This window comes from Temnothorax americanus, unplaced genomic scaffold (genome assembly GCF_048541705.1).
Source record: "Temnothorax americanus isolate GAGA-0224 unplaced genomic scaffold, ASM4854170v1 Scaffold105, whole genome shotgun sequence".
Classification (NCBI taxonomy): Eukaryota; Metazoa; Arthropoda; class Insecta; order Hymenoptera; family Formicidae; genus Temnothorax; species Temnothorax americanus.
The window spans coordinates 154,325-270,552 of record NW_027509237.1 but is presented as its reverse complement, the minus strand read 5'-3'; the positions used below and the strand labels follow the sequence as shown (position 1 = coordinate 270,552).

Below are 116,228 nucleotides of genomic sequence, written 5' to 3'. Positions count from 1 at the left end.
CATTCTTCTGACTTGAATTTGACGCAGGTCTCGTTTGTAGCATCTAGCCACATCGCATTAATCTAAATAGTGCAAAGAATTTTTTGTTTTAACGTTTTCCAACATGATGGAATGACATTTGACTCGAAACCTTCAACTTTTGTCAGAAAGTGCTCTTGTGTTGTGATAAACAAGTTGCGCGTATGTACATTGGTAGAGATGCGGAATAAAACAAGGTAAGTTCATATAACATTTATTTGTTTGTTTGGGCTGCGGCGTTACACGGTCAAACTCGTGTTGAGACGTCGTCACGTTAAAGATCTTACTTTTTGCTGCTTTGAACGACCCTATAAATATTTATGACGACCAGAAAATAGAGACGATCCAAGAGTACACTTGTCTGATGTACAATATAAAAAATTGCACAAGTGTCGACACAGCGAGGTTTCAGATATTCCAAAAAATATACTCGAAAAATATGAACAAAGAGCACTTTCTGACAAAAGTTAAAGGTTTCGAGTCAAATATCATTCTACATGTTGGAAAACATTAAAACAAAAAATTCTTCGTACTATTTATATTAATGCGATGTGGCTAGATGCTACAAGCGAGACTTGCGTTAAATTTAAGTCAGAAGAATGTGGATGGATTGTCGTTAACGATACGCCACTATGGTTCCACGGAGATCCAACTCCATTAAGAGTTGAAGATATATACTAGTTATAGAGCACAATGATAGTGACGACGAGGACTATACTGTCGATAGTTCCGACAGCGATAGTGATTAAAAAAAATTCTCGTAATTTATATTTATGGAAATATTAATCGACTCTACTGGCCCTGGCTGAGGTAATATTTTTTGCCCTAAATTTAATTATTTAAATGATATATAAGTATCAAAGATTACATGCCGATAATCGAACCAAATCGTGGTCGTATTGTCTTGGCGATTATAATGGCCAGTAGAGTCGATTAATATTTCCATTGTTGTTTATCATTTAACTGGCGAAGTAAAAGTAATTTATTCCATTTATATTTATGTTTTATATCCTACTTTTAAGATTTTAAATATAAAAAAATAAGAATAAGAATAAAGAAATAAAAATACTTGAATGTTATATGAACTTACCTTGTTTCATTTCATACCTCTACCAATGTACGCGCAGCTTGTTTATCACAAACTATTTTTTCCACAAATTATTCGATGGGAATTTTTGCGCTAGAATGGACGGTATTCATAGTCGGTTCTTAAGATCGTTCTCGTCAAAGATTGTCTTATTTTCTATTTAAATACATGGCAAGAGATTACCCGTATGTTCTGTGAGAGAAGTATTGACCCGTTACAAATTGGCAGCCAAAAGTCGCGCGACTTACGGGTGGCACAAAAATTTTTGGTCAAGGCCAGCGATGGCAGCATTGTTTTTTTATGTTCAGGAATGTTCGAGCTACATTTCCAAAAAAAAAATCGGATGTTCTGTGAGGGAGGTACGGTACGAAAATATGTCACGTTTAAGGGTTGCTGCCATGGTTCCTGTCAAGGTGAGGGGTGGCAGCATATTTTTTTATCAAAGTGCTTGACATCCTGAATCGATTGGCACAAGTTTCAGCCAGATGTTCTTTAAGGGGGTTTCATCTTAAAAAATCATACCGGAAGTGACCCTTTTTTTAACACTTCGGTCAAGTTTCAGGGCATATAAAACCCGGCACAGGGTTAACCACTAAAAAAGCTATCTATTCGAATAAAATTTAGCCGGATGTTCGATGAGGGAGGGTTTTGTGCAGCCGGCTCTTGGACTATATGTATTTTGTCTTTTTTATCTAAAATGATAACTATAGCTCTTGAGATAACTTCACGTATATTGACTCGACTCGAATGTTCTCTGTCCAAGCACCACGAAATCAGAATGTCGTCGCGTAAGACTCACGGGAATCAAAAACTCGGAAAAGGATGTTAAAATAGGAAAGACTTTAATAAAACTGATAATGAATACTGAGAAGAGGGTGCCATTACATGGAGCGCGGAAACACGCGGAAATGCGGAAGCGCGGAACAGAATCTCTATCTTTCTATCCATCCATAATAAAAAAAAGTCATGTTTACCGAGAAGTGAGCTTTGCGAGTCGAATATCTCGCACGTAGTGTTGCCGCTTTTCCGCGTGCGTGATTGGCCGGTCGAAGCCGAGTGTGATCGCGGGAGATCGCGGCGAGCTTCGTGCGTGTGTGTCGTGAGTGTCGTGAAATCGTGATGTGACAGCTCGCGTCGTGTCGTTAGGAGGTTAATAATAATATTATAGAGAGCGAAGGGTTGATGATGATGATTAACGGCGAACTGGTAAAAGCAGATCAATTTCGGAGAGAAGAAATAATAAATTGCACATGTGGTTTTATGGAAGAGGACGGTTTAATGATCTCATCTGTCTCTGCTGGCAACATGGACATTGTAATTTTATTGAAAAGGAAAAGGATGTTTCTGAGAAATATACATTTGTTACATATGTCAAAATCCATGTCGACTACGACCGTCTAAGAAATATTATCACGATAAGGACTGGATCATGGAAGGAAAATTGTCAAGGTAATTTATTTATTAATATATTTACGTTTATATTTAGATTGTGCGTGTGGTTATAATTATTTATGTATAGTAATCTGTTTATATGTTATTTATTGATTTTTTAATTTGCAGCTTGTCTAACCTAACTCGAAATCATCAGTATAAGATAAATCAAAGGATTGCAATGTTGAAGCGTTCTTATGACTTGGTTGCTGCACTTTTACAAATTCAATAACTTCTTCATTGTCTGTGCGTAAAAATCAACGTGGCACATTAAGTTATAAAGTTATATACGTCTGCCTTCTTGGAAAAGTTTTTTTGTCTGCATTATAACGACTAATTATGGAAGAGGACGGTTTAATGATCTCTGTCTCTGCTGGCAACATGGACATTGTAATTTTATTGAAAAGGGAAAGGATGTTTCTGAGAAATATACATTTGTTACATATGTCAAAATCCATGTCGACTACGGCCGTCTAAGAAATATTATTACGATCAGGACTGGATTATTGGAAGGAAAATTGTCAAGGTAATTTATTTATTAATATATTTACATTTATATTTAGATTGTGCGTGTGGTTATAATTATTTATATATAGTAATCTGTTTATATGTTATTTATTGATTTTTTAATTTGCAGCTTGTCTAACCTAACTCGAAATCATCAGTATAAGATAAATCAAAGGATTGCAATGTTGAAGCGTTCTTATGACTTGGTTGCTGCACTTTTACAAATTCAATATATTAAAACCAGTTTAAATATATTTTCAAATATTTTCAAAACTATTGGTAGTGGTTCTATTACAGACGGTAAATATAAACTGGAAATTCAAATTAGCGATTATAAGCCTGAGGATAACATCGATTTTGAAAAAGGACAAAAGGTCGAAATAAAAGGATTCGTCAAAATGTCAAGTAAGTTATGTATAAAATTTTATAACTTGATTTTTTATATTATCTATTATTGTATTATACTGTAATTAATATTATGAGTTTGTTTTCAGATTTTCTATCTGGATGTGCAAAAAACGTCTGATATCAAATTAATTGGAAATGAAACATTATCGTTTGCTCAGCTGTTGCAAGGCACAAAACCGATTATGAAGAGATCTATGTTTGACGACATGTTAGGTCCATTGAACAAGTTTGTTCGTCAATCATCCGTATACAAGTTGCTCGCATCTAATTTCTAATATTAAAAGTCAATATGTACATTCAACTTATGTAAGTTTTATAGTATTTAATAATTATTACCGTAATAGTACATAATATTAATGTAATTCTGATAAATTGTTTATTAATTAGTAAATATTTTTTCAGCAGGTTCCTGAATTATATTATTTATAAAGGCCAAAGAGAACATCAGTCTCGTCCTCCTTGTATGCAGCAGAGCAATAAGCCTAAAGAAACTTTGGTTAACGATACAGTGGTTGAGCAACTACGTTGCGTTGTCGTCAATCGCCAATCGCTACTAACGTTGCTACGTTACATCTGATGAAAGCTATTAATTCCCAACACGTAACATAATACATACCGACACAAGGACTACGCGATTATGGAACGCGATATGATTAGTTTACGCTCATTGTTAAGACTGTTTGCTACCGACATAAGAATACAGTAGGCTGTTTAAGAAATCGTTATTCTCTTTAAACATATTTAAAGGCACAATATTAATATTTATACATGATTTAGTTTAATGATGGTAATTACATTGTCTATGATACATGTTTGATATATGGATACATTTATTGGGATATCGAGGAGTAGTATTTGATAAGAAGGATTCCCTGATTGTGAAATTGTGCCTTATTTTTATACCAAGTTTCTAACTTATGTGGCAATGCTTTGGATGTATCGTATGGTATATACCTTAGTCACTTGTTTACGTTTAATGTTCCAATATTAGACTGGATAATGCGCGGCTCATATGTTAATTAGCGCTCTGGATAGGTTTTTTATCTAGATATGTCGCTCAGTACTTACATAATATATATAATTTGGTATTTGCAGTGTGATGTTCTGATATCGTTTCGATATCAAGTTTATTTAATTTAGCTTAATAGAGTTTGAATCTGATGGGCAAATTATTTAACATATTTTTTACGATTGTTATAAGGAGGATTTCTATATACTTGAAGAAGAATACAATCTTTACGATTACAGCCGGGCTAAACCTCCGTATTGAGAAAAAATATGTATTGTTTGATATTTTATCACTTTATTACTTGATTCGATAATCTGGTCGATTACTTTGATTCCCTCCGAGAAACCGAAGATGTTCGCCAAGGACGTAGAAATTAATATTGGTGTGGTGTTGAAAAAACTTTCTGAGATAATTGCAACTTGTGGTAAATAACGCACGGACAGACGCTAGCAAATAGAGCTCTTGCACGAGCTACAATTGATAGTCAATGCGCTCATACTCTTGGCCCGGCTGTAATCGTGAAGATTGTATTCTTCTTCTACTATATAGAAATCCTCCTTATAATTATTTTCAGTGGTTAACCACTGAAAATAATTATAAGGAGGATTTCTATATTTTTCTTATTTAATTAGTGAACGTGCTTTTTTCTTTTCCACGAATATAATATAACTTTAAATTTTTATATATGTAAGAATTTATATACAAATGAATATTAATACAAATTGAGAATAATTTGTGATTTGAATTTAGATGTAGGATTAAGACTATTATTAATTACACTTAACGCGTAGTTTAGTTATAAATATCTCAAGTCTACAGGTTGATTCTAGAATAAAAGGAAATGGAAAATAAGAATCCTTATAAACCCATGTTATCTATAAGGGCCTTGGCACATAGAAAAACTTAAGCAGTAAAACTTAAGCAGTAAGAAATCAACAGTATGGATTCGCTACCGCTTAGGGCCGTGCCTTAAGTTTTTGACTGTGATTGGCTGATTTGCTTACTGGTTGAGTTTTACTGCTTAAATTTTTCTATGTGCCAAGGCCATGAATGTTTTATTTAATTTTATTAGTTCTATATCGTATTAAAAATTTCCAATTTTTCTGTAGATCATTCTGTGCATATTACAGTGTCAAAAGTCAAAATCTTTAGCATCTACTTTTTCAACGAACGAGTTATTTTTCATATTAATGTAATTTAAACTTGATTTTTATGCCTTCAATACTTATCGCAATTATGTTTTCAATATTGTCATTAATTTGGATTCAATAAAATGCGATTAAATTGAAACAGAAACAAATTTATAATTATTCCTTAATATATGAAAAGATTAATTAGTTAATTAATTAATTATGAAAAGATCTAACATCGGTCTCGTCCTCCTCGTATGCAGTAGAGCAATAAGCTTAAAGAAACTTTGGTTAACGGTAAAGTGGCTGAGAAACTACGTTGCGTTGTCATCAATCGCCAATCGCTACTAACGTTAATTGCTACGTTACATCTGATGAGAGCTATTAATTCCCAGCACGTAACATAATACATACCGATACAAGGACTACACGATTATGGAACGCGATATGATTAGTCCACGCTCGTTAAGACTGTTTGCTATCGACATAAGAATACAGTAGTTATTTAAGAAATCGTTATTCTTTGTAAACATATTTAAAAGCACAATATTAATATTCATGCATGATTTAGTTTAATGATGGTAATTACATTGTCATGTTTGATATACGGATACATTTATTGGGATATAGAGGAGTAGGATTTGATAAAAAGGATTCCCTGATTGTGAAATTGTGCCTCATTTTTATACCAAGTTCCTAACTTATATGGCAGTGCTTTGGATGTATCGTATGGTATACACCTTGGTCACTCGTTAACGTTTAATGTTCCAATATTAGGCTAGATAACACGCAGCTCATATGTTAGTTATCGCCCTGGATAGGTTTTGTCGCTCAGTACTTACATAATATATATAATTTGTTATTCGCAGTATGATGTTCTAATATCGTTTCGATATCAAGTTTATTTAATTTAGCTTAATAAAGTTTTAATTTGATGGGCAAATTATTCAACATATTTTTTGCGATTGTTTCGTATTGAGGAAAAATATGTATTGTTTAATATTTTATCATTTTATTACTTGACCAGTATATCTCGATCCGGATCTCGGATAATCTGGTCGATTACTTTGATACGCACTATCGGAGATGATTATAAAAACCGAAAAACGAATACGATATAACTAACAATAAGATGAAATTCGATGCGGTACAAGGAAAATTTTTTATTGTTATTTAATTGTAACAATGATAGGCGACAGCTCCAAAAAATTCTGGTTCAAAAATGTTTATAATATGTTTTTTTTATTTACTTAAGAAAATTGAGTTTTTGATTTATAATTATTAGTAGAGTTATTTAACGACACTAGATTTTTACGTTTCAAAGCTATGTTGATTAATAACATCATGATGATGGCGAAAATGACTTGTTCGAAACTAATCAGACGTGTCTTATGAACTGCAAACATATAGCGGCTAATGTAATGTATCGATAACTAACAAAACAACTGTCATCTTATCTGAATATTCTTATGGCAATCGAAAAACTGAGATATTCCCCAACTTGCTTATTTCAGATACATTTGTATTGATTGTAATTCGTGCATAATTTAAGAATAAAATTCTGTACATAAACTAGCAATTGATACGATAAACTTTTCCTAAATGATACGATATATTTTACTTTTTTGTAAAATTGTAGGAATAGTATTTCTTTTCTCCTTTTCTCTCTTCCTCTGTCTCCCTCGCTTACTTAATAATTACGCGAGCGAGGGTATACTCAAGTAGTTAGATTGAATTATTTTAATTAAACTTGTTCAATTTTACATTCTATTTGATTAAATCTGATTAATTTAATAAATAAAGTTTGCATGTTAATAAAAGAGTGTTATTAATTAAAGAAAACATTTATACAACACGTGTGTAATAATCTTTCTTTGTTTAGTAAAAATATTGAATGCGATTATTTTTGCACGTATATATACACACACACATACATACATACATACACATATACGCGCGCGTGCGTGCGTGTGTGCGTGCGTGCGTGTGTGTGTGTGTAGGGGGGGGGGGGGAAATAATCAACCCTGTCCATAATTCCATTGAGCCCGCAGCTTCACGTAACCTCTGTATGAGGGTGCGGTCATATATGGAAGATTCACACTGCGTCCGATGTTCGACGTACGACGATCCGACATCCAATAGGAAATTTTTGTCTCTAATAATAAATTCTGTTATTGGATGTCGGATCGTCGTACGTCGAACATCGGACGCAATGTGAATCCTCCATTAAACTGATATTTTCTGAGTAACGCGTATCGCGTAACCAATCAGAAGCATGAATATGCGTAACCAAAAATGCGAAACGCTTTTAATTGGTTACGCGGTTACGTGGAAAATACATGCCATATTACTCCAGCTTGATACTACGTTTATGCGAGCGTTACTTCTGTAGTAACTTACGATAATTTACTCGTTTACACGGAGTAAATTATCGTAAGTTACTACAAAATCCCGTTTACGCGAAGAAAAATCCCGTTTATGTGAAGAAATTATCGTAAGTTACTACAAAAGTAACGCTCGCGTAAATGTAGTATCATACTACGGTACGTTTACGTGAGCGTTACTTCTGTAGTAACTTATGGTAATTCACCCGTTTACACGGAGTAAATTATCGTAAGTTACTATAAAATTCCGTTTACGCGAAGAAATTATCGTAAATTACTACAGAAGTAACGCTTGCGTAAACGTAGTATGTGACACGGATTGACACAAAATGCTGCGGACACAACATTCTTGATTGTGATTGGTGGCGCGATCAGCGAATCAGCAAGCACGAGCCCCAGTGGCGCTTTTCTTATTATTTAGAACTCTACATATGATTCGCACTCTACTTATTCTTATATCTCTATGAGTTTAAAACTACGGCGGCTTTCATATAATGTGACAGCTCTCATCACACGAGGTTAGTATATCTAATGTTTATTACTTATTTAAGTAATTATATAGAATATGGGCCTGAACGCGAATATAGATAAAATTATTTATACAATACGTTATGTATATTTTATATTTTTATATTTTTTAAAAATGTAATTGCGTAGTTTTTTACTATACATATATATATATATATATATATATATATATATATATATATATATATATATAGGGGAGAGTTGGATATTACCGCGCGGTTGACAATTCCGCGCCACTGTTTCACTCAATAACTATTTGTATTACGCGTCTACAATTATCTTAATATCATAGACTAACACGGAATACCCCCCGCAAATGCGCTGTCAGTTCGTTCCGGCCGTCCATGTGAAGACATTGCGCTCTGCAAGATTTGCTGCTTATTCACTGTAATTTTGCTGGTAGTTTCGATAAGAGGTGAGTAATATAATATTTACATTACAGAATTAAATTTGACGCATTTGATAGGCTAAAACACTATAAAATTAGGTTCCAAAATGATTTTAGGAATACGCGTTTCTTTTCTATATATTTTAAGATTGTAAAGTGAAATAATTGAGTTTGATAATTTCGCGCCCAAAGTTGAAATTTTGAGACTGATTGAATTTTGGAGACTGATAAGATTTTAAAGTTGTTTTTGTTCATAGACAATAGATATAACGATAACTGTGTGTTAAGAATTACCAAGACTTTTTAGTTTACAATGTAAGGTGCTTACAGAAAAGATCGTTGCTTAAGTTTTGATTTGAAATAATCGTTATTTGTTAACACATTCACTTATTTTTATATGTAGGTATCTACTAGACGATATTAATGCATAAATATAAAAAAAAAAACATTTTGTTATTGTGTTCTACTTGATGTCACTGGCTGAAACCAGAGTAATTTTTATAGGCACGATATTATCAGACCAGTTCGGTAATACCACGTTTTTTCATTTTTTGGAAAATTGTTAATATTTTAGTTTGTGTTTAACTTTGAAGATTATTACTATTATATATGGATAGCCAAATAAATTACCTATTTAAAACTGCACATTTTGTTTTTTTGAAACATTTCTAAGCTTAGATATACGCTTCAATTCTTAGGGGCTCGGTAATATCCAACTCTCCCCTATATAAATACAAAGCAAATAAAACGATAACGAAATTATTACTGGAAATTACAAAATAGGTCCATAAATCAAGGATAACAACAAATATAACAATAATATAAATATTCTTTGCTTATATATTATGAATTAATCTTGAAAATTTTAATTTTTATAGAACAAGCTCAAATCAAAGTAACTAAAATGACTAACAAGATTATATAGTGAAGCAAAAACTTGGCGTGCTTTATTAAAACGTGATAGTTCAATATTTTATATTGTATATGTATATTGGAAGTTATTTGTATGTATTAATAAAAAAATTTATTTAGCATATTTGTAAAAACATATTTACAGAAATGAAATTAGTATGTAATCTAAGTATATTAAATATTTATTTAGCCATTATTTTGGGTGTGTGTTTGCAGTGTAGCTGTGCACCACTGTGCACCGTCACCGCGCGCCTAACAGGGATAGGATAGCGTATCTTTTCACGGGCGTAAGTGCGAGGAGGTGGCGAGAGCGGAACGGCCTAGAGGGAACGAGAAAGCGGAAAGATTCCGAGAAAGGAAAAAGTAATTATCTTTTCTTCGCCAGTAAATGTTAAAAATAACATGTTTAGTATAACGCTCTCCCCTCAGATTATCTTAAAATTTGGTAAAATAATTTATTTTTGTGTGTAAAATACATTCTGAGAAGGAAAATCGTCGCTCATGTCTCGTTTTTTTTTATTTAATTTCAAAATTTTATGATGTCGGTAAGTAGCAAAATGATAATTTACGTTTTTAAAATACTGCGCAACTTTATTTGTTACTATATTTACAAATTAAGTTGTTCGGTAAATAGCAAAATGATAATTTACGTTTTTAAAATACTGCGCAACTTTATTTGTTACTATATTCACAAATTAAGTTGTTCGCATACTCATTAAATTTTATAGTTGTGAAATATTGTACATGCTCAATATGGCAATATTGCTGCAATATATCCTGTTGTTAAGATATAATTTACACTATAAAATAACGCTAGATATTTAAAAAAAAACATTGAGTAAATCAAATTGTGTTATCGTAATGTAGTAACTTTGATATATATTAATCAACGTAATTATAATAGTCAAATTTTTCTTATATAACACTAAATAATTATCATTTAAAAATTTACTCCCACTTTTCTTTATAATACATATACATTAATATTAAAGCACATATATATGTACGTTTATGAAGATAATTATTTAAAACATCTATTTATCAAATGTATGGTATGTATAAATAAAATTGAAATGGTTTTCATATTTTTATAATTTATATTATTTAATCTACGAACAAAATAAATATAAACATTTTTATCTAATAACCTTAAAATAAGTATTTGAATAATTATTTTTATGAAGTATGTATACATATATGTGATATGTATATATCTTAATATTTTTACATTAAAATAATTTACAAAACATAAATTGTTAAAAATAAAAATATACTTTGGTATAAAAACATTTTATTTATTTTATGATTATGTTATATTTTTATAATTATTCAAAATTTAAAATATAAAAAATATTCTAAGATATACAAAAATTATTTTGTTTATAACTTGCCTATACGGCATGGACTTCATTTTTGAATATGTTTTAATTTTGGAAAAGGATTTTTAAATTCATAAAGCTAATAAAAAAATTAGTATGAACAAATAAATATCGGTATTATAGACGGTTTTAGGATCCCCTTAAGCGAAGCCAGCTTAAAATCGGTCAAAATGTATATTTTGTGTTGAGCTCTATTTTAAAACATTATGAACACATTATCCGTGAAAATTCGAAATAAAATTTTTGACTCAAAACAAAACTTACTTTAAAATAAAGCTCCCTCTATGAGAGAACAAAAATATTAAAATTAGTGAAATAATCATAACGTCTTTGAAATAATCATAATCTCTTTGTGAGTCATAAATTTTTATATTCTTAATTTTATTTTTTTTAATATAAAAAAAGGTAGAAATATAATGAAAAATTATTAATATATTTTTTTTTTTATTTTTCAGCTACAGGAAGCTTTTGAGCTTCTTCGTCAAGATATTTTCGAAGGTGTAACTTCTCTACTCAGACAATATATAAGTATACTCAAGATTTAAGGAAAGGTATATCTTTTAATTTTTAAGCAAATGTGTATTAAAGATTGCTTATTTATTATATCATTTTAATTAAAAAATTGAAATTCAATTTAACTAAAATTAAAATTAAAATTTAACTAAAATTAAAATTGAATTTTTGAATTATAATTGACTTTGATTTGAATTAAAAAGCTAGCTTAGATTTAAATTAAAATTAGTTTCGATAAATTAAAATTATTAGTTCAATATTACGTACATAATTAAATAATAATTTAATTTATACTAAAAAACAAGTCATAATTTTTAATTAAATTAAACTAATTTATATTTTTTTATAATTAGATTTGATTAGAACGTTAAACTTTAATTAAAATTAATTTGAGTTAGATTAAAATTAATTTTAACTTGAATTGAAATTGAATTGACTTAAATTGAAATTGGTTTTAACTTGGATTAATATTTGTTTAGACTTAAATTAAAATTGATTTTGGTTTGGACTGAAATTGGCTTTAATTGGATTGAAATTGGTTTTTACTTGGATTGAAACTGGCTTTAACTTGGATTGAAATTGGCTTTGATTGGATTGAAATTGACTTTGATTTGGATTGAAATTGGCTTTGACTTGGATTGAAATTGACTTTGACTTGAATTAAAATTGGCTTTGATTTGGATTAAAATTAGCTTTAATTAGATTGAAATTGGTTTTGACTTGGATTGAAATTGGCTTTAACTTGAATTAAAATTAGCTTTGACTTGAATTAAAATTAATTTTAACTTAAATCAAAATTTACTTTATCTTAAATTTACTTTAACTTGAATTAATATTTACATTGGTTTGAATTGAAATTAGTTTTGACTTAAATTAAAATTGACTTTAACTTGAATTAAAATCAGCTTTATAACTTAAATTAAAAGTAACTTTAAGTTAAATTAAAGTTGATTTTAAAAATATATTTTTATAAATTAATGTTTATATATTTAAAAGCAATATTTTTGTAATTTTTAATTAAATAAAATTTATCTTTTTACAAAGCGTATTAAAAAAGTTACCAGTATTATTTTTTCTTAACTTAATTAAACTAATAATAATTATGCCTCGAAAAAAAGTAATTCGAACAGTTGAAGAAGAAGAAGAATTTCAACGTAATAAACGAGAAAGAAAAGCACAATCTCAGGCTAACAGGCGGGAAGCAAAGCGAATAAGAATTAATGAAAACTGTCAATCTTTTTCAAATATTAGTGAGATTTGTTCAAATATAACACAACCTTCTACAAGTTTTTCGGAAAATATAGTAGTAGATTATCATACTTCAACTATTTCATCTATGAAAGTAGTACATCCAACAACTGAAACAGTTACTACTGCATTGCAAGCAATTAGTACATCAACAATTACAAATGTCCCTATAATAAGAAATAGTAATGATGTTACTGCGATAAATGATAGTATGAAATTGTTTAATGTTAATGATAATATTGAAATAACTCAGAATACTCGTAACTTAACTACTGAAGTTCTAAATAATAATATTATTTCCCCTATACCTAGCACATCAAATGAATTAATAAATTTAGATGATAATAACAGATTCGAAAATTTAGTTATTTTAAATAAAGTACCATTGCAAAATGTAACAAATAATAAAACAGTGAAACAAAAAACAATACATTCTAACGAAAAACAGATAAGGTGAAATGAAAGAAATCGAGCTTTAAACAAGGGATACACGAATATTGATACATCTCACCTTACTCAATTAAAAAATGTCGTAGAACACTACATAGGAGAAATGAATTTATGTTGTGAACATTGTGGTGCAAAACATTTTAATTCTGAAAAAGTAGCTAATAAAGGCAATTCGTTTAACGATTGTTGTAGTCATGGTTCTGTTAAGTTAGATCCTTTACCACAACCTCCATGTGAACTTTACAAACTGTTTACAGGAAATCATCCAAAATCAAACCATTTTTACAATCGTATTCGTGGTTATAATAATACATTTTCATTCGCATCGTTTAATGCAAATATATCAAATTTTAGTGCGCAAAGACGTGGACCTTATTGTTTTAAAATTCAAGGACAAGTTTATTATCAAATTAATACTGCGTTATATCCTGCACCAAGTGAAATGCCAAGCTATGGTCAACTATTTATTGTAGATAACAATAAAGCAACAGAGTGTCGGTTACATCAAAATTCGAATCTTGATGAAGAAATTTTGCTTTTAATAGATAACATAATGCGTACGAATAATATATTTGCACAATCTTATCGAATGATGCACGAAGAAATTCAAGTACAACAGCAAACGTCTGATATACGACGACGACGACGATGTCCTCTCGGTCTCGCCGGCCGTGGAGGAGCGCGCCGTCGCTTTCTTCACTATAATCTCTATCAATATTCGCGATACTGCTCTCCGAAACCCCGATGGTAGCTCGACTGAGTATTTTAGAGATGTTATGTTGGGCGCCAGGTGCGATTCCTCGCACCACGATTCACGAGATCGCAGTATTTCTCAGGCGTGGGCTTCTTTGATCAACCGCGGATGGAATAGGAGAGGGAGCGTAGCGCAATCATCACACTCAAATACATAAAACATTAAATTATATTTCGGTTAAGGCAGATAACAAGTGGACGATAGCGAGTTCCACGGCGAACAAGCAGAATTCGAGTACACGCCACGCGTCACCCCACGAGCGCGATACTCATTCCGTCGCTGAGCTGCACGGCAATCCCGATTGAATTCGCACAAAAGTATTCCCCGACATAAGTTGCAGCGAATTCCACCCGGACGGTCAAACGCGAGATGCTAGCAAATAACCAACGCAATCTCCTTAAACAATTACGCAATTTTCCTACGGTCTACCGCGACAACGCTGGGGATCTTCTCTCCCCTCGAAACGCACGAATGGCCCCACCCGTTAACTCGACACAACCGTGGGCCATTAATCCCGATGAAACGCACGTATAACTACTTACAAATGGCATGAACTTAACCGGCAACGATAACTACGAGGCTCTCTCACGCGCGAGAGCCACTTCTCAAAACTACGGCACGGTTAAGCCAACGGCGTTCATGAAATTCCACGCGACGAAATCACCCGCAACGAAATTACGCGAACGAAATTACTCACAACGAAATCATACGCAACGAAGTACACGAAACGATATCACAACGAAATTACATGTACGCTGACTGTCGGCGGCCGTACGTTTTCATCCCCGAGGCGGGCACTCGCGATCACCTCGTCGCACGGGCCCTCCCGCGGTATGGCACTCGATATTCTTTAATTACAGCCGATTTCATACTTTACCGCGGCACAACGCGACTCCCGGGAGGGCCTAGGTATTCTCGCGATCTTACTTCGAGGAAGGCTGAGCAGTGGCCTTACAAATTCCGTCTCGTTCCGGCGGCTCGTCACTCGCTCTTAGGGCTGGATGTTGCCGGGATGGCGGCTCGCTCGACAGTGGCGTTTCCTTGATCCGGCGGGACCACGCAGGGCCCGCGCGCGCCCGCGCGCGCCGGTTTCCCTAGCCTGATCGGTGCTGCGCCCTGGCCTGCCAGCGATCCCTCTAGGCGATCGTCGCGCCCTTCGCGAGCGCCCCTCGTCACTGCGCCCATCCGCCGGCGGTAGTTTTGAAGTCCGCCTATTTGAGACCGGCTGTCCAGGCCGCGTCTCATCGTCCGGTTCCTCGACGGCCAGGCTGGACGGGCCATGGCTCGTCGACCGGGAGCGGTACTCAGCGGTGGTGGCCCCGTTCCTTAACGGGGACCTTCGTCGGGGCGTCCCCCGTATCCGGGCTGCAGTGCTCTCGTGCCATCCGTGACGCCTTGACAGGTCATCTGATCTGCCGGCTGTGGGCCCCAGCGTGACCCGCCCGCCGATCGTACGCCCTCGGAAGCTCCTGGTTGTCCAGCCGTAAGTCCCTCGACGCGGCATAAGCCGTTACACTCGTCGTGACCCTGGCCATCTGCACCGCACTCCCTCGACCTGTAACGCTCGCAAAAGGTCTTAATCCTAACCTAAAGGCTCGCTCTCCGCCCGCCTCGGGCGGAAGCACCATCCCTGACGCCTCCCTCGGCCGAGCTCCCATCTGGGGTAAGGGACGCGACTTTTGTCACGTCACAACTCCCCGCTCCCAGACGAGTGCCGAGGGGGACGTCCGCCCCGGTCCGCCGGAGACCACCGCTCAAGCCTTCTGATATACCCCATTCATTTCCCTCATGAGACCTCACTCCGTCGGTGACGGCTTTGCCCCGTCCGACCCCGATCAGTCAATGCGTCTTCCCTTCCGACGTTACTCAATAGTACACGAAAATCACCCGAAACGAAAATCTCCGAATTACTTCCCAATCTTTCCCCAAATTTAACCGACCAATTCACCGCACCATTGTTTCCCGACTTTGTTCCCCTCCAAATTTCCTCAACTACGTCCCACCCCGTTCATCTTGCCCTGTTCCAACCTCCACGCGAATTTCCTTCTCAGGGAACAGGAAGGAGGCGGAAGGGTTCGACATGCACACGCTCAATTACCACACGTAGGTTTGGTAGACACTTTTTATTTGGGTCCCAAAGGTATAATACTGGGGGGGGGGTCTCAACCAATCGCGGTATCTCGTCCCTGGCGCTAGGAGTCCCCTCTGGGTCCTCGGGCTCTCCGGTCTACTATCTCCTTGAGCGGCTTCGGCTCCGATCGCGGCACAGGTCGCGGGACCGCACTCGTGTCTCTCGGTAAGCCCTACGGGTCGGGGTTAGGGGGGTAGTACGGTTTCACATCCTTGACATGCACTTTCCCTACGGTTGACCCGTCCAGCTGTGTCAACTCGTACACCACCGGAGAGATCACCCGTTTCACTCGTAGGGGTCCCTGGAATTTCGGCGCCAGTTTTCCCGCGATATTCTGTGCGGCTGACGACAGCACGTGCTGCCGCCTTAATACTAAGTCCCCGACTCGGAATCTTCGCGGTCGCCTACGCAGATTATAATGCGCGGCCTGCCTCTGGTTCGCCTGGTCCATATTCTCCGCCACCCATTCTCGAACGGCCCTTAATTCGATCATCCGCTGGGACCACTCCGCCGGGTCCCGCGGCTCCACCTGAGTCACGTCCTCCCCCTGGTCACGCAACAAGTTCGGCGGCACCAGCTCACGTCCCAAATTCACGAACGCCGGTGACGCTTCCAACGACGAATGCGCCGCCGTATTATAAGCAAAACGAAACTGTGGAAGGTATTTATCCCACTCCCGATGATCCCTCTCAATAAACGACACGATCATTGTTTTCAGGGTCCTATTGACCCTCTCCACGGGATTGGCCTGCGGGTGGTACGGCGGCACCGTGGCGTGCGTGATGCCATGCTCCTCAGCGAAACCCTTCATCACGCGATTCACGAACTCAGTTCCATTATCCGTGAGGAGGATCTTCGGCGTACCCCACCGCGACACGATAAGATCCTTCAACGCCTCTTTAATTTTCGGGCCGGTAGCCGCTCGCAAAGGCTTCAACTCGATCCATCTTGTGAATAAATCTTGGATCACCAGAAGGTACTGGTAGCCGGCCTTGCTGCGAGGCAAGGGCCCCACTATGTCCGCGGCGATCGAAGTCCACGGCCCCTCTATAACGCGGCGGCCCATCCACCCCGCGGGACTAGCTTGCTCGACCTTCGTCCTCTGACATGTGTCGCACGTCCGAATGTACCGAGTGACCTCGCGAAACATATTTGGCCAATAGTACGACACGGCGAGACGCTGATATGTCTTTTCGACTCCCAAATGACCGGCCTGCGGCGCGTCGTGGGATTCGCGAAGGGCCTCGGCGCGTAATTCTCTCGGCAATACCAGCTTCCACCGGTCCAAATCCTCAACTATGTCCGAAATCACCGGTCGCGGTCGCAAAAAGTATAGCTGCCGATCAACTATTTTCCAGTGAGCAAACCGCTTCGGGTCAGTCGCTACCTCTCTATACCGCCTGCGATACCACTCGTCACTGGTACCCTCACACTCCTCGATCTCGATTGCGGCGTTTACTCTTCCACCTTCCGCGCTTTCATACATTCGCGACAAGGCATCGGGCACGTGGTGTAGGGCTCCCTTGCGGTACTCCACTGTGTAATCATACTCTAATAATTCTAACGCCCATCGGGCCAAACGACCCGTGGGATTTTTCAAGTTGTGGAGCCACCGCAAGCTACTATGATCCGTAACTACGGTGAACTTGTAACCCTCTAAATACGGCCTAAACTTCTGAATGGCCCACACCACGGCCAGGCACTCTTGTTCAGTCACCGAGTACCGCTTTTCCGGGTCCGACAACACGCGACTGGCATAGGCTATTACGCGTTCTTCCCCCTCTAGGTTCTGAGTCAAGACCGCCCCCAACCCAACCGAGCTCGCGTCGGTTTGTAACACGAAAGGTTCTTTAAAATCTGGGCATGCCAGGACGGGGGCCGCCATTAAGCTACTCCTAATGCTATTAAATGCATGAACTTGTTCATCCCCCCACTCCCAGCGTCCTGCCTTTCTTCAAAAGGCGGGTCAAGGGCTCACTTAGCGTCGCGAACTCCGGTATAAACTTCCGATACCACGATGACATCCCGAGAAATCTACGCAATTGTCTCAGTGTTCGAGGCGCCGGGTACTCTAGCACGGGGCGCGTCTTTTCTGGGTCCACCGATACGCCTCCCGCCTCCACCACGAAGCCTAAATACTTAACCTGAGATCTACAGAACTCGCATTTATCCATATTAATCGTTAATCCCGCAGCTTTAATTTTATCTAACACTCGTTTTAGCCATTCGAGGTGTTCCTCGAAAGTTTCCGTCGCGACAATTATATCGTCTAGGTACGCGAAAACTAAAAGCTCCATTTCCGGGCCTATTAAACTATCTAATAGTCGCTGGAACGTCGCGGGGGCACCCGTTAATCCGTATGGCATTCGGACGAAATGATATAAGCCTTTTCCCGGGACGCTAAACGCGGTAATCTCTCGGCTATCTTTATTCAACGGAATCTGAAAGTAAGCCTGGCTAAGGTCGATTGTAGAAATATATTTTGCCGAACGTAACTTATTGAGTATCCCGTCCATTGGTGGTATCGGGTACGCGTCCTTTTTAGATATCTTATTAACTCCGCGGAAATCCAGGCAAAACCGGTACTTGCCATTCGATTTCTTCACCATCACGATTGGGTTCGACCATTGACTTGCTGACGGCTCAATTATTCCGGCTGCTAACATTTTATCTACCTCTGCGCGGATTGCTTCTTGCACCTTTGGCGAGACTAAATAGCAGCGTTGCTTTAGCGGCGGATGATCTCCTACTTCTATTTTATGTTTGGTTAGGTTGGTCAGACCGGGGTCTCCCGATGGTGCTACTATTTTCCGTAAAAAATTTTTCAGATGATTTTCCTGATCTTTAGTTAGCTCCGCGAGCCCACAAACGCGGGGGTCCGTTTCTTTCAATTGAAACTGGTAGCGGACACGATGCCTATCCGCAAAATGCCACTCCCCTTTTCCGAAGTCTAGCGCGATACCGAATTTTGTCAAGAAGTCCATCCCCACGATACACGGCACGGCCAAATCCGGCAATATGCCTACCGAGATCTTCCGACTCCGATCCTTTAGATGGATAGAAAGCGAGGCTTCTTTCTGAATCGGGGCTATTTGTCCGTTTGCCATTCGGATGGTTGCGCCCCCCTCTCGCGTGGTTGGGACGCCTAAACTTTTTACTATTTGCATCCCCTCGCGACCGAGGAGCGTCATGTTCGAGCCCGAGTCCACCAACGCTAACAGGGGCCGGCCGCCTATCCGGATTGTAATATACTTCAGCGGGGGGAATTCGTCGGGATCGAGCGTCACGTACGAGAGTTTTTCTTCCGGGGTATTCGCGGTCCGGGCCTCGTTCTCGATAATTGGGGGCGTAGGGACCCGTCCTACTGACCCCCTTTCGCGTTTCCCGAACACCTAGGGCATGTCCGCGTCGTAAACCCCGGGTTCCCGCACCGGTAGCAATGTTGCCGTCGAGCCGCCCTGCAGGTCCTCGCCCGATGGCCCGTCTGATCGCAGTTCCAACATTTTAAGTTGGAATCATCGGGAACCGATCTCGGTATGGTGGCGTCGGTGGACGCTGCGGCGCTCCAGGCCTCCCCTCTACTTGGGTCTCCCTGAGCCACGGCCTCCCCCGCGGCAACGGTATTCGGGGATCGCGGTTTCCCCTTCGGCGCGTGGTACGCTAAGTCCGGAAAAAGTGACTGTTCCGGTAACAAGGGGGGTCTATACATTTTGTCCGCGAGGAGGGTTCGTTCCGTCCGCGTAGCCAAATCCTCCAACGTGTGAAAATCGCTAAACTCCCACCGTCGAATCGCGAACTGTAGCCGCGGCAATAAGTTCCGGTGGGCTAATGTGAGCTGCTCCGGGAGGGACCACGGAGGGCTCATTCGCGTGAACAAAGACCGTAAGCAGGTCAAATATTCGACCGCCGGCTCGTGTTCTCCCTGCGTTCGTCGCTGTATCTCTTCCCGAAGGGTCGTTAAATAGTCCGGGTCGCCAAATCGACTTCGCCACGCGTGTTCGAAATCCCGCCAATCCCGCCAATTTTCGCTTTCCAATCTTACCCAATATAGCGCGGTACCCGAAAGGAATAGGGGCAAGCACTTAAACAGTTCGGCGTCATCTACGTGAATAATGGAGCGGGCCTCCTTAATCCGTAACAAAAATGCTTCCGCGTCGCTACCGCGTTGTCCGGAGAAGTGGAGGTTCCACTTTCTCATTATATTATAAGCCTCGGCCGCGGATCCGCGCGTATTTCCTCTATCATGGCGCGGCGGGTACTCTATTCGCGGCGGGGGTGCCCGCTGATAAGTTTCCCCCCATGTTTTGTGGGGGTCAGGCGGAAAATTGTACGCCCCCAGACTCACGAAGGGGTCCTCCCTTCCCGTCGCCTTGTCCCTCGGGGTCGCCCCCTGGTCCCCCTGAGGACTAGCGGATTGTATTTCGATGGCCGGCGGGGGTGGGGGTGGAGTCGGTTGGTCGTTCATTTTTTTCCGAATCGACTTTTCCTCAAATCTAGCTAAACGCGCGCGTAAAGTTGGCAAAATTCCGGCCGTGTCCAACCCCCGATCTTCTAAATGTCGCACCGCTTGTTCTTTCGTTAGGCGGTTGATCCACCGAAGAGGCGATTCCAGCAAGTCGTCCTCCCGCATAGGAGTCCTATTCGCCTCCCCTTATGACGTCCACCGAACGCGAAACCGAAGACACCAGCAAGGCCCTTTTCCTTTTCCCAATACGCGGAATTACCAAGCACGTTATTATTCTCCAAGCTTATTATTTGGACGAAGAGGTATGCCAGTCGCAATATTATCGAACGGTATTTACTTTCGCGAAACTTAACCGAAATCAAACCAACACAGTCCCCGAAATCGTAAACAGGCAGGAATTCGACTGAAAAACTCAAGTTCCCGAATACCGGCCGTGCGCGAACCAAAACAAAGTCGAGCGAAGCGGCCTTCACTCGGCACTACACACGGCATTCATGGCACCAAAATTCCAGGGCCACGAAATAATAATTCGAAAATCCGATCGAACATATAACTAACACAAGTGAATCACATAAATCATAGGGGAACACATAAATATAATGATTGCACAAAACAAATTCACTTGCGCACGCTCTCTCTCCCGATTTTCGTTAATTGGTAATTTTCGGGCGAGAGGCCCCACGTTGGGCGCCAAAATTTACGACGACGACGACGATGTCCTCTCGGTCTCGCCGGCCGTGGAGGAGCGCGCCGTCGCTTTCTTCACTATAATCTCTATCAATATTCGCGATACTGCTCTCCGAAACCCCGATGGTAGCTCGACTGAGTATTTTAGAGATGTTATGTTGGGCGCCAGGTGCGATTCCTCGCACCACGATTCACGAGATCGCAGTATTTCTCAGGCGTGGGCTTCTTTGATCAACCGCGGATGGAATAGGAGAGGGAGCGTAGCGCAATCATCACACTCAAATACATAAAACATTAAATTATATTTCGGTTAAGGCAGATAACAAGTGGACGATAGCGAGTTCCACGGCGAACAAGCAGAATTCGAGTACACGCCACGCGTCACCCCACGAGCGCGATACTCATTCCGTCGCTGAGCTGCACGGCAATCCCGATTGAATTCGCACAAAAGTATTCCCCGACATAAGTTGCAGCGAATTCCACCCGGACGGTCAAACGCGAGATGCTAGCAAATAACCAACGCAATCTCCTTAAACAATTACGCAATTTCCCTACGGTCTACCGCGACAACGCTGGGGATCTTCTCTCCCCTCGAAACGCACGAATGGCCCCACCCGTTAACTCGACACAACCGTGGGCCATTAATCCCGATGAAACGCACGTATAACTACTTACAAATGGCATGAACTTAACCGGCAACGATAACTACGAGGCTCTCTCACGCGCGAGAGCCACTTCTCAAAACTACGGCACGGTTAAGCCAACGGCGTTCATGAAATTCCACGCGACGAAATCACCCGCAACGAAATTACGCGAACGAAATTACTCACAACGAAATCATACGCAACGAAGTACACGAAACGATATCACAACGAAATTACATGTACGCTGACTGTCGGCGGCCGTACGTTTTCATCCCCGAGGCGGGCACTCGCGATCACCTCGTCGCACGGGCCCTCCCGCGGTATGGCACTCGATATTCTTTAATTACAGCCGATTTCATACTTTACCGCGGCACAACGCGACTCCCGGGAGGGCCTAGGTATTCTCGCGATCTTACTTCGAGGAAGGCTGAGCAGTGGCCTTACAAATTCCGTCTCGTTCCGGCGGCTCGTCACTCGCTCTTAGGGCTGGATGTTGCCGGGATGGCGGCTCGCTCGACAGTGGCGTTTCCTTGATCCGGCGGGACCACGCAGGGCCCGCGCGCGCCCGCGCGCGCCGGTTTCCCTAGCCTGATCGGTGCTGCGCCCTGGCCTGCCAGCGATCCCTCTAGGCGATCGTCGCGCCCTTCGCGAGCGCCCCTCGTCACTGCGCCCATCCGCCGGCGGTAGTTTTGAAGTCCGCCTATTTGAGACCGGCTGTCCAGGCCGCGTCTCATCGTCCGGTTCCTCGACGGCCAGGCTGGACGGGCCATGGCTCGTCGACCGGGAGCGGTACTCAGCGGTGGTGGCCCCGTTCCTTAACGGGGACCTTCGTCGGGGCGTCCCCCGTATCCGGGCTGCAGTGCTCTCGTGCCATCCGTGACGCCTTGACAGGTCATCTGATCTGCCGGCTGTGGGCCCCAGCGTGACCCGCCCGCCGATCGTACGCCCTCGGAAGCTCCTGGTTGTCCAGCCGTAAGTCCCTCGACGCGGCATAAGCCGTTACACTCGTCGTGACCCTGGCCATCTGCTCCGCACTCCCTCGACCTGTAACGCTCGCAAAAGGTCTTAATCCTAACCTAAAGGCTCGCTCTCCGCCCGCCTTGGGCGGAGGCACCATCCCTGACGCCTCCCTCGGCCGAGCTCCCATCTGGGGTAAGGGACGCGACTTTTGTCACGTCACAGATAATATACGTGAATTACAATTGGGATTTCTAACAAAAAGGGGAATTGATCGTGGCCGATACAATGTGCAAAAGGTAAATGAAGTTGCAGCTGTTTTTTCTACTACAGCAAATGGTGAAATTCCGGAAACTTATGTCACAATTTATAACATAAATAATAAAATTTTACAACAAGTTAGTACAATGGATCCAAATGTAGAACCATGGATTTATCCATTGTTTTATCCATATGGTAATCAAGGTTGGCATGGTAATTTACAACGCAAAGATAGTAATAAACGAATAAGTAGAGCTGCATACGTAAAATATCGAATAACTATACGTGATAATTTTAATATATTTGTTATGGGAAGACGATTATTTCAGCAATGGCCTGTAGATAGTTATGTAAAAATTGAAAAAGATCGAATTAACTATTGTAAACAAAATCAAAAACAATTGCGAGTTGAAACTTATCAAAGATTGATTGATTATTTAGCACACGCTGCTAATAATAATGATGCTCACATTGGAAAGATGGTTATACTTCCATCAACATTTGTGGGTTCACCGCGTAATATGTTACAACATTATCAAGATGCAATGGCTATTGTACGGAAATATGGAAAACCAGATATCTTTCTTACTATGACTTGTAATCCAAATTGGCGCGAAATTAAGGAAAATTTACATCCAAATCAACAACCTGCAGATAGGCCAGATATATGTGCTCGCGTATTTAATACCTCAAAAAAACTTAAGTAACAAGTGGTAGAGGTAATCTTTGTATCTCGAAAAATACACTGAAAAAAAAAATTGTTAATTCCAAGAAATATTTAGTTCGATACGTTCAACTAAACATTTTAGTTAGTTAAGTAAATATTAATTGTTTCAACAATTTATTTCGTTTTTTTAATCAAGAATTAATTAATTCAACTAATGTTTAGTTAACTAACTAAAATGTTTAGCTAAACGTATCGGACTAAATATTTCTTGGGATTGACACATTTTTTTTCTCAGTGTATGTTCTTTGTAATTGGCGCTGTAATTTAAAAAGAGATATCATTTCTTTTTTGTAATTGTAATAAAATAATAGATCACTTGAAGCGCGACTCATTTTTCATAAGGTAACGTAATTTTGTGATGTGTATCACTTGAGTAATAATTTTTTGGAAATAAAAATACTACTGTTTAGATTTTTTCGAGATTTTTTAAGATACAAAGATTACGTCTACCACTTGTTACTTAGATTTTTTGAGGATAATACTACCACGTCTACCACTGTTTTTTTTTTTCAAGGTAACAACATATTTGGAAATAAAAATACTACTGTTTAGTTTTTTCGAGATTTTTCGAGATACAAAGATTACGTCTACCACTTGTTACTTCGGTTTTTTCGAGGTAAAGATACTACTGCTTAGGTTTTTTCGAGATTTTTCGAAATACATACAAAGATTACGTCTACCACTTGTTACTTCGGTTTTTTCGAGGTAAAGATACTACTGCTTAACGATAAGAAAAATATATATAACTTGCGCCCTATTTACCGCGCCGGCTCTTACTGCCTCTTTTCCTTTAATCGATTTAACTACTGCTTAAGTTTTTTCAAGATTTTTCGAAATACAAAGATTACGTCTACCACTTGTTACTTAGATTTTTTTGAGGTATAATAGTACCACTGTTTTTTTTTTTTTTTGAGGTAACAACATATACACTACTATGCGTGTACTTGGCGCCTTTCTTTACTTTTTTTTTAAAAAAGGTAATTTTGTACAGATATCACGCCTTTTTGTAATATTACGCATTGTATAAACAGTATGTACAGGGTGTTATTTCGAGGTATAATACTACCACTTTGTTTTTTTCGAGGTAACAACATAATACATATATACTACTATGCGTGTACTTGGCGCATTTTTTTACCTTTTTTTAAAAAAGGTAATTTTGTACGGATATCACGCCTTTTTGTAGTATTACGCATTGTATAAACAGTATGTACAGGGTGTTATTTCGAGATATAATACTACCACTTTGTTTTTTTCGAGGTATCAACATAATACATATGTACTACTATGCGTGTACTTGGCGCCTTTTTTTACCTTTTTTTTTGAAAAAGGTAAATTTGTACGGATATCACGCCTTTTTGTAGTGTTACGCATCTTAATCTTAACAGAAAAAAATTACATCTTATAAAGAAATGTGTCTGAAGTTGTAAATATATATATATACATATTGCCGGACATTGCTTTTATGTAAAATATGCATGTATATTACGTTGCTTGTATAAATTATTTCTTACCAACTTTTTCCAAAAATAATATATAAAGACCTTTAGCACCTGTAGGCCATCGTTTATTTTCTATAATTTTTCCATCATCAAATTCAATCCAAAATGTCTTTTCTCTACACATACTTGTATAATGACCATCTTCAATAGATGTACCCTGATGAAATATAGTATTCATTACTTTATACTGCTGTTTCGCTATCGATATCTTAGTTGTTGATATGCTAGTTAAATTAAATGTCTGTGGTATTTTCACTAATTTATTATCCTGTGACGAGAACAAAATTAAATGAATGATAACTATTTCTTTCGTCAACGTTAATTCATTTCTAAATACTAGATTTCCTGCACAAAATTGGCATGTTTTTCCATATAACGGACCCCAATTTAAAAATGTATCCTTTAATAAATTATTAAGACCGTGACTCTTTTACGCGACGCGACGGGTTGCGAGTACCCGAGATATTGAGATCTCGATAACGATGAGTGAACGGATCAAGTTCTAAGTAGGCTTGATCGATAGCTTGAGGTCCAATTAGGGGGGGGGGGGGGTTTCTCTCATAATATTCCGCTGCGTGCCCTACGAGCGGAGATATTGCGACGCAAAGTCCAAATGTGAAAATTTATTTTTAAGATACGAATACGTATATACTTCTAACGCCGACGTCTTATATGATGACGTCATAATCAGAAACGTCACTTTCACTTTTTCGACACTGGTGGCAAGCGGTTCTGATTATACAATATAATTATATACGATAAGGTTATACATATACATAAAATACCTGAACGCAATTTTATTTTTTATAATAAAACAATACATTAAATACATTATTATTTACATTAGAATTAAATACATATAATATGAATTAAATTTTTCATATATAACAAGAAGATATTTATTAATTTCGATTAAGATGGTATGTTTGTTTGTTATTGCGATAAATGTTACCACATGCCTCAGTGGTCGAATTGAGGCGACGCCTGCACGGATAGCGGGAGGTTCCAGGTTCAAACTCTGGCTGGGGTAATACTTTTCGTAATCGCAATCAAATTATTGGCGGAATAAATCATAAATATGTCATTACTTTCTGTTAAATATACATAATATTAATATTACCTTGTCTATCATCTTCGGCATCGAAACGAGCAGCGGCACGATCGGCGACGACGGGATCAGCGGCGACAGGTCCGGCGGCGACAGGATGGTTGGCGACGACGGAACCAGCGGCGACAGGTCCAGCGGCGACAAAACTGGCGGCGACAGGTCCGGCGGCGACGACGGAACCGGCGGCGACGGGACCGGCAGCGATATCGGTGGCTGATTTTTCTTCCAATGATAATTCTAGCTCGAAATCGGCGAAATCGTTATCATCTATATCCATCTAAAATAAAATAAAAATAGCAACATTGTAATTATGTGAAATTATGTGAAATATATATTGAAAAGACAGTACTTACCATTTGTACTTTCGCGATTTCTCTCAGTATAAAACGGTGGTTTCGTTGGCTCCTGCCTCTAACCGAGGACAATACGGCCAGTATTTGCCATCATATATATATCAAGATATATATAATATCAACAACCTGTTCACCGTTCTCTGGATAGAATTGTAACACTGCTCTTGCGCTTCTTGACAGACATGCATACAACGTTAATAAGAAACGATATAAACGTTTTGTAGGATTGTGCAAAGTTTTGCTTGCATAGCACAACCACAAGCGCAGAAATACTGACAGCCCCATCAAACGTACCAGCTTTAAATGGCAATCCTTGACCTAAAAAATAAAATAATGTATTAATATGATATTATGGCTACGGTCAACGTGACACTACAAATGCTTCGAAGCATTCCTCTTCTCTTTTTTTTCAATGAAGAAAGAAGGAGAAAAAGAACGCTCCAGAGCATTTGTATCACGTTGACCGTAGCCTATATATCAAGATATATATAATATCAACAACCTGTTCTCACCGTTCTCTGGATAGAATTGTAACACTGCTCTTGCGCTTCTTGACAGACATGCATACAACGTTGATAAGAAACGATATAAACGTCTTGTAGGATTGTGCAAAGTTTTGCTTGCATAGCACAACCACAAGCGCAGAAATACTGACAGCCCCATCAAACGTACCAGCTTTAAATGGCAATCCTTGACCTAAAAAAAAAAAATAATGTATTAATATGATATTATGGCTATACGGTCAACGTGACACTACAAATGCTTCGAAGCATTCCTCTTCTCTTTTCTTTCAATGAAGAAAGAAGGAGAAGAAGAACGCTCCAGAGCATTTGTATCACGTTGACCGTAGCCTATATATCAAGATATATATAATATCAACAACCTGTTCTCACCGTTCTCTGGATAGAATTGTAACACTGCTCTTGCGCTTCTTGACAGACATGCATACAACGTTGATAAGAAACGATATAAACGTCTTGTAGGATTGTGCAAAGTTTTGCTTGCATAGCACAACCACAAGCGCAGAAATACTGATAGCCCCATCAAACGTACCAGCTTTAAATGGCAATCCTTGACCTAAAAAATAAAATAATGTATTAATATGATATTATGGCTATGGTCAACGTGACACTACAAATGCTTCGAAGCATTCCTCTTCTCTTTTCTTTCAATGAAGAAAAAAGGAGAAGAAGAACGCTCCAGAGCATTTGTATCATGTTGACCGTAGCCTATATATCAAGATATATATAATATCAACAACCTGTTCTCACCGTTCTCTGGATAGAATTGTAACACTGCTCTTGCGCTTCTTGACAGACATGCATACAACGTTGATAAGAAACGATATAAACGTCTTGTAGGATTGTGCAAAGTTTTGCTTGCATAGCACAACCACAAGCGCAGAAATACTGACAGCCCCATCAAACGTACCAGCTTTAAATGGCAATCCTTGACCTAAATATTAATATGATATTATGGCTACGGTCAACGTGACACTACAAATGCTTCGAAGCATTCCTCTTCTCTTTTCTTTCAATGAAGAAAGAAGGAGAGGAAGAACGCTCCAAAGCATTTGTATCACGTTGACCGTAGCCTATATATCAAGATATATATAATATCAACAACCTGTTCTCACCGTTCTCTGGATAGAATTGTAACACTGCTCTTGCGCTTCTTGACAGACATGCATACAACGTTGATAAGAAACGATATAAACGTCTTGTAGGATTGTGCAAAGTTTTGCTTGCATAGCACAACCACAAGCGCAGAAATACTGATAGCCCCATCAAACGTACCAGCTTTAAATGGCAATCCTTGACCTAAAAAATAAAATAATGTATTAATATGATATTATGGCTATATGGTCAACGTGACACTACAAATGCTTCGAAGCATTCTTCTTCTCTTTTATTTCAATGAAGAAAGAAGGAGAAGAAGAACGCTCCAGAGCATTTGTATCACGTTGACCGTAGCCTATATATCAAGATATATATAATATCAACAACTTGTTCTCACCGTTCTCTGGATAGAATTGTAACACTGCTCTTGCGCTTCTTGACAGACATGCATACAACGTTGATAAGAAACGATATAAACGTCTTGTAGGATTGTGCAAAGTATTGCTTGCATAGCACAACCACAAGCGCAAAAATACTGACAGCCCCATCAAACGTACCAGCTTTAAATGGCAATCCTTGACCTAAAAAATAAAATAATGTATTAATATGATATTATGGCTACGGTCAACGTGACACTACAAATGCTTCGAAGCATTCCTCTTCTCTTTTCTTTCAATGAAGAAAGAAGGAGAGGAAGAACGCTCCAAAGCATTTGTATCACGTTGACCGTAGCCTATATATCATTCATCGCACAAAATTTTTTAATTGCAAATCGGAAACGTACCTCGAGTTGAGCTCTTCTGCGATCAACGAAGTCGGGATCGAACGTGTCAGTCGTCACTTTCTGCTTTCTGCCAAGCGTAGAGAACCTTCTTTTCCGGCAGCGATAGTAGATGGGTGCGTTCAGCCGATACTCCGCTAGCCTAGCAATCGTGAGCAGTCGCTCGTTTCCTCTCCTTTTAATCCATTGGGTCAAAGGAGAGGAAACGAGCGAAAACGAGCGACTACTCACGATTGCTAGGCTAGCGAAGTATCGGCTGAACGCACCCAATGTAGGGATACGAAATCTTTAGATAAGCACGAAGCAATTCAATTCAGTATATCGCCGGCACGATTACGGTGTTACTGCCGTTTCGCATACGCGCGTATGCGCGCGTTGTCGCACCTTACCTCGCGACGCGTAATAAAGAGTCACACGATCGGTCTCGCTCCGCGCGTACTACCGTGTCTCTCGATCGATCGAGATAGGTTAACTGATCAGATGATGAACTGACTGACAGGATAGCGCTCTAAACGAACGCACTGTCTGCACTGCACTGCACTGCGACACTAACGCCGCTAGCCGCCAGTGTCAAAAAAGTGAAAGTGACGTTCTCTGTTTGTTACATGTATGTTATAAAGAAAAGCGGTTGACGGAGACGACGTATCTTAAAAATAAATTTTCGCATTTGGATTTTGCGTCGCAATATCTCCGCTCGTAGGGCACGTAGCGGAATATTAATGAGAGAAACCCCCCCCTAATTGGACCCCAAGCTATCGATCAAGCCTACTTAGAACTTGATCCGTTCACTCGTTATCGAGATCTCAACATCTCGGGTACTCGCAACCCGTCGCGTCGCGTAAAAGAGTCACGGTCGGTCTCGCTCCGCGTGTACTTGGCGCGAGACACTACCGTGTCTCTTGACCTTGAATTTGATGGCCACGTGTTCCAAGTTGCCGATGACGAGGTCCACATAGTGCGCTTCGTAGTTTTCGGTGTCTACATGTATTAATACCTCGAATTCGATATCTACGTGTCCTACATTGGGTGCGTTCAGCCGATACTTTGCTAGCCTAGCAATCGTGAGCAGTCGCTCGTTTTCGCTCGTTTCCTCTTTTTTGACTTACTGGATTAAAAAGAAAAGAAACGAGCAAAAACGAGCAACTGCTCACGATTGCTAGGCTAGCGGAGTATCGGCTGAACGCACCCATTCAGATTTAAAGTTATTAATACACCTAGACACCAAAAACTATGAAGCGCATTATGTGGACCTCGTCATCAGCAACCTGGGACACCTAGACATCAATTTCAAGGTATTAATACACGTAGACACCGAAAACTACGGAGCGCAATATGTGGACCTTGTCATCGGCAACCTGGGACACCTAAACATTGAATTCAACATATTATTACACCTGGACACCGAAAACTACGAAGCGCACTATGTGGACCTCGTCATCGGCAACCTGGGACACGTAGACATCAAATTCAACGTACGATTACACCTGGACACCGGAAACTATGAAGCGCACTATCTGGATCCCGTCATCGGCAACCTGGGATACGTGGACATCGAATTCAAAATATTAATACACGTAGACACCGAAAACTACGGAGCGCACTATGTGGATCTTGTCATCGGCAACCTGGGACACCTAGACATCGAATTCAACGTACAATTACACCTGGACACCGAAAACTATGAAGCGCACTATCTGGATCTCGTCATCGGCAACCTGGGACACGTGAACATCAAATTCGAGGTATTATTACACCTAGACACCGAAAAATACGGAGCGCGATATCTGGACCTCGTCATCGGCAACCTGGGACACGTGGACACCGAAAACTACGGAGCGCACTATGTGGACCTTGTCATTGGCAACCTGGGATACCTAGACATCGAATTCAACGTACGATTACACCTGGACACCGGAAACTATGAAGCGCACTATCTGGATCCCGTCATCGGCAACCTGGGATACGTGGACATCGAATTCAAAATATTAATACACGTAGACACCAAAAACTACGGAGCGCATTATCTGGATCCCGTCATCGGCAACCTGAGACACGTGGACATCGAATTCAAAATATTAATACACGTAGACACCAAAAACTACGGAGCGCACTATGTGGACCTCGTCATCGGCAACCTGGGACACGTAGACATCGAATTCAACGTATTATTACACCTGGACACCGAAATCTATGAAGCGCATTATCTGGATCCCGTCATCGGCAACCTGGGACTCGTGGACATCGAATTCAAGATATTAATACACGTAGACACCAAAAACTACGGAGCGCACTATGTGGACCTCGTCATCGGCAACCTGGGACACGTAGACATCGAATTCAACGTATTATTACACCTGGACACCGAAATCTATGAAGCGCATTATCTGGATCCCGTCATCGGCAACCTGAGACACGTGGACATCGAATTCAAGATATTAATACACGTAGACACCAAAAACTATGGAGCGCACTGTGTGGACCTCGTCATCGGCAACCTGGGACACGTAGACATCGCATTCAACGTATTATTACACCTGGACACCGAAAACTACGAAGCGCACTGTGTGGACCTCGTCATCGGCAACCTGGGACACGTGGACATCGAATTCAAGGTATTAATACACGTAGACACCGAAAACTACGGAGCGCACTATGTGGACCTCGTCATCGGCAACCTGGGACACCTAGACATCGAATTCAACGTACGATTACACCTGGACACCGAAAACTACGAAGCGCACTGTGTGGACCTCGTCATCGGCAACCTGAGACACGTGGACATCGAATTCAAGATATTAATACACGTAGACACCAAAAACTACGGAGCGCACTGTGTGGACCTCGTCATCGGCAACCTGGGACACGTAGACATCGCATTCAACGTATTATTACACCTGGACACCGAAAACTACGAAGCGCACTGTGTGGACCTCGTCATCGGCAACCTGGGACACGTGGACATCGAATTCAAGGTATTAATACACGTAGACACCGAAAACTACGGAGCGCACTATGTGGACCTCGTCATCGGCAACCTGGGACACGTAGACATCGCATTCAACATATTATTACACCTGGACACCGAAAACTACGAAGCGCACTGTGTGGACCTCGTCATCGGCAACCTGGGACACGTGGACATCGAATTCAACGTATTATTACACCTGGACACCGAAATCTATGAAGCGCATTATCTGGATCCCGTCATCGGCAACCTGGGACACGTGGACATCGAATTCAAGATATTAATACACGTAGACACCAAAAACTACGGAGCGCACTATGTGGACCTCGTCATCGGCAACCTGGGACACGTAGACATCGAAATCAACGTATTATTACACCTGGACACCGAAACCTATAAAGCGCACTATCTGGACCTTGTCATCGGCAACCTGGGATACATAGACATCAAATTCAAGCTTGATTCATAAGAATCGACTTAAAAATTCCCTAGCGGCACTTTCTGCCAAGCATAGAGAACCTACTTTTCCGTTGACTCAATATTTATTTTATATATATACCTAATTTTTTTTTTTTTTTTTTTTTTTTTTTTTTTTTTTTTAAATATAAAAAATATGACCATGGGCGGAGCCCATATGGCCTGTTTACTTGGGTTGAATCCCAGATTAAGTGTTGGGTATTTATCTTAAGGTCGTATCATACGCACACCTCAATAAAGGTGCTCCAATCCTAATCTATATTTATTTAAAGCTACAGGTCTATTCAGAATAGCTATTTCGAGAGGGAGTGTCGTTATGACACCCACGCGGCCGCGCGCAATGCCCTGTCAGTATTAGGAGGAAGATCCTCCTTGAGTCCTAATCTAAAACTTATAAATTATATAATTCGACACGCCATTCGAATCTTTCTGTGAGAAAATTAAGAAACGCACAACAGATAAATACATAAATATGAAATTTCCTATCGTGTTGCACTTTAAAATTAAAATTAAAATTAAAATTTAAAACTTAACCTAACAATTCTCGTAAAATTGCGCCCAGAAAACAGCGGTAATCAGATGAGCGCTACCCAATTTAAACAGACAGAATAGAATAAAAAAAATTAAATTGTCTTAAAGTTTAGACAGAGCACACCTCGATTGCATCTACTCGTACAAATCCTTAAACCATCTTTAGGTATAGTTATCTGTTAAATTCTGATAAGAGAGTCCTTAATCAAATAAAGATCGGCAATGAACATATAAACTTTTCTAAAATGATTGCCACTCTCGGTGAGGGGAGCTGGAGTAAAAACTCCAACGAGTAGGGGCCATAACCGAATAGTCCAGATAAAGCCTTTATCAGGGTTTCTCGCTGCTCATCATATTTAAAGCAAGTCCAGAAAACGTGTTCTGGAGTCTCCAACTCTCCACAGTATGGACAGTCCGGGGAATCCACCATGAGGAATCTAAACAAACTATCATGAAGGGACGAGTGTCCACATCTCAAGCGATTAATAGAAGTAAATGCCCTTCTCTTAATGATAAATTCATCAAACCATGCCTTTTTAAAGTCAATATTACTCTGATCATAGAAGAATGAGAAAAACCTAGACCCTCTAAAGATCCTTTCCTCAAAACACCATTCTATTGATTCTTTGTTAATTTCATTTTTCCATAAACGCTTTAATTCTTTATGAGGAATTTCCTTAAAATCTCCTTTTGGGCCATTACAAGCTGCCTTGGCAGCCCTATCTGCAATTTCATTTCCTCTAATGCCCACATGCGATGGGATCCAAACAAGATTAATATTCCAGTTCCTTTTTACAAATTTAACCAAAAGGTTTCTTATTTCTAAGATCAAAAAAGAGGTCTGGGAAGGCTTAAAGCAGGAAGAGATAGCCAGTAAGTTAGAAAGTGAGTCCGAGAAAATAACAGCCTCAGACCATTCATGTTCCTCACAGATCTGAAGGGCTTTTAGGATAGCCATTGATTCCACCGTAAAAGAGGAGAGGAAACCAAAGGAGGATGCACTGAACAATACCTCGCCGGACTGCGAAACGACCGAAAAACCAGAGGAGGAATTTACCTCCCTCGTATTAGTAGATCCATCCGTGAAAATAGCTTGACTAGAGAGCAAGACCTGATCAAAAATTTCATTAAATTTAGCCATGGGAACCGAATCCTTCTTAATCACATCACCAGAGACTTTGTCCACCTCTATATGGGCGAACAGAGCCTCAAAGTTTTCAGGATAGCAAATCGGATGTTCCCTCTGAGGGATGTATTCCATATATTCTTGAAAATAGGAGAGAGCCTCCAAGAAGGGGTCACTCATGCGTTTACCGTGCTCAATAAGTCTACTGTTGCTTAAATGCATTAGTCTTTCCTTCAGAGGATGCGACGCGCTGGACCAAACCCTAAAAAGAAACCCCAATGCCAGATATTTAAATCTAAAATAAAGGGAAGGTTCACGAAGTTCTGCAAGCATAACATTAAGGGGAGTTGAACACCTGTAACCCATAACCAATCTAATTGCTCTCATCTGAATTTTGTCCACCTTCGTAGACAGGTCCCTGGAGACAGAACCCATAAGGAAACCTGCATACTCAAGTCTAGAACGAATTAACGCTCTATAAACCTTCCTAAGAACGTATGGGTCAGATCCCCACCATTTCCTACCTAAACATTTGAGAGTTCTAATTGAGTTTGCACATCTTCTTTCTAGCTTCAACATATGAAACTTCCAATTTAGATTTTTATGAAAGGAGACTCCTAGAAAAAGTACCACATCAGATGGGTGAATTAAAATACCAGAAACGTTCAAAGGGGTGCTCGTTTTCATTCTAGTCCTATTAAAGGTACAAAACTGTGTCTTTAATGGAGATAGTACCAACCCAATTTCCTTTAGTTTCTCCTCAATATGTTTAATGGCCTGTTCCAAATTCTTTATTCCAATAGCCAGCGACGGGGAGGTTGAGTAAAGACAAATATCATCTGCATACTGAAGCATATGCACATCACCGTAATTTATATTATCTATTTCAGTAACATATATTGTATACAGTATCGGGCTCATTACACTACCCTGCGGAAGACCTCGAAAAGCGAATCTTCTTTCATCCAATTCCTGAAAGCCACATGAAACCCTTCTAAAAGAGATCAAATTATAAATAAATGTTTTGCTTTGTGGGGGAAGGCCCAGAGTAGCCAACTTATCAATGAGAACATCTGGAAGGACTGAGTCATAAGCTGACTTCACATCTAAAAACGCAGCTGGAATAGCCCTTTTTTCTTCAAATCCTATCAAAATGTCCGAGTATAAAATTGTTAAATTGTCAAGACAGCTTCTCTGTCTTCTAAACCCATATTGTGAATCCGGGATGAGTTTATTCATTTCTAGCCACCAAAGAAGTCTATTCGTCACTAATCTTTCCATGACTTTACATAGGCATGATGAGAGTGATATGGGTCGGAATTTATTATTAGATCCCTGCTTTGGAATAAAGAAAACTAAATAGTCTCTCCATTCTTCCGGAAAAATGCCCTCCCTATAAAGAAGATTGTAAATTTTCAAGAGAAAAGCTTTGCCCAGCGGGGAGAATTTTTTAACAATTCTATAATCGATTCCATCCAGTCCAGGGCTAGCACCTAAGTTTACCGATTCCAAAGCCCAATCAAGTTCCTCAGGCAGAAAAGGTAAGTCCAGGAAAGGGTCCGTTCCCGGAGAACTCAAAGATTCTTCTGGTCGAGGAGTGGGAGCCCATGGGGGGAATAGTTCCTCAATTTGATTACGGACATTGTCGATCTTCTCGGTGGGAACCGCTCTACTTGTCTCAGTTCTATTCCATCTCGAATCAAACTTCTTCATGGTGTCCCAAACTATTTTGGGGTTAGTATCTCTTCTGAGAGATTCTGCGAACTCTTTAAAAGCCTCAAGTTTAATCCTCCTTAACCCCTTCCTTGTTACCTCACATTGATGTCTATAGGCCTCATAGTCTACAGCTCTACCCGTTTCCATAAAAATCTTTAGTTTTAACTTTCTTTCCGCTATCCACGTATCGCATTCCTCGTTCCACCAAATACACGGAGGACGAGGAGGAGAGGGAGGGGGGTTCCGAGGATTTCCCGGGGTAGCCTCCCCCACTGCCTTTTCCACAATTGCCAAGAATGAAGAATATAAGACCGAGGGATTAAGCTGATCCGACAACATCAGGATTCTAAGATCTTTATCCATAATAAGGCTAAACTGATTCCAATCCGTGTGCTTATTGTATAATTTGGTTCGCTTACGTGGGAAAGAAGAGGGGTCTCTATTCATTGACGACGTAATCAAAACGGGATAATGATCCGATCCCCAGGCATCATCCAAAGTCTGACATCTCAGTCTAGGAGCAATGGAAGCATGACAGAACGCCAAATCAATGATTGAAGGGCCGCACGAAGCGTTTCCCAAGAAAGACGAAGCCCCGTCACTTACTAGGACGAGTTCAGTATCCTCAATTGCAGACGACAGTGGCCTACCCGATTGACAGAAGAACGAAGATCCCCAAACCGGACTGTGAGAGTTGAAATCACCCACGAAAATATATTTACTAAGTCCATTATTGTTATCAAATTGAGTAAAAAATCTTACCCACTCATTTTCAGAAATTTGACCACTCTGGGGGGGTCTATAGCAAGATACAATAATAAGATTAAAGTCGGAAAAAAACACCTCAATTGCACATGCTTCCACTTTACCTGCGCAATCCTCCAGCACGGAAATCCCTCTGTATTTAAGGGCATGACTAACCAAAATAGCTACCCCTCCACCTCTACCTATAATCCTATCCCTTCTTATCGTATCGAAGCCTCTCAACATGAAATTAAGTTGTGGTTTAAGCCATGTTTCCGAAATTGCTGCGCAATCGAATAATGTACTCTGCCTTTCCAATTCTTGGAAACGCTGTAACAAGGAATGTGCATTCCAATGTATCAACCTAAATTTATCCATTCCAAAATATGGAATGAGAAAAAACCAGGAAGAAAAAATTATAAAAAAGTAAAAAAAGTAAGAGAAGAAGATTAAAAATATAAAAATGAAGAAGTTATTAAAGTTAAAAAAAAGGAAAAAAAAGTGCAAAGCTCTAACGCAGAGCAAACTATACTAAACTGGTTAAGCTACTAGGCTATTAAAGATTAATAATAACAGAGATCGTTAACGCGTAAAGATGTACAAAGAAAAAAGGAAAAAAAACCTTTGACAAGATTCTATTCTTTAATGTTCTCCTCGTGGAGCTTCATGGTTCTCTCTAATCTAGTCACCAGTTGGTCCAGTTGTTTCATAGTAGACGCCTTTTCCATTATTTCCAAGAGTTTGGATGAGATCTCCGGAGCCACCTTCTCAAGGCTAGCAGCAAATGTTCTTCCTCTCGAACTGGATTGTAGACTTGTCGCAAAGTTAGACGCAGACGTGCCACCCCTCGACGGAAGAAGAGGGAAGTTTCTTGAAGAAAACGCTGGCGGACGCCGATCCTCATATACCGGGCAATTTTTATTCTCCCTTTTCTGAACTAAGGCCCTTGCCTCCATAAAGGGAAGATTATCAACGGCCATCACTTTTGCAATCTCGAGGTTCTTTATATATTTAAGGCATTTTCTATCACTAGTAGCGTGTTCTTCCTCACAGTTAATACATTTCTTCGGTTCGGAGCAAGGTTTCTCCTTAGAACTAACATGGTTCTCACTGCCACATTGTAGACATCTGGGATTCCTTTCGCAAAATTTAGATAAATGACCAAATAGGCCGCAATTGAAACAGAGTCGTACCGACCTTTGGAACGGTGATGTGTGAGCAATTGTTTTATAAATCTTTACATGGTCCGGTAATTCTTCACCCAATTTCTGGACACAGACCGCCTCCGAGTCCGACCAAATACCAGTGGTGCGATCCCTCCTCTTCAGCCTGAAGAGGTCCGAGATTAGGATATCCTGATTCTCTTCCTCGATTACAGTCTTCAGCTCAGTCAAGGATATGTCGAGAGGAATACTTCTTATAACGAACTGACGAGTTAATTTGTATTTCGGAATGTATGTTATAAATCCTTCATCTTTAACGAACTTGTTCCTCAGAGCCATATTAGCTGCGGCCTTTGACGGAAATGTAACCCTCCACGTGTTGAATGAAGAAGGCGCAACGCTATCATATTTTACGTTCGCCGACCTGAGTTTTTTAGCCATTGTAATCATTGAGAAACGTTTCCTGGGTTGATCCTTTGTCGAAGGGATGCGAAACAAAACTATAAAGGGAGCTTTTGTGTAAGCTCCATATAAAGTAGTCGACTCAGTTGACCCGGACTTGCTATCCTGATTCTTAATTGGTGGAATAACCTCTTTTTTCGTATTTGACTTGCTCGTAGTCGTCGGAGTTTGTTTACCTGATTTCTTCGCAGCGGAAGGCATAATACTCAAAGCGATTTGTCTCTTCTTACTGCTCTTATTATTCACCATGGATCCTGCAGCCTCCTCCTCTTCAGTAGAAGAAGGAAGGGGTCGCTTTCTTGACTCATCTTCAAACTCCATATTATCCGTCATTTCACCCTGATAATTCTTTGGTTGCGATAAAAAAGCTTGAAAATCTTCTCTAGCATCTTCAAAAGTAGGCGAAGCAGGGGACGGGGGGTTGCCCCCAGCCGACATGTCGGCCGAAAGAGGTTAACGCCCCTCTCGTCAAGAAATATTCCTCACACGCAATGGACCGAACAATAGCCCCACACAAAAAGACTTCCGGCAGACAGCGGCCGCGCCTGTGTTCACACAGGTCGCTCAAAAATGTCTCAGCTATCCGCAAATTATAATCACTCACAATTTTAAGCGGGAGATAACTCGCCACCGTGCGCACGCCACGATGGCGAAACCGGAAGTCCCCATATACCTAATTTTTACTTAAATAGAAATCTTCCTCCTGACCGATAAGTTTATCGACCTAATTTTGAAATACGCGCGCGATATCGAAACTGGCGATACCTGCGCCGCCAGCGTCGAAAAAGTGAAAGTGACGTTTCTCTGATAGATCGCAGCGTTAGGAGGAGACGTATCTTAAAAATAAATTTTCACATTTGGACTTTGCGTCGCAATATCTCCGCTCGTAAGGCACGTAGCGGAATATTATGAGAGAAACCCCCCCCTAATTGGACCCCAAGCTATCGATCAAGCCTACTTAGAACTTGATCCGTTCACTCGTTATCGAGATCTCAACATCTCGGGTACTCGCAACCCGTCGCGTCGCGTAAAAGAGTCACGGTCGGTCTCGCTCCGCGTGTACTTGGCGCGAGACACTACCGTGTCTCTTGAAAAAAGATTATTTAATCGATGTTATTGTTAGACAACAATTTTTTGGTGAAGTTCTTGCATATGTTTATGTGATAGAATTTCAAAAACGTGGATTACCACATATACATTTATTGATTACATTAAAACAGAACTGTAAAATTACGAATTCTGAAATAGTTGATAAATTTATTTCCGCAGAAATTCCTGATCCTAATGAAAATGAAAGGTTACATAATATTGTGATGAAACATATGATTCATGGACCATGTGGAGATTGGTGTCTGATAAATGATAAATGTTCGAAACACTTTCCAAAACCATTTCAACCTGAGACGACTATGGATGAAGATGGTTATCCTCAATATTGTCGAAGAAATAATGGATTGCTTTTCGAAAGACCTGGAAGATACGTTGTTGATAACCGATATGTTGTACCATACAATCCAACACTTTTACTTTTATTTAACAGCCACATTAATGTTGAAATAGTTTCCAGCATTCGATCTGTGAAATATTTATATAAATATATTTATAAAGGTCACGATGCTGCGTCTGTAATCATTGGAGAAAATATAGATAAAACGATAATACATGACGAAATTCAAGATTTTATTGAAGCTCGTTATGTCGGACCAGTGAAAGCATGTTGGCGTATTTTAAGCAAATCTTTACAAGAAAAAAGTCACGCTATATTTAGTTTACCTGTTCATTTACCAAATGAACATAGTATAATAATTGATGACAGTATTAATAACGATACAATAAGATCTGCAATAGAACGAGTAACAATGTTATTAGATTATTTTCAGTTAAATGCTCGAGATGAGGAAGCAAGACAATATTTATATAGTGATATTCCATCTCATTATGTATTTAAAAAAGTTACAATTAATGGCAGAACTATTAATCGTTGGGAGAAACGTCAAAGATATTTTAATTGCATTGGTCGTATGTATTCTGTCAGTCCGTCTCAGATAGAATTGTTTCATTTACGTATACTTTTATTACATGTTAGAGGAGCTACGAGCTTTCAAGAATTAAAAACAGTTGATAATGAAATACATCAAACTTTTACCGCTGCATGTTTAGCATTAGGACTCATAGAAGATGATGAAGAATGGTATCGTGCAATGAACGAAGCAAAAGTTTGGATGATGCCAAGACGACTTCGTAATTTATTCGTGCGAATTTTAATTCATTGTCAACCAATTGATCCAAAAAAATTATGGGATGAGTTTAAAAAAGATATGTCGGAAGATTATATAAGACGATTTGGGCTTATAATGGGAATAAAGAAAGCCTATAATTACATTATTAATTTACTTCAAATGGAAGGATCTAACATTATTAATTTTTCTGATATGGAACAAATAACAGAGGAACAAGAAATAAATGAAGAAACACAGATTGAGGATATGTCAATAGGTATGCAACAATATAAACAATTAAACGTAGAACAAAAACAAATTGTTGATACTATATTAGAAGTAACAACAAGTAACAATAGTAATAATAGATGTTTCTATATCGACGGTCCAGGTGGTTCTGGTAAAACTTTTATTTATACAACTTTGTATTATTTACTTAAAAGTAAAGGAAACATAGTAAGTACAATGGCATTTACCGGAATTGCAGCGACATTATTTCCAAATGGGAGAACAATACACAAAGTTTTTGGGTTACCCGTACCTCTTTTCGCTGATTCTACATCGAACATTAAAGTTCAATCTAAAGAAGCTGAGAATTTAAAACTTGTGGATGTTTTTATTGTAGATGAAGCTCCTATGGCACCACGATATGTATTAGAAATAATGGATCGAACATTACGCGATATAATGCAAAACGACTTATATTTTGGTGGTAAAATTGTTCTTCTCGGTGGAGATTTTAGACAATTATTACCTGTAAAAGAAAGAGCTACGCGTAGTGAAATTATAAATTTATCGATAAAATTTAGTGTTTTATGGAAACAATTTAAAATATTTTCATTGACACAAAATATGAGAACTTTACCACAAGAAAAAGAATTTACACAATTTTTACTAAATTTAGGTAACGGATCTTTAAATGATCACTCAGATAATGTTGATATTCCAGAAAAATGTATAGCAAACGCTAACTCAGATATGATAAAGGACATGTATGAAAACATTATAACACACAAACGATATAAAACTATGGCTAATCATGTAATATTATCTTCAAGAAATGTCGATGTTGATGAAATAAATCAAAAAGTAATAAATTTGTTAGATGAAAAAACAGAGAGAGTTTATACAAGCGTAGATACTTTTGAAACCACTGGAGATAATGAAGATATACATGAAACAATTCCAATAGAATATATCAACTCTTTAAACCCGACGTGTCTTCCACCTCATGAATTACGTTTAAGGAAATACACTGTTGTCATGCTTATTAGAAATCTTAATATCAGTGAAGGTTTATGCAATGGTACCAGATTATTAGTTTTAGATTTAGCTAATAACTTATTACGTTGCGAAATTTTAACAGGTAATAAAGTTGGAGAAATAGTTTATCTCAATCGTATCACTTTATATTGTGAAAATATATATCCGTTTACTTTTAAAAGAAGACAATTTCCGGTAAAATTAGCATTTGCTATGACCATAAATAAATCACAAGGACAAACTTTCGACAAAATTGCAATAGATCTTCGAAAAGATGTATTCAGTCATGGACAACTGTATGTTGCGTTATCAAGAATTCGTTCTTGGGAATCATTGAAAATTTATATAAAGAATGATAATCTATCTAATAAAGTAAAGAATTATGTTTATAAAGAAATATTTCAATAATGAGAAATAAAAAAATATTTTTGCTAAATCGTTAAATTTGATCAAAAATAAATTTCAAATTAATTTTGTTAAAGAGCATTGAAATGATTTATAAAATAATTTATGAAATGAATTCTAATTTAAATTGAAATTTACTTGGATTTTATTTTGACTTATATTGAAATTAATTTTGACTAAAATTGGTTTTGACTTTGATTAAAATTAGCTTTCATTCGAATTAAAATTAACTTTAACTTGAATTAAAGCTAATCTTAACCTGAACTGAAATCGGCTTTGACTTGAATTATTCTTTGTTTAATTTGGATTGAAATTAACTTTAACTTGGGTAGAAGTTAACTTTCATTAAGATTATTGGATGAAAATTTAATTTAAATGAATACAAAAGCTAAAGATAAGTTATACGAAAATAAATTTAAGAGAAAAAAATTTTATAAAAATTTAGTCAGAAAGAAAGAAAAAATTAGTTAATTTTCCAAATAAGATAAAAAAAAATTTTGAATAATATTATGCAAGAAAAATTTAAAAGGAAATTGTATATACAATTAATAATATAATAATAAACTATATGTTATGGAAAAATAGAAGTAAAAATTAATTTTAAAAAATTGAAAGAAAAAAGGGAAAAATTTAAACAACGAACAATAATTATAAAAAAGTGTTAAATTAAAAATCTTATTTTATATATTTGTAACAAAGTATTAAGAAAAAAAGAGAGGAAGAAAGAAAGGAAGAAAAGGAACAGAGAAGAGAAAAAGGGATAGAGAAGGGGGGTGGGAGGGAGGGAGGGAGAGAGAGAAAGAGAGAGAGAGAGAGAGAGAGAGAGAGAGAGAGAGAGAGAGAGAGAAAGGAGGAAAAAAAACAGAGAGAGAGAGAGAGAGAGAGAGAGAGAGAGAGCAAGGTGAAGTAGAGAAAAACAGGGAGAGAAGAAAGGAGGGAGGGGGGAGGGGGGAGGGGGAGAAAAGGAAGAAATGGGCGAAATCAAATAAAAAGGGAAGTAAAAAAAAAGAAAGTAAAGAGAGAGGAAGAGAGAAAGAGAACAAGAAGAAAAGAAAAGAAAGACATAAAAAAGAGGTAAAATCTTTCAATAACATTAAATTTTTACATATATAATAGTCATTTCTTATTAATTTCTTTTAAACAAATTATTTGGAGAGAAGAGAATTAGTTTTTTTTTACAAATTTAGCCTTGCCTATTAATTAATGAAAATTGATACTATGTTGTACCTTCTTGATTTATTTGTTGCAGGACATTACTGTTTACTGGTACATCTTCAAAAAAATGTAATAGAACTATAATTATTTATGCACATTTATTTGGGATGATTAAAAATTAAAGCAGAAAAGTAAATAAATACCAGCCAAATGGGTTCCGACAAGGTAAGTTTAAACTACTTTCTTATACATATTTACATATACATATATATATACTTATATGTATATGTAAATGTATATATGTAGACTACACACACACACATATGTATATATATATGTATATATGTATATGTATATATATATTATGTAGTCTACATACATACTTATGGTAAAAAAAAATTTATTTTATATAATTTTATAGATTTATACTTACGTAAGTACAAAGAATTTTTAAACGGACAAAAGTGCTTATTTATTATTATATCAAATTATGTTCAATTAAACATGATTATATATGTATAAAAATTATTTTTTTTTTTCAGAAATTTTGTCAATAAAAAAGCATGTGTAAATCTATAAAACCATATAGAATTTTGTTTTAAATTATATTTTATTGATGTATTTATATGAAAATGTATTCGATAATTCATCAGATAACAGCTCAGGATTTTCAAGCTCCAGTAGTGGCTGTAGTTCCAGATTAAACTCCTTTTCAAGTAGTTTATCCAATAGTTCTGTCAGCTCTTCAGCTCGTTCCAGAGATCAAGGGAGAAAAAAAAATTATAGCAAAAGTGCTGATGCTTCATCAAGACATGACAATAAAGAGAAGAAAAGGGATAAAGAAAGAGAGAGGGAAAGGACAGAGATCGTGATAAAGAAAGGAGGAAAGGAAACAATGCTATTTCCAAAAAAACTAAACAAAAAGGACGATTCAGGTATCGTATGTTATAAAATTGATTCTTAATTTTTTTGTTTATATTGTGTTTATATTCAATTATTAAGTTAATAGTTGTTCGATGACTGATTGTTCTATCGTTAAGCTATATAATATTTTGAATTGTATTTTATTGATGCACTTATATGAAAATGTATTTGATAATTTATCAGACAACAGCTCAGGATCTTCAAGCTCCAGCAGTGGCTGTAGTTCTAGATCAAGCTTCTCTTCCAGTAATTCATCCAGTAGTTCTGTCAGCTCTTCAGCCAGTTTCAGAGATATCGGGAGGAAGAAAAGTCGTAGCAAAAGTGCCGTGCCTCACGGAGATATGATAATAAGAAGAAGGAAAAGGACAAAGAAAGAGAGAGAAAAAAAGATAGGAACAAGGCTAAAAATTGTGATAAAGAAAGAAAGAAAGGAAACAATGCTATTTCCGAAAAAGCTAAACAAAAATCAACGATCCAGGTATTATATTTGTTATAAAATTGATTCTTTTTTAATTTTTTTGGTTTATATTTAATTATCGAGTTAATAATTGTTTTTTTAATTTTGCAGATCTCCTTCTCTACATAGAAAGCGCAGAGAGCGTTCACCGATTCCTAGACTAACAAAAATACACATCGGTCATCTAATACGGAACGTCACCAAAGACCATGTTGTACAAATATTTCCGGCATATGATCAAATCAAGATAGTTGACTTTGCTTTAGATAAGTTTCATCTTAATCAGCTATATCGAATTTGAAACTGCGGATGAAGCCGAAAGTACTATGAAACACATGGACGGAGGTAAAATGTGATTCATATCGATTTTGTACTTAATAGACTATTTTATGATCATGTTAACGTATCTTGTCTATTTACAGGACAAAAAAATATATATATAGATGGCCAAGAAATAACGGTTGCTCCAGTATTATTACCAAAACCCCGACTATTGCCAATGCGACGCATGTCACCGGATATGGGAAACGCAGGCCACCACGATGGGGTGGTTAGTGATAAGAACACCCCGCCACGTTATCGCAGATGTCGTAGATGTTTGCCGTTCATGAATCGTCGTAGAAGCTCGCAATCACCACAGCGCAGAATAAAAACTCGGTCGCGGAACCCATCAGGAAATCCTCGATATTGACGTACACCGTCATCGTTACACAAGATCCAGCTCGAGTAGTTCTCGATAATGTTTTTTTTTGTTTCCTCATAGAGGAAACTTTGTTTTCATGAAAAAAAAATTTTTGGAGTTGCCGCTGCTAATGTGTTCAAAATGTTCTAAAACGTCAAGAAATTGTATTTTTAAAAAGTGTCTGTGTGTGTGTGTGTGTGTGTGTGTATGTGTGTATGTACAGATTTGATGTCCGTGGATGCTCTAACTTTCGTAAAATGTAAAATGATGCATTTTTTTAAACGATAGAGCATCATGTAAGAAAGGATGAGATTGTATTTGGTGACAATCAGTAAAGGGTTTCTTTTTTTTTTAATTTTCAAATTTTTTTAGAAATGTCTATTTTCGCTGTAACTTCCGCAAATTTTGAGATATCGAGATGATTTTTTTTTTAATGATAGAGTCATGTAAAGGAAATTAGGGTTGAATTTAATGAAGATCAGTAAAGGGGTTATTTAAAAAATGTTTTTGAATTTTTGAGAAATGTTTATTTTCGCTGTAACTTCCGCAAATTTTGAGATATTGGTCTGTTTCAAATTCCATATATAACTCATTAAGATTTGGTTGATTAGATCTAATTTTGTAAAGTTTTTATGTTTGTACGCATTCCCTGATTATTTAAAAATTTGTATCTCATGAAGTAATAAACCAAATCTCTCTTAATGAATTATATATAAAATAGGGGGGTAGAAAAGACTAAATTAAATATAATTAGAAAATTACAGTGTATTGATACTATACAATAATCTTTCATTAGTAAAAGTTCAAAGAACGTTCTTTTCTATTTTCCGACAGATTATTTAAAAAAAAATGGTACAAATTAGAAATTTGCACGTTGCTTCCTCATCATTTCAAAGAGAGGAAATTAGAAATTAGCACATTGCTTAATCAACATTTAAAGACGCACACAAATAAGCATCCTCTATGAGGAAACCAAAATAATAAATAATAATTGCATCAAATAAAATACAAGCTTCCTCATAAGAGGAGCTTTGTGTGCGTCTTTAAATGTTGATTAAGCAATATGCTAATTTCTAATTTCTAATTTATACCATTTTTTTTATTATATTGTATATATAAAATATTGTACTAGATATGATCATTGTTATATAGTTGTTCCACTGTACTAAAAAAGTAATGTGTAACAACTATGTCTTAAGCTACAACTACATCTATCGTAATGTTCATCGTAAACGATCGTAACGCTTGTCGTAATCGCTATCGTAAGCTCATCGTATGAGTTGATTCAGCTTGAACTCTTTACGATTACGACGCTTGTTTGGCGTTACAACATAACTTAACTTGTCAGTTTTCTCGACATGTGAAAAAAAAATGTGTTTATAGATAATATAGATATATTATATATAGATATACAGTTTACGACGGCTTCATTGCTTATAACCTGCACGATCAAAGCGTTACGATAGATGAGTTGTAGCTTTAATAATGATAAGGTCCGCCAATGGCAATCATGAACTCATTTATATACATATATTATAAAAGCTTCACGTTTCGTCAAAGTACACTTTTGAAAAATATTAATTTCGCAACACGTATCGATGGTTTTTCGTAATTAATACCTCCATTTTTTTGCAAACTATTTATAATATTTACGTCATTCACAACGATATTTATAATATAAATGAAAAATGTAGAAAGAATTAATGTAATAACTTAAAAAAAATTGATATTAACTGTAATTTTTTCTAAGTTTTCCTAATTTAATGTGCTAAAAAATGGATCATGGAATTTATTTTTTAAGTAATAATATATATAATTAATGCTATAATTTAGAATTATTTCAATAATAATTATAATTATAATAAAATTATAAAGAAATTTATTTGCTGTGTACAATTCTTAGATTTTTTTTACAATCAATGTTTTTATAAAGTAAAGAGAAGAAGAAGAAAAGAAATAAAACTTAAAAAAATTAATTTTGATCGAGAAGTTGATGTGTCTTGAGTCGATGTATCGCGCTGTCGATATATATTATTACTATCACTTTTCCACGCGAGAGTGGTTGGTTCATTAAGATGTCGGCGAGTTCGATAAATAAAGAAATAAAGAAAAACAAAGAAATAAAAAAAAATAAGTAAATAAATAAATAAACAGATAAATATAAATATAAATAAAAACAAAATATTAGGGATGGTAAAATAATAATTAAAAATAAAAAAAAAGATGGTGGTGGAAAAGATTAAAAGAATAGGGAAAAAAGGAAGAGCGGGAGAAGGAAAAGCAAAAGGAGGTATAGTGGGATAAAGAATGCGAAAAGTATGTAATAGATTATCTTTCGATAAATAAGAAAAATTAGTAACAAAGAACGAGTATGTGATAGATTATCTTTCAGTAAATAAAGTAAAAAATAAAGAAAATTAGAGGTGATGGTGGAAATATTGAAAAAATGGAAGGAGGTATATAATTAGTGAAGAAAAAGGAAGTATGGGAGAAGTAAAGCAGAGGGGATAACGAATGTGAAGTGTAAGGAAAAAAAAAGAAAAATGAGAGCCGATAAAGCGAAGTGTGATAAGTCTTATGCGAGAAGTAAAAAGAAAGAAGAAAACAAAATATGGGAGAGACAGATATGTGAAGTGAGCGGAGAGAAAATAAGAAACGAGAGGTGGCGAATGGACATTGGTACAATGGATGAGAAAGGGAATACATTTTAACGGAGAGAAATGGTGATGTGGGATGAGTGTTTTAAGGTGAAATAAAACGAAAAAAGTTTGAAGCGCGCGCGTAGCGCGCGTGCGTGCTAGTCCACTTTTAAAAAAGGCGTGTTACTTGAGTGAATTTCGTTTGTATCGTAAAATTGAAGCCTCTTTTCCGCGATGCCGATTGGCTATCTCGATTGATTGCCGCGCCGCGAGCTTGCTTCATCCCGTATGAGGGACTGTCATCGCGGAGTGTGGCGAGTTTCGTGCGTGTAGTGCGTCGTGTGTGTCATGATGTGACAGCTCGCGTCGTGTCGCGAGGTTAATCGACCCGCGTCGTGTCGCGAGGTTAATATTATTATTAATATTAACCTCGATAAAGGTGAGATCTGAATATATTTTTATATATTGTCGTTATTAAGAAACTAGATATATGTTAGATGGCTCGCGTAGGAAAGCTGCGGCGTATGCTGGAGGTCTCGCACTTGATCCGAAGAAAGGTTTCTATGACAAGCTGGGACTGCTGATGGACTTCAATTTCTGGTATTATACAAGATGTATTAATCCGAGTATTATACAAGTGTACAATTTGTGTTTTACCACCGTGCCCGGTGCGGGGTATGCTGACGCCGAGGTAATTTTCTTATATGCAAACAACATGAAGTAAATATCTGAACTAAAACATAATTTATACAGTGCAGCAATTAAATATTCTCGAGTTAAATCTGGAGTCAGGTATGATCCCGACGGAGAGTCACAAATTAGTCAAAAGCAGACAGCAGATCAAGCAACTCATGATCGAAAGCGCCGAATCTATTGCCGGAACAGAAAATGGATTATCATATCAGGCAAATGGCGTTGAACCTCACAGCCAATTCCATGTATGGATGCTTGGGGGCGATGTATTGTCGATTTTACGCTGAAGGTCTCGCCGTTCTGATAACAGGTAAGACGCAAAATATTTTATATTTAAAACGCCGATAACAAGAAGCATAATATATTATATAACACCATAATGTTTTTTTTACATAGGGCTATAGCCTAGGAGGAGGACGAGGATAAAGCGAAGAGGAAAAAGCAACGTAAAAAACGCAAAGAAAAAGAACGAGGAAAAAAACGTGACGAAGATAATGGCAAAGGAAAGTGGGAAACCATTAAAAGTGACGTGGCTATTCCTTTCGAGAAACCGAAGATGTTCGCTAAGGACGCAGAAATTAATATTGGTGCGATGTTGAAGGAACTTTCTGTCGGTATGTATCATGTTACGTGCTGGGAGTTAATAGCTTTCATCAGATGTAATGTAGCAACGTTAGTAGCGATTTGCGATTGGCGACAATGCAACGTAGTTGCTCAGCCACTGTACCGTGAATTAGACCTTCTTTAGGCTTATTGCTCTGTTGCATACGAAGAGGACGAGACCAATGTTCTCTTTGGCTTGTAGGTCCTTGCGAACTGTTGTTAAACATGAATTCCTTACAGTAATAATGTATAGATATTTACATTATTTTGTCGTAATTATTTAACATACGTTTGGTTTCTCCCGCTGGAACCGAAGATGTATAACGTATGTCTATAATTAAGTGCATACATAATACAATTGAACAAAACATTAAATGTTTTGAATATTTTCTTATTAATGTGAATATCTACATTATTACTGTAACGAATTCATGTTTAACAACAGTTCGCAGGGACCTAAAGGCCAAAGAGAACATCAGTCTCGTCCTCCTCGTATGCAGCAGAGCAATATAAGCCTAAAAAAGCTCTGGTTAACGGTACAGTGGCTGAGCAACTACGTTGCGTTGTTCATTTTCATTGGTCATATGAAGTTCGCACACGTCGAGCTTGACATCCTAAAGGTCACACTGCATTCTGAAAACGATACCGTGCAGGTTTGTTAGCGTATACGTGGTGTCACAGGCTGGAAGGTATTTTCTATGTTTTGGAAGTAAAATTTGGAAAATACAACATGCCATAATAAGCTCTAATCAGGAAATGTAAGTGTAATTAGTGCTATAAACATTCCGTTTAATAGTAATATAAAATTGTTCTTATAAACATTAATTATAATTAATTCAAGTTGTCTATTATTTGAAAAAAACTTGATTTTTAAAATTTTTAGATTTAAAAAAAAATAAAATAATTTAGATTTTCTAAAATTAATTGTGCTTATGCTATCGGAGAGGAAACACTTATTATAAAATTGATTATAATACCAAGACAATTATATATATAACGATTTCAGGTACGACGGCATTTTATTTTTTAAGTTAATGCTGAATGGAAAAATCTATAAGCATATTGCGGACAAGATGATGCCTAATCAGGATACAGCCACGAAAAAGAAAGATATGCGCATGGCAGGGAAATTAGCGCTATTCACAAGCTTTGTAAGCATATTTAATAACAACGAGGATTCTTTGAATTGAGCTCTGTCTTAAAATAGCATCAATTGAAGTGAATCCGCTGCTGAGTGTAGAAATTATACGATTTTATGCGTCACAACGAATAGACCAAGAGGAATGCTTTTTCCAGTCGATGGTTTTGAATGTTGCTAACGTATCTATTTCATTGCAAATGCATCATTATGAAATTATGATCGGTAGTAAATGAGAGATATGTGAATTAAAAAGATGTGTACATTACCCAAACAGTATCTTTGTATGATTACAAACTATCTTCATCTAATTTTTTAGTGACAATATCCGAATAATTTGCGTTAGTGTTTCTTTGTAAAAAAAATATGACGATTATATTGCAGTACATCTGATGATTTTAACATAATTATAGAGGTAAAGTGTGTAAATTGTTATCGTTCCATCCAAATGTAGCTTTTATGGTATCATTTATTGTATCGATACCTTAAGCTGTTTATAAAAAAGTAAAAAGTATTTTAAGACGAGAGAAAGATATAGAGATAGAAAAAGAAGAAAGAAGGAGAGAAGAGAAGGAACAATATAGAGAAATGTATAATATATTATAAAAATATTTATTATATTGCAAATATATTTAAATGTATATATTAGTTAACTTCTTTATATACACTACCCCTCACATTAATTTTAATATACAGGGTGTATCATTTTAAGTGAATAACAGATTCGTTGATTTCTCTGTAAAAGATGAACATCATGATACATGTTTTGCACAGAATTAATACACTTGCTGTTATAAACATTTCATTTGCATGCATTGCATTTTTATATAAATAATATGTAAAAATGCAATGCAAGTGTTGAAAGTGTTTATAACAGCAAATGTATTCATTTCTGTAAAAAACACGTATCATGTCCATCCTTTACAGAGAAATTAGCAATAATAGGGGTATATTGAAATTAATGAGCGGTAGTGTATACGTTCAAAAATTCATGGGTTTTATATCTCGTGCTTAAGTTACGAAAGTTACAGAAAATAAAGAAGAGAAAAAGAAGAAGAAGGAGATAGGAGAGTTGAGAGGAAGACTGGAGAGTATAGAGAGGGAGACAGATGGAAGGAACGAAGGGAGGGCAGGGAGAAGTGAAAGAGGAAGGAAAGTGGAAAATACGAAAAAGAGATAAAGCAATGGAAGCGTAGGTAAGAGAGCTAAAAAGGTGGAGAGAGTTAGAAGAGAGAGACGGAAGAAGGAACAATGTAGTAGTGAAAGGGGTGGAGGTAGAAGAGTGAAGGCAAAAGAAAACGGTAGAGAAGCTATGGCTAGAGATGGAGGAGGAGGGAGGAATGAAAAAAGTAAAAGAGATAGGAAAAAAGACGGAGAAAGAGAAGATAATTTTAGTTAGGTTAAAATATAGAGTAAGGAAAAGAGAGGTAATGCAGAAGAAGAACGTGTTGAAAGGGAGTATGGAAAGAATAGAGAATGACATGACCTTGAAGGAAAGAAAAATGCAATGAAACCTAGAGAGGATAGCTGAGAAGGAGAAAAGGAATAGGAGAGATTGGGTAAAGTACGGAAAGATTTGGATAGAGGGGAAGTGGTGGAGTTGGGATGAGGAAAAAGAAGTCCTGATAGATGGAAGAGGAAATGAGAGAGAGAAGAGCAAGAAAAAAAGGGGGGAGAAAGAGGAACAGAAAAGAAGAAAAAAAGTAGAAGAGATGGAGACGGAAAAATGAAATAGAAAGGTAGTGAGGAGGGAGGAGAAACGATGGGAGGGGAGGGAGAGTTAGGGAAAAAAAGAGTGTGGTGAGGCTAAGGAAAAGGAGGAAAGGTGTCAGACAGAGTAAAGTGTGGAATGTAAAAAAAGTGAAAAAGAGAAAAAAGAGGGGGAGGGGGAAGAAATGAATATAGGAGAGAAAAAGAGGGGAAGGGACAGCAAGGAAGCTTAAAGATAGGCTTTTGAAATGTAGCGGGAGTGAAGGGAAAACAGGAAGGGTTTGGGAAAGGATAAAAAAATGGGATGTCGTGGGGTTTGTAGAAACGTGACTGAAACAGGAGGAATGGGAGAAGATGAAGAATAGCGTGCCAAAGGAGTTCAACTGGAGGATACAGGGTGCAAAGAAAGAAAGATTTGAAAGATGAGGAAGAGCAATAGGTGGGATAGAAGGAATAGAAGAAGATTGGATAAAGTACGATAAAATTTGGATAGAGGTGAAGTGGTGGAGTTGGGATGAGGAAAAAAGTCCTGGCAGAAAGAACAAGAAAAAGGAGGGGGAGAAAAAAAAATAGAGAAAGAGAGAAAGAGTGGAAAAGAGGGAAACGGAAAAATAAAATGTAAAGGTAGTGAGGAGGGAGGAAAAACGATGGGAAAGGAGGGTAGAGAAAAGAGGGAGGAGAGGGAGAGTAGGAAAAAAGGGAGTGTGGTGAAGGTTGTGGGAGGGGAAAAAGAAATCAAAGAGGGTAAAGTGGGGAAAGTAAAAATGAGTGAAAAAGAGGAAAAAAAGGGGAGAAAAAGAGAAGAAAGAAGGAAGGAAAGAAAAAACAGGAAGAAATCCTAAAGATAGGTTTTTGGAATGTAGCGGGAATGAAGGGAAAACAGGAAGGGTTTTGGGAACAGATAAAAGAGTGGGATGTCGTGAGGTTAGTGGAGACGTGGCTGGAACAGGAGAAATGGGAGAAGATGAAGAATAAGGTGCCAAAGGAGTTTAACTGGAGTATACAGGGTGTAAAGAAAGAAAGAGTTAGAAGAAAATGAAGAACAATAAGTGGAATAATGATGGGAGTCAGAAAAGAGTTAGAAGAGGAAGAAGAATGGGTGGAGGAGGAGGGTTTAATGATTAGAGAAGTAAGATGAAAGAAGGAAAATGGAGATTAGCAACAGTTTACGTAAGCGGCAACTTGGACAATGTAATGGGTAAGATAAAATCGGTAAAAGAGGAGGTCAGGAGAGAGGAGAAGTGGATAGTGGGGAGCGATTTCAATGCGAGAACAGGGGTGAAAGGAGCGCTAAAAAATGAAGAAGAGGGAGTTGAAAGAAAATCGAAAGATAAAATGATAAATAGGTAGGGGAAAGGGCTGATTAGATGGGTGGAAGAGGAAAAGTGGGAAATTATGAACGGAACAAAGGAGGGAGATGAGGAGAAGAAGGTGACTTTTACAGGAGGAAAGGGGGAAACAGTGATCAATTACGTAATAGGAGAAAAGCTTGTGAAAGAGTGACAAGATTGGAGGTGAGGTGTAAGCTAGATTCAGATCACCAATCAGTAGCAGTACCGGTAGACAAAAGTTCGATTGTGATTGGTCAATTTCTTACGGGCTTAGAGCTTAAATATTCTTTAAAGCAAGGTTGTAGACCAGCACTTAAGATCTATCCAGACAAACTTGCATAGTTCATAAACATAAGCATAAGAAAATTGATTTGTTTATATACATGTGCATAAGGAAATAGACCAATCCATTTTCATATGCATATGTTTATGTACTTATGCAAGTTTGTCTGGATAGATCCTTAAGCGGGGAGCACACACTTCTGTACAACGCATAATGCGTAAGCATAAGAAAATTGATTGATCCATACACATGTGCATAAGGAAATAGACCAATCAGATTTCTTATGCTTACGCATTATGCGCTGTGCAGAAGTGTGCGTGCTCCCCGCTTTAGGATCTCTAGGTTAACCGAAACTCCATAAGCGCGTGTTTTGACATATGCGTACTAGTCGTATATGAAATAAAAAATATTTTATAAACATACAAATGACATTGTGACATGTAATTAAAATAAAAGTAATAAACAATTATACAGTAACAAAATGAGAAAACTTGTATTATAAAAATAAATAAAAAAATGTATAAATGTATGGATAAATTATATAATAAGATAATAAGAAATTTATACTGGTACTGTAATAAATTGACGAGTGACGAATTACGTATATTACAAATATGTTACTATGTAATTTTATGATTTTTGTACGAACAACAACATTATAATGAACAGCACAAACCTTAAAAGTTATATTATGTACACACATATATAATGATTAATTATTATTGCTCATTAAATGTAGTTACTCGTACAAAAATAATAAAATTACAAAACATATTTGTAATATATATGTATGAATTTTTATTACTTTTATTTTAATTACGTGCTACAACGTCACATGTATGTTTTTTAAATATTTATTATTCCATATATGGCGAGTATGCATATGTCAAAATTATATATGTAATATTCTAAAGGCCATTGCATGTACAAAAATTTTAGTAGTAATCGCAAGGCCGTAAAAAAATTGACCAATCACAATCAATTATTCTTTGACCGCAAGAAAAATTATTGATTATGATTGGTTAGTTTTTTTACTGTCTTGCGATTACTATTAAAATTTTTGTACGTGCAATGGCCTTTGGAGCTCAGACATAATGAGAAAAATAAAGAATAAAATAAAGAAATAAGGAAGAAGGCATATGTTGGATCTCTTTAATGTATACGGGTACTGAAGTGAGATGCATTTTTTTATGCCTTTATCTTATTCTTATTGTGCGCGAATGGTCGAAGGAGTCGCGGGAAGGAAGGAATTAATTCGTAGAAAGTTTTCTTTTGTGAAATTTCTATAATCCAAGAATGTACAGTATTTACAAGGGTATAATACACACGAACGACGGCTATTCCCGCGCGTGAAAATAAGACCTCGAAAGTGCGAGTAACTTTAACACGCTCGTTCCGAGAAACTTTCGTACGATTTCGGGCTCGCGCGCGAAGGTCCGGAGTTTTATACCCACGACCTCCGAATTCTCTCGAATCTTCCGGACCCCCGGTAACGAGCCGAAAATTCAGCTGAGCCAATCCGCTGTCGGCGTCTCGAGAAATTAGTTTTACGTACGTCACGTTGAACTCGAGGCCGGCCACCGATCAGCTGTTTTGAAATAATTTCGGTTTTTCTGCCCTTCAGAGTAAAGTCGACCAAATTCGCAGAAGTATCGGTATATTTCCTAGTATACATTCGAAGGACAGAAAAACAGAGTTCCACGGTGGCCTATATTTACTCGCTCCTTTGTCTCGGGGACTCGGTGCGCGAGGCATACCCCGGGACAGAGCGAGCAAATAATCAGTTTTTGTTCGATCGCGAACATTCCGCCCGCCTCGTATGGTGCAACCTACGAATGATACTGTGGTAACGTCGCAACCGAACACGCGCCGAGAACGTGGACGCGCTTGGCCGAATAGCACGCGATGGAACGCAAGTACGTCTCGCAACACAGGCGAGGGGATATTATGTACGTTTAGACTTTACGCTTCTCGCTATCGGCGAGCTCACACTGAGCACAATATTAACGATAATTTTACAAGGCAATATTTTGTACAAAGCTACGCAAATTATTAAGGAAAAATTAAATTTGACCGTTAGTATGTACCGGGGATGTACTTAGCGGACGTCATCAGACGCGGCGCTCACGGGGAGGAGAACGAGCTTACTCACGGGCCGGGTAAAGCGCGAGGTAGCCGTTCGAACGGAGACCACGCGGACGTGGCCGTCTCCCCCGGGGTGCAGCTCCTCGATTCTCGCTAGAGGCCATTTCGTCGGTGGGGTCGTTTCGCTCCTCAGGAGGCACAATCGGCCGACCTGAATTTCCTCGCTAGCTTTGACCCATTTTGGCCGGTGCGCCAGCGTGTGGAGATATTCCTTTGACCACCGGTCCCAGAATTGATCCCGAATTCTTTGCAGCAGCTGCCACCGGGAGAGACGGCTCGTTGACTCCTCGGCTAGAGACGGCTCGGGTACTGCTTTGAGTGCTGAGCCGATGAGGAAGTGGCCCGGCGTCAGCGCGGTTAAGTCCTCCGGGTCATCTGATAGGGCTTGGAGCGGGCGTGAGTTCAAGCACGCTTCGACTTGCGCAAGGACGGTGGCCATCTCCTCGTACGTTAGTTTCGTTTCGCCTATGACCCGCCTCAAGTGCAACTTCATTGATTTCACGGCGGCCTCCCAAATTCCGCCGAAGTTAGGCGCCGCCGGAGGGTTGAAATGCCACTGTATGCTCTCTTCTGCGACGCGTGCTGCGATTCGTCGGCCTTCCTGGTCGCTAGCGGAGAACAAGGCTTTCAGCTGAGCGTCGGCTCCGACGAAGTTCGTCCCGCAATCGCTATAAAGCGCGCGACACAGGCCTCGGCGGGCGACGAATCGGCGTAGGGCGGCCAGGAACGCCTCCGCGGAGTAGTCCGACGCTACATCTAAATGAACGGCTCTGGAACTCAAACAAATAAAGACAGTAATAAACGCTTTGGCTGCGTGGTGTCCTCGGCCTTTGGACGTCCGCAGCCATACTGGACCGGCATAGTCGATGCCCGTGTTAAGAAACGGGCGAGATGGGGTCACCCTGGGCGGCGGCAGGTCCCCCATGAGCGGCTGCGGCGAGGCCGCCCGCCATCGCAGACAGATTAAGCAGCGGTGGATGCAGCCCTTTACAAGTGAGCGACCTCGGGGTATCCAAAACTCCTGCCGGATGGAACTCAGCGTCATTTGCACACCTCCGTGCAGCGTCCGTCGATGGTGAGCATCGATGACGAGCCGCGTGAAATGTGACTCACTCGGCAGGATCATCGGGTGCTTTGCGTCGGGAGCTAGGGGGGCGTGCCGGAGTCGCCCTCCCACTCGCAGGATCCCTTGCTCGTCTCGAAGCGGGTTTAGCTTAGCGAGGCTACTGCGTGCCGGCAGCTGCTCGCCCTTTGAAATCGCTCTCAGCTCCCCGCTAAATGCTGCTTCTTGCACCACTCGGATCCAGCCACGCCGGGCGTCATCGAGCTCGGAAAACCGGAGTACGAGCGGGGCTTCGAAATCGATTTGAGAGTCAGCGACGGTCCTCTGCCGGGGCAATCGCCGCAGCCAGCGACGGCACCAGGCCGTCCGTCGTAACAGTCGTGTCAGGGAGGAACATCCCGTCAACTCTGAGGGCTCGTCGATCTTCTCCGTGGGCGTGGCCGTTGCGTGCACAGCCGTTCGCCGATCCGGCAGGCTAGCAGGAAGCTCGGTTTCCGGAAGGGCGGTCCACGGGCCGGATTCGGTCCTTAGCCAGGATGGGCCGCGCCACCAGAGCGGGTGGTTTACCAGCTCTGTTGAGGATATGCCGCGCGAAGCGCAATCGGCGGGGTTCTCTCGCCCGGGAACGTGGTGCCAGATTGCGTCAGGCAGCGTCGTCTGGATTTCGCTTACCCTATTGGCTACATAGGTTTTCCAGGCCGATGGATGTCCGCGGATCCAGCCCAGCACAACCTTGGCGTCCGACCACAGATGCGAGGGGACATTCCTCGCTTCGAGGACTCGCTGAACGTGAGCCATTAGTCGCACAAGCAAGGTCGCGGCGCTCAGCTCCAAACGCGGCAAGGTCACCTGTTTCAGCGGTGCAACCTTCGTTTTTGCCTCGAGCAGCCTCACTTCCACTTCTCCGTCTCCTCTCTCGACTCGCAAATAGATGACGGCGGCATAGGCTCGCTCCGAGGCGTCAGCAAAGCCATGGAGCTCCAGCCGGCAGCCCTCGTCTCCGCTCGTCAGCCAGCGCGGAACGCGGATGGCTTCCAGGGAGGGCAGATCAGACTGGAATGCTCTCCAGTTTTGCACATCTTCTTCCGGGAGCGGCTCGTCCCACTCAATCCCCAGCAACCACGTGGACTGGAAAAGGATCTTCGCGCGCACCGTGGCCGGGGCGAGCCACCCCAGTGGGTCGAATAGTCTTGCTGTCAGCGAGAGGACCGTTCGTTTTGTGAACGTTTCTGTCCGGATCAGCTGGGTCGCATACGAGAATTGATCGTCGTGCGGATGCCACCGCAGGCCCAAGGTCAGATGGCTCTCACCCGGCTGCCATCCTCGAGGCTCCTTCAGTAAACGATCCTCCACCGGCACGTCCTCCAGGAGAGTCTCGTCATTGGCGGACCACTTTTTCAGCGGGAAGCCGCCCGCCATGCAGATCCGCTCCAACTGTCTCCGTTTCTCTAAAGCGGCAGCCAGCGTTTTCGCTCCGGAGATCACGTCGTCCATGTAGGTGTCCTCCTCCAGGACGCTTGCTCCCTCCGGAAATCGATGCTTCTCATCCTTGGCAAGCTGGTGCATCGTACGAATTGCTTGGTGTGGAGAGCAGGCCAGGCCGTACGTAACAGTGGTGAGCCAATACTCTAGTATAGGCTCTCGTGGATCGAACCGCCAGAGAATCCGCAGCAAGTCCACATCCTCCTGATGGACGTCAATCTGCCGGTACATCTTCTCGATGTCCGTGGCGAAGACGAATCGATGGCGGCGCCATCGTAGAAGAACGTCCGTCAGCGCAGGCAACAGGTTGGGTCCGACCATCAGGCGCTGATTCAATGAGTCCCCGGACGGGACTGTAGCTGAGCCATTGAAGACTACTCTCAGCTTGGTCGTAGAGCTCGTCTCCCGCAGAACGCCGTGATGCGGCAAGTAACACACGCGAGCGCTAATCAAGTCGTCGCCGCGGACTGGCACCATATGCCCCAGCTCGGCATACTGCTTCATGAAATCCACGTACGCGGTCTGGAGGTCGGCATCCCGCGCGAACCGACTCTCCATGCTTCGAAGCACTCGCTCAGCTACGCGACGCGTTTCGGAGAGGTCCGGCAACGGCGAGATGAGAGGAAGGCGCACCACATAGCGTCCATCGGGCCGTCGCGAATGCGTCCGGACGAAATGTTCCTCGCACTCAGCTTCCTCCTTCGTGAGAGCCACCGCGCTCGACGGAACTTCCTCCTGCTCCCAAAACCGGCGCACCACGCTCACCAGATCTTCCTCGATCCGGCATTGGTGAGTGTACGCGACGTGTCCGGAAACGGAATCAGCGATCACTCCCGAGAGGATCCACCCCAACGTCGTGTTCTGGGCGACCGGTTCGCGAGGTCCTCCCTTCCGGAGCCCCGCACGGAGTATCGACGCGTAAATGTCGGCGCCGAGGAGTACATCGATCGGATCTGAAGAGCAAAATTCTGGATCCGCTAATTCTAGTCCGCGAAGGTGCGGCCAAGTAGCCGCTCCGGCTTCGATGCCACCGGCATACACGGTGAGCCGCGGGAACACGAGAGCGGACATGGTAAACGCCCGTCCCTCGCTCCGCGAGGACAGCGTCATCGCAACTCGACCTCGGGCTACTCCCGTTTGCAACCCGCCGATTCCGAAGACGTTCACCGCGACAGGAACGCGAGGCAGTCTCAATTGTTGCGCGAGTCGCTCCGAAATCATCGACGATTCCGAGCCTTGGTCTATCAAGGCTCGCGCGGTGTGCCAGGCACCGTGGCGATCGGCTACGCGGACGCGAGCGGTGGCAAGAAGCACCGCCACAGACTTGACGGGCGAATCCGTTGCTACGTGCGACGTCTTCGCGACCCCGAGCTCGCGACACGCGTCGTGGAGAGACGAATGATGGCGCGCCCCACACGCGTAACAGTTTTTCTTCCCGGCGCAGTCATCTAATTTGTGCTTCCCGAGGCAATTCACGCACAACCCGTTATCGTCGACGTATTGCTTCCGCTCGACGGCCGTCTTTTTCTTGTAGTCGTCGCAGAACATGAGTATGTGCTCTTTCTGGCAGAGAGAGCAACGGCCACGCTTTGCTTCACCCTTGCCATCCTGCTTTCGAGCGAGGTGATTCCGCGTCGATTTCTGCGTTCCGTCGCTCGCCTTGTTCGCGGCACCATCGGCTTTTACGGGGAGCATCGACTCCAACGTATGTAACCGGCGATCGAGGAATTGTTCGAGCAATATATACGACGGAGGCTCGCTCGCGGCACTTATGGAATTTTCCCACTCGCGACGCGATTGCGGATCTAAGAGTTCGACAGCGAGATAGACGAATAGATCCTCGCTGCGGCTAATCGCCCGACCGATACTGTCTAATGAGCTGACCGTGGCTTTTATGCTATGGAAGATCTTACGCAACTCGACGGCCGACTCGCTCTTCATCTTCGGTAAGGCGATGAAATTAGCGAGATACGCGCGCACTAGTAATCGCTTATTTTCGTAATACGCACTCAGAGTTTTCCACGCGCGCTCATAATTTTCGCCCGTCGTTGGCACATTGCGAATAAGAAGGTCAGCCTCACCTTTCAAGCAGGACTTCAAATAATGGAGTTTCTCCACCTTCGTCGTATCTGAGTCCTTCCCGATAATGGACAGGAACAAGTCGCGGAATGAAGGCCAATCTTCGTACTTTCCAGAGAAATGCGGTAGCTGTATACGAGGCAGAGTAGTGCGGGGAGTCGACTCCGCTGTACCGGCCGCTCCGGCGGCCTCGGCGGTGCTCTTCTCCTTGGCCTTCAGGATGCGGATGGCGTCTAAGAACGCTCCTTTCTGCTGCAGGAAGGCTTCCTCGGCTACCCCCGGCAAGTCTTGCTTCTGGTAGTCGAGCTTATCGAGAGCCTCCTGCGATTGTTGGAGCAATTGGTCATTTTGCGCTTCGAATTTCGCCCAGTTCGCTTCTAGAGCTTGAAGGCGCGCTTCGGCCAGCCCCAACGTGATCTTCGTCGGCCCCGACTTCTTGAAGTTTTCGTACGCGCGCGAAATGCGGCCGTACAGCTCGTTTTGGGAGCGGACGATTCCCTCTACTTCGCGACTCATGTCTTCTACCCGGCGGTCACTCGAAGCGCGAGAAGCTCACCAGGATCCTCACTCACACAATTCACGAATACCGGTCAAGCAGATCCGGCTCGAAGGACCATAAAATGTGCGCGAATGGTCGAAGGAGTCGCGGGAAGGAAGGAAGGAATTCGTAGAAAGTTGTCTTTTGTGAAATTTCTATAATCCAAGAATGTACAGTATTTACAAGTGTATAATACACACGAACGACGGCTATTCCCGCGCGTGAAAATAAGACCTCGAAAGTGCGAGTAACTTTAACACGCTCGTTCCGAGAAACTTTCGTACGATTTCGGGCTCGCGCGCGAAGGTCCGGAGTTTTATACCCACGACCTCCGAATTCTCTCGAATCTTCCGGACCCCCGGTAACGAGCCGAAAATTCAGCTGAGCCAATCCGCTGTCGGCGTCTCGAGAAATTAGTTTTACGTACGTCACGTTGAACTCGAGGCCGGCCACCGATCAGCTGTTTTGAAATAATTTCGGTTTTTCTGCCTTTCAGAGTAAAGTCGACCAAATTCGCAGAAGTATCGGTATATTTCCTAGTATACATTCGAAGGACAGAAAAACAGAGTTCCACGGTGGCCTATATTTACTCGCTCCTTTGTCTCGGGGACTCGGTGCGCGAGGCATACCCCGGGACAAAGCGAGCAAATAATCAGTTTTTGTTCGATCGCGAACACTTATAATAAGTTTTTTTTATTGTGTCTGAGCTTTAAAGGTCATTGCACGTACAAAAATTTTAGTATTCCAAATTTATGTATTTTATTTTTTTATGTATTTTATTGGGTTTAAAATGTTCAGCAGTATGTGGACATTGCCATGGCCAGACTTGCTTTAACGCAGACCTAATATATATAATCAAAAAATGTGTATGTGTGTGTGTGTGTGTGTGTGCTATGTCAGCTACGAAGATGAATCTCCAGATTTCTTGGCGGAAGCCATAGAAATTGATTTGCTTTATTAAATAAAGTATGGACTTTATATTTTTATGTGTTAAATAATTATAATACTTCCAAACTTTTAAGTGATATATTATAAATAAAATAATAGAATAAATAACGCGCGCGTAGCGCGCGCCCTTGTGTTGTTCTAGTCTATATCTATCCATAATAAAAAAAGTCATGTTTACCGAGAAGTGAGCTTTGCGAGTCGAATATCTCGCACGTAGTGTTGCCGCTTTTCCGCGTGCGTGATTGGCCGGTCGAAGCCGAGTGTGATCGCGGGAGATCGCGGCGAGCTTCGTGCGTGTGTGTCGTGAGTGTCGTGAAATCGTGATGTGACAGCTCGCGTCGTGTCGTTAGGAGGTTAATAATAATATTATAGAGAGCAAAGGGTTGATGATGATGATTAACGGCGAACTAATAAAAGTAGATCAATTTCGGAGAGAAGAAATAATAAATTGCACATGTGGTTTTATGGAAGAGGACGGTTTAATGATCTCTGTCTCTGCTGGCAACATGGACATTGTAATTTTATTGAAAAGGAAAAGGATGTTTCTGAGAAATATACATTTGTTACATATGTCAAAATCCATGTCGACTACGGCCGTCTAAGAAATATTATCACGATAAGGACTGGATCATGGAAGGAAAATTGTCAAGGTAATTTATTTATTAATATATTTACGTTTATATTTAGATTGTGCGTGTGGTTATAATTATTTATATATAGTAATCTGTTTATAAGTTATTTATTGATTTTTTAATTTGCAGCTTGTCTAACCTAACTCGAAATCATCAGTATAAGATAAATCAAAGGATTGCAATGTTGAAGCGTTCTTATGACTTGGTTGCTGCACTTTTACAAATTCAATAACTTCTTCATTGTCTGTGCGTTAAAATCAACGTGGCACATTAAGTTATAAAGTTATATACGTCTGCCTTCTTGGAAAAGTTTTTTTGTCTGCATTATAACGACTAATTATGGAAGAGGACGGTTTAATGATCTCTGTTTCTGCTGGCAACATGGACATTGTAATTTTATTGAAAAGGGAAAGGATGTTGTAGGATACGCGACTTGAGAACATTGTGCAATACGCGACGAGAGAACACTGTAATACCGGCCTTTCCGAACACACCGATTTTGATTCCGCCTAGTAACAGAGGCGCTGTAGTATTTCATCTTCCGGTTGACATCCCGGCCGCAGGCAGTCTTCCGCTGTCTAGCGCTAAGAACACACGTGTATACGTCTCGCAGAATAAAGAATCGGTCGTAACTTAAATACGCGTGTCTCTCCTTGCTTCCCGTCATCCCAATAATCCCCAAAGATAAAAGCGCATATTCAACAGTGGTGTCAGAAGTGGGATTCGAGGAATCAAGCAAGTGAGGTGCATTAGCGGAAGCCAGTGTAATCGCAGCAAGAGAAGATGGCTCAGCCGCCGACAAATATCTCGCCAGAACTGCTGCAGGCGATATCCGCCATGATGGCTAACGCCATCCAAGCATCGGTCGCGAATCTGGGCACCGAACAGTTTGGGAACGGACCCACGACGACGATCCAACAACGACCGCCGCCGTTCGCGATATCAGAATACCGTTCGTCTGATAACACGACAGTAGCCGACTACTTTGAGAGATTTCAATGGGCGCTCGAGCTCAGCAAAATTCCGGGAAACCAGCACGCCAATTACGCACGCGTCCACATGGGCGCGGAACTGAATAACGCGCTGAAATATTTGGTCAGCCCGCGAGTGCCGGAAGACCTCTCGTACGAGGAAGTGAAGACAACGCTGATCTCACATTTCGACAGAGCCCGGAACAAATACGCGGAGAGCATCAGATTCCGCCATATCACCCAGCAAAGCGGGGAAACGATCGCTAGTTTCGCCTTACGCCTACGGCAAGGGGCAGCACATTGTGAGTACGGGGAATTTCGGGACAGGATGCTAACGTAGCAGCTACTCCATGGGCTGGAATCCCGCGAGATGTGCGACGAAATCGTGGCGAAGAAACCGGCGACATTCGCGGAGGTCTACGAGATCGCAAGCACGCTTGAGGCAACACGGAAGGCGACGAATGAAGTGAAGGAATCCGGCTCGTCGACTCAAGAAAATACGCACAAGTTAGGCTACGGTCCGCCCAAGTTTAAAAGAGATAAAAAGCTACCGCGTCAGCGTTCGTCATCGAGGGGACGTAAACAGCAATCGAGTTACCATGATTCATCGAATCGACCGGACTCGAAAGAACAAGGTGACGGTAGTATATGTAACGGCTGCGGGGGTAAACACGCGCGAAGCCAGTGTCGTTTTCGTGACGCCGTGTGCCACTCGTGTAGTAAAAAAGGGCATCTCGCGAAAATATGTAGATCGAAAGAACCGCGTACCGAGACGCGAACAGTAGCGGCGCTGCAGCCAGCCGAAAATATTGACACGATTCGAGTTATCGACAGAGTGAACGCGATGAACGCGCATAGCAAACACATGATTGACGTTATCATAGACGGTAACATGCTACAAATGGAAGTAGATTCGGGCGCACCGTGCGGCATCGTGAGTGTAAATACGCTGCGTAAAATCAAACCGCGGTTCGCATTAAAAAAGACGAACAGACAGTTTGTTAGTTATACCGGGCACCAGATTCTGTGTATCGGCCGCCTTCCCGTAAAGGTCACTATCGGACGAACCACTCGTGAACTTAATCTATTTGTGGTGAAGGGTCCTTTTGACGCGCTATTTGGTAGAGAATGGATCTCGCATTTCGTACACAAAATCGACTTTAAAAAACTCTTTTCCGCGCCGGAAACAGTGCATGCGATAAGTACCGCCGCGCCGAGTTTAACGCAAGGTCAGAAAGCCCAGTTAGATCAACTTTTAGCAAAATATAAAGATATTTTCAGCCCAACAGCAGGAACTCTTACTGGTCCACCCATATCGTTACACCTGAAGCCAGGCACAACACCAGTATTCGCAAAAGCTAGGGAGATACCAATCGCACTCCGGAATGCGTACGCTACAGAAATAGATAAGAAAATAGCATCGGGTTTTTATAAAAGAGTAGAATCGTCGGAATGGGCTTCTACGACGCACGTGGTCGTCAAGAAAAATGGTCAGTTACGCATCACAGGGAACTACAAGCCAACTGTTAATCCTCGTTTAATTATAGACGAGCACCCTATTCCAAGAACCGAGCATATATTCAGTCAACTAAAGGGGGCGAAATTCTTCTGTCATCTCGACATTACGGATGCGTATTCCCATCTCGTCCTTGATGAAGAATCTAGCCATGTACTAACGCTCAATACGCCAACGCATGGACTAATCCGCCCAGCCAGAGCAGTTCATGGAGCCGCCAGCATCCCCGCTATATGGCAACGTAAAATAGAAGCTGTCTTACAAGGTCTCGAAAACGTTAAGAATTTCTTCGATGATCTGGTTCTTTACGCAGCAGATTTCGAAAGTCTACAAAGAATTCTGGATCTAGTTCTACAAAGACTCAGAGAGCATGGCCTACATCTTAATAGGGATAAATGTGTATTCGCGACATCAGCGATCGAATTTCTAGGACACAAAGTAGACTCGCAGGGAATACACAAATCGGAGAAACACGTGCAAGCTATCAGAAGCGCACCAAAGCCAAGCACGCCAGATGAACTGCAATTGTTCCTCGGGAAAGCAACTTATTACAGCTCTTTTATCCCAGATCTATCAACAAGGGATCGTCCGCTCAGAAACATGCTACTCGTCAAGCCATTCAAATGGACTCCAACGGCTGAGAAAGCATTTGACGACATCAAGGACATCTTAGTCTCTCCACAAGTATTGATGCCATACGATCCAACGCGACCACTACTACTCGCAACAGACGCCAGCAAGACAGGATTAGGCGCTGTTTTATCTCACAAACTCGACAACGGTCAGGAACGACCAATCGCATACGCAAGCAGAACGATGAGCGCGACAGAGCAACGTTATCCGCAAATAGATAAGGAAGCATTGGCAATAGTCTGGGCTGTTCAAAAGTTCTTTTATTACCTGTATGCCCGACACTTCACGATTATAACGGATCATAAACCGTTGACGCAGATCCTGCATCCAGAAAAATCGTTGCCAACCCTTTGCATCAGTCGCATGGCCAACTACGCCGACTATCTATCACATTTTGATTTCGATGTCATATTTAAACCAACGAAGGCAAATATCAACGCTGATTATTGCTCGAGAATACCGGTGTCCCCAACGAAGACTGCTACGCATCAAGTTACACTAGAAGAGAGAGAAGAGATAGAGTACGATGGATTCGACCATTTTGTGCTACATCAGATAAAGCAACTTCCTGTGGACGCTGAGAAAATCGCACGTGAAACGCGTAAAGACCCACACTTGGGAAAGATTCTGCAGCAATTGGAAGCAGGTCAAGACTTAGCTCGTTCCGGTTACAAAGCACCTGAGGCTAATTATAGACTAGGAAGCAACTGCTTAGTGTTAGAGCATCGAGTTGTCATTCCACCAGTGCTCAGAGAGACGATACTGAAGGAACTACATACTGCGCACTTAGGGATCGTTAAAATGAAGGGTCTGGCAAGATCCTTTGTTTTTTGGCCCGGCATCGACTCCGACATCGAGGGAGAAGCCAAAACGTGTTCTGAGTGTGCAAGGAACGCGCATGAACCGCCGAGATACCGTAATCATCATTGGGAGTACCCCAAGAGTCCTTGGGAAAGAATTCATATTGACTACGCTGGACCCGTAGCGGGAAAAATGCTACTCATTATCGTCGACGCCTATAGCAAGTGGCTCGAAGTAAAAGTTACCAGCTCGACGACTGCCTCAGCAACGATTGCCTTCATGGAAGAATTGTTTGCTGCCTACGGAGCTTCAGTCACCATCGTATCAGACAATGGTCCGCAGTTTGCAGCCAGTGAATTCAAATCATTTCTTCAAGGAAGCGGTGTTAAATTTCATAAATTCATAGCACCGTATCACCCGGCTACGAATGGTCAAGCCGAGCGCTGTGTCCAGACAGTAAAGGATGCATTAAAGACTATGGCGACGACACCAGGATCGCTACAACACAATCTTAACAAATTCTTGTGCCAATATAGGAAAGCACCTCATGCTACAACAGGCCAATCTCCAGCACAACTTTTCCTAGGACGCACTATACGGACTAGACTGGATCTAGTCAGGGCAGATGGAGTAGACGTGAAGGCCACGCAGAAGCGGCAAGCTGTAGCCGGTTCAACGTTCCGTGAATTTCAGTCTACCCAAAAGGTATACTTCCTATCAGGCAATCCTCGCATGGATAAGTGGATACCAGGTACAATTGTCACGCGCCTGGGAGACCTCCACTATGAGATCGACTATCAAGGTAAACGATTCAGACGACATGTAGACCAGATGAGACCACGCTGGATTAAAGAAGATCATCAGCGATGGGTCAATTCACAAAATCAAGGGGCCTGTCGCACCAGCCCTCGCCGGATTCGTTTCTATGAGGATTCTGAAGCTAAATCAACAGCTTCCCCAACATCAACACGAAACTCCTTATCAGGAAGCAGTTCGGATCCGTCTGATATGAGACATTATGTATCATTGTCAAACGGCAGTTCGGATCCGCCTTGTGTCACACTCTCTTCCGGATCAGACACTCCTCCAGCCAGCCCTCCGCGGAAACGGAAAAGAACGCCGCCACTGCCAGTACCTCGAAGGACAACTCGCGTAACTCGCGCACCTCAAAAATTTGTACCGGAAAGGAATCGCCGTCGTGAAAGGAGGGAGGAAATGTAGGATACGCGACTTGAGAACATTGTGCAATACGCGACGAGAGAACACTGTAATACCGGCCTTTCCGAACACACCGATTTTGACTCCGCCTAGTAACAGAGGCGCTGTAGTATTTCATCTTCCGGTTGACATCCCGGCCGCAGGCAGTCTTCCGCTGTCTAGCGCTAAGAACACACGTGTATACGTCTCGCAGAATAAAGAATCGGTCGTAACTTAAATACGCGTGTCTCTCCTTGCTTCCCGTCATCCCAATAATCCCCAAAGATAAAAGCGCATATTCAACAGATGTTTCTGAGAAATATACATTTGTTACATATGTCAAAATCCATGTCGACTACGGCCGTCTAAGAAATATTATCACGATCAGGACTGGATCATGGAAGGAAAATTGTCAAGGTAATTTATTTATTAACATATTTACGTTTATATTTAGATTGTGCGCGTGGTTATAATTATTTATATATAGTAATCTGTTTATATGTTATTTATTGATTTTTTAATTTGCAGCTTGTCTAACCTAACTCGAAATCAGTATAAGATAAATCAAAGGATTGCAATGTTGAAGCGTTCTTATGACTTGGTTGCTGCACTTTTACAAATTCAATAACTTCTTCATTGTCTGTGCGTAGAAATCAACGTGGCACATTAAGTTATAAAGTTATATACGTCTGCCTTCTTGGAAAAGTTTTTTTGTCTGCATTATAACGACTAATTATGGAAGAGGACGGTTTAATGATCTCTGTCTCTGCTGGCAACATGGACATTGTAATTTTATTGAAAAGGAAAAGGATGTTTCTGAGAAATATACATTTGTTACATATGTCAAAATCCATGTCGACTACGGCCGTCTAAGAAATATTATCACGATCAGGACTGGATTAAGGAAGGAAAATTGTCAAGGTAATTTATTTATTAATATATTTAAGTTTATATTTAGATTGTGCGTGTGGTTATAATTATTTATATATAGTAATCTGTTTATATGTTATTTATTGATTTTTTAATTTGCAGCTTGTCTAACCAAACTCGAAATCAGTATAAGATAAATCAAAGGATTGCAATGTTGAAACGTTCTTATGACTTGGTTGCTGCACTTTTACAAATTTAACAATTTCTTCATAGTCTGTGCGTAAAAATCAACGTGGCACATTAAGTTATAAAGTTATATACGTCTGCCTTCTTGGAAAAGTTTTTTTGTCTGCATTATAACGACTAATTATGGAAGAGGACGGTTTAATGATCTCTGTCTCTGCTGGCAATATGGACATTGTAATTTTATTGAAAAAGGAAAAGGATGTTCCTGAATGTGGAACGCTTCCACATTGACATATGTAACTGCAAACGTATGTAGTATTTCTTGTGACATGCTATACGTTATCAAAGATAAAGCATTAAAAATTGATGACTACGATTGCTTCATGCAACATTTCTTATGGTTTACGGAGAACATCATGTTGTTCTCTATAGTTACAACCATAATCTCTTGTGTGTTTTATCTCTAAATGGTATGTATTCTAAAGATTGTCTGAAAATAAGGTATGTGGTATTCCAGAATCATTAGATTTGTATAAAAATAATATCTGTCTAAATTTGAATCTTTTTACAGGAAACTTTATGTTTTGGTTATCCAGTAGAACATGTAGTTTCTTCTCCCGATGCAAATACAGCTTACATAAAAGTAAGAGATCAAATATTTAAATACACAAGAAACGGAAAACTTGAACAGACAAATATAACGTTAAACGAACAGTGTGATCAGATAGAAGTTATACGAATTGATATCAAAAGATTTTATCCTTGCTCTGTCTTCTGGAAAATAGTTTCTTGGTCGACGGAAAAGAAATTGCTAAGAATATTACAAGTTTTTACGTACATTCTGATTTTTTGTTTCTTACGACACTGCAATGTACATTGATTTGTGTCTTATTGAACGAAGTTAATATAAAGCAGCTAAATGATTAAGTAGCTAAACGTGATTTAACTAACCAGCTCTGGGATTTAAATATGAACGAGATTTTATTTGCGGGTAAATACATACTTTTTATAATCTTTTTTTTTTTGTATATCGCATATTTTTCTGACTTCAAATATATCGTTACAGATACATCAGGTACCTACATCAGACGACTCGAAAAAGGTTCTCGTATAATAACGGCGATACCGTACGACTCAAAAATAATTTTATAGCTGCCTAGAGGAAATTTAGAATGTATACAGCCAAGGGCATTATCGGTGCATATAGTAAAATGTTACCTGAATAACTGTGATTATTTGACGGCACTTGCTATAATGACTAAACAACGTATAAACTTGAATTTATCATACGACCACGATCCACAATTATTTCTGGATAATGTGAAAAAGTTCCTAGAAGATCTTGTACAACATAAGAAGTTAAATTGGTTGAATCTGTTTTTGTCAGAATTACAAAATGTCGATGTCACCCGTACAATGTACGCGTTTTGTTATGTGGATCGCCCTGTCAAATCTGACATTAGAAGTAACAAAATACAATTAATAAGGTAGACGAGATCTGTAAATTATTAAGAGATGCCATGGAGAAATATCAAGTTGCGGATAACTTAATACAACCAATATTGATAAGCTTGGTGAAAAATTAACAAAGACAAGGATTGGGAAAATACACTTAGTAAAATAAAGCAAGTGAAAATGTTGGAGGATTCACAGAGATCAGAGTTACATGATCCTACCGTATCCACTTATGAAGCGTTAAAGTGTTCACTGCATTTTGTCACTATCGATACGTTATATGATGTTTCATTAGGCATGTATGATTTAGAACTCGCAATGTTTATAGCGTTTGAATCATTCAAGTTTGAGGAATGATTAAATTTGATACGTAGTCATAAATTATACCCCAGGCGGCAATAAAATTGTTTGAGAAGAATACTATAGAGTATAAAAAGGTGGCTGAAGTTTATGGAGAATTTTTGTCAAGTGAAGGAAAATATGTGGAAGCTGGTTTTATAGAAGTGGCGATCTTGACAAAGTTGTAGAAACATTTAGAATGTTAAATGATAATTGAGAGGATATAATCGCAATATCAAAAGAGATGAAACTACGGTAAAGATATACAATTTTTTTTCGTATATGCATGAAAGAATATTATCCTATCATCGTTAGGATTAATTACATATGCTTCTATATACATAAGAATTAATTTTTTCAGCCCAGCAAATTTATACAAACTTCATAAGACACTGGTTGAACGTTTGAAAGCAGAGCGGAAATATAAACATGCAGCTATAGTATTAAAAGAATATCTAAATGATGCTGAAGAAGCAGTTGCGCTATTATATGAGGGGAGATTTTGGAAATATGCAATACGATCGTGTTTATTTTTCTAAGGTATATATATATATATATATACCTTTTTTTAAAAGAAATTAATCTTTCTTAACTATATAGATAAAAAAGATAGTAGAAATAGAGTTTATGCTTTCTTTAAAGCAGAAAATAATTGGTACATTAAAAAATTTACATAAATACAAAGTATAATAATAGCATATAATTGAAGTAAAGCCCTTTGCACAATAGGCGATAGTGACAACGATAAAATTGCCGACAAAGCTATACCTTTGTTGGCAACTTTGTCGCTGTCACTATCATCATCGCTATCGCCTATTGTGCAAGGCGTCAGACTATTATAGGACAGGTTGCCGTTATATTGTATTATTACAGTAATTTCATGTACTTTTACGTCATTACGCATGATCATGTACGTCTATATCATGTCAGTATGATAGACACTCTAACACTACGCAACTATTAATTTTAGTACTTAATAATTTTTTATCTAATTGAGAACGACAATTTTAACTTATAGATTTATTCATGTTTTACGCACCAAAATACACAAAATTAAAATTTTAGCCAAATTGGTGAGGAAGCTTCTTTCCTTAAAAAAAAGTATAAAAAATAAAAAAAAATTTTTTAAATAGAACCAACTTCAAAAAGCTCTAAAAAATAAAAAATATAGAACTTTTATATATTTTTTTAAATTCTTTCTTATTTTTTACAGTTCTTTTGAAGTCAGTTCTATCTTTTTTTCAGTTTTTGAGCAATTTTTTAAATTTTAATTGTTTTTTGCATTTTTTAAAATAGATTTATATATCGGCGTAGCAATTGATAAATTGCTATGTGACATAACAGTCACGTGTAAAATTTAATTTTATGGTACAAAATTAAATATAATTTATTTTTAACCGACTTCAATATGGATGGGTTCATAACAACTTAATTTTGACAAATATTTAGGTATTAAAAAGATGAAGGAACACGAATGTAAAGAGATCACGTCAGCGGAAACTCCATCGTTCTTCAATACAGTGGACAAAGTGCTAAATCTAATGCATGTGACGTTAAAAGAAGCAAAATACATTATGACTATAGTGATGGATCTCAATGTTATATCGCTCGCGCTTCAAATCATTTGTTTAGCAGGTACATTCATTATATTTCTTATTTCACTTATAAAATATAATAATGCAATTATAATTAAATAATGAATGAATATAGGTAACATTTTATCAAGGACGCTATTAGGCAGAAGAGCGGAGAGAAACGAATATGCATGTAACAACAGATATTCGTTTAATTTGAAAGATTACATAACGCTGGATAAGAAAATTGAAAAGAAAGGGCGAGGCGATGGTGAGATCTCAATATATTTTTATATATTGTCGTTATTACGAAACTAGATATATGTTAGATGGCACGCGTAGGAAAAAAGCTGCGGCGTATGCTGGAGGCCTCGTACTTGATCCGAAGAAAGGTTTCTATGACAAGCTGGGACTGCTGATGGGCTTCAATTTTTGGTATTGTACAAGATGTATTAATCCGAGTATTATACAAGAGTACAATTTGTGTTTTACCATCGTGCCCAGTGCGGCGTATGCTGACGTCGAGGTAATTTTCTTATATACAAACAATATCATGAAGTAAATATCTGGACTAAAATATAATTTACACAGTGCAGCAATTAAATATTCTCGAGTTAAATCTGGAGTCAGGTATGATCCCGACGGAGATTCACAAATTAGTCAAAAGCAGACAGCAGATCAAGCAACTCATGAAAGCGCCGAATTTATTGCCGGAACAGAAAATGGATTACCATATCAGGCAAATGGCGTTGAACTTCACAGCCAATTCCATGCATGGATGCTTGGGGGCGATGCATTATCGATTTTACGCTAAAGGTCTCGCCGCTCTGATAACAGGTAAGACGCGAAATATTGCATATTTAAAACGCCGATAACATGAAGCATAATATATTATATAATACAATTTTTTTTACATAGGGCTTTAGCCTAGGAGGAGGACGTGGATAAAGCGAAGAGGAAGGAGCAATGTAAAGAACGCAAAGAAAAAGAACGAGAAAAGAAACGTGACGAAGATGATGGCAAAGGAAAGTGGGAAACCGTTAAAGGCGGCGTGGCTATTCCCTTCGAGAAACCGAAGATGTTCGTCAAGGACGTAGAAATTAATATTGGTGCGGTGTTGAAGAAACTTTCTGAGATAATTGCAGCTTTACTATACTAAGTTATAAAATAAATATGATTAATTGTTTTAAATTGATTATCAACCTTTATTAAAAATTAGTTATATCATGCAATTTAAAACAGTTTGTTTCTTCTTTCGGATATGATGACAACTAATCAGACGTGTCTTATGAATTTTGCAAAATCACATGGTGGTTGATGCAATATATCGACACTTAATAAAATAGCTATCATTTTATCTGAATATTCTTATGGCAGCCAAAAAATTGAGATATCCCCCAACTTGCTTGTTTCAGATACATTTATATTGATGTAATTTGTGCATAATTCAAGAATAAAACATTTCTGTACATAAATTGGCAATTGGTACGATAAATCTTTCCTTTAATATAAATAATGCGACATATTTTACTTTCTTGTAAAATTATAGGAATAGTATCTTTTCCCTCCTCCTCTCTTTCTCTCTACCTCTCTCGCTCACTTAATAATTACACGCCCGGGGGTATACTCAAGTAGTTAGATTGAATTATTTCAATTAAACTTGTTTAATTATAATTTTATATATTTTATTATAGCGTTTTCGGTTTGCGACTCAACCCGACTCGTGTCGCATCATGTATACAGGACTCTAGCATCATTGACGTGGAATACATACATATCTATGTATGTATTCCACGTCCATTGATGCGACCCGAGTCGGGTCGAGTAGTAAATCGAAAACGCCATTTAGTTGTTTACGGAAGGATTTTAACGCAAGGACTGGGAAGGAGGAGGGATTTGTAGAAGAAGGAGAGGAAGAGAGTGGAGAAGGGGGAAAGAAAAACGAAAGATGGCAAGGTTAACGGGGAGGAAAGAAAGTTATGTAGGTTTTTGAAGGAGCATGGGTGGGCAATTTTTAAGGGAGAGGGAGGATAGGGGAGTCGGTGATTGACTGCGTGTTGGGGGACAGAAGGACAAGGGAGAGGATAGAACGGGTAGTGGTGGAAGCGAAGGTCGACTCAGACCACCAGCCAGTGACGGCGTAGGTAAAATGGGTGGAGGACGGTTTGGGTAAAAGGAAGGGGGGAAGGGCAGAAATGAGAGAGAAAATTGATCAGAGGAGGGCAAAAAAAAATTTAAAGAGTTAGTGGGGGATAAGCAAATTCAGAAAGGGGAGTGGAAGAATGGTAGGGGCTAAAAAGGAGGATAGGGAAGGTATTAAAGAAAGTGAATGGAAAGGTCAAAAAGGGCGGAGAAAGAGGCTGTTGGGGTGAAGAATGTAAAAAAAAGAAAGAGAAAAAGCTCATGTTAAGGAAATAGAAAAAAAAGGAAGAAAAAGTGGCAGTTATAGGGAGGAAAAACAGCGATACAAGAAGTTGTATAAGGAGAAGAAAAGAAGAGAAGTGGAGAAATAAAAAGGGGAGGTAAAGGAGATTAGGACAGAGGGACATATATGGAAGATGGTAAACAGAAAGAGAAAGAGGAGAAGAAGGTTGAATGAGGGAATTAGTATGCAGGAATGGGATAGGTATTTCAGAGATTTGTTGGGAGGAGTTGGAGGAGAAGAGGAGAAAATAAGGAGAGAAAAGATGTGGGAAATGGTGGGAAAACTTAGGGAAGGAAAAGCGATGGAATGTTATGGAATTCCAAATGAAGTATGAAAGTTTGGAGGAGAGGTGGTGAAAAAATGGTTGTTGGAGGTATGTAATAGAGTGTGGAAAGAAAAGGGTTGGCCGGAAGGTTGGAGGGAGGGAATTATAGTGCCCATAAAAAAAAAGGGAAGTGGGAGAAAGTGGGAAACTACAGAGGGGTGATGTTAGCACAAACGGCATACAAGGTGTACGCTGCTGTTTTGGCGGAAAGGTTGAGGAAGGAGGTAGAAGAGAAGGGATTGCTTCCGCAGAGTCAGACAAAGTTTAGGAGAGGGGTAGGGACCACGGACAACATCTATGTATTAAATTACTTAATAAATAGGCAGGTAAATTAAAGAAGGGGAAGATGGTGGTGTTGTTCGTAGACTTGAAGGCAGCTTTTTTGACTCGGTGGACAGAAGGATTCTAGTGGAAGCGATGAGGAAAAGAGGAGTGAGGAAGGGCTTGGTGATAAGATGTAAGGAGCTGTTGAAGGATGCAGGGTAAGGGTGGGAGAGGAGCTGGGAGAAAGGTTTTGAACAGGAAGGAGAGTTAGAAAGACAGGGGTGCCCGTTAAGCCTGATTTTGTTTACGCTGTTGTTGACGGACAAAGAAAGGTACCAAATGAAAAAATTAGAGTGTAAGAAGTCTTATATGAAAAATAAGAAGAAAAAAAAATAAAATATGAGAGAGATAAGTACGTGAAGTAAGCGGAGAGAGAAGAGAAATGGGAGGTGGTGACGATTAGATATTAGTACAGTAGAGGAAAAAATGGAATAAATTAACGGAGAGAAATAGTGGAATGGGATAAATATTTTAGAATAAATATAACGGGAACTATATGGACATGGATGGCGCGCGCGTTAGTGCAGTGTAAGAAGTAGTTAAGTGTAAGGAAAAAAATGAGAGCCGAGGAAGCGAAGTGTGATAAGTCTTATGCAAGAAGTAAAAAGAAAGAAGAAAACAAAATATGGGAGAGACAGATATGTGAAGTGAGCGGAGAGAAAATAAGGAACGAGAGGTGGCGAATTGACATTGGTACAGTCGATGAGAAAGAGAATACATTTTAATGGAGAGAAATGGTGATGTGGGATGAGTGTTTTAAGATGAAATGGAACGGAAAAAGTTTGAAGCGCGCGCGTAGCGCGCGTGCGTGCTAGTATAATAAAAAAATCCATGTAGACGCGAGAAGTTGGCCCGTGGTCGAGTAGTATTGTCACAGTATATACAGTAGCGCAACTCCTCTGATTTCGTGTTGGCCAAAACGGATTGCGCATGCGCGAAATAAAGCACTACCTCTGTCTCTTTTCTTCTTACTCTCTTTCTTTTTCTAACGGATTTAGAGGCACATTTAAATGCTAAGACGTTAAAGTGCTATAGACAGCTATAGATTGACTTGATAAAAGTCGGAAAAAAAATTGTGTGAAGTGTGTGATTGTAAAGTGTGTGATTGTGAAGAGATTTGTGAAGTGATTGTGAAGTGATTTGTGTATTGGAAGTATAGGAAGGAAAGTTAACCTGTGTAAATTTTATACAGGTTTTCTTTTCTTTGAGAGCACTTTGATCTTAGCTTTGTTTCAGATTTTTTGCTACAAGAAGGAATTAGAAAATGGAAAAAACCATTAAAAACTTTAAAAAAGAAAGTCATTGGTGTGCAGTGACAGGATGTATGAGCACCATAAATGTAGAAAAACGACACTTCTTCCTCTTTCCAAAAAAACATGATAGGACAAATACTATTTTAATAATTGTTTACATTATTATTTCATTATTTGCGTAATTTAATTAATTATTCTGACATATATAGGTGGACTTATTTTACATTTATTCCTGACTTATTTTATATAATATATATTTATATATATATAACATACTATTATTATTAGTATAATATTTCATATATTAGTATTTATATTTCATTATTTTGCATCATTAACAATTTATCTATTATTTATGTAATATTTTTTAATATTTTTTAATTTCTTTCATTTTTTTGCGCGCATTGTTAACATTGTACATCGTTAACAATAATTCTGCATAATTTTTATTGAAATTAACCCAGCAAACACAGAATACACCTTTGATAGCAAATTGTCGCCAAGATGGCATCAAATTCCAAATTTAATGCCATCTTGGCGACAATTTGCAATCATAGGTGTATTCTGTGTTTGCTAGGAACAGACATAGTTGTATCTCGCGCCAACTGCGTTAAACTAACCTCAATATGGGCTAACGAGTAGGAAAGAAAGAGATGACGAAGAGAGAAGTGAGACAGAATACTGCTTTATTTCGCGCATGCGCACTTCATTTTGGCCAACACTAACATCAAAGGTGCCGACCGAGAGTTGCGCTACTGTATATACTGTGGTATTGTTGCCGCTTTTCCGCGTGCGTGATTGGCCGATGCATGCGTGCGGTTGATATATACGATGCGGCGATCGAGATCGCGCTGCGAGTTTCGCGTGGCGTCGCGTGCGTGTATGTACATACATATGTGTATGTGTCGTGTGATGTGACAGCTGGCATCGGTTGCGCGAGGTTAGTGGGATTATTTATATAAATATATATAACATTTATATTTTGATGAATGAAAAATTGATACATCGTTTTTCTTGTCGCGTGCGTGTATGTATGTACATACATATGTGTATGTTCGTGTGATGTGACAGCTGGCGTCGGTTGCGCAAGGTTAGTGGGATTATTTATATAAATATATATAACATTTATATTTTAAATGAAAAATTGATACATTGTTTTTCTCGATTCTGATCAGCTTTTTTAAGGCAGAGTAAATAAATAAATAAATATAAATTATATTTTACATATTTTAATGTCTTTTAACGTTATCTGTAATGTTTCAATATTTATTTCTCTTGCTCGCGTACAAATCTAATCTGGTATACGTTACAGTAACTATAGATTTTTGATACAGATTTATCTTTGTAATCGTATATTTTATATATATACAGGGTGTCAAAAATAAAAGTAACCACCCGAATAGAGGGGGTAGATTGGGTCAAACTGAAAAGAAAAGTCTCGTACCATTTTGCAAAATTCTCAATATTTAACGAGTTATTAAATAAAACGTCTGAGCGAATGCGCGCACAAGGAGCGATAGAGGCGGGCCTCGGCGGCTGGCTGGGCTCAGGGCTGGCACGGTGCCCGGCGCCCGGCGCGCGGCGAGCGGTGGGGGTCGAGAGACGAGCGGCGAGCGGGGCGCGGCGCGGCGCGGCGAACGTCGAGCGACAGATGTTATACACTGCGACGAAAAAGTATTAGAGCCAGCCCATACTAAACTTACGATAATTCCTTCGCGTAAACGGGATTTTGTAGTAACTTACAATAATTTACTCCGCGTAAACGAGTGAATTATCGTAAGTTACTACAGAAGTAACGCGCTCGCGTAAACGTAGTAACAGTAGGTAGCACACGTATTGGCTATTGCATAGGCATTGCCGTAACGTCTTACGCCTTAGATAATATTAATTAGTTTAGCTTGAATTGTGTGTAATAAAAACATTTAATTTTAGTAAATTTAATTATTTTGCATGTCAAAGTTTACGAGGTTTACCACAAGCCTTACTTTAACTTTTGTTTATGTTATAATAACTTTAATGGTGCGTGTCCACCTGCGAGTAAAACTCGAGAGTAGCTCTCGAGATTGATTCTCGCAAATGGACATATTCCTAAAGAGTACCTATAACGGAGAATGAATCGCAGCTCTCGGCGAGCAAACTTCAAGACCTACTCGCAAATCGACACGACGTTATTTTACTCTCGGAGATCAGCTCGCCAAGCTCGAACGCTGTTCGTATTTTGAGAGCTACATGATGACACAAAGGAACTTATTGAATAATGCGGAAATCATGAACCATTGTAGAATACTACTGTGACAGAAATAAAAGTTTTTTTTATTTTTATGTTTTGCGAATAAAGTGCGAAAAATTCATAATTTAAAGAATTAGATAAGAATATTTTTAATACATTCTCTGCTTATTACATGGTCAATAATTAGTAACACTTTAGTTTTACATACTTTGCACGTTTTAGTTACAGCGTTGAAATTAAATACATTTTTACATCGCAAATTAAGTACATTAAAAAAAAATTATTAAATATTTACATGTAAAAATCTAACATCAAGGTATTTCGCAAACTGAAAACTAAATAATAATATCGCACTATCAAGAGACACGGTAGTGTCTCGCGCCAAGTACACGCGGAGCGAGACCGACCGTGACTCTTTTACGCGACGCGACGGGTTGCGAGTACCCGAGATGTTGAGATCTCGATAACGAGTGAACGGATCAAGTTCTAAGTAGGCTTGATCGATAGCTTGGGGTCCAATTAGGGGGGAGTTTCTCTCATAATATTCCGCTACGTGCCTTACGAGCGGAGATATTGCGACGCAAAGTCCAAATGTGAAAATTTATTTTTAAGATACTCCTAACGCTCTCATTCAATATTATTATGATTATCAGAGAAACGTCCTTTTCACTTTTTCGACGCTGGCGGCGCAGGTATCGCCAGTTTCGATATTGCGCGCGTATTTCAAAATTAGGTCGATAAACTTATCGGTCAGGAGGAAGATTTCTATTTAAGTAAAAATTAGGTATATATATAATAAATATTGAGTCAACGGAAAAGTAGGTTCTCTATGCTTGGCAGAAAGTGCCGCTAGGGAATTTTTAAGTCGATTCTTATGAATCAAGCTTGAATTTGATGTCTATGTATCCCAGGTTGCCGATGACAAGGTCCAGATAGTGCGCTTTATAGTTTTCGGTGTCCAGGTGTAATAATACGTTGAATTCGATGTCTACGTGTCCCAGGTTGCCGATGACGAGGTCCACATAGTGCGCTCCGTAGTTTTTGGTGTCTACGTGTATTAATATCTTGAATTCGATGTCCACGTGTCCCAGGTTGCCGATGACGGGATCCAGATAATGCGCTTCATAGTTTTCGGTGTCCAGGTGTAATCGTACGTTGAATTCGATGTCTAGGTGTCCCAGGTTGCCGATGACGAGGTCCACATAGTGCGCTCCGTAGTTTTCGGTGTCTACGTGTATTAATATCTTGAATTCGATGTCCACGTGTCCCAGGTTGCCGATGACGGGATCCAGATAATGCGCTTCATAGTTTTCGGTGTCCAGGTGTAATCGTACGTTGAATTCGATGTCTAGGTGTCCCAGGTTGCCGATGACGAGGTCCACATAGTGCGCTCCGTAGTTTTCGGTGTCTACGTGTATTAATACCTTGAATTCGATGTCCACGTGTCCTAGGTTGCCGATGACGAGGTCCACACAGTGCGCTTCGTAGTTTTCGGTGTCCAGGTGTAATAATACGTTGAATTCGATGTCCACGTGTCCCAGGTTGCCGATGACGAGGTCCACATAGTGCGCTCCGTAGTTTTTGGTGTCTACGTGTATTAATATCTTGAATTCGATGTCCACGTGTCCCAGGTTGCCGATGACGGGATCCAGATAATGCGCTTCATAGTTTTCGGTGTCCAGGTGTAATCGTACGTTGAATTCGATGTCTAGGTGTCCCAGGTTGCCGATGACGAGGTCCACATAGTGCGCTCCGTAGTTTTCGGTGTCTACGTGTATTAATACCTTGAATTCGATGTCCACGTGTCCCAGGTTGCCGATGACGAGGTCCACACAGTGCGCTTCGTAGTTTTCGGTGTCCAGGTGTAATAATACGTTGAATTCGATGTCCACGTGTCCCAGGTTGCCGATGACGAGGTCCACACAGTGCGTTTCGTAGTTTTCGGTGTCCAGGTGTAATCGTACGTTGAATTCGATGTCTAGGTGTTCCAGGTTGCCGATGACGAGGTCCACACAGTGCGCTCCGTAGTTTTTGGTGTCTACGTGTATTAATATCTTGAATTCGATGTCCACGTGTCCCAGGTTGCCGATGACGGGATCCAGATAATGCGCTTCATAGATTTCGGTGTCCAGGTGTAATAATACGTTGAATTCGATGTCTACGTGTCCCAGGTTGCCGATGACGAGGTCCACATAGTGCGCTCCGTAGTTTTTGGTGTCTACGTGTATTAATATCTTGAATTCGATGTCCACAAGTCCCAGGTTGCCGATGACGGGATCCAGATAATGCGCTTCATAGTTTTCGGTGTCCAGGTGTAATCGTACGTTGAATTCGATGTCTAGGTATCCCAGGTTGCCGATGACAAGGTCCACATAGTGCGCTCCGTAGTTTTCGGTGTCCACGTGTCCCAGGTTGCCGATGACGAGGTCCAGATATCGCGCTCCGTAGTTTTCGGTGTCTAGGTGTAATAATACCTCGAATTTGATGTTCACGTGTCCCAGGTTGCCGATGACGAGATCCAGATAGTGCGCTTCATAGTTTTCGGTGTCCAGGTGTAATTGTACGTTGAATTCGATGTCTAGGTGTCCCAGGTTGCCGATGACAAGATCCACATAGTGCGCTCCGTAGTTTTCGGTGTCTACGTGTATTAATATTTTGAATTCGATGTCCACGTATCCCAGGTTGCCGATGACGGGATCCAGATAGTGCGCTTCATAGTTTCCGGTGTCCAGGTGTAATCGTACGTTGAATTTGATGTCTACGTGTCCCAGGTTGCCGATGACGAGGTCCACATAGTGCGCTTCGTAGTTTTCGGTGTCCAGGTGTAATAATATGTTGAATTCAATGTTTAGGTGTTTCAGGTTGCCGATGACAAGGTCCACATATTGCGCTCCGTAGTTTTCGGTGTCTACGTGTATTAATACCTTGAAATTGATGTCTAGGTGTCCCAGGTTGTTGATGACGAGGTCCACATAATGCGCTTCATAGTTTTTGGTGTCTAGGTGTATTAATAACTTTAAATCTGAATGGGTGCGTTCAGCCGATACTCTGCTAGCCTAGCAATCGTGAGCAGTTGCTCGTTTTTGCTCGTTTCTTCTCTTTAATCCAGTAAGTCAAAAAAGAGGAAAGTATCGGCTGAACGCACCCAATGTAAGACACGTAGATATCGAATTCGAGGTATTAATACATGTAGACACCGAAAACTACGAAGCGCACTATGTGGACCTCGTCATCGGCAACTTGGAACACGTGGCCATCAAATTCAAGGTATTAATACACCTGGACACCGATAACTATAAAGCGCGCTATGTGGACCTCGTCATCGGCAACCTGGGACACCTAAACATTGAATTCAAGCTTGATTCATAAAAATCGACTTAAAATTTCCTTAGCGGCAGAATTAAAATTATGTCATGACATAATAAAAATCGCTGAATTAAAATTATGTCTAGACATAATAAAAATTGGACAAAAATTATGTTTAGACATAATAAAAATTGGATGAATTAAAATTATGTCTGACGTAAAAATAATTATCAAAAATATCGATACCTGAAGATATCGGTACATATACAGTTGCGAACAACATTCAGTAAGACACGCAAATAAAAATAAATAAAGAATTTTACAGTTAACGATTTATTAACATTAATCATGCTTTATTGCGATTATGTTTTATGTTGAAATTGAAAAATATATACAAGGTGTACAACTAAAAGGGTAACAGATTATTATTTTTAAAAAACTGAGCAAAATATTAAATTGTTGTTTTCTTTAGAAATAATAGTCCGTAACACTTTTAGCTTCATACCTTGTATTATATACGGTTTATGAAATTATAAGACATATTGTTTATAAGATTAAGTTGCGTAACACTACAAAAAGGCGTGATATCCGTACAAAATTACCTTTTTAAAAAAAAGGTAAAATGAGCGCCAAGTACACGCATAATAGTGTATATGTATTATGTTGTTACCCTGTTATGTTGTTACCTCGAAAAAAACAAAGTGGTAGTATTATACCTCCAAATAGCTTTATCCTGTACATACTGTTTATACAATGCGTAATATACTACAAAAAGGCGTGATATCCGCACAAAATTACCTTTTTTAAAAAAAGGTAAAAAAAGGCGCCAAGTACACGTATAGTAGTGTATATGTTGTTACCTAAAAAAAAAAAGAAAGTGGTAGTATTATACCTCGAAAAAACCTAAGTAACAAGTGGTAGATCTTTATATCTCGAAAAATCTCGAAAAAATCTAAGCAGTAGTATCTTTATTTCCGAAAAATTATAACCCAAGTGATACACGTCACAAAATTATGTCACCTTATCAAAAAGAAGAGTCGCGCTTCAAGTGATCTATTACAATTACAAAAAAGAAATGATATCTCTTTAAGTTAGAGCGCCAATTACAGAGAGAACATGTATATTGCCTCAAAAAATAATTGTTGCACTACATTGAAAAATCTTTACATTGTGTCAATTAGAAAAGAATGTATAATAACAATTTTATAAGATTAAAAAATTTTATTTAAATTTAACAAGGGAATACAAGATATTTAAATACAAAGTTATTTACATGTGTATTTTTTAATGGCCACAAAGAATTACAGAAGTAACAGTACAAAATAAAAATATTTTATTAAAATACATAAATTTTTCTTGTAAAAAAACTTGGCGCTGCTAGACCTCGAAATTTTAAATAAATAAATAAACTTATTCTATACTTAATTATAAGCCGCATTATCCGCCGTCCGCGTAGTCACGCACACCCATATCACTCACTCCCACATCCACGCTGATAATCATTTAATATTACTCCCATTGTATTCTTCTCTGAATTATTTTTATTTATTGTTGTTTTTATTTATTTAAAAGGTCTAGCAGCGCCAAGTTTTTTTACAAGAAAAATTTATGTATTTTAATAAAATATTTTTATTTTGTACTGTTACTTCTGTAATTCTTTGTGGCCATTAAAAAATACACATGTAAATAACTTTGTATTTAAATATCTTGTATTCCCTTGTTAAATTTAAATAAAATTTTTTAATCTTATAAAATTGTTATTATACATTCTTTTCTAATTGACACAATGTAAAGATTTTTCAATGTAGTGCAACAATTATTTTTTGAGGCAATATACATGTTCTCTCTGTAATTGGCGCTCTAACTTAAAGAGATATCATTTCTTTTTTGTAATTGTAATAGATCACTTGAAGCGCGACTCTTCTTTCTGATAAGGTGACATAATTTTGTGACGTGTATCACTTGGGTTATAATTTTTCGGAAATAAAGATACTACTGCTTAGATTTTTTCGAGATTTTTCGAGATATAAAGATCTACCACTTGTTACTTAGGTTTTTTCGAGGTGTATTACACTTCACAACTTGTAAGTCTGCAGAAACTTTTTATTGTTTGGAGTCTTCAATCTCAAGCTCTCTAATTAAAGCAGATCCAGCACCGAATGTACACCTGCGATCAATCCATTGCTTGACCCAGAAGGTCTTTTTGTTGTTTCAACGGCACTATAGCTCAAGTTCAAGCCATAGCCTCCTGAAGTTCGGCCTGTATAAAATCCGAGGCCTCCCTTCTGCTTTCTTAGAGATACACTCTCGGCGGGTTGCCATTAACCCTTCCGAGAGGTGGCGATCAAATAAAAACCGCGGACAATTTTCGGTCGGATTTGAACTCGGATCTTCAGCTCGTTAGAGCAGCGCATATCTTTCTGCGCCATGATCGCCCTTTTCCTTTTTAAAATAATGCTAGTCACTATAGCAGCCGCAAGTTTTTTCGTTTACGCGACATTATGATGTCACCACTCTCAGACATCAACTAAAAAAATACGTAAGTGGATACGGTTTTGAGAGAACTCTCCGAAAAAATACTCTTCGGATTCTCGCGAGATGCTCGCGAGAATACAATGTCAGAAAAATTACTCTCAAATGGACAGTGTCAGAATAACTCGAGATATATTCTCGAGAGTTTTAAGGCGCGTGTCCACCTGCGAGTAAAACTCTCCAAAGTAGCTCTCGAGTTATTCTGACACTGTCCATTTGAGAGTAATTTTTCTAACATTGTACTCTTGCGAGCATCTCGTGAGAATCCAGAGAGTATTCTTTCGGACAGTTCTCTCAAAACTGTGTCCACTTACGTACTTTTTTAGTCAATCTCTGAGAGTGGTGACATTATAATGTCTCGTAAACGAAGAGACTTGCGGCTACTATAGTGGCTAGCATTATTTTAAAAAGAAAAAGGTTGTTAAATAACAACAAAAAGACCTTCTGGGTCAAGCAATGGATTGATCGCAGGTGTACATTCGGTGCTGATGGATCTGCTTTAATTAGAGAGCTTGAGATTGAAGACTCCTAACAATAAAAAGTTTCTGCAGACTTACAAGTTGTGAAGTGGAATACATAGTGCGATATTATTATTTAGTTTTCAGTTTGCGAAATACCTTGATGTTAGATTTTTACATGTAAATATTTAATAATTTTTTTTTAATGTACTTAATTTGCGATGTAAAAATGTATTTAATTTCAACGCTGTAACTAAAACGTGCAAAGTATGTAAAACTAAAGTGTTACTAATTATTGACCATGTAATAAGCAGAGAATGTATTAAAAATATTCTTATCTAATTCTTTAAATTATGAATTTTTCGCACTTTATTCGCAAAACATAAAAATTAAAAAAACTTTTATTTCTGTCACAGTAGTATTCTACAATGGTTCATGATTTCCGCATTATTCAATAAGTTCCTTTGTGTCATCATGTAGCTCTCAAAATACGAACAGCGTTCGAGCTTGGCGAGCTGATCTCCGAGAGTAAAATAACGTCGTGTCGATTTGCGAGTAGGTCTTGAAGTTCGCTCGCCGAGAGCTGCGATTCATTCTCCGTTATAGGTACTCTTTAGGAATATGTCCATTTGCGAGAATCAATCTCGAGAGCTACTCTCGAGAGTTTTACTCGCAGGTGGACACGCACCATTAAAGTTATTATAACTTAAACAAAAGTTAAAGTAAGGCTTGTGGTAAACCTCGTAAACTTTGACATGCAAAATAATTAAATTTACTAAAATTAAATGTTTTTATTACACATAATTCAAGCTAAACTAATTAATATTATCTAAGGCGTAAGACGTTACGGCAATGCCTATGCAATAGCCAATACGTGTGCTACCTACTGTTACTACGTTTACGCGAGCGCGTTACTTCTGTAGTAACTTACGATAATTCACTCGTTTACGCGGAGTAAATTATTGTAAGTTACTACAAAATCCCGTTTACGCGAAGGAATTATCGTAAGTTTAGTATGGGCTGGCTCTAATACTTTTTCGTCGCAGTGTATAACATCTGTCGCTCGACGTTCGCCGCGCCGCGCCGCGCCCCGCTCGCCATTCGTCTCTCGACCCCCACCGCTCGCCGCGCGCCGGGCGCCGGGCACCGTGCCAGCCTAGCCAGCCGCCGAGGCCCGCTTCTATCGCTCCTTGTGCGCGCATTCGCTCAGACGTTTTATTTAATAACTCGTTAAATATTGCGAATTTTGCAAAATGGTACGAGACTTTTCTTTTCAGTTTGACCCAATCTACCCCCTCTATTCGGGTGGTTACTTTTATTTTTGACACCCTGTATATTGACGGCAGGGAGCTGATGCCGAGGAGATCTTTAAGAAGGAAGGAGTATCCAAAATCGCACACGTACGTATATATGCTGTCTTGTAAAAGTTGTAAAAGTTAAGAGAACGAGAAAGTGATCTGGTATCTATATGCACGTTGTGACAGGCATTATGTTTATATTGTACTTTAATTTCGTTAATTTGGATGCTTTGAATGTACAATCTCGCGTCTTTAAAATGTAATAATTCTCATAGTCAGACACTGTTGAGGCATAATTGTCTGAGGCACAAGAGGTCCTCTTGTGTTAGATAATACGAGTTGCTACAGAGTGCCTCTAATTGTAAGAATCTCTTCTCCTTTACCCCCTCTTTCTTTTCCCAATCTCCAATTTACACTATTGTGTGGTTCGTATCGTGTGTCATTACCTATTATAAATGTCCTTTTCTCTCGTTTTCTCACGCAAGAACATTTTATATTCAACTATGTGGTATACAATTTTGCCGCTATATATTGGCTGCAGGGAGGTGATACCGAAAAGATCTTTAAGAAGGAAGGTGTATCCAAAATTGCACATGTATGTACGTATACATATGCTTTCTTGTAAATTTTAAAAATTGAAAGGAACGAAAAATTGTTCTGTAGCGCAATTTGTATTGTAGGCAAGTTATGTTAAAATATTTGTAAATTGAGTCCCTATTATCCATTAAGATATAATTTTTATCAACAATATTAGAGAAGTAACGAAAATTAATTTTATTAAGTATTCAAAGCAATTGAGAGTTTTTAGCATTAAATATTTTCATTTTCTCATAATATGCTTTAAAAATATTGCAGGGGACTTGTGAGTTATGCGAAGCAATTGATACTATTAAGGTTCATTGGTCATATGAAGTTTGCACACGTCAAGCTTGACATCCTAAAGATCACAATGCATTCTGAAAACGATACCGTGCAGGTTCGTTGGCGTATACGTGGTGTCATCACAGGCTGGAAAGTATTTTCGGTGTTTTGGAAGTAAAATTTGGAAAATACAACATGCCATAATAAGCGCTAATCAGGAAATGTAAGTGTAATCAGTGCTCTAAACATTCCTTTTAATAGTAATATAAAATTGTTCTTATAAACATTAATTATAATTAATTCAAGTTGTCTATTATTTGAAAAGAACTTGATTTTTAGTTTTGTTTTTTATTCTACTTTCAGAAAAAGATAAAATAATTTAGATTTCCTAAAATTAATTTTGTTTATGCTATTGGAAAGGAAACACTTATTATAAAATTGATTATAATACCAAGACAATTATATAACGATTTTAGATGGTACGACGGCTTTTTTATGTTAATGCTGAATGGAAAAGTCTATAAGCATATTGTGGACAAGATGATGCCTAATCAGGATACAGCCACGAAAAAAAAAAGATATGCGCATGGCAGGGAAATTAGCGTTATTCACAGGCTTTGTAAGCATATTTAGTAACAACGAGGATTCTTTGAATTGAGCTCTGTTTTAAAATCGCATCAATTGAAGTGAATCCACTGCTAAGTGCTGAAATTATACGATTTTATCCGTCACAACGATTAGACCAAGAAGAATGCTTTTTCCAGTCGATGGTTCCGAATGTTGCTGACGTATCTATTTCGTTGCAAATGCATCATTATGAAATGATGATCGGTAGTAAATGAGAGATATGTGAATTAAAAAGATGTGTACATTAACTAAACAGTATCTTTGTATGATTACAAACTATCTTCATCTAATTTTTTAGTGACAATGTCCGAATAATTTGCATTAGTATTTCTGTGTAAAAAAATATGACGATTATATTACAGTATATCTGACGATTTTAACATAATTATAGAGGTAGGGTGTCTAAATTGTTATCGTTCCATCCAAATGTAGCTTTTATACTATTCGGATAGTATCGATATTTTATGCTGCTTAGAAACAAGTAAAAAGTATTTTAAGACACTTGTATCGTTTCCAGAATATAAAAACATGTGTTTAGATTACAGGTATACGTTTTGGGTATTGGCGTATCTATTTTGTTGCAAATGTATCATTGTGAAATAATGATCGGTAGTAAATAAGAGATATGTGAATTAAAAATATGTATATTACCTATCATCTAATTTTTTAATTTTAGTAGCGACAATGTCCGAATAATTTTGCGTTAGTATTTCTGTGTAAAGAAATATGACGATTATACTATTATATTACAATATATCTGAAAAATGTTAGAAAATGAAAGAATTGTTTAAAGGAATCCTGTATATCATAGTATCTATTTGCTTTGCCTGTATGGGATGTTAATAACGCGTAAGATAATATAATCATTAAAGTAATATTTCTTAAATGTATTATATATATTTCATACTTAATTTTATTTCATAAATACTATCACATTTATTCCTATAAATCGTTTTCATTACGCTATTATGATTTTAACATGTGTAAATTATTACCGTTCCATCCAAATGTAGCTTTTATAGTATGATTTATTGTATCGATACCTTAAGTTGTTTATAAAGAAGTAAAAAGTATTTTAAGACGAAAGAAAAATATAGGGATAGAAAAAAAAGAAAGAAGGAAAAGAGAAAAAACAGTATAGAAAAAAGTATTATATATTATAAAAATATTTATTATATTGCAAATATATTTAAATTTATATATTAGTTAACTTTTTTATATACACTACCGCTCACATTAATTTCAATATACAATAGATTCGTTGATTTCTCTGTAAAGGATGAACATCATGATACGTGTTTTGCACAGAAATGAATGCACTTGCTGTTATAAACATTTCACTTACATGCATGGCATTTGTATATAAATAATATATAAAAATGCAATGCATGCAAGTGTTTATAACATCAAATGTATTCATTTCTGTACAAAACATATGTATCATGTTCATCCTTTACAGAGAAATTAACAAATGTAGGGGTATATTGAAAATAATGAGCGGTAGTGTATATAAAGAAGTTATCTAATATATAAATTTAAATATATTAAAAGATGGAAAGATGAGAGGAAGGAAGGGCAGGGAGAAGTGAAAGAGGAAGGAAAGTGGGAGATAGGAAAAAGAGATAAAGCAATAGAAGCGAAGGTAAGAGAGCTAGAAAGGTGGAGAGAGTTAGAAAAGAGAGACAGAAGGAGGAACAATGCAGTAGTGAAAAGGGTGAAAGTAGAGGAGGGAAGGCGAAAGAAAGCGGTAGAGAAGCTATGGCTAAAGATGGGGGAGGAGGGAGGAATAAAGGAGGTAAAAGAGAAAGACGGGGAAAGAGAAGATGGTCTTAGTTAGGTTAAAAGATAGAGTAATAAAAAGAGAGGTAATGCAGAAGAAGAATGTGTTGAAAGGGAGGATGGAAGAAATAAAGAATGACACGACCTTGAAGGAATGCATCAAAGAAAAATGCAATGGAGCCTGGAGAGGATAGCTGAGAAGGAGAGAAGAAATAGAAGGAGAGATTGGGTAAAGTACGGAAAGATTTGGATAGAAGGGAAGAGGTGGAGTTGAGATGAGGAAAAAAAGTCCTGAGAGATGGAAGGGAAGATGAGAGAGAGGAGCAAGAAAAAGGAGGGGGGAGAAAGAGGAACAGAGGAGAAGGGAAAGAGTAGAAGAGAGGGAGACGGAAAAATGAAATGTAAAGGTAGTGAGGAGGGAGGAGAAACGATGAGAGGGTTGGGCGGAGAGAAGAGGGAGGAGAGGGAGTACTCTCTCTACTGGGAGGAAGAGAGTGTAGTGAGGCTGAGGGGAAGGGGGAAAGGAGTCAGAGAAAGTAGAGTGTGGAAAGTAAAAAGGAGTAAAAGAGAGAGAAAATAGGGGGAGGGTGAAGAAAGAAATGCAGAAGGGAGGAGGAGGGGAGAAGGAACAGGAAGGAAGCCCAAAGATAGGCCTTTGAGATGTAGCGGGAGTGAAGGGAAAACAGAAAGGGTTTTAGGAAAGGATAAAAAAGTGGGATGTCGTGGGGTTGGTGGAAACATGGCTGAAATAGGAGGAACGGGAGAAGATGAAGAATAACGTGCCAAATGAGTTCAACTGGAGGATACAGGGTGTAAAGAAAGAAAGAGTTGGAAGAAGAGGAAAAGCGATAGATGGGATAATAATGGGAGTCAGAAAGGTGTTTGAAAAGAATGAAGAATTGAGATAAAAGAGGACGGTTTAATGATTAAAGAAGTAAGATGGAAGAAGAAAAAATAGAGATTGGCAATAGTTTACGTAAGCAGCAACTTATGATAATAAGTAAGATAAAATCGGTGAAGGAGGAGGAAAGGAGAAAAAAGAAATGGATAGTTGGGGGCAATTTCAATGCGAGAACGGGAGAAAAGAGCGCTGAAGGATGGAAAAGAGGGAGTTGAAAAAAAATTGAAAGATAAAATGATAAATAGGCAGGGGGAAGGGCTGATTAGATGGGTTGAAGAATAAGGGTGGGGAATTATAAATAGAGCATAGGCGGGAAATGAAAAAGAGGGGTAAATTTTTACAGGAGAAAGAGGGGAAACAGTGATCAATTACGCGAAGGGAGATAGGAATGTTTGGGAAAGAGTGACAAGATTGGAGGTGGGGTGTGAGGTAGATTCGGATCACCAATCAGTAGCAGTACGGGTGGACAAAGGCGGCGGTGGTAAGAGGAGAGTGACAATAGCGGAGGAAGAGAGGTGGGTGGAAGAGACGGACTGGTCGGAAGAGGCAAAGGAGGAGTTTAGAAGAAGAACGGAGGAGGTAGAAATAGGTAGGGAGGGCAATATAAGTAAAGAAATCGAAAAGTTGACAAAAATAATTAAGATGAAAGAAAGGTTGAAAAGAGTAAAAAGAGGGGCAGAAGGTACGGGAGGATAGTGGGATGGAAACTGTAGGAAAAAGAGGAAAGAGGTAGAAAAGTTATTGAGAGACTGGAAAAGGGGAAGACAATATAAAGAACATTATAAGAGAAAAAAGGAGTATAAGGAAATGTGTGAGAGGAAAAAGGAAAAAAAGAGAAATCTGCTGGAAGAAGTAAGAGAGGCGAGAACAGAGAAGCAGGTGTGGGAAGTAATAAAGAAGAAAAGGAGAAAAAGAGTGGAAATTAATAAGGCGATAACAATGGAGGAGTGGGATGAATACTTAAGGGAGATGTTAGAAGGAACGGAATATAAGCGAAGGTTATAGGAGAAGGAAAGGAGGAAGAGCAGGTGTCGGAGGGGGAAGTAGAGAAAGGAGAGGGGATAGGATGGGAAAAGGTAGAGAGAGTGCTGATAGGGTTGAAAAAAAGTAAAGCGGCGGGTGAGAATGAGATAGGAAATAAATGTATATCCATAAATGTATATCCATAAACTATTATTTCAATTATTATTTCCTTACTTGCCGACATTGTGATATTTTAAGTGTATTAATTATAATTATATAATAAGTGACAAATTTGTTTAAAATTTGAAAATTTCAAAGGGATTGGAGAGTGCCGTTATACTACATATTTAACTTTAGAATACTCTGTATTTATGTTTTCTATTACTATTAATTAATATTATTGTTAGAATTAAGAAGATCAAAACTTTTATTATTAATTGTACCTATATAATACACATAGTTACATACATTATGTAAGAGAAAGGGTGAAATGATTATTTACTATGCTTAAAGCAAATGAATTATACTAATAAAAACTTTATACTATCTACTACTAGAAACATAAAATATTAAATCTTTGTATTTAATAAAAAAAAACTTAGAAACATTTGCATTTTTGCCATGTATCTTAGAAGGGTGGATTATATGACATTCATGAGTAAAATGTAAGCCTTATAAAAAGTTACAAATAATGTTTATAAATAAGGCAATAAATTGTCATAATAAGTTATAAAATATGTGTAACAAGTTTATTAAAATGTAAAAATGATAAAGAAATTATAAAACTAAAAAAAAAATAGAAGAACGATAGGTGCATTAAAGATTATTATTGTTATACGATCCAAAAAGAGAAAGAAAAAGAACACATAGGAGATTTTGAGTTTTAATAAAGTATCCGTACTATGGCCTAAATCCTGCATGCTAACTTGCCGTACATCCTAAACACAGGAGGGATATATAGGATTATAAGGTAAACAAAAAATACAAGAGCTATGCACTTGTATTTTGCTGTATTCCATCATTTACTATCCTTCTACACTTATGTGTCATGAAATAACCATTAAACTTTTTACATTCTCTACAGTAATTATTTTATGTAGGTCGTAACACAAGATCGCGCTTCTTACTACGGTGAGAAATCAATTCAAATCACGACAGTTTCGTTGATATTAACAGTAAAGTAAAGAACTGAAATTACAACACAATACTAATATGGCATAAAGACACATAAAAGAATAATTGCAAGCAAGTAACTTCATTCTTTCTATTTTTTCTGACATCGGCGTAAAACCCCTCGTGGCGTAAAAATACCAGACTTACTCTATAATAAAAAATGTTTTGGATGCATCCATATATAACTTTTTAGTATGTTATTGTTTATAAGGTTTTAGTATATTTGTTTATAAGGAATAACATAATTATATTAAATATTTTCACTTTCTTTATAAAATTATAGTATAGCTAAGAATGTATAGAATAAACATACTAGCATTTTTTTATTTCTTGTAATGCAACATTTTTATCAGTTGGTGTAAAGAAAACACATTGTTACTTATTTTCAAGAAAGTCATGTGGTTGCATATTCCAAATTACATAATTTTTTTGCTAAGCAACAATTTTTTTACACCAATTGATTTATTTTATTATTCTGTACATAAAAGTGTTAAAGGTACAGTTACCAAAAAATGAATAGTTTGTGAGGTACTTTATATTTCGCCAAAATGTGCCAGAATAAAATATGAAATATCTTGTAAACTATTAATTTCTTTACAACTATCTTAATACTTTTATATGTAGAATAATTAGAAAAATCATATTATGAAAAAAAATAGCGATGACCTTTATGTGACCTTAAAAAATTGATTTATTTCAAAATTGGTTTTATCATTATTTGTCCTCTTTGATGCATCTTTTGTCTAAAACGTTTTTTCATATCTTCCATATTTATCGAGATATTTGCCTGGGGCGTTTAAAATGGCACACCTGGTATATAAATTGTGACGTTGCGGCTCGCCGCACCGTCGCGGCGCCCCGCCGCCGTCACAAGGCGCGGAATTTCGCGCCCAGGGACGGACCAGGGAGGCAACGACGAGATCTCCAGGGGTCGTATTTAATCGCGTTTCCGCATTCTGATTACTTCTTTTTTTTTGCAATGTAATACGCGCGGCACCTCACCCACACCACGGCAAACCTTCGAGGGAGTACTTGGCGAAGGAAATCAAGGACGATCGATAACCCGGGAGGGATGGCAAACGCGGAAGCAGCAGAGATTGCGGGCTGGCGAGAGCAACGCGGCAGGCGGGCGTCACGTGCGGCAGCGACGGACGAGGCCACCGATAGCGGGGCCCCAAGCGCTTGGGTAAACACCCGGCTTCAGCAAATGATCTCCACAAAACATTGACCTACGGGGTGACTGATCACCGCCCCAGGGTCAACCGGACCGGAGGCACACCGGCGAGAACCGAATTCCGTCCGCTGCTAAGGACAGAATTGAGGAGTCGCACGCCACCGAGGGACCGTTGCACGCCCCCGAAGGATCTCGTATCGACAGCACTGCGCCGGGACACCGCGGGCTTGCAAGCTCGCGCCCTATTGGCTCGCGCGCCCCTCAGGAAGGGGTACCGTATCGATTCCGCAATCGAGCGGGTCTAGCGTTTTCACTCTCTGGTCGTCCGTCGGCGAGATACGTTTCGTAAGATACGCGATAGCCACCCCGAGTCGGGTATTTCGATATTTGTCTGGAGGATCGAGGATCGTGGTGGAAGGCGACGGCGAGGAGCCCAGGAGGAGGCGTATCCCCGGTGAGGTTGCCCGTAAATCGCGATATGTAAAGCCACGACACCGCCCTCCGGTACGCGCTCTCGCTCGGGATAACGTATGTTACGATTGAGTGTAATTTCGCAATCGATAACGAGAGCGAAGGGCCTCGGGATGGTATCGTGGCCGCGGAACCGTGGTACAAGCATTGTGGCGAATCCCTGGAGATCGCGATAGGCGTTAATGAGTTCGATATCGCGAGTATATTGCGTTGTCCTCGCGACCTTGGTGTACGGCCGCATACGGGCCGGTAGTTCGTCAATTGCGTTACCGTTTCTTCGCGTCGGGAAATTCTGGTGTTCGAGCGTCGGTGTTAGCGTATCGATTTGTGTTCGGATCTCGTTATTACGGGTTGATAATTGTGCTCTCGCGTTGAGAAACTTTGCGTCCGGTATTACTTGCGTTGCGTCCTATACTCGCGTTAGGAAATTACCGGCGTTCCCACGCTTCGTGCGTTCAGATGTTGCTTGCGTAGTTCTTCCTGGCGTTCCGTGGTTATTAGACGCGTCAAAGGTAGTGTGGCCTTCTCCACACCTGGCGCCCAACATTATTAGCGATATCGCGACTTGCTTGGTTAAATGACTCGGCGCCTCCCCGTTGCGCCCGAGCCGACTATCTCGCGTTAAGTTAAGATATCATTGCGACAGAGTTTTCGTACGGTTCCGGACGTGGTTTTCACGCAATCCAAGCGTGACGTACCATTATTTTGCGACATTTTGCGTTGAACCTCACTCTCGTGAGTGATGTTAAGTGTAGTATTCTTGCGTGTTATAATTTCCGACTCGAATTATTAATTGTTTGAGAATAGAACCTTCAGCGTGTTTATTAGAGACCCAATTAATACTCCGTGGGTGTCTCGCGTCCGCATTAATATTATTTCTGTTAAATAAATCTCGACACCCCGCCACCGGCTATTCTTGATTTATTTATCGAATTTATCTTGTGTTTGATCGAAGCCGGATGGATAAACGTTGTTATTTTCTCGACAACCAGTACTCAATAAATGTTATATTCTTTGTTATTTGACTGAGTATGAAATTAACGTGTCACCCCGCCGAATATCGCGCCGCCCTTCATTAACCCCGCCCGTGATTAGGTCAAGCTAGCCGATTCCACGCACCTCCACACTCCGTTTTGCGTCTCGTTTAGGTTTTCGCGATTTCGTGGACGCGAAGGTACGCGTCTGGCGCCCAACATTCGGAACATTTCGTGGAGTATCGGAGGTGCGAGGAAGTCACTGGAGAGGCCAACCATCCCGCTCTCCTAAGTTCTTTTGATCAAGCTCACGTCCCGGAGCGGTCCGGGAGTGCAAAAAGTCGTGACAAAATATATAAATAGATATGTAAACTATTAATTTGTTAATTATAACTCTAACTAAAAGTTTTATGTAGAATAATGAGAAGAATTATATTATAAAAGAATCATACAATTTCCATTTAAAAAAATGGATATGACCTTTATGTGACCTTAAAGTTTCGATTTTTTTGAAAATTGATTTCATCAATAATTGATTTATTTGTGCCCCTTGATATTTTACATTTGTTTGAACCGTTTTTTCGTATCTTCCATATTTTTCGAGATATTTGTTTGGGGTATTTAAAATAACATACCCTGTATATATGTATATGTATATACATATACAGGGTCTGCAAACCAAAAGTGTCCACCATCTATATTTCAGAAATGGCTTAAAATTATGAAAAATATCGAAATGTACGTGTTTGTCCATTTCGAGGAGCAACTCAGGGGATTGGGAGTCGTCTCCCCAAGAGATTGCCCTAAGAAAACTCCAAATCCTTAAAAATTTCAAATGGAACTTCTTATATTGTATATTGTTAGAAAGAGCATAAAATAAAAAAAATTTTGGCTCAAACCAGAGGTTGATACATTAACTCATTCGGAAATTATTTTTCAAGCAAAAATAAAAAGAATAATAAATTTCTTTCGCCAGTATATAGAATAACGATTAAAGTAATTTAAATCGACCTGACTGGCAATATATATAACGTCTTTCCGATATGAACATTGAAAAATTGTGAGCCAACTTGGTTTGTCGGATTCACACAGCACTTTTTTCAGATTGATATCGAGACATTATTAATTTTGACCATGGTTGTGGTCAGTTGATGTAATTTCTAAATTAAATAGTTTTTAATTTTATTGTGAAAAATATTACCCCAGCCAGGGTTTGAACCTGGAACCTCCCGTATACCGTGCGGGTGTCGTGCCAATTCGACCACTGGGGCTGTGGTAATATTTATCGCAATAACAACTGTAAGATGGAGCACCGATTACTAAGTCGACGGTGTATAATAAACAGAATAATAAATTTCTTTGTTAATGTTTTGAAGTCGGCGCCAAATTAATAATTACTAAATCAATTTATCGTCGCCTTCAAAAAATTGAAAGGAATACTTGGTGTTTTTTTTTTGCAGAACTGGTGCGCACTCAATGCACATTAAAGCCGTCGTACACACAAATCAACGTAAAGTATGTTTAATATGAACGGGTTAAGTCACGAAATCTTGAATATTCTTTATTATACTATTTGGTAAAATATGTATTAGGTATTTTATCAGAGAGTCGAAATATTTGCATTTTACTTTAAATATTAGAGATTAAATCAGTATACAACGGCTTTAATGTGCACTGAGTGCGCACTGCCAATGAAAAATGCTATTAAAAATATTATTAATTTGGCGCCGACTTCAAAAAATTGAAAAAATTCTTAAAAGTATTATTTCATACATTTGAGAGCTTTTTTATTTGTTAATTTTTTTATTTTTTATTTGTTTTAGTTTTTTAAAAACCGTTTTATTAAAAAAAAAATTTTTTTGCGTTGACTCATCGCATGACAAGAAAAAGAAAATGTGTTTCTTTACATTTTTAAATTGATATAACTGATGCCATAAATCATGATCACATCAACGACGAAAATGGCTACAACGTGTTTTATGTAATATATAATTTTTTTTATTAATTTATGATTAAGGTATCATAAAATTAAAAAAAAAAAACAGAAGGAAGAAAAAAGAAAAAAAGGAAAGAAAAGAGCCAAAAGACAGAAAAAAGGAGAGAGAGGAAAAGGGAGACAGAGAGACAGAGAGAGAGAGGGAGAGAAAGAGAGAGATTGATAATCAATCAATCAGATTGATTGAGTTTATTTTATGCCATAGTCACAGACTTTAGGCAAGTAATGAATAATACAAAGATACACATGATATAAACAAGAGCGAAAAATAAAAGACAGAAGAGAGAGAGAGAGAGAGAGAGAGAGAGAGAGAGGGAGAGCAGAGGGGGAGAGAGTGAGAGAAGGGGAAGAAAGAGAGCGAGAGAGAGAGAGAGAGAATTAGTAAGAATAAGAAAAAATGGCTGCAAATGCAAAAAGAGACAAAATTAAGACGACAGGATATGAATTTAAGGGAATAGATGAGGATAAAATTGAATAATAGGACATGAACAAAAATCAGAGAGAATCAGAGAAGATAAAAAAGAATGAGAGAAATAAAGAGAAGACAATGAGCGAAAATGAAGCATTATGGAGTAAAAACAAGTAAAAATAAGAAAGAATGAGAGAAGATAAAGCAGTAAAATGCAGTAAAATTAGAAAAATAATGCAGAATGGATGTGAATATAGGAAACTATATAAAGATAGTAGAAGGAGACTACATAAAGATAGTGGTGAAAGAACGTAACTGAGAGTGAATCAAACAAAATAAAACAAAATGAAATAGAAGGAGAGAGCGAGTGAGTAAGAATGAAAAAATTGAAATATTACAAGGGAGTCTAAAAAATAAAATAATATGTGATTTATAATTAATAAGAAAGGGAAACGGGTATAGGAGTGGAAGCGGGTGGTTGGCGAGCGCGATAGAGAGCGAAAAAGTAAGGCGTAGAGTGAGATTAGGAGTAGCAGCAGAGAGGAGAGTAGTGGTGGAGGGAAGGGAGAAGTGGCAAAGGCGGTGGAAGTGGAGACGAGAAGTAAGGAAGAGTAAGAGAGGAGATATTAGTTAGTAACGGTGTGTGGCCAGAAAGAGGTTAGGGACACCTTAGAGAGAATTTGAAGTGGCAGGCGGTTGAGAGGTGGCGACATGGTAGGTGAAGAAAGGCTGAGAGGTGGTGACATCTCAGAGAGAAAAAAGGAAGGAGTAGGGTGGCGGTAGATTTGAAGCGAGATAGGGAGAAAAAGAGACGATAGAATAAATAAGGTAAAAGGAAGGCAGGGGATAAAAAGGGGAGTAGAGGAGATAAATAAGGAAAGTTAGGGGAAGGATAAAGCGAAGAAGGAGCTCAAAAAGATGACAAGTAGAAGAGGTAAGGTGGCTAGCACAAGGAGAGAGAGAGAAGTGCGAGTTTATGTAGTGAAGCGAGTATAAATGATTATTTAAAAAAAAGAGCGGAAGGGGGAAGAGGAGAGAGGAAGAGGCGTTTAGAAGGAGTAGGAAAATGGTGATATCGCCAGAGGGGAAAGAACAGATAATAAGGATAATAAGTAAAATGATGAAGGAAATACGGGAATTAAGGAAAGAACAGAAAGAGCAAGGGGTAGAAAGTAGAAAGCAAGAAAGAGAGAGAAATAATAAGAGATGAGATTAGGAAGATGAGGGCGCATGTGAAGGAGAGAGAGGTGAAATGGCAGAAGAAAAAGGAAGAATTGAAGGAGATAAAAGAGTTGAAAGGAAGGCTGGATAGTATAGAAAAGGAGAGAGATGGGAGGAAGGAAAGTGGGAGATGGGAAAAAGAGATAAAGCAATGGAAGCGAAGGTAAGAGAGCTAAAAATGTAGAGAGAGGTACAAGAGAGAGACAGAAGGAGGAACAATGTAGTAATGAAAAAGGTGGAGGTGGAGGAGTGAAGGCTAAAGAAAGCGGTAGAGAAGCTATGGCTAGAGATGAGAAAGGAGGAAGGAATAAAATAGGTAAAAGAGATAGGAAGAAAGACGGGGCAAAAGAAGAAAATAGTTTTAGTTAGTTTAAAAGATGGAGTAAGAAAAAGAGAGGTAAAACAGAGAAAGAATGTGTGGAAATGGAGGATGGAAAGAATAAAGGATGACATGATTTTGAAGGAAAGAAAAATGTAATGGAGCCTGGAGAGGATAGCTGAGAAGGAGAGAAAGAATAGGAGGAAAGCTTGGATAAAATACGAAAGATTTCGATAAAGAGGATGTGGTGGAGCTGGGATGAAGAAAAAGAAGTCATGACAGATGGAAGAGGAAATGAGAAAGAGGAACAAGAAGAAGGAGGGGGGAGAAAAAGGAACAGAAGAAGAGAGAAAGAGTGGAAAAGAGGGAGACGGAAAAATGAAAAGGGAGGATAGTGAGAGGAAGTAGAAAAACGATGGGAGGGTAGGGCGGAGAGAAGAGGGAGAGTAGGAAAAAAGGGAGTATGGTGAGGCTGAGGGGAGGGGGGAAAGGAGTCAGAGAGAGTAAAATGAGAAAAGTAAAAAGGAGTGAAAGAGAGGAAAAAGAGAGGTGAAAAAGAGAAGGGGGAATAAAGGAATTAAGGAAAGAGGAAGAAAGGAAGGAACAGGAAAGAAGCCTAAAGATAAGCTTTTGAAATGTAGCGGGAGTGAAGGAAAAACAGAAAGGGTTTTGGGAAAGGATAAAAAAGTGGGATGTCGTGGGGTTGGTGGAGACGTGGCTGAAACAGGAGGAATGAGAGAAGATAAAGAATAGGGTGCCAAAGAAGTTCAACGGGAGTATACAGGGTGCAAAGAAAGAAAGACTTGGAATAAGAAAAGGAAGAGCAATAGGTGAAATAATGATGGAAGTCAGAGAAGGGTTAGAAGAGGAAGAAGAATGGGTAGAGGAGGAAAGTTTAATGATAAAGGAAGTAAGATGGAAAAAGGAAAAATAGAGATTGGCAACAGTTTACGTAAGCGGCAACTTGGACAAGATGATGCGTAAGATAAAATCGGTAAAAGAGGAGGAAGGGAGAAAGGAGAGATGGATAGTAGGGGTGATATCAATGCAAGAACAGGAGAAAAAGGAGCGCTGAAGGATGGAGAAGAGGGAGCTGAAAGAAAATCGAAAGATAAAATGATAAATAGGTAGAAGAAAGGGCTGATTAAATGGATGGAAGAGGAAGGGTGGGAAATTATGAACGGAGCAAAGAAAGGAGATGAGGAGGGGGTGGTGACTTTTACAGGAAAAAGTGGGGAAACAGTGATCAATTACGCAATAGGAGATAGAAAAGCTTGGGAAAGAGTGACAAGATTGGAGGTGAGGTGTAAGGTAGATTCGGATCACCAATCAATAGCAGTACGGTTGGACAAAGGGGGTGGTGGTGAGAGGAGAGGGACAATAGCGGAGGAAGAGAGGTGGGTGGAAAAGACGGACTGGTCGGAAGAGGCAAGAGAGGAGTTTTGAAAAAGGACGGAGGAGGTAGAAATAGATAAGGGGGCAATAGATAAAGAGGTCGAAAAGTTGACAAAAAGAATTAAGATAAAAGTAAAGGTGAGAAGAGTAAAAAGAGGGGCAGAAGAAAAGGGTGGGATGGAGACTGTAGGAAGAAGAGGGAGGAGATAGAAAAATTATTAAGAGACTAGAAAAGGGGAAGACAATATAAAGAACATTATAAGAGAAGAAAGGAGTATAAGGAAAAATGTGAGGAAAAAGGAACAAAAAAGAGAAATTTGCTGAAAGAGGCAAGAGAGGCGAGAACAGAGAAGCAGGTGTAGGAAGTAATAAACAAGGAAAGGAGAAGAAGGGTAGAAATTAATAAGGAGATAACATTAGAGGAGTTTAGCTTCTTACTGAAGGAGAGAGTGTGTGCACTTGTGATAAAACTGTTTTCGCCTAACATCAAGTATCGTAATTCAGTACCAGCATCTTTGCAACAAGCTACACCTTTAGATAAACCTTACTTTCCTATTAGTATGAGGCTGTTGCGAGTTGTATCGATTTTGATACAGAAATATCATTCCTTATTGGTAAATATTTCTGAATCTACACATAATGATGTACGATATTTATTGTAAGCATAAGTTAAAGTCACATTCCGATGCTTTAGGTGACAGAATGTGAAATATTATTATCCTTAATCGTGAAGTTTCTGGATCCTGACAAACCTACCTGGCAAAGAACTTCGGAATTCTTGCCAATAAATGGAGGATACTTCATACAGCTATTTGTATGCTACCAGAAACGGCTAATATAATTACTACAGCTTCGGTTTGTTTACATAATTATGTACTAAAGGAAGAACAACGAAGTGGCTATAAATTTTACAGTAAAGAAATAATTCCAGAAAATAATATAAATCAGGTAAAAAATTATAATTGAGTAATTGGTGAATTATATAATTATTAAGTGGATATTTTATTTTTAAATATTTGTGAATAAACATTGTAGAATCCAACGTGGTTTCCATTATCAAATGTTGAAGAATGCAGTGGTAACGTCAGAGATGCTCAAGATCAACGAAACACATTATGCGAATACTTTGTTTCTCCAACTGGAGAATTGGCGTGGCAGTACGACTTTATCCGTAGAGGTGTACATGCAGATAATTAAACTTAAGTGTAAATAACTTATCTATGTTCAATTCGATCTGTAAAAAACAAGATTATTATTGTAATACGCATCGTAAAAATAAAATTATTTCTTACTAACATAAACTTTGCCATAAATAAATAATCATACATCCTTAAAATGTAATTATTTTATCACAGAATAGAACATTAAACTATACAGACATTACTTTGAGTAAACAATAAAGTAATAATTACGTTTCTGGCAATGGTGTTATTAGACAATCCATCATCATTTTCCTTCTGATATGCTTTTCATGTTCTGGCATACCGTTGAACTGTACTTTTATAAATTCCATAAATGCATCATCTGCTGTGGATGCTTTTGTCGATTCCATATAATTCACAATTCTGTTGCCCATATTAAAAAAATTGTGTTCTAACTCCTTAGTTTCATCCAGTTTTCTTTTTCTTGGCCTTGGAGAACATATTACACCTTTGCCATAAGTATGTTCAGCATCAACAATTTCCTTGGGCTTTGTGTTTTGACTTTCTTTATTACACGAAGAAAAAGCGTTAACATCGTCTGGAACATGTGATTTGCTTCCTGTTGGACCTTTGTTAACAAAAGTTGCATCTGGTTGACATTTGGTTACATTACTATAAGTTCTGAAACAAACAACAATTATATTTAAAAAATGTTATGTCATAAAGGGATTACACTAATTACATATTTACAGGAATAAAATTACTTTCGTCTTTTGATGACTTGGTCCAAGAATTTTAATTGAGCATATAATGGAAATTGACGAGAAGTTAAATTTGGAGCACCACTTCCACTTCTACACTGATTTTCTAGTCTTTTCTTTTCATGATTATATTGCTCTCTCAATGAAGTGCACCTTCTTTGGCAATAATCAGGCGTGTAAAAATCACCTATAGTAGAAGTTTAAAAATAATTAATAAAAGTATGTGTAATGACTAAAAATAATTTACTAAAATTTAATTTTAATAAAAAAATTACCACAATTTGTTTCAATCATTGTTTTAGAGATTTCGTTCCAAGCATTTTGTTTCATTAATGTATTTTTAAAATTAGCATTTCTTTTATCGTACAAAAATGATCGTTCTCTATACAATTCTATAAGAAATTCATCGCCACTTTTTTCTGCAATAACAACGTTTTCAGAATCATCAGAAGTACTTCCGATGTCTATCTTGAGTGTGATCAGTGTGATCATCCGAAGACCATCCGATATCATAAATAAAATTATTGCAATAATTATCGTGATCTGACATGATGATAGCAATCTAAAAAAAATTTATAAATTAACAAGGAAAAAGCAATAAAAAATGATTCTTTAACCACCCTTATAAAATTAAAGAAAAATTGCCGCTAATCTAAAAATTACCATTACCATGCATATACAACTTTATTTAAACAGTAATCTAAAAAAATTTATAAATTAGCATGCAAGGAGCAAGCAAAGAAAAAAAGCGTTCTTTAAGCATTAAGTCATCTTTTTTTGTTTTTTTTTTACGCATTAGCAAATTATATGTACACATCCAATTAAGTACTAATAATAAGAAATAGTTTTTATTTTTCATCTTGTTTTTCACTTCTAGAAGCACAAAAAGATATCACTTAATTTATTTATAGAAATTATCAGAATATGTACTCACCGTAGCCCAGGTATAGCCAGTCGTCCCGGGGATATCAATAATAGATATGTTATCGGAAGTTGTTATCACCGTAGTCCTGAAGTTTATCCAATACAAAACAAAAGAATATTTATTATTGATATCCCCAAGACGACTGACTACCTGGGCTACGGTGAGTACATAGCTACACTGACATAGTACATACTTCTACACTTCTACACTGATTTTCTAGCCTTCTCTTTTCACGATTATATTGCTCTCTCAATGAAGTGCACCATCTTTGGCAATAATCAGGCGTGTAAAAATCACCCATAGTAGAAGTTTAAAAATAACGAAGGTTCGTGAAGCAATTCGAGAATTAAAAACAGCCAGGCATTCGATATAATGCTGTATGCCATAAATCTGCCGGATTAAATCATTATTTTTAGTAACGTACAAATAAACTATGCATTCACACACAATGAGAGTAGAAAATAGAACGTATAAAAACCTAATTACTCACCTAATTGCATAAATCAGCAACACGAGACTCATGACGTTAACATGACCAAGTTTTTTCAGCACGCTGCCCGATACGAAGTTGAAGGGCAATTCTCCAAGGAAACATTGAACACCGGTCATCAGACCCTGCAGGGTTTTACCCCACGTGACATGAGAGCTGACTGTCAGGTCCTCGCTGTACCAGAACAGAAAGTTCCAAATGACTTCTGTACACATCCCGGCGCCTATGCACCACCAGGCAAATACCAACACTCTTCCTTCTTTGAAAACGCTTAATAGCTCTCGAAATAGCGACAGCTCGTCCACAGAGCATTCTGGATTTTTCTGTAACGATACTGCCCAATTACCTGCCAATTTTGAATTCTCTCGATAAACAAGAAGCATCAAACTTCCGTGTGCTATCTTAGTCTCAGTTATATAACACTTGAGAGCTTCTTTTGTACCTTTTTCAATGTTGCAGACACCACTATGTCAGCGACCATGGCACTAGCATAATATAAAATATACAAGTATAATCTTTGTCGTATTGCTCCTTGCTGGAAAGGTCTATCAGGTAGCCTGCGCTTATGCCAAAAATACCGAAACCGATGCTGCCCCACATCTTCTGTTTCCCGTAATCGTTCCTTCTTTCATGACCTGAAATATGTAAACGTATCGAAGTAGCTGTAGTTTAATAATAACGTCATCTGTGCAACAGTGCTCAATACGAACCACGGAGATCAAAGCAGATAGCATCGGCTATACTAACTACAACAGCCATTCCAATCCAACTAATAATGGCTGCCCATAAAAATATGTGGAACTGATACGTAGAATGGCTGATATCGCTTTGCGAATCCTTAGCCTCCTGCAGAAAATGATTAAACGCACTGTTATTCCTGCAAGTTGCCGTTGATCAAGCTAATCGGAATTCGATCAAAGTCACTCTGACGAACCGCGGCACGTGAGATGAGAGGAGCCGCAACGAAGGCGAAGAACTCTTAGCGTTTAGCGCTTCGCCAAGCGTAATTTTCCTTTTTTCTCTTCCTTTTCGCCTCTTCGTCTCCCTCTCTTTCTCTTTTGAGCATCCGCACGTTTCCGCAGCAATGCGGCGTGCTGCAATGGTAATGGTGTATCGTTCTTCCAGCGCGCGTATAGGCAATAACGATTCTGGTAAGGGTAGCAGCGCGACGTCGAGTATCGTCAGTACATCGGGCGTTGATCCGTAAATGCCGCTAACCTAAAAATTACCATTTACCATGTACAATTTTATTTAAACAATAATCTAAAAAAAATTCATAAATTAGCAAGGAGCAAGCGAAGAAAAAAAGCGTTCTTTAAAGCATTCTTATATAAAGAAAAATTGCTGTTAACCTAAAATTACCATTGTTCGTCATTTAACATATAAGCACAAAATAGATCATTACAGCATAATTAGGTTGTTACAGCCTAATTAGTAAAAATTTTACTTTTAACAACTAAATTTGACGATTACTTTTAAATTTATTTAGAAATTATCAAGATAGTACTCACCTTTGGTTTTGGCAGCTTGCTCGTACTCGCCATCACTCGCCATACGACATAACGCACTACGCCAAAGCTTGTGCGTTACTTACGTCCATGATGTAAAAAGAAAGGTGTTTCAGGGTGCCATTACATGGAGCGCGGAAACGCGGAAACGCGGAAGCGCGGAAGACAAAATTTACTAGATTTCCGTCGATCCGTTCCGTCTGTTTTGAATGCCTTAATATTACATGGAGCATATTTTGAGCGGAAAAGCGGAACGGAGAATTATAAAATATTAATTTTTAACGGTATTTATTGATTAAAATGCTTGTATTCAATAGATAAGCTGAAAAGATAAGCATATTAATAAAAATTGCAATGAATTAAGTGAACACAATTTTAAGAAATGAATACAAATGTCTATTTGTCACTATACTGTTCCGCTTTTCCGCGCAAATTGTGCTCCATGTAATATAAGGAGAAACAAACTCGCGGAACGAACGCGTCAAAATCCGTTGTCAACGCGGATACAGTATACTCCATCAAATTTCGGAGCTGTTTAATCACATTGAAAAAAAAAGCTTTTACACATACTCTTCGATTACTTTATTATTTAATAAAAGTGGCAGTATAATATTATAGATCCAAACATCATGTTGATGGTTATTATGAAGTATATCTTATATGCAAGCCAGGGTACATACATAGGCTGCGTTAAGTACTGGCAGTGAATATCGAAACGCAGCCATACATACATACACGATAATAGCGGATTCCGCTTTTCCGTTCAAACGTGCGGGACTCAACTCGCGGAAACGCGGAATCTAGTTACTATTCTGTTCCGCGCTTCCGCGTTTCCGCGTTTCCGCGCTCCATGTAATGGCACCCTCATTCCCGAGATGCGCAGTGGTCTAAAATAATGACTGCCTTCTGACCAATCAAAAAGCCTCCCCAAATGTAAAAAGCAACATGGCTACTTCCATGATATGTAAGAGGTTAGATTGTTAACCGCCGCATGAGCGGATTCTCGCTTAAATCCAACCGGCGAGTTTTGCTTATCTGACGTCTAGTTCCTGGTTGTTCCTGTCATACTTACGGAAGTAGTAGGAGAAAGAATAAAAAATACACAGGACTCAATGTCTCTGCTAGACAGAGAGAATTTAAGGTGGATCATTACCGTCGAATGTAAATGCATCGCATAACCTTGCTTCTTTAATTGACTAATTTAGATCTAACATTCGATAAGAAGGTATTTATCATTAGAATTAATAATAATATTTATAAGTATAAATGTTTTTGTTTTATTAGTGCATGTAATGAATTATATAAAAAATTTCTTTGAAAGACATTTCATCATCATAATATTGTAACTTTGATGAGAATATAAGCAACATATTAGCAATCTTCTTATCTGTTTGTGAAGAAGAACTTCTATGAGGAACGGTCAGTTTATGATTGGACCAATAAGGAAAAATCGAAGTCTCTAGACAAACCATCGTACACCAGTTTACAGCGCAGTTTCTTGGGCCGGTCCAACGAATCTACTACTACGTTTACGCGAGCGTTACTTCTGTAGTAACTTATGATAATTCCTTCGCGTAAACGGGATTTTGTAGTAACTTACGATAATTTACTCCGCGTAAACGAGTGATATATCGTAAGTTACTACAGAAGTAACGCTCGCGTAAACGTAGTATACCTACGGCTACTACGATAAGAGGTTTGTCCTGGCCATCTTTAAATGTGCCAATTTATTATTAGTAAGCTACATATTATATTTTGTTTACAGAAACAATGCCATCGTGTTCCATAAAAAATTGCAAAAATCGAACATGCGACGGAGATGCAAGAGGAATAACCTTTTTTAGATTTCCGAAAGAAACTCCAATTCGTCAGCAATGGCTTAATGCTTGTCAACAAACTGAGACAAGTTTGAAAGTTAATAAGACTGAGAAAACTAAACAGAGAGATAATAGAAAATAACATACGTAAGAAAAAAAAAAAAAATTTATATATACTGTCTAATAAAGAAAATGTTGATAAAAATAAAATAACGTTATAAAATATAAATGCATTTATTTATTTGTTATTATTATACTAGCATGCCCCGCTGGGCTTCGCCCCGGCCCCGGTATTTGGTGTATTTGGATATCTTTCTAGATTTTTTTTTTTTTTTTTTTTTAAGTTATTATGCTATTCAGGGCAGAGACGAATCCAACAAGCCATAGATTATTAAAATCTGTCCAGCCGTTCTTGAGTTATAAATGGTGTAACTAACCCGACTTTGTTTTATATATATAAATTATACTAACTTTTATACACTTATTTTTTATGAATAGCACGGCTTCTAAAACTTAAAGCGGTCTACATAGTCCGATCTTATTATATTTAATATTATCATAGGTTTATATATATATATATATATATATATATATATATATATATATATATATATATTAATAAAGCATTGCAACGGCCATTGTATCAATGACAGCATTTTATAACGTAACTAATGGTTCAATGAAGAAAATTTGTTTTCAAAAAAGAAATTCTTATTTTGTCGGCTGCGTTTCGGCATCCATACAACTGATTGTAGAACCGGCCTAATCAATCTAGGTTAATAATTTTATCATTTCAAATTATATTACGTATTTTTATTTTTATGTAGTCTTTTATTACTTTAAAAATTTTTAATTTTGTTTGTATTTTTTTTACATTTACAACTTTTCTTTACATTTTTACCAATACTGCATTAGAATTTTGCGCTACATTTGGGGAGTGAATTTGATTGGCTGCTCCGTATTTGGCCGCCATTATGCGCAATGAAACACCTTTCTTTTTACATCATGCTTACGTCCACGACTACGATTGTCGTAGATCGCTACGCCATGTCATGTGCTTTGGCCCTGAAGCATATAACAAGAGTTCATTAGCATTACGTTGTATCTATCTGTGTTACCTTGCTGGAAAGCACCCATTATGTTACATACACGTAGGTTTCAAATGTTAAATTTAATCTGCAATTAATTGTATTTTAACAAGTTCAAAACAGCAATCAAGCAGATACGGAGGACACTAGCAATGAACATCAGTCCTCAACAGATCACCGTGATGAGATGCTAATTAACGTAGTACAAACAAAGCCAGCATTATACAATTTCCACAAATTTCCACCTACCGAACGGACAAAGGCGAAAAAGAAAGCACTGTGGAAGGAGGTTGAAAATATGTTAGGAGGTTTGTATAAAAACTTAAAAGATATTACTAAAAGTTGCAAAGTGCAAGTTATAATCTATTTTAAGAATACGAGTTAATTTTGTTTATGATTACAGGGCTTATGACTGCGGATGATGCAATGAAAAGATGGAAGTATCTAAGAGATTGTTACGTGCGTTACAAACGGCAAGTAAACGAGTATGTTCCAAGTGGATCCAGTGCACAACCGAAAAAAACAGAAAATGTTCCGCTTTTATGAAATCATGCAATTTATCGACGATCCATTGGAAAGTGCACCGTATGTATTTTTATATATTCTTCATAAATTACTAAGAAATAAATAGTAAAAAAAAACTAAAATTTAGTCTATTACATACATAATATTTCAAATATGCACTATAATTATAATATTTATACAATGTATAACCCTGCCAAAAATTGTGAAATCCAAAAGAAACTCTTATAAATAAATCCTTTACCCATTTCTATATAAGTATGTATAAATATTAATACAATTTGCGCGTAATCTGACCTGAGCGTACAGGTTTTTGTTTGATAGGATTTTTTACTGGATAACAGATAATTGAGATCTAAAAATACGAAAATCTGTATTATGATTGATCTTAATTTTGCCATGTGATATACATTTTCATATTTTTTCCATACTAACTTAATACCTGTATATATGTATAATAACATTTATATGTAATAATTTTTTAGAACTGTCAGTAATTTATCCCATTGCGATAAAGCTGCTGGAAGCGCACAAGAAGATGACGATTGTTTGCTACTATCAACTTCAACAACAAAGAGTACATGTGAAAATAGACCGTTGTCTTCAACTTCACCAGGAAACAGCATATGTGAACCGTTGTCAGGAGCTTTACGTCGGCCGTCACAAACTTCGACACCCAAAACAACTTGTAAGAAAAAGCTTTATTGCATTTTCTTAAAGAAATGTAACATAATGGATGTAGTTACGTAGTTGATAATTCTTGACTCTAATTTTATCTTCTAAATAACTTTTGAAAAATATTGTGGAATACTATAATATTTCCTGCTAGCAAAACTTCTGACAAAATCCTGAAATTTAATAGTTTTCAGAGACATTAGGAAAGCAGGTTTATTGACTATAATTATGACTATATAGTCTCTGATTTCCTTTTACTACTTTATTAAACTCTATTATTGCAGCGAAAGCATATAGTGACTCCTTGATGCCATCAGAACTACGTGACGATCTTAAAAAAGTTCTAAATACTCCAGTTCCACAAAAAGATGCCATTGATCATTTTGTTTTTTGTTTATCAGACGGGATGCAAAAGCTATCTCGTAAAAAATCTCGTTTATTGCAAATAGCAATTCTGCAGCTTCTTGCAGATGCAGAGGAAGAGGAAGCCAAAGAAAATAATTTTTAGTTTATTTTTATACAATATTTAATAACTTGTATAATTAGTATTTTATATCCGTGTTTATTTATTTTAATATTGAATGCTATTTGAATGGTTTTTTTAGTTTATCAAAAATTCAATATTAAATGTTTTTTTTTTAGTTTATCTTAAAGTCAATATTGAATGTTTTTTTCTTTTAGTTTATCATAAAGTCAATATTGAATGTTATTTAAACGTTTTTTTTAGTTTATTAAAAATTTTAATACTTTTAATATATCTTTGTATGTATATAGAATAGATACACTTTGGTAGACAATACATACACTTAATTTAGATACAGAATGTTAATAAAAATTACATATTTAACAACGGTTACAAGAAATGTCGACATATACTACAGCAAAGTGTAATTGGTGTATCAAATACAATAATTAATACAAATTTGATTATTCTGTTTGAAAAATATATTTCATTTTTTCATGAAATGTACAGTCTATATAGCATACTTCTTTTTTGTGTGGAATGAATAAAAAAACATTTATTTTGTACTTCTTGGTTTTTTTTAAATTATTCTGCAAAACCTTCTCCCATTGCCATGGAACCGCACCAGTAGTTTCAAAAAATGTTGCAAATCATCTCTTATTTGAGCACTACTCTTCGTCGGTCTACTTCTGTCGAACGTCCCTGCATCTTCCAGACCCGTGCCACGCAATTCCCGTTCATGTACATTTAATGTCGCATACCTTCTTTGTGTGTGCGGTAGCTTAAGTTCTTCTGATATTATGAAATTATGTAGACACGTAGCTGCTTTGATTATTCTAGTGGCAGTACGTACGCTGGCAATGATCGGTTTGCGAAATATTCGCATTCTCGCAGAAAGTATCCCAAATACACTTTCCACAATTCTGCGAGCTCGACTTAAACGATAGTTGAATACGTTTTTACGTCTATTAAGCCTACCACTTCTAGGATATGGCCTCAGCATGTATCGCGTTAACGGAAATGCTTCATCACCGATTAGAACAAATGGTAAAGCCTGGCCACCATGTTCCACAGGTCTCGGCGGAGGAATTGACAGCATATACCGTTTTGTAATCGCTTGCCGATCTCGCTAGCATTAAATACTCCACCGTCACTACGCCTTCCTGGCGCACCAATGTCCAGTAATGAGATCCGATAATTAGCATCAGCATTAACACCAAACTGTGAGTGCCTTTGTAATTATAATACATCGAACCACTATTCGGAGGTGCCTGTATACATACAGCGTCATGGAAAAGTAAAAAAGTTTATTACATGATCTACTCTAATTTGTATATATATATATATATATATATATATATATATATATATATACACAAATTATATATATATAATTATATATATATATATATATATATATATATATATATATATAGTTATAATTTTGTCTAACTTCTCATAAAAGAAAATTGTCAAAGTATTAGAAATATTTACCTGCAATACTATGTGTTTCCCATCAATTGCGCCAATGCAATTGGGAAAATTCCATTTGTCTTGAAATTCATCGGCTATTCTTCGCCAGTTGTCTTCTGTTGGTTTTACAAATACCATATCTTTTAGTGTATCCCATATTACTTCGCATGTCTCTGACACTATTTTTGACACTGTATTGTGTCCTACACGAAATGCGTATGATACGGATACCATGCTATCCCCTGAAGTTAAATATCGCAAGCAGATTTGAAGGCGAGTGCGAGCAGAAATAGGCTCCTAAATAACAAATTGTTTCTCTATATGTGGTGAAACAATCTGCAACAATTTTTCGCACATTTCTGGTGTCAATCGAAAAAAATTGAAAAATTTTTCTCTGTCTTCGAAAACCATTTCTTGCACCAGATTGTTGCTAGCCCCTTGTGCGAATCGTCTTTCAGCATTAAAAATTGGTCTAACCCAAAATCTTCGAACATTGCGTCTTATTTGTCTTTTTTTCTTCTCTTCGGCTCTCATTAATTCATAAATTGTATATATTTGAACTATTTTTCTGCGAACAGCTTCCTTGCACAGAGTACTTTCCGAGCACTTGTATATTTTCAAATATTTTATTAAATTTATAAATGCAAGCTCCGAGTCCAACATTTTGACAAGGTTATGCACATTTGTTTTGATATCATGTATATGAATGTCTGTGTTAAAACGTCACGTTGAAAATTTCATCGGGTGTCCCATGGGGCGTATTTACGCCGATGTAATGATCAATAAGCCAATCACAAGATTCCTTGAGGATCCATTTTGAAAATAAGCTTTGTAAAACAATACTGTGATTGGCTTATTAATCATTACGCCGCGTAAATACGCTCCATGGGACATTCGATGCTTGTGCTGGCGTAACGAAACGGGCGCAAATCCTGTGATTGGCCAAGTTTCTTTACGCCGTACGCCGGTACGCCGTACGCTGGCTCCATGGGACTTCACCCTCATTGTTACATAAATCGAAAAAGTCGTCACTCCATCCAAATTCAGGTATGTTTAGTGTTTTATTCCAATTGTTTGTTATCAAATTTTATGTAATTATATATTTTTTATGTAAATAGCTAAATGTTAACGAAACATCGGCATAATACTGTTCCAAGATGTGGCCTTTCATACTAACGATATCAAGGAATTGCGCAAATTTAAACTAGAATTTCTTTTTTTTTACTGTGTAGGCTATTTGTGACCATAAGTGTCAATTTACTCACTGTTATATTGGACATGTCGGATCTGTCCATGATCAGCGTGTGTTTCGCCAGTCTGAAGTTCAACATTACTTGGGAGATGAAACGAGATTTTTTCAAGATAGCCATTTAGTCGGCGATCAAGCATATAAGCTGCATGAAAATTTACATGTACCGTATCGATGAGACAATGGTCACCTAACCGAAAGACAACGAAATTACAACTTTTGTCAATCTTCAGCAAGAATTGCTATAGAGAGCATTTGGGATATTGAAAGGAAGATGGATCGAGTTGATCTAATCCCTATGCACATTCTTGCGTGTTGCATATTACACAATATTTGTCTGATGAGAAGTGATGAATTAGATATTGAAATAAATGTGGACGAAGGCGAAGAAGCAAATGTAGCGGATGAAAGTGTTCCTCTTCCTGGAGCAGATGTAGCCAAAAGAGATCGTATATGCCAAACGTTAAGAATAAGACATGTATAAGTACTTATATATGCATAATATTTGTATAAACTTCAGTTACTCTGTTTTTAAAATAAATGGTTTAAATACAAGTTTTATAATATTAAACTGTACATACCAATATATATACATATATGCCTTTGTAGAATTCGGACAAAGTTAGTCTGCTAAGAATACATATATATTATCTTTCCATTTCTCATCTAATTTTAAAACGTCAATTGGCTTCCTCACTACACTCGTTACTAGTTTAGTATCTTGCTTTTTTTTCTTATTGTTTTCTATTGCACTCATGTAAAGTTTAATTTAATACAACTGTTCTACAACCCACTAAAACCACAAATAAATTTCTAGAATAATAAGAATACTGATTATAATTGATTCTATATTTTACTTTGATAATTATTACTTCATTTCATATAACATTTATAAAATATCTAATTTATCTGGTTTCTGTCCGGCACATTTACGCACAAGTAAAAAAAATTATTCGTTTTATTTACAATTCTTTTTTTTATTAGATATCAATTACAAATTATATACCAGTATACAGTATTGCCTAAAACAAGCATGGTATGCGAAAGATAATATATATGTATCATAATAAACAACGCGCAATAGTATAAGAAATTTTTTATAATAAAAGACAAGCAACTCAGTGAGCATATTTTATAGAAATATTCGTAGAACGAGACACGTGTTACATACACATCTGCTTAACAAAGACTCCTTTCTGTATCACATATTTGTAAGTCATCAAAATAACTATTATATATTCTTTAAAAATCTCTTTCTTAAATATTGTAACTTTCTTATAAAGCTTTATCTTTACGTATTATATACGTAAAGTAACATATTTGTTGTAATACACATTTTTTACTACATGTATGGTAAGAAATATTAATTACAAGAAATATGTAAACAAACATAAAAAACAAAACACAAAATATAAATCTAATTTGTTTTTATATAAATAGTAATGTAGCAAAATAAAAAAAATTATTAATAAGCAAATGTGTTTGGCCTAAAAGCGTAGGACGTCAGCGATTCCAGGATCGTGTTGTGTCACCATCGTGTGCAGAGTAACGTCGCATTTTAACGTGATAGTCTTTCGAGTAGTTGATCCAACTTGTTCATTATTTTTTCATTTGATTGTAGCCTTTCCTTATGTCTTCTCTCTTTATTTTCTTCCATAGTTTTTTGGTTCATCGTTGCATCACCCTTTCGTTTACCTGCAAATATACATAAAAATATTTTTTTAAGCTGTGCATCTAAAGAAGACGTGTCTTTAAAGCTGGTTCTACATTAATCGCAACTAATTAGTTGCAATTTGAGATTGCCAATGAGCGTTGAGCTTTATATATGTAACGCGATGCTCATTAATTATCTTAGCGATGCTAATTAATTATATAGAACTTATAAATTATATAGCTTTACTATAACTTGGATTAGAGTATTATACATAGTCTACAATGGCCGTAGTAATAAGCATCAAGTTTTGTATCAAATTACTAAAAATACTTCTTAATTTCAATCATAACGCAAATGTATGCTGACTTACGAGACACTCTAACATTGGATTTGGAAGATTGATCGTCAGAAGAACTGCAGAAGCTTGTATTTGCTACTGCTTCTGTTTCTATATAGCAATAGACAAGCTTGTATTTGCTGCTTTGTGTGTTTCTGCGCCAGTAGACGAAATAGTTGACATTGGTGTCATATACGGCTTTTTACCGAGAAGATTCTCCATCACCTGAACAGTTTATGCACAATAATATTATTAACTTTCGTCGAAATACAAAAGATAGTGTCACTATTTTATACATGTATACATCGTATACTAACATCATAATATTTCCACGTTCGCTTATTATTTCCAGATTTATTGTTGTTATCCTTCACATTCTTGTATGTTCTTTTCATAGTATTTACTCTGGTCGTGCATTGTTTGGCTGTTACAATGTATCCTTCGTTGTTTAATACTTCAGCAATTTCTTCCCATGCCTTTTTGTGAGTGATTTTGCCCGAATACATGGCTCGTTCCCGCTGTCTGTATGCTTCTAATAAAAGCAAAATCGCTTCATGATTCCATCTCGTAAAACCACCTGTTCGGCAAATAAAGATATTTAATATATATTTTATGTATTATATATATATATGCATGTATATAAAAAGATTACAAACAATATCTGAAATTTACTTACCCTCCATCAATTCTTTATCCTCCATTGTGCGTGCATCCTCTTCATTAGTTGTTACTGATGCAAAAAAATGCATTTCTCCTTAAAAAAAAACCGCTTTTTAAAACATTAATTATATATAAATTATATATAAATATATAAATAGAAATATAATCATATAATAAATTAAACCATTAATTAAGAAGTAATTAGGAAGAAGAACAAATTAAACAAACCTGATGTTTCGATTGAAGGAACCGTATTTGAAACGCAGGGGGTAAGTATATTTTTGGTTCATAAAAAAAATATAAATAACTTTAAAAAGTTAAGACAAGAAATGTACCAATGTATTAATATTATTATAATTATATACAATATATTATAATATTATGTATAATATTTTATTATGTTTTTATATAAACTATGTACGTATCATATATAATATTATTTATGTCACATGTGTCAGAATAAGAAAAATTGTTTCCAAGCATACAGATTTGTTATTAATAACTCACCACTACCATACCTCTTATTCCGTGCATAATTAAGTAAATCCGTCCTA

At 38.4% G+C, this 116,228-nt stretch overlaps 6 protein-coding genes, 2 long non-coding RNA genes and 3 pseudogenes across 19 annotated transcripts in view; 4 read left to right on the top strand and 7 right to left on the bottom strand.

Moving 5' to 3' along the window:
• The first annotated feature begins 8,357 nt into the window (after nt 1–8,357).
• Nucleotides 8,358–51,348, top strand: LOC143903387 (uncharacterized; annotated as a pseudogene). The gene is made up of 13 exons (XR_013258707.1): nt 8,358–8,492; nt 8,795–8,917; nt 10,019–10,165; nt 11,637–11,732; nt 43,702–43,832; nt 44,261–44,542; nt 44,715–45,009; nt 45,100–45,333; nt 45,411–48,748; nt 48,820–49,000; nt 49,063–49,312; nt 49,399–49,616; nt 50,612–51,348. The product of XR_013258707.1 is annotated as an uncharacterized LOC143903387 (transcript).
• On the bottom strand, nt 25,494–29,125 carry LOC143903392 (uncharacterized). Its single transcript, XM_077416947.1, has 8 exons — nt 28,998–29,125; nt 28,608–28,801; nt 28,253–28,436; nt 27,875–28,058; nt 27,494–27,677; nt 26,982–27,299; nt 26,641–26,905; nt 25,494–26,538 (listed from the first exon to the last, which is right to left on the bottom strand). The coding sequence occupies exons 3-6, from the start codon at nt 28,364–28,366 to the stop codon at nt 27,281–27,283; spliced, it is 501 nt and encodes a 166-aa protein (XP_077273073.1). The 5' UTR covers nt 28,367–28,436; nt 28,608–28,801; nt 28,998–29,125; the 3' UTR covers nt 25,494–26,538; nt 26,641–26,905; nt 26,982–27,280.
• Nucleotides 25,494–29,508, bottom strand: LOC143903400 (uncharacterized). The gene is made up of 2 exons (XR_013258709.1): nt 29,385–29,508; nt 25,494–25,788 (listed from the first exon to the last, which is right to left on the bottom strand). It is a non-coding gene; the product is annotated as an uncharacterized LOC143903400 (long non-coding RNA).
• A 4,817-nt stretch (nt 51,349–56,165) lies between the features above and the next one.
• On the bottom strand, nt 56,166–61,352 carry LOC143903506 (uncharacterized). The gene has a single exon (XM_077417147.1). It carries the CDS (start codon nt 61,350–61,352, stop codon nt 56,166–56,168), a length of 5,187 nt encoding a protein of 1,728 aa, XP_077273273.1.
• Nucleotides 61,353–77,612: 16,260 nt separating this feature from the next.
• LOC143903638 (uncharacterized) lies at nt 77,613–89,247 on the top strand. Of its 5 annotated transcripts, XM_077417420.1 has the most exons (5): nt 77,613–77,763; nt 86,696–86,750; nt 87,133–87,242; nt 87,503–87,623; nt 87,985–89,247. In XM_077417420.1, the coding sequence occupies exons 1-5, from the start codon at nt 77,633–77,635 to the stop codon at nt 88,030–88,032; spliced, it is 465 nt and encodes a 154-aa protein (XP_077273546.1). In that variant the 5' UTR covers nt 77,613–77,632; the 3' UTR covers nt 88,033–89,247. The 5 variants fall into 5 exon arrangements, 1 of the variants encoding a protein (XP_077273546.1); XR_013258764.1 differs by lacking the exons at nt 77,613–77,763; nt 86,696–86,750 and having other exon boundaries at nt 87,129–87,246; nt 87,985–89,241; XR_013258763.1 differs by lacking the exons at nt 77,613–77,763; nt 86,696–86,750 and having other exon boundaries at nt 87,129–87,246; nt 87,503–87,731; nt 87,985–89,240.
• Nucleotides 89,248–94,368: 5,121 nt separating this feature from the next.
• LOC143903666 (uncharacterized) lies at nt 94,369–102,211 on the top strand. Its single transcript, XR_013258773.1, has 4 exons — nt 94,369–94,579; nt 95,745–101,524; nt 101,605–101,858; nt 101,946–102,211. It is a non-coding gene; the product is annotated as an uncharacterized LOC143903666 (long non-coding RNA).
• Nucleotides 101,889–104,857, bottom strand: LOC143903554 (uncharacterized). Of its 3 annotated transcripts, none has more exons than XM_077417245.1 (6): nt 104,671–104,857; nt 104,229–104,574; nt 103,089–103,375; nt 102,817–103,000; nt 102,323–102,733; nt 101,889–102,144 (listed from the first exon to the last, which is right to left on the bottom strand). In XM_077417245.1, the coding sequence occupies exons 2-6, from the start codon at nt 104,441–104,443 to the stop codon at nt 102,135–102,137; spliced, it is 1,107 nt and encodes a 368-aa protein (XP_077273371.1). In that variant the 5' UTR covers nt 104,444–104,574; nt 104,671–104,857; the 3' UTR covers nt 101,889–102,134. The 3 variants fall into 3 exon arrangements, with proteins under 3 accessions (XP_077273371.1, XP_077273374.1, XP_077273367.1); XM_077417248.1 differs by having other exon boundaries at nt 104,229–104,562; XM_077417241.1 differs by having other exon boundaries at nt 104,229–104,551.
• An 81-nt stretch (nt 104,858–104,938) lies between these two features.
• Nucleotides 104,939–105,895, bottom strand: LOC143903648 (uncharacterized). Its single transcript, XM_077417452.1, has 3 exons — nt 105,740–105,895; nt 105,163–105,446; nt 104,939–105,074 (listed from the first exon to the last, which is right to left on the bottom strand). Exons 1-3 carry the CDS (start codon nt 105,770–105,772, stop codon nt 104,975–104,977), a joined length of 417 nt encoding a protein of 138 aa, XP_077273578.1. The 5' UTR covers nt 105,773–105,895; the 3' UTR covers nt 104,939–104,974.
• Nucleotides 105,896–108,750: 2,855 nt separating this feature from the next.
• LOC143903498 (uncharacterized) lies at nt 108,751–110,867 on the top strand (annotated as a pseudogene). The gene is made up of 4 exons (XR_013258726.1): nt 108,751–108,949; nt 109,045–109,226; nt 109,649–109,851; nt 110,123–110,867. The product of XR_013258726.1 is annotated as an uncharacterized LOC143903498 (transcript).
• Nucleotides 110,868–110,881: 14 nt separating this feature from the next.
• LOC143903547 (uncharacterized) lies at nt 110,882–112,557 on the bottom strand (annotated as a pseudogene). Its single transcript, XR_013258744.1, has 2 exons — nt 111,796–112,557; nt 110,882–111,572 (listed from the first exon to the last, which is right to left on the bottom strand). The product of XR_013258744.1 is annotated as an uncharacterized LOC143903547 (transcript).
• Nucleotides 112,558–114,141: 1,584 nt separating this feature from the next.
• Nucleotides 114,142–116,228, bottom strand: part of LOC143903619 (uncharacterized) — a 3,141-nt gene continuing 1,054 nt past the window's right edge. The window contains exons 3-7 of one of the 3 annotated variants that reach the window (XM_077417393.1): nt 116,182–116,228; nt 115,691–115,768; nt 115,332–115,591; nt 115,048–115,239; nt 114,142–114,718 (exon numbers count right to left, since the gene is read on the bottom strand). The exon at nt 116,182–116,228 is cut by the window's right edge and continues 10 nt beyond it. In XM_077417393.1, the coding sequence (XP_077273519.1) occupies nt 115,126–115,239; nt 115,332–115,591; nt 115,691–115,768; nt 116,182–116,228 (499 nt within the window). In that variant the 3' untranslated portion in view covers nt 114,142–114,718; nt 115,048–115,125. The remainder of the gene's footprint in view (nt 114,719–115,047; nt 115,240–115,331; nt 115,592–115,690; nt 115,769–116,181) is intronic. The other 2 variants (XM_077417402.1, XM_077417409.1) reach the window with 2 other exon arrangements.

Bases quoted from the DNA above. Each gene is read 5' to 3' on its own strand.
- LOC143903392 (XM_077416947.1), bottom strand. From the start codon at position 28,366: ATGCAAGCAAAACTTTGCACAATCCTACAAGACGTTTATATCGTTTCT. The intron at 28,059-28,252 runs GTGAGAACAGGT...TTTATTTTTTAG, and splicing joins ACAATTCTATCCAGAGAACG to GTCAAGGATTGCCATTTAAA. The intron at 27,678-27,874 runs GTGAGAACAGGT...TTTTTTTTTTAG, and splicing joins ACAATTCTATCCAGAGAACG to GTCAAGGATTGCCATTTAAA.
- LOC143903506 (XM_077417147.1), bottom strand. From the start codon at position 61,352: ATGAGTCGCGAAGTAGAGGGAATCGTCCGCTCCCAAAACGAGCTGTAC.
- LOC143903638 (XM_077417420.1), top strand. From the start codon at position 77,633: ATGCGTGCGGTTGATATATACGATGCGGCGATCGAGATCGCGCTGCGA. The intron at 77,764-86,695 runs GTTAGTGGGATT...TATTGACGGCAG, and splicing joins GCTGGCATCGGTTGCGCGAG to GGAGCTGATGCCGAGGAGAT. The intron at 86,751-87,132 runs TACGTATATATG...TTCTCACGCAAG, and splicing joins AGTATCCAAAATCGCACACG to AACATTTTATATTCAACTAT.
- LOC143903554 (XM_077417241.1), bottom strand. From the start codon at position 104,709: ATGGTCGCTGACATAGTGGTGTCTGCAACATTGAAAAAG. The intron at 104,552-104,670 runs GTACAAAAGAAG...GTATCGTTACAG, and splicing joins TGTCTGCAACATTGAAAAAG to AAAAATCCAGAATGCTCTGT. The intron at 103,001-103,088 runs GTAATTTTTTTA...CTTCTACTATAG, and splicing joins AATGATTGAAACAAATTGTG to GTGATTTTTACACGCCTGAT.
- LOC143903648 (XM_077417452.1), bottom strand. From the start codon at position 105,772: ATGGCGAGTACGAGCAAGCTGCCAAAACCAAAG. The intron at 105,447-105,739 runs GTGAGTACTATC...GGTAATTTTTAG, and splicing joins GCAAGCTGCCAAAACCAAAG to GTTAGCGGCATTTACGGATC. The intron at 105,075-105,162 runs GTTCGTCAGAGT...CATTTTCTGCAG, and splicing joins CTCTCATCTCACGTGCCGCG to GAGGCTAAGGATTCGCAAAG.